This window comes from Perognathus longimembris, chromosome 8 (genome assembly GCF_023159225.1).
Source record: "Perognathus longimembris pacificus isolate PPM17 chromosome 8, ASM2315922v1, whole genome shotgun sequence".
Taxonomy (NCBI): Eukaryota; Metazoa; Chordata; class Mammalia; order Rodentia; family Heteromyidae; genus Perognathus; species Perognathus longimembris.
In genome coordinates, this window is record NC_063168.1 from 59,579,357 (window position 1) to 59,696,108 (window position 116,752).

Genomic DNA, 116,752 nt, shown 5'->3' on the forward strand with positions numbered 1-116,752 from the left:
TTGAGCAAAAAAGCTAAACGACAGCACCCAGGCCCTGAATTCAAGCCCCAGGATCAGCATAATTAAAAACCAACCAATCACCCTGTCATCTCTGTCACTTGGAAATGTGCATCTTTAAGGTCTCAGAGAAGGTAGAACTGACACATCTTTCCACTGGGTACTATTTTCTTCCTCTGACAGCTACACAGATGGTGTAGAGCCTCTGGGGTTGAAGGGGAGTGGCAGGGTCTCCCCAGAAGTAAGCCCTGCAGGTTTCTTTGGAGATATCCTGTCTTCATCAGCATAAAGCTTAGTCCCCCTCTCTCATCTTAGTGAACAGGCCACACCTCAGTCCCTCGTGGCCACCTCATTGTCCTGTAGCTAAGGCTTGGCCACCCCAAGCCTCCTATTCCCTGCTCACTTAAACCTTTGGGATCTGCCGTTGGCTCTTGCCCTTGACCTAACATTCACTGTGAGCCAGGTCTCTCTGCAGGCTCTGGGGTGCTATGAATTCCTTGCTGAAATCAGGCCAGCGGGTCTGGGAGGTGGATAGCAGAGTCAGTCAGACAACATCTGGGGACAGGACAGGATTCTGTGCTCACTTCCTTTTGGGGAGCATCAAATCCCAGCTCAGGAACTGAGAAATCTGCCTTCTGCCAGCAAGCCAGCCTGCCACAGGCTCCTCCCTGGCCCCAGAAGGCAGAACAGCACCTAGCAACCCTCTGGCCCAGCAGGTTACCTCTCAGCCAGCTGATGGGCCCAGCTCCACCCCAGCCAAGCTCTGCCTGGTCCAGGTCAGGCCTGGCTGTGTCCCTGCTTGGCACCTCAAGTGTCTTGGCTCTTAGTCCAAGGCAAGCTTTCCTCAGGTGATTCCCTGTCCAGTGACTACAGGAAAAAGGAAAATTTGATTGAGCTAGTCCATAGTGGCACATGCCTATGATCCAAGGGCTGAAGCAGAGGATTGTGAGCTCAAGGTCAGCCTTAGTTGCAGAATAAGGCCCTACATTGAAAAAAGTTGGGGAGGGGGCGGGAATGTGGTTTAGAGGTAGCATGCATGAAGCCCTGGGTTCGATTCCTCAGCACCACATAAACAGAAAAGGCCAGAAGTGGCGCTGTGGCTCAAGTTGGCAGAGTGCTAGCCTTGAGCAAAAAGAAGCCAGGGACAGTGCTCAGGCCCTGAGTTCAAGCCCCAGCACTGGCAAAAAAAAAAGAAGGGGGAAGGCTAAATGGGCCATTTAAAATGGACCATACCTGTAATCCTAGATAATCAGAAGGTTGAGATCTGAGGATCTGGAGTTGAAACCAGCCCAGGCAGAAAAATCTATGAGACTCTTACCTCCTATTAACCAGCAAAAAGCTATAGACAGAGGAATGGCTCAAGTGGTAGAGTACAAAAGGTAAACCAAAGTGTGAGGCCTTGAGCGCAAACCCCAGAACCAGCACAGGCGTCATCTCACCCTCGCTGCCTAGGACGATCAGTCAGGACCCACGTCCCAGCCATGACCGTGACCATGTAGACAGAGCTCTGGGCTTGGGATGTTTCCCCCGCGCGCTACTCCATTCCAGGCTCAGTCACCCACTGAGGGCGGAGCATGCCTGGCGCTGCTCCGGATGGAGGGAGCAGCCAGCCCCCGCCTCTAGGGCCCTCACTCCTCCCTGCTTCACATGACCCAAGTAGCTGACACCTCCCCTGTCCACCTCAGTTTCCCAGCTCGGGGACTTGAGGTAGCTGGAGGTAAGTGACTGTCTGTGGCCACAGAGCTTCCATGGTGACGGGGCCGCAGGAATGAAGCTGGGTGACCAAAGGGACTTGGGTTTCAAGTGGGAACAAAGCTGGGACTGGCCCACTGGAGTGTCAGCCCTGAGGTCAAAAATCCAGCCATTCCTGTCCCTGTCTCAGCCCACAGGAGCCAATGACAGCTCAGAGCCCGCCTTGCTCTGGGGGAGGCGGCGCAGGGGGCACAGCCGGCATCCTGGGGGCAGGAAGGCGAGGGGAGGCTGGCACCCGCACACACTCACCCCATCTTTAACGTTAGGATGGGCCGGCCCTCCACTCCTGCAGGACAGGAGGCTCCGACAGTCCCTCTGATGGCCTCCAGTTCTATGCCTTCGTGTCCCTACCCGAGCACTCACTGTCACACAGGCAGGAAGAAGGAAGCTCAACGGGCTCACCAGGCTCGTCACGTACTTCTGCTGAAGGGCTGGGCACACAGCAGCTCAGCAGGCTGTCTGACTAGGCCACCTGGCACTGCCCACATGGAGGGCAGCCTCCTTCCCGAGCTGGGAAGGAAACTGGAGCCCAAAGGGCAGCAACTGGGAATGGATGTGGTCTGAATGCAGTTACAAAAGAACCAACGCCCCTGCCTGAGGTGTGGCCAGAGGCCCAGGCCAGGGTGCAGGCCCCACAGGAGGCAGGACCACCCTACTGCCAGACCTCCAAGGGGGACCCTGGATGGACATCCTGGGGACACAGAGGCTCAGACACAATCTAAAGACTGAAACTTGGAAACCCTGAGCTTGAGCTCTGCACATGGCTCAGAAAACAACTGAAGCAAGATGTGCTGCACATTCGAGGCCCAGTGCCCACGGGTTGGAGGATTCCCACCTGTGTCCCATTCTTTCTTCCTGAAGGTGGGGGACAGCCACTTCATCATACACCCCCTTCCCCTCCTGCTGCCTCTCCCCCCTGGGGCTCTTGGAGGGCATGCTGCTCTCAGAAGCGCCCAGGGATGCGCAGATGTGGGCAGAGAGGAACAGAAGCTGTGGGGGATGAAGAACTAGGCCAAGGGAGTGGAAAGGGGTTGGAAGGGTCCACCAGCAAAGACAGGAGAGAGGAAGGGACCAGGGAAGCTCACTTCCCATGACCAACAGGGAACAGCCCAAGGGGCTCATGCCAGCAATCTCTGTGCATCCCGAGACAGAACAGAGCTGGGACTGAGGAGCATGGAAGGTCAGCAAGTGGACACAGGCCGGGCATGATGGTCCACACCTGTAATCCCAGCACACAGGAAGCAGGCAGGAGGATAGAATTTGAGCCCGACCTGGACTAGGTGGAGAGACCCTGGGGGAGGAGGGGGAAATGCACGTAGAGACAGTTTATCCTGGCATTCTACGGGATAAAGAATCACACGAAGCACCAACCTTAGCAACTGACACGCTCTGGAAATTCAAGTGAGAAAAGCAGAAGAGAAATGGGGAGTAGCCAAACAGCAGTGAAGGACAGATGGAGTGGTGGTGCTTGGTGTTTTGTTCATTTAGTTCCTGCTTCTTCAACGAGTAGGAAATACTAGAGTATATTCACAAAAGAAGAAGAGCCAGGAGGAACTGAATACAAGAGGAAGGATAATAGGTGAAAGAGAGTCCCAGGCAAGGCCAGAGGAGGTACCAGCCAGGGGAAGCCACCAGGGAGAAACAGGAAGTAGGGCAGAGGCATGTCAGAAGCCTGGGCCCAGCCAGTAACCAGGTTGGGGGGGGGGGGGGGGAATGCATGAGAGCAGAGCAAGTTCAGAGGTTTGGAAGCCTTGTTATGAAGAAAAGAAGGGTGGAAGGGAAGCAAAGAAAGAGGGGGAGGGAGGGAAGAGGGAAGGAAGGAAGGAAGGAAGGAAGGGAGGGAGGGAGGGAGGGAGGGAGGGAGGGAGGGAGGGAGGGAGGGAGGGAGGGAGGATTCAATTCTATTCTTCTGGATATCGCTATCATTTCCAGCCTGAGGCCAGGCCGATTCCCGTCAGGTCCCTATACACTCAGCCCCTCCCAGAGCTGGGGTTCCAAGAGCCCTACTCATGAGTTCAGTGTTCATACTAACTAGAATTTGTGTAGGGACACCCCAGGCTCCCCACCTACTCAGGCTCCTAACTCCATCTGTGACTGAGCTCCACTACTAGCTCTGACTACTACTGACTCCAGATGCCATCTGCCTCAGTCTCAAGACGGGGGGTAGGGGGGTGGGAGGGTGGAGAGTGAGGGGGGACTGCTATCCCCAGACAATAGGAGGTACAGAGCCTCTCGCATTCTGTGGGATTAAAAGGAAAACAAACACAGACCAAGCACCAACGATAGTGCACTCAATCAACACTGGGAGCATGAATGAATGAATAAACCCACACTGGAGGCCCAGGTTTACAGAAGAAACTCAAGGAAGGAAATACACGTTTCTGTCCCACATCGCTCTATGCCAGGCACTGCTCTAAATATCACACCACTGCACTTTACAAATAGAGCAATGATGTAAATGTTACGGCTCTCGTTTGATTAGTAACATGGTGGAGGCCCAGAGGGGCTGGGGAACTAGCTCAAGGCCACAGAGCTAAGTGGAAGGGTCAGGGCTGGTGGCCTCTGCGTGTAGAGGTGGCAGTACTTGGTGCTCCAAGCATGGGTTCAGGATTTGACAGGCAGAGAGTAAATGTCACCTCCTGCCAGCCATGTGGCCCCGGCCTCCATTCGACTTCAACAAGAGAAGAACATCTGTCTCACAGGTTATTGAGAGGATTCAGAAACTACGCGCAGCGTCTCACACCGAGGCTGGACCCTTGACGGCGTTCCGTCCAAGGCGGCTGTCAATGTCATTGTTTAGGAACCTTGTCGCTGTGTGGGAAAGTCTTGGGGCAGCAGAAAGCTGCAATGCCTGGCTGAGCCAGTGGCAAAATGGAGGGGTGTCTCATGGCCTTCATTTCCTAGGTTCCCTGGGGTGAGAAGGATGCAGCGGGCAGGCTGGGGCACGACTCTGAGTAGTAGGTCTCGGGCCATTTGCTAGGAGCCACTCCAGAAAATGCCCTTCTTAAGAGAACACAGAGGGGGGAAAAAAGAGAGAGAGAACACAGAGAAAAAAGAGAACACAGAGGCCAGGTTACGGTGGCTCACGCCTGTCATTCTAGCTACTCAGGAGGCTGAGACCTGAGGACTACAGTTCAAAACCAGCCTGGGCAGGAACATCCTTGTGACTCTTATCTCCAACTAACCACCAGAAAACAGGAAGTGGTGCTGTGGCTCAAAGTGGTAGAGCCCTAGCTTTGAGCAAAAAAAAGCTCAGGAACAGCTTCCATGCTGAGTTCAAGCCCCACAACTGACAAAAAAAGAACAAGGACTTCCAGAACAGGATGGAACCCTAAGCAGTCAGCTTGAAACTGCCTGCCCAACTGCTTTTACACCCAACACAGCCAAGGAAGGCAACCTGCAGAGTGTGTGTTCGGAGAGTAGAGGAGAATGATAGGAAGAGAAAGAAGAGGTGTGTGAGAGAGTGTGTGTGTGTGTGTGTGTGTGTGTGTGACTACAACATTCAAACAGCCCCCCCCCACCTCCCCACCCTCCCAGGTCACTTTGGCATGAGCATCCAGTGATTTCCATAGAACATAGAGGAGACAGGTGTCAGTTACTCATGCCTGTAATCCTAGCTACTCAGGGGGCTGAGATCAAAGCCAGCTTGGGCAGAAAAGTTTGCTAGACTCCATCCACAATTACCCAGCAAAAATCAGGGCTAGTGGCATGGTTTAAGCAGTAGGGCACCAGCTGTGAATAAGCAAGCCAAATGAGAGTATAAGGTCCTGGAACTGATCAGAAGAAAAGAAAAGAATAGGGCTGAGGAAGTAGCTCAGTAGTAGCTTGCCTAGTGTACAAGGGTTCTACCCCTAGCATCATGAGGGAGGAGGAGGAAGAGGAGGAGGAGGAGGAGGAAGAGGAAGAGGAGGAGGAGGAGGAGGAAAAGGAGGAGGAGGAGGAGGAAGAGGAGGAAGAGGAAGAGGAGGAGGAGGAGGAGGAGAAGGAAGAGGAGGAGGAGGAGGAGGAGGAGGAGGAGGAGGAGGAGGAGGAGGAGGAGGAGGAGGAGGAGAAGGAAAATGCATAAGGGAAACGAGTGACAGGCCGGTGGCCATGTTTGCTCCTGCGATTGAGCACTGATGAGGATGTCAAATTAAAGGGCTACCATGTGCACTGTAGATGGTACTGGGGTTTTTTTTGTGTTTTTTTTTATAAGGAATAGAAGTAAAGCTTCTTTTTCTAATTCACAAGTGAGTTGTGGTCCTATGACAAAGGATTCATCACATATATATAAACTGTCGAAATTCAAAATGTCCAGAACCTGCCCCAACTTTTGTCCATCATGTTAATGAAAATAGAAATGAGAGATTAATCAAAAGGGGCTGCTACTAATTGAACAAAGATGCCTGTGTCTACTGCTCCTGCCACTAAATTGCACCAAGAGGACAGTTAGTCCTGAAAACAAGGCTCCATTCGATACAGGTTGCATCTGCACTGTGTGTGGGTGTCTGCTCATCTGCGATAACAAACTGCCACAGGCTGGGTGGCTTAAACAGCAGACATTGATTTCTCATAGTGCTTAAGGTTGAAGTCCAACGGCAAGGTGCCGCATGGCTCTGATCCTGGCAAGGATTCTCTTTTGGAGCTGGAAAGGGTTGTCTTCTTAGGGTGTCTCCACATGGTGGGGGGAGGGCAGCGAGGAAGAGAGGGAGAGGGAGGAGGGAAGAGAGTGGGGGAGGGAATGTTCTCTGGTCTCTTCTCATGGGGCACTAATCCCATCTCAGGGGCTCCATCCTCATGACTTCCTCTAACCCTAATGACCTCCCAAAGGCCCCGCCTCCTAGCACCAGCGTGTTGGGGGCTTAGAGCCTCAATGTGAACTTGGGGGCAGCCCAGGCATTCAGTCCACACACAAAGGCAAGGTCACCAGGAGCCAGTGCCTTGCAGAGCACATCCTCCAGGCATCCCCGTGGACCAGGAAGACTTCCTGCCCCACCAAGGCCTCCCAAAGCGATCCCATCCTGCAGGGGCTCAAGGACCCCACCCAGGGGCCAGGCTCCCGTCCTCACAGCGGGGTTGTGAATACCTCCAGTACTTAGGGGACCTAGAGGGGCGAGGCACATAGACAAGTTGCTTAATCCTTGCCGGCGAGGTTGTTATGACCACGACTCTAGCATGGGAACACCACGTCTTCACATTCTAGGACACTGCTCGTGGCAAAGCTTCAACAAGAAACTCCGGGACCCACACGCCAGCCCTGTCCATCTCCCAGAGACGCACGGGAGGGAAGGAAGCTTCCAGAAGAGGAGCAGGGCCAGGCATGTGCCTCTGTGGGGTTTCACCAGGGACACTGACGTGCCTTCCTTGGAGGGTCACAGTTTTATGTTATGTTGTTTTGGAGGGGTGTGTGTGTGTGTGTGTGTGTGTGTGTGTGTGTGTGTCAGTACTTGTACTTGTAAGAAGGCCTTGGGCATTGCCCAGCTTTTTTCATTCAAATCTGACACTCTACCACTTGAGTCACAGTTTTACTTCCAGCTTTTTGCTGGCTAACTGGAGATTAGCGTCTCATGGACTTTGCTGTCTGGGCTGGCTTTGAACCATAATCCACAGGTCCCAGCCTCCTGCATACCTAGGATTGCAGGCATGAGCCCCTAGCACCTGTCTTCTGTTTGGTTTTATTGAAGGGAAACCCGAGGCCCAGGGGAAAAGGTGAGCAGTGCTAAAATAAATAAATAAAATGAAATCAAAAGTTGAGGTTTTGAAATGAAGTGGAAACCTTAGACCTCCAGACGGCTGTGCTGGCGCCCTGGTTTGAAAGTCAAAGGCGAAGGCAGCCATTGCTCCTCCAAGAAGGAAAGAGAGGGGCAGAGGGGCAGCAAAGACGGAGAGAAAAATGGAAGCTCAAAGTCTGAGCACAAGGGGCAGAGCAGGGAGTAGAGGAAAGGGGGAATCACAGGGCCCAAAACAAGAAGGGGAAAAGGGCAAAAACAAAAACAAAAAAAGCAGGGAACAGGGCGTTTGGCCTCCCGGCAACCAGGGAAATGCAAACAATGAGCTGCGACCACTACCCTGCCAAGGTTCGGGTGAGTAAAGGAGGCAGACAGCGCACATTGACAGCAGCCATTGCTGTGGGAGCGCTCGCGCTGCGCACGCGGGTTCCACCCAGGCCTGCGCTCCACCGAGGCCGGCTTCATTTCCTAAAGTTCCAAGCTGCACACAGCCTGCACCCAGCGGTTCCACTCCTGGCCATCCCCCTCGGGATGGTTTGAACATGTGATCCAGGAGAGACATGTAAGAACAGTCAGAGCAGCTCTGTGGAGGGAGGCCAAATCTGGAAACAACCCAAATGTCCACCAGGGAGACTGAGAATCATGCCAAGGAGGGCTCTCATTGTGGGATATTATACAGCAATGAAAGCAAAGAACCCTAGTCCACATCATGGGTGACCATGGCAGAAGCTTTAGTGGAAGATGACTATTGCCAGAAGCCACAAGGGCAGGCAAAGGTGTCTGAGTACTCAGAAAGACATACAGACATGCAAGGAAAGATTAGCAGCATGACGAATCCTCATAGGAGCGTGGTAGCTGTGACAAAGACAGGCCCATGAGGGTGAGTTCTAGGATCCTCCCTGATGGTCCACATCTCTGATCTTCTCCTAGCACTTCCATGGAAGAATCAAATCTTCCAGGTGCCCTGCCCATGTGGGCTTTATCCCAGAGTAGCAACTAGCAGAAGCATAGTGTTCAGGGCCTGAGATTTCCGGGAAGAAACACATGACTCTTCACCGTGATCAAATCAGCATCCAAGATGGAACTTCCATTCTGCATAAGCACCGCTCACACACCAACCTCACTTTATAGATGAGGAAGCAGGGGCACAGACAGGGAAAAGAGCCCAAGCCCACCTAGCCAGCAAGAGTCAGCTTCAGAACTCGCAGCACGAGCACAGCCCAAAGCCTGCACTGCAGCCCGAGGCCCCAACCCCAAAGCACAGCCTGCCCCCCCCCCCATTCCTGTCCCGGTATTCCCAGGGAGCTAGGGCACAGGTGAATTTACCCCAAACCGGAGCAAAGCTGGGACCTGGGGCAGGGCACCGCCCAGCGCAGCCCCTCCTCCCTTGGCTTGAAGCCATCAGAGAGAAGCAAGTCCACACTCATGTAAAGCTGACCCACGAAGGCCAGAGAGGCCCAGGGACCTCCCACAAGCACCGAGTATGGCACAGCATGGCACCTCTCCTCCCCTTCCTCCAGATCAGGTCCTTGTCCCTCCCCTCCCATCTCCCCTCCGGACAGCTCGGCGCACACCTGGCCTTACCTCTCTGTCCAGAGGCCAAACCCCTGTCACCAGCAGAATCTAGGTCCCGTGTCTCTCTGAAGACAATGGATCCAAGGAGCCCCGGACCTGCCCTGACCGGGCCCAGCTTCACAGCCCTGGGTGGTGGGCAGGGGCGGCCTCTGTGCAGGCAGGTGCCGGGCAGGTGCCCGCAGCAAGCAGGCTCCTGCTCTCTCCAGGCTCGCCTTGAATAAACACAGCTGCATGGCAACCAGGGAAGCAGCCCAGCTCCCCGTGTGGGCCAGAGATGGAGCACGCAGGCTGCTCCCCCGAGCCCCGCTCCTCCGGAGGCTCACCTGAGCGCTGGGCACTCTCAGGGGGCCCACCTGTCTCAGGGGGAGGAGGGGACAGGGCAGGGGTTGCTGGGGGTTAGAACCCTCCAGGCCCAGAGCAGCTCTGCTCACAAGCTGCTTCTAGAAGCAAAGGGCAGCCAGGCCTGGGCCGCAGGCAGAGCGGGGCTGGAATTCTGATTTCCTTCTGGCTGGCACGTAACCTTTCTTAGCCTGTTTTCTTATCTGCCAAATGAGCACAGTACTGAAACTGACTTCCAACTTTTGGAAAATGTGAAAGCCCATGTGTGGTTCCTCTGGCCCCTGGGCAGAAATCCCAGTTGGCATCGTCTCCCTTAAACAGCTGCTGCCCCCCCCCTTCCTTTCCGTAGCCCTTTCTAGCGCTCACTGGCCAAGGAACACGGAGTGGGAGCTTGTGTTATGCAGCCTTGCGAAGAGCCACTGGCTCAAAGACTAAGAACTGTTCCAGGTGGCTGTTCCAGGCGGTTTCCAGAAGACCTGATTTGCGGGCTGGGAATGTGGCCTAGTGGCAAGAGTGCTTGCCTTGTATACAAGAAGCCCTGGGTTCGATTCCCTAGCACCACATATATAGAAAACAGCCAGAGGTGGCGCTGTGGCTCAAGTGGCAGAGTGCTAGCCTTGAGCGGGAAGAAGCCAGGGACAGTGCTCAGGCCCTGAGTTCAAGGCCCAAGACTGGCAAAAAAAAGAAGACCTGATTTGGCAGGCAAGTGAAAGGCCTTCCCTGAACTGCCCACAGGAAGCACAAGGCCTTCCTGGGCTCTCTCCTCCTCCCAAAGCCGGCCGGTGGGGATCATGGAAGACCTATGGTCAGACCCTGGAAGGAACAGCTTGCCTAACGAGGGGGTTCCAGACTGTGAACCATATCCACCACCAGAGGGCGCAGGCAGGGCCTCCCACCCCAAAGGAGCTGGCACCTGAGCTGAGTCCTCCCCTCCCCCACAGAGTCTAGAAAGGAGGTATTTTCTCCAAACCTGGGATGGCGGCGCCCCTTGGGATAAAGGCCACATGGCACCTACAACACAGCCAAGAAGCTCCTCAAACCTAGAACGGCTCGGCCCTCTTTCTGCTCTGCCTCTGCTCCCCCTGTTTGCCTCCAGTTGCCTCTGGGGACCATTAGAGCACAAGGTATCCCTAGAGTAGAGAGGGAGAGAGAGAGAGAGAGAGAGAGAGAGAGAGAGAGAGAGAGAGAGAGAGAGAGAGAGAGGGCTGCCCTGGGGAGCTGAGTGAGGGAAAGGCCAGGTAGATTCCCACCCACATGTGCCTGTGCCACCTGTTCAGGACTTGAATACACCACTTGGCCCCAGTAATCTGTTGTGACTTCTTTTATCAATGGAAAGAATATATTTTCAATACCTAATTTGTCTCCTTTCTTAAACAAAGACACTTCCTAAACTGGGCGCTGGTGGCTTATACCTGTAAGACTAACTACTCAGGAGGCTGAAATCTGAGGATCACAGGCCAAAGCCAGCCCGGGCAGGAAAGTCCATGAGATTCTTATGTCCAATTAACCACCAGAAAACCAGAAGTGGCGCTTCTGTGGCTCAAGTGGTAGAGCACTAGCCTTGAGCTGCAGAGCTCACGGATCAAGCCCCACAAGCAACAGTAACAACCAAGAAAATGCAAAGCAAAGCCCCTGGCCCTGAGCTCAAGAAGAAAAAACAAAGACTCTTGAAGCTCCTTCCGAGCCTGAGTGGATCCCTGGAGGGGCACAGGCTGACCTGGGAAGAGCCTCCATCATGCCAGGAAGCTCTGAAGAAATCCAGGAGGGAGGGGGGCTGGGAATGCCAGGAGGGGGGCTGGGAGGGGCAAGGATGCCAAGTCTCAGGGCCTGGACAACCCTGTGAAACTGGTCCTCAGGGCCAGAGGGAACATGGTCCTGCCCACTCCTCCATTTTCAACTCCTGGGTCCAGAACTATGAGACAACTCATTCTGGGGTTCTCACTACCCAGTTTGCAGTCCCAGGAAACCAAAGCAGAGCTCAAGCTTGGCTCCCAGGTGAAGACCCCCATACACATACACACACACACACACACACACACACACACACACACGTCACACCAACTGCTCACCGAGAGAGCCCATGGGCTGGAGTACACTGCTTGATTCCATTACTCTGCTCTGTGCTAAAGACTGAGTTCCCTGGGTGACACCAGGGGGCCCTCCTGCCCTCTTGCCTCTGTTGTCTCTTGGGTTTGGCTCAGGGGTGTAGGGGACCCAGCTTCCTTGGTGCTGTCCCAGGGGACACCTGAAGACTAGCGTTCCTACAAGGAAGCCTTCTCCACACTCTCACCTTGTTTCTAGAGCATACCTGGACTACCCTTGAGTCCAGGAACGAGGATGGTACCCTCATAGCCCCTAATGGTGCCTCATCATCCTCAAATCGCAGCATCTTCACACTAAGATTTCCTCCCGTCGTCCAGTTCCGGTGCCCACTGCTTCCTTCCATCACCCCTGTGTGTGACCTCCATTCTTCTGTGGTCTCCCTAAGAACAAAGACCTTTACAGGCTCATTCCCATACTCCTTCCTATCTCCAGGCACAAGGCCTGGCCTGACTCTGAAACTTGGCATAAATACTTGAAGAAAAAAAATGAACGAAACTGCCTAAGAGTCAGCACAGAATTCCATAGGCAGGCTGTGACCTCTTGTTCCTGTCACTCAGGATTGACAGAGCTCAGACGGAGGATTCGCCTGTGACCCACTGGTGCCGGACAAGGCTTAGAGTTGGTTCTATTCCTGTCGCTGACATCACCGTGGGCCTTCCAGCCAGCCCATGCTCTCCCTGGGCTTCCAAACCATTATGGCGGATGAGGAGCTCAGACACTGAATGATTTCAAGGTCCCTTTGGCACCTTAATGCCCTATTCTGGGTCAAAGGGCTAGAAATCCTCTCGCCTGCACATGCCATCCACCAAACAGAGACAGACAGCAGAGACAAGTGGCGACTCCCTCCAGACAGGATGCTGACCCTGGGGATACCCATCCTCCCAAGGCTGTCTTCCCAGCCCCTTCCTACGATTCCACGTCATCTACATACCCAAAGCCACAAAGGACCCAGCCAAACCTTTCTATCACAGGAGAGGAAACTGAGGCCCAGAGGGTCACAGAGGGAAAGAAGTGGTTATGACAGGTCCTAGGCAGAGGACTTCCAATTCTGTTGCTTCTGGCCCATTGGCTCTCCAGGGGCTGCTACCAAGATAAGCCAACTCCTCCCTGACATAGAGTGCACTCCTCCTTCTTTCCCTGCGTCTTACACAAGGGAATGTCAGAGAAGAACAACTCCCTGCCCCACGACCACAGGAAAGGTCCTGAGAGGTGCAGGGAAAGAGCCCAGGCCCTGAGTTCAAGCCCCAGGACAAATAACAACAACAACATAAAAGGTAAGCCATGTTGGAAGGGTTCGGCTTCATGGCTCCAGGAACTAAAACACTAACAAATAGGTATCAACTGTTTACCAATTGGCACTAGCAACTGGCTCTCAAAAGAGGCTGCCCAGGGCTGGGAATATGGCCTAGTGGCAAGAGTGCTTGCCTCGTATACATGAGGCTCTGGGTTCGATTCCTCAGTACCACATCTATAGAAAAAGCCAGAAGTGGTGCTGTGGCTCAAGTGGCAGAGTGCTAGCCTTGAGCAAAATGAAGCCAGGGACAGTACTCAGGCCCTGAGTTCAAGCCCCAGGAATGGCAAAAAAGAAAAATACAAAGAGGCAGCCAGCATTCCATCCTTAGAGGTGCTGAAAAGCAGACAGCAACCAACCTGGGGTATTCACGAGGTATCTGGGCTCTTACCACTCCAACCTCCCATCCCCAGCCTCTACAGGGCAGAGATTCTGGAACATGGGGGAAATGGGAGACACAGTCCCTGGATTCCACGCAGAGCCTAAGTTCCATTCCAGCGATAATCTGGAACCATGCCTCTGCCAGACTTACCTGGGTCAATGAGACGCTGTCTAGCCCAGCCATTCTCCAACCATGTCTTGTGGAAGAAATGTGAAAGCAAAAGAGAAGAGAAAAAGAAAAGCCTGGTGAGCACAGACTGAAATAACGCTGGACACGTTTCTTAACTCTCAGAACCTTTAATACACTCTAGAAATCGACTCAATAAGAGCATTGTGTGAAGTAACTTCCATCTCTGTGGAAACACCAAGACCTGTTTGTTCATGAAATCTGTGTGTGTGTGTGTGTGTGTGTGTGTGTGGTGTGGTGTGTGTGTGTCTCTCTCTGTCTCTGTCTCTCTCTCTGTCTCTCTCTTTCTCTCTCTCTCTCTCTCCCCTGACTTAGGCCAGTCCTGGGGCTTGGCCTTTGGGCCTGGGCACTGTCCCTGAGCTTTTTTGCTCAAGGCTAGCTAGCCCTCTTCTCCTTGAGCCACAGCTCCATTTCCACCTTTCCTTCTGGGGGTAGAGTCCCACAGATTTTCCTACCCAAACTGGTTTGAAACCATCATTCTCAGATCTCAGCCTCCGGAGTAGCTAGGATTACAAGTGTGAGCCACCAGCACCTGGCATGGAATCTTTCTTAAGGCTAATGTTTTAAAGAACTCTCATGGCAAAACTTTGCCCTTAACGTGTTTCAAAAATTCCAAGGCCACTAGCCTAGAACTTAAGCACCACCAAAATACATTTATCTTTCATTTCAAAGAATACTACAGGGTGCTGGGAATATGGCCTAGTGGCAAGAGTGCTTGCCTCATATACATGAAGCCCTGGGTTCAATTCCTCAGCACCACATATACAGAAAATGACCAGAGGTGGCACTGTGGCTCAAGTGGCAGAGTGCTAGCCTTGAGCAAAAAGAAGCCAGGGACAGTGCTCAGGCCCTGAGTCCAAGGACCAGGACTGACAAAAAACAAAGCAAAAAAAAAAAAAAAAAAAAACCTACACAATCAAAGAATATTACATTTCTTGGGATCATCCAGAAAAAAAAAATCAGATCTCCAAAAAGATGTCCTCGTCAATCAAAACGTCTGTGCGTCTCTCTCCAGCCAGTCCTCTCTACTTTGCTTCCAAAACCGTATCAGAAATAAAAGGGGGGCTGGGGATATGGCCTAGTGGCGAGAGAGCTTGCCTCGTATACATGAGGCCCTGGGTTCTATTCCCCAGCACCACATATATAGAAAACGGCCAGGAGGGGTGCTGTGGCTCAAGTGGCAGAGTGCTAGCCTTGAGCAAAAAGGAAGCCAGGGACAGTGCTCAGGCCCTGAGTCCAAGGCCCAGGACTGGCCAAACAAAAAACAAACAAAAAAAAAGAAATAAAAGGGATGGAAAACACCAATCGGGGCAAGGATTTCAGAGAAGACATAAAATGGGTCACAAGGGTATCAGCGAGACTGTCTTCCCATCACAAGAGAGCTCACTGGGACCTTACCCACTCTACCAATGGTTTCTCTGGGAACTATAAACACCGCCACACGCGAGCCCTTCTAAGCATTTCAGGCCCTGTGGAAGGTGACTGAGAAACAATTCCAGAGCCTCGGCTATTACCTGAGGATCTGCCTTCAGCTTCTGCTGTCTCCAGGATGCTGGTCCCAAGTGGGCTGGAGGAACCAGCCCGGGCCCCTGGGAAGGAGAGATGACATGGAGAGGACACGCTGATCTTCCAGAGGAGACAAGCCAGGGTGGGCAGAGGCAGAGGAAGGCTGATGCTTCCTGGGCTCCAGCTCTGTTTGATGTGAATGGGAAGAAAAGACTCTTGTTCCTCGCTGCTCGCCTGGGTGACAGTTACCATGGATATAAATCAATTTGGGGAGCCTGTCAGTCGCCAGTTGAATATAAAGAGCATGCTTTCTCAGAGCCATGGGCAGGCAGAGAGACTTGGGGGACCCAGGCTGACGCACGCTCGGCATGGACGCAGGAGGACTCGTGGGGGGCTCCTGACATGGTGCACACCCTCATACTGCACCAGATAATGACCAGCCCCCTCCTTCTACTAACATGCAGGATGCCAGAACTCTGAAGGACATGCCGGCATGCCCAGATATCCAAAACCAAGCCTCGGAGAGGGGACTAATTACTTGGGAACGTAACCAGCAGACACAGTCTTGCTTCCTAATTACCAGTGCAAGCACTTTAGAGACTAGCTTGTTTAACCTCACTATGCCCTTTGGGGTTGAAACTCTCACTGTGCCCACTTTACAGCTGAAGAAACTGAGGCTCAGAGCGATCACTAGCTGAGATTAAAACCTGGCCTGGGGGCTGGGGATATGGCCTAGTGGCAAGAGAGCTTGCCTCATATACATGAGGCCCTGGGTTCGATTCCCCAGCTCCACATATACAGAAAACGGCCAGAAGTGGCGCTGTGGCTCAAGTGGCAGAGTGCTAGCCTTGAGCAAAAGGAAGCCAGGGACAGTGCTCAGGCCCTGAGTCCAAGGCCCAGGACTGGCCAAAAAAAAAAAAAAAACAAAAACTGGCCTGTCCAGTTCTACACAGGGTCAGGATTTCTAGGATCTAGGCTGTTTATCCCTGAAGCCTCCCTCATACAAATCATTACACTTCTCTGAACCCTACTTTCCCATCTCTAAAATGAGCATAGGCATCTCCCAGGCCTCTGTCCTCATGGAAAAGATAACCAAAATGTAGAAGAGGAAAAAATGCAGAGTATGGTGGTGCACTCCTGTAATCCCACATAGTAAGACATGAAGCCAGGACATGAACGACAGAAAAGAGCAAGCTGAAATCACCTCGGAGTTTCTCTGGCCAACTCCAGAAGGCTGATTCACAGAAAATACAATCTCACTCTAGGGAGGAATGTCCACAGGAAGAGGTCTAAGCCTGCCATTCTTCCAGCATGAGGGTTGGAGGATAAATTTGCATGAAACAACACTGACACCTAGTGGTTATTTTTATTTTGACAATTGTATTACTAACCAGCGAATGTCCTGGACAGTTGGTGCGGGTTGTTAGGGCTTCCCAACTAAATCAAGCTCAAGAAACACACCAGAGTGTGTTGTAAAATCCAAATCGAGAATTTCTGGTGAGGGAAAAGGCCGGGGAAGATCCTGAGGCAATGTGACCATAGGCTCTCCACTTACCAAAACTCACTGTTGTTTCTTACCTAGATAAATCTCCACAGTTAACAGAACCAACGACCACACAGTTCCAAGGTGTTCACGTTGCACATTTCTAGGATGAACCTATTAGGCACCTGTTTATCGATCTGTTCCAACAATCCCGTTACTTAGAAGACTCCCCTGGAGGCCTTTAGGATTTGAGAGTCATACAATTATTGTGATCCCATCGCTGTGTAGTTAATGACATTTTCCTTCATTCTGCCTCATATCCTAATCGGTTGTTCCTCTTGGGTCTCCCCAACCAAGCCTGTTATCAGCACACAGTGCTTCTACCAGGGACACACACAGAGTTCTGAGGACTCCAAGAACAACAGTAGAAGAGTAGAAAAGATTCTTAGAGCTGAGTGCTAAACTCTTACCTTATGAATGTGTGACTTGGCCCATTTCAAGCAGGAAATGTAGGCTGGGAATGTGGCCTAGTGGTAGAGTGCTTGCCTCACATACATAAAGCCCTGGGCTTGATTGCTCAGCTCTGTGTATGTAGAAAAAGCCAGAAGTGGTTCTGTGGCTCAAGTGGCAGAGTGCTAACTTTGAGCAAAAAGAAGCCAGGGACAGTGCTTAGGCCCTGAGTTCAAGCTCCATGACTGGCAAAAAAAAAAAAAAAAAAAAGACTGTCAGGTACACAGTGTGAAGGTGCATAATGACACAGAACAAATACCTAAAAATACATAAAACGCTGTTGTTATGCATATTTATCTCAATGGAAAGCTAGGGATTTCCACAGATTGAGAGTAATGAACCTGTGGCTGAATCCACTGTTGGTTCCTGAAGTATCATTTTGCTATTGTGGTACCTGTAGCCACAAGCAAACTAGTCTGACTTAAGATGACACCTATCCTGAGAAGACCCACTCACCCAAATCCACTCTTTGTCCCTGTGAGAAGCCGAGGTCAGATGATGGCTATCTCAGCACCTCTTACTGTGGTGCCATTCAGGGTCAAGCCCCTCTGCCATTTGTAAAACTAGGCTTGAGGCTTTCCTATGTAGGACACATTCATATTCTGCTCCCACCGTGTTTTCCTAATGGTAAATACATACACCAAGAAATACACTCTCTCAGAAATCTGACTCAACTCTGAAACTGGACCAGCTGTAGAGATGAAGACCAATGTCTTGAACCTGAAAAGCTTCAGCCCAGCTCTGGGACATCAGGACCATGCAGGCTGCTAAGGGGCTGTGAGGGCTGTCGCCCACTGTGCTGGCTGCCAGTGCAGGTGCCTCCTCAACGCCCGCCCCCCACCCACACAAGGGCCATTTTTGTGGGTTTGGTTTGCTGTGCTGGGGTTTTGAACTCAGCCCTCACATTTATTAGCACTCCCAAAGTAGTCCTCACCTCCTCACACAGTGTAACATACTACCAACTTCATCATCTATCCCACACTGTGTAGACTTCCTATGTGCTGGCACTGAGGCTTGAACTCGGGGCCTGGGCACCGTCCCTGAGCATTGTCACTTACTACCACTTGACCAACAGCTCCACTCTGGCTTTTTGGTGGCTAATTGTGATAGGCTTCACAGATTTTCCTGACAAGGGTGGCTTCTAACCATGGTCCTCGGAGCTCAGCCTCCTGAAGGATTCCCAGGGTTACAGGCGTGAGCCACCAGCACCTGGTGATACAGATTTTTTAAAAATTTCCCAAAAACATTTTCATATTAAAATTGACCCATATGTATATGAAAGTCTCATATAGTACCAAGAATTACAAGTTTCCTGGCACAAGTGGGCTTGCACTCATTCTACACCCATCTCATTTTCTAAGACTGACCAAGGCCTGTTAATCCACATTACTGCAGTGGCCTGTGGCTCCATTTCGTGGGGTGCTGTACTTCATCAGCACAAGACACAGGCGGCTGAGATGCCACAAAAGCCAAGACCTCTGCAACTAGGTTACAAGAAAATGTAATTTGATACGTGGACCAACTTGAAGAGGAGGCCCCTGGCAGCCTGGGCGGGAATGGTAGCAATCACAGCTGGAAACCACAGCACACCACAAGCTCAACCCAGAAGTGCCCATACTTCCTACCTCACTGTCCCTCCTAGTGTCCCCTGAGGTTTCCCCTTCCTGCAGGGCCGCAGGGCCAGGCCCTGGGCTCGTTTCTACCATTCCCTTGGGAAGCTCACATCTATGACACCACCAGACTGCTAGCTCCTGACTTGTAAGGTGCTTCCCAGAACCCCCAAATTGCTAAAACACACGCTTACCTGCAGCTTTACGTGATGCCAACACTGCCCAAAGCGTGAGGGAGCATCTAGGGCCTGGAACCCGTGAAGCCACGGCCCAGGACAGGCCACCCACACCCTCGACACTGGCCGCCTGATACCTTTGACGCTCCACTAATTACAACCTCAAGACCACCCACCCCCCCCAAAACCAACTGCATCACTATAGTTCTATCCCGTCACATTACCACCGCTCCCTGGGATTACTGCCAAATCCTTCCACCCCGTGAGGTCCTTATTCTACAACAGGGATGCCAAACCCTTCAGAGCACCCTCAGTCCCTGCCTACAATGGTCTACAAGGGCTGTGCAACCCTAATGCTCACCCACTTTGTGCCTTCCCACATCACATCACACATGCACTGCCAGCCCAGTCCGGCCTTCACCTAATTCTTCCCCAGATACCCACTTAGCTGACTCAGGCTGCCTCCTGGTCTGTGCCCTTAGGTTAAGCCTCCCCCCCCCCCCCAGCCCTACTCCCAACTCCCAAGTCAATACCAAGTACCCACCACACAAAAGCCTGTCCATCACTCCAGTTCATTGTCTGTTTTCCAGGGAGGTCAGTCTTGTGGAAACAGTGAGTGCACTTCTATGCCAGTCTTTACAAGGAATGACAGAAGCAATGGACCAACAGAGAACTTGTAATTGTGCTGGCACAACTGGAGGCTCCACAGGCTGGGATGTAGCTCAGTGGCAATGTGCTTGCCTAGCAAGTGCATGTCCTGGGTTTGATCCCCAGTACCAAGACAAAAAAAAAAAAAAAAAAAGTGCATACAACTGGGAGGCCCCAGCACTGCACTCAGATGTTGAGAGGCAGCAACTCACTCCATGCGCCAGAGCGGGGGGGGGGGGGGGGGGGGGGGTGGCATGAGCATGCCCAGTGATCAGCGATCCTTCTGGACACCAGCTCTCCAAGTGCCAAGCCATTTTTCATTTTGCTTAGCAGTTAGCAGCATTTGTTAAATGTAGAATTATGCTCCCCAGGAATTAGTGTAACCTTTCACGTATCAGCGCCCCCACTGTTCTACTCTCCAAGATAGAATTTCTGACCTTCAGTCATCACTCACACATTAAGGTTTTGAAACCCCAAGCCCGAATCCTTGACTTCTGCTTCCACATCTGTACACCCAATATGCTCTTCTTCACCCAAGGAGTTTAAATATTCTCAAACACAACCATCTGTCCCATATCCTTGCAAAAACATTTAGACCAGAATCTACTTGTAAATAGACAACACAGCTTAATTTATGCATTCCTTTACACACGATGAAGACAAATCGGCTAGATTTAATAAAGCAACGACAACCAAATACAGTGAATGATCATTCATCTGATTGTGATTAGAAAGTTTTCAAAAATGAAAAGCAGAGAAGGAATCCTCACCATTTTTTTAAAAGCCTTGGAAATTTAAACACAATAAATACATAAAAGTTGTGCGTAAATTAGAACTAGAAAAAACACCCACGACTAGCACATACCAGAGAGCCAGGGTTAGGGATGTGACACGGCCCAACCCAGCAGCAACCCAGCAGGACTCCCTCACAAAACCAGGTACAACTGACACTAGATTACAACAAAGTCCTTGGTCCATTTGTAACGTAGCACTTACCTGCTAATGCTAAAGGAGCAAAGCCACTTTTAAAAAGGCTTCACGTCCCTAAGTCCAAATATGTGGTTGCATTGCTCTACAGATACCACGAGACAAGCGCAGGAGAGAGATGTGTAATTTATTCACTTTACAAAGAGAATGGTATTAAATTTGCCATAACAGTTCCATATAGACAAAGACAACTGTACATTGCACCAGCAGCCAGCTCACACGGCTCCCCGGACGCCCTGCGGCTCGGCGCCAGGAGGTACTCGCAGGGTCGGCTCCACCACGGATCTTACAAAGTCCCTTGGAGATAATGGTTTGGTTTTACATATTCACAGGTGGGAAAAAAGATAAATCCATCTGCCCAGCCCTTCCTTAGAGGGGAGCTTCCATCCATATAGTCCCTAGCCAGCAGTAAGTAAATACTAGCTCATTCTTTAAAAACAAAGAAAATGACTGATCCTTTGAAAAAGCTTTTCATAGCGCACCAAAATACTTAGTATACGTACATAAAAAGTCTTGAGTAAGATTATCTTAAAGATAACAGATATCCTAACACTGCCAAGAGTGGGTAATGAAAATGAAAAACATTAAATTACTGAATTATAAAAATATTTTCTTTGGGAAAAATTCCAAGGCTATCATTAATATCTAAAACCAAAGAGAAAAATAAACAATTGTTCTTTGATCCATTAGTAATTTAAATAAAAATGAACCTCTTCAAAAGCAGCTGTGACTTTTTTTTAAAAAGTTGCAGGTAATGAGGACTTTAAATCTATACACTAATGATTCTTACAGGCAAGTTGCAAATAAGAAAATCCCTTAATATGTCAAAAGCTTTAGTTTTTTCATTACCATAATTTTTAAAGTTTTGTTTAAAAAAATATCTCACGTGACAGTTAAAAAATAAGTGGTTATTTTTGGGAAGCACTCCAGATACTCCATCTGACCCAGGTCAGATTCCCAGTTACTAGACAGGCTAGGGGCACTGGTGGATTTTTCATCACAATCATTTTTGTTCCAGTTTTTAGTTATTCCTTCATTTTTTTATGAAAATGTTATAAACTAAACGTGCCAAATTGAAAAGCTCACTCGTGTTGCCTCACACCTGGACTCGATGAACAACACCGGCCTCAGATGAGTGCCGGCTCCTCCACGCATGTCCAGCCTGTGACCCCACAGGACATGTCTCCACTCAGGTCAGTTCCTCACAGAACCAACCGACTAGGGTGCTCAGAGTATAAAAATAGACCATGTATCGGACAATCGTGTCAGTACATTGCAGAAATTGTGTCTATTTACTGTGTAAAGTTTATTAACATCGACTGAAAGAATTATTTACACAGTTAGAATGCGGGGTGCTCAGGGCAGCAAGGTGGCGGGATCACCACTGCAAAGGTGGAAACGTGCGTGGTCTCTGGCCGCCTGGCACAGGCAGCCCTCCCCAGGAGGGTTGGCAGCACGAGCAAGGTCGAGCTGGTTCGCAGCTTCATGGCCGCTATCTTACTCCTCTTCACTTTCATTCTCTGGATCCAAGTCAGACTCCCCATTGAATTCCTTTTCACTTGCCATCTCTCTGTCCTCGCCATTTTCGTCTTTTTCTTGACCATCCTCCTCTTCTTCCTCCTCCTCTTCATCTGCCTCCTCATCTTTCCCACTTTCTTTCTCCTCCTCCTCTTCATCCCAATCATCCTGGTAGAAATACCAAAGAAGGAAAGCACTGTGAAAGGCTCATTTGTGTAACTATGAGGATATAAAGGCAGACTTATATACCAGGAAACAAACCACATACGTCAGAATCCTTATCTCCAATTTCACCGTCTGACTCCTCTTCAGAAGATTCTGTAGGGGAGGAACAATCGGTCTTAATTTCATGAACAAAGCAGAGACAACCTCCCTGAAAACAAAGCAGCGCCAGATTGTTGAGTTTACTTCCAGAAATAGTATTTATACTGAGCTACTGTCCATACAAGATGAAAACTAGTCATGGTAGCTCACACTTCAATCTCAGATACTCAAAGAGGCAGATCAAGAGAACTGTAATTTGGTACCACCGTAGGCAAAAAAAAAAATGGAAGACCCAGTATCAAGAAATAAATCAACTACTGTCGACATATGGTCTAATATCGACATTACATTTAAAGCCCTAGGCGAACGTTCTTGGGCTTGGCCACGTGGCTACTGTATATGTTCTTGATACATTGTATATTGTATATATGTCTACCTGACCTAGAGAAGAGATAGAAAAACAGGACGTAAGATATCACAAGAAATGTACACACTGCCCTACTATATAACTGTACCCTTTTTGCACAACACCTTGTCAAAAAATGTGTTCAATTAATAAACAAATAAATTTAAAAAAGAAATAAATCAAAGAGGGAGGGAAATGGGGAGGGGGGAAATGAGGGAGGAGGTAACAAGTAAACTAAGAAATGTACACACTGCCCTATGTATGAAACTAACCCCTCTGTACTTCACTTTGACAATGAAGAAATGAATCAAATTTGAAAGAAAAAAGAAAGAAATCAGGCACAGTGGAAAACACCTGTTTTCTCAGAAGACAAATGCAAGAAGATTGCAGTTTATGGCAGTCCCTGGCAAAAGCACAAGGCTCTAACAAAAAAAACAGCTAAAATAAAAGGAGGTGAAGGCCTGGCAGTTAAGTGTAGAGTGCTTGCCCAGTAAGCACAAGGTATGGTTGCAATAGCGCAAAAAAAAACAAAAAACAAAAAACAGTAAATTAATATTCTTTTTTTCCCTGAGACAAGATCTCATATAACCCAGTCTGGCCTCAAACTCACAGTTCTCCTGGCTTCAACCTCTCCAATATTGGGATCAGACTATGCATGATTATGCACAAAACATACATTACTCTCAAGTTTGCTATGTTTAAGCAGTTGTACAAAGGAAATGCCGTTCAACAAATCAGTTTATGAATAAAATTAAACCTGAATAGTGTCGACCATTCAACATTCCTAGCTGCCCCCCCCCCACCTTGCGCATTGTCCCCATTCCCTACTTTCCCCTTCATTTTTCTACCCTTCTCCCCTTGGCCCGCCACTGCTGGTGCTGATCTTGTTGGAACTTGAGCTAGTCATTCTAATATTTTATATGAGTTGAGCTCTCCATACAATCTATTACCCTTCAGTTAATTCATTTTTTAAATTAAATGTTATTGATAAGGAGATGTACAGAGGGTATAGTTACATAATAAGGTAGTGAGTACATTTCTTGTCATATTAGTTACACCCTCCTTCATTTTTCTTTCCCTTCCCCAGTTCAGATAAGCATATATACAATATCCAGTGTACCAGAATCACATATAGTGACCACAGGGGGTACGTCAAAGGAAATTTACCTAATACATTAAACATTTACAACAGTAAAATCCTCCTGTTTCCATCTCTTGGAGTTCATTTTGCTTAGCCTCCTCTTATATAATCATATGTATGTAGCTGTTGAGCTACTGTGCTCCTGGCAGGTCTAGCCTAGACCTTTTTATGTTTATTCAGTAATTGTTTGGTTTTGGAGACATGATGTAAAGTCGCTGACCAAAATATGTAGAAATACCATTTGAAAAGAAGTTTGTTGTTTTACAGACATGATCTCTACTGTTCTCCCCTCCCCCTCCAACATATCAGGGATACCATGCGCCTTTGTCCTCTGCGCTCTAGGCTTGTCTCGCTCAACATTATTCGTTCAAGATCTGACCATTTCCCTGTGAATGCCATTATTTTATCAATTCTCTTTTTTTTGCCATTACCTTTATTTTAAGTACACATTAAACAAGAGATTGATTGTCTAAAATCAAATGTAACACTTTTGAAAGAGTTAATTCACTCTTAACCAGTGGCATACCACATTCTAGCTACCACAAATGAGGGAAACCATGCAACCTCTATTTTTCTGAGTCTCGCTTACATCATTTAATATAATGTTTTAAGTCTTCTCATTTCCTTACTTATGGTACAATATCATTCTTTCCATTGGATAAATAAAATTCAATTGTGTGTATACACATACACATACACATACACACACACACACACACACACACACACACACACACACATTCCTATTTTCTTAATCCATTCGCCCATTGAGGAACATCTGGGTTAATTACATACATAACTACAGTGAACAAGGATGCAATGAACATGGTAGTGGCTAGAGGCTTTACTGTAACCTTGTTTGTGTTCAATTGGGTAAATGCCCAGGAGTGGAATTGCTGGGCAATAGGTTAGTTTCTATGTTTTACTTTCCAGAGTGATGAACAAGCTTACATCCCCACTAACACAGTATTAAGAGTTCTCTTTGGGCTGAATCCTCACTAGCATTTGCTATTATGTTCTTTCTTGATAACGTCTATTCTAACTGGGATGAGGAAATCTCAGTGTTGTTTTGATTTGCATTTCTTTTATGGCCAACAAGGTCCAGCGTTTCATGTGTCTCTTGGCCATTCTCATTTCCTCTTCAGATAAGTCTCTTTTTAGGTCTTCAGCCCATTTATTAAGGGGACCATTGGTTTCTCTGAGGATTTGTTTTGGAGGAACTTAATTTAGTTCTATGTATATTTTAGATGAGGCCTTTGTTGTATGGCCAGTAAAGAGCTTCTCTCAATCTGTGGGCTGTTTATCTTGCAAGGTATGTCCTTTGCCATAAAAAACCTCCACAGTTTCACACAATCCCATTTATCCAACCTTTCTTTGATTTGTTGTGTTTCTGGGCCTTTATTAAGAAAGGTTCATCCTGTGCCAAGGAGACCAAGTGTTTCTCCTATTCCTTCCTGCAATGTTCTCAGGTATCTGATTTCACAAGTCTTTGATCCATTTGGAATTGATTCTGGTGCAGGGTGATATATAAGGATCTAGCTTTAGTTTGTTACATGTGTTTAACCAATTCTCCAAGCATCATTTCTTGAAGAGGCTGTCTGTATTCCACCACCCCCCTTTTTTTTTGCCGGTCCTGGGCCTTGGACTCGGGGCCTGAGCACTGTCCCTGGCTTCTTTTTATTCGAGGCTACCACTCTGCCACGTGAGCCACAGCGCCACTTCTGGCCTTTTCTATATATGTGGTGCTGAGGCACTGAACCCAGGACTTCATATATAGAAGGCAAGCACTCTTGCCACTAGGCCCTATTCCCAGCCCCCATCCTATTTTTTTTAAGCTCCTTTATGAAAGAGTAAGTAGCCATTAGGTCTGCAGGTTCATTTGTGGGTCTTCAGGTCTATTCCATTGATACTCAGGCCGGTTCTTGTGCCAATACCAAGGCGTTTTTATTACTATAGCTTTGTAACCGAGTTTGAAGTTTGGTATTGATATTCCTCCAGCACTGTTCTTCCTGCTGAGGATTACTTTTGCTATTCGGGGTCTTTTATTGTCCAATATAAAATTTTTGGATTGCTTCTTCCATCTCATTGAAAGAATGCTGCAGATGCTCCTCAGGAGATGAATGGATCAAGAAAATGTAGTACATATACACAATGGAATTCTATGCCTTTATCAGAAAGAACACTGCCCCATTGTTAAGGAAAAGGAAAGGCTTGGGGGGGGGGGGGAGATCATACTAAGTGAAGTGAGCCAGATCCAAAGAAACATAGACTCTATGGTTTCCCTCATTGATAATAATTAGTACACGTCTAGGATAGTCCTAGAAAGATCACAATAGCTCAATGGCTATGTATGTATGCTAAGTGAAATGAACTCCAAGTTATGGAAATAAGTGGCTTATCATTGTTTTTGTTATGTTCAAGGTACCGCATAAATTTCTGCCATTTTCTTTTGTCTTTCTTCCCCATGGTTTTGCCCCTGATGCCACTGTAACTGATTTTGGTACCCTAGGTGTTGTATATATGTTTATCAGAAGTAGGATGGGAAAGGGAACACCAAAATAGAGACAAAGGGTAAAAGGTGAACCAATGCAACAGCAATACTTATTAAAAAAAACCTATATGCTGTAAACCAACTGTACAACTGGGGGGAAGGGAGAAAAATGAGGGAAGAGGTAACAAGTTTGACAAGAAATGTACCTACTGCCTTACATGGGAACTGTAACCCCTCTGATCACTTTGACAATAAGTGAGTAATTTTTTAAAAGGTAACTAACCACATTAATAAAACTTATGGACAAGACTGAATCTGCTTTAAAAAAAAAAAGCTTCAAGACATGTTAAGGAACAGCTAAGAAAGACAACAAAGGGCAAGCTAGACACTAAGCACAATTAATTTGGTTAGCTTTTCAGTGTACATGTTGTTGTACAGTGTTTAATACCCAGTACTGGGTATGTACATAATCATAAAAAGCTTATTAGCTTCAGATCTGAGAACACTTTGGGCTTTTTTTTTGTTTTGTTTTCAAATTAAGAATGCCCAATGGGGAAATATAAACAAAAACCCACACTCCAAAGATTTCAAATGTAAAGCACTCGGGCTCAGGCATATATATATGCGTGTGTGGTGCAGAGCCAGGCTGCGGATATGCAGTCAACTCACATGGAAACAATCCGTGTTTCACTTTTGATGCACAGAGGCATAGTCAACTCTCACCTCCACTCCACACACCCCACTCAGAGGAAGTGCCGTACTAAGGAATAAACCACCTTCAGTGACACTTTGCTAACAAGGAATGGAACAGCTGCTCAAAAGGCTTTATCATATAAATTCTAAGACAGAGTTTATACAATTTCCCTTTGGACATTTGTTTTACAAGCAGAGTTCTCTGGCCTCTTGGTCTCAAAACTCTCTTATATTCTTTTAAAAACTGAAGGCCTCAAAAGCTTTTCTTTATATAGGCGATGTTCACCTCTCATTACAAATTAAAACCCAAGCCTGGGGCGGGTAGCATACACCTACAATGCTAGCTACTTCGAAGGCTGAGATCTGAGGGGACAGGTGAGAAGGCCACCCAGGCAGGAAAGTCACTAAGACACTTATGTACACTAAACTACTAAAAAAGCCAGAAGTGGTACTGTGGCTAAGGTAGTACTGGGCTAGCCTTGAGGCAAAAGAAGCTTAGGGATAGCACTCAAGCCCTAAGGACAAAGGGGGGGGGGGGGGACGGACGGATTTAACTCCAGCCCAGGAACAATGGCCAGTAATCCTAGCTACTCAGGAGGCTGAGATCTAAGGATCACAGTTCAGAGCAAGTCCAAGACAATCTTATCTCTAATTAACCAGAAAAAAAGCAGGAAGGCATGGCTCACAGCTGGCAGAGTGCCAGCCCAGCCCCCTTTTTTTTTGGGGGGGGGGGGAACAAAACAAATGTAACTGGTAACTGAGAGCACAAAATTATGAGTTTTAGCCCTGGTACCATCACAGATGGATGGATGGATGGATGGATGAACAGACAAAAGAAATCTAAAATCCAAGTTTTAAATTTGAAAGTATACAATTCATTTACAGATTACAATGCCAGCCTTTTATGTACTTTAATAAAAACTAATAAATATTCCAAAACAAAGTATTTTGTGGACTGTGGGTGTGGCTTGAATTATAGTGCTTGCTTAGCAAGCTGCGGGCCCTGGGTTGAAACCCAAAACTATCCATACCCCCTCCACCAAAAAAATTTTGAGATGAATAACACAGTTGCATAGAGCTTTCTATTTTGACTTCTGTGTTCATTTTTAACCAATATTGCTTTGCATGGAGAAAACTCAGCATCACAAAAGACCTGCTGGAATGTACAAGATAACAAGAACACCAAGAAGAAAAGTCCAGACATTCCTGTAGCCCATGGCTGCAAGTATCCACTAAATGAGGGGACAGGCAAATTCTTAGCTGAGATTACAAAGTTGCTCTCTAAAGGGAACAACCACACCACACCATAGGGTTGCCATTTCTCTAGATCCTTTTTTTTTGGCCAGTCCTGGGGCTTGGACGCAGGGCCTGAGGGCTTCTTTTTGCTCAAGGATTGCACTCTGCCACTTGAGCCGCAGCCACTTCCCGCTTTTTCTGTTTATGTGGTACTGAGGAATCAAACCCAGGGCTTTTTTTTTTTTTTTTGGCCAGTCCTGGGCCTTGGACTCAGGGCCTGAGCACTGTCCCTGGCTTCTTCCCGCTCAAGGCTAGCACTCTGCCACAGCGCCGCTTCTGGCCGTTTTCTGTATACGTGGTGCTGGGGAATCGAACCTAGGGCCTCGTGTATCCGAGGCAGGCACTCTTGCCACTAGGCTATATCCCCAGCCCCAAACCCAGGGCTTTATACATGCTAGGCAAGCACTCTACCGCTAAGCCACATTCCCAGCCCCTCTCTAAATCCTTTGTACTATCTATTTTCAATTGCCCAATGTAGTGAAGTATAACTAGCATTTTAATTTGTATTTCCCTATCATGGCCATATTTTATATTTATTGGTCCTTTTTCTCCTCCCCAGAAAGTCATATATATAAGTATTTTTGTTTTTTCAATTACTAAAAATTTCCGTTAATACATTAATGAAATCCTCTTAAATGCCTTGTTTTTTTAGGTCACTTAAGATGCATAAAGACGTACTGATAATATGCAGACAGCATTAGATTTTATGATGCTAAATAACTGGCAATCCTTAAATAAACAAATGTAGTAAATAAACATTTAGAAGACCGTCTCAAACGTTACTTGATTTAATTAACACATTAATTGTACAAATTAACATGAAATGTTCTTTTCTTGCCTGTGCTTGTCTCTTAAATAAGGTTACATTTGATTTAAAAATGCTTTGTTTAGGTTGGAGATATGGCTTAGTGGTAGAGTGCTTATCTAGCATGCATGAAGCCCTGGTTTCAAATCCTCAGCACCACATCAGTAGAAAATGTGGTAAGTGGTAGAGTGCTAGCCTTGAGCAAAAGGAGCTCAGGGACAGTGCCCGGGCCCTGAGTTCAAGCCCTGGGACTGGAAGAGGGGAGGGGAGAAGAAAGGCTAAAAGACAAGAAATGCTTTTTGTACATAAAATATTAAATTTGGGGGTGGTACGGGGGTCTTAAAACTCAGAAATCTACCAATTAACTTTGCATCTAGCCCAACAAATATGATGTTCCTTGAAGGATTGACAAAACCATCTGTAAAAACCTCTGAACAGGGTGTTCTGAGTAAGCTAATTTTACACTTAGTAGCTTTAAGTTAATTTTAGCCATTGGTTTCCTAATAGATAAACCAGTATCACCTAGGGCTTTTTGTTTTGTTTTTGAAGTACTAAGGGAAATTCCTCTACCACTTGAGCTACACCTCCTAAACTTTTCTGTTACAAATTTCAAGTAAAGCCTTGAGTTTTTTATTTGGATAGACTCAGGAAGCAATCCTCCTACCTCCACCTCCCTAAGTAGGTGGAATTACAGGTATATAAAAATTATAGCCACATCTGGTTCTTAAACGTACTGATATAAAACTTGTTTGGGGATCTATTTAACCTTTTCATACCTAAGGCAGTTTTTCAATATCATATCATACTTCTGTTTCTTTTCTTTCCTTATTGTGTAAAAATTACTGCCACGGTATTTTATTAGAAGTATGCCAAAGATCTTACATGCATGCTTTTACAAACTAAGAAAACAAGTGACTGTGAGACATTAACCATCCAGCTGTAGATCCTATCTCCTCCCATCCTCCGTGAAACATTAACCATCCAGTTGTAGATCCTATCCTCCCACCCTCCACCTTTACCTTCTTCATACACCAATTTTGCCTTCTGTTCCGGAGAGGCCATTTTCTTCGTCCTCTCTGATGCTGTAACCTGAAAGACAACAGGACTTTGAAGTTGAGTATAAACCTCTCAAGTATCACAACCACCACCCACGGCTACTTCTGCAAACATCTACCTACTTGACCTCCACCACTTGTAATACAAAATGAAAAGGGCATTGCAAAAAAATTCAAGGCTGGGTATAGTAACACACGGCTGCAATCCTAGCTAACGCTGGAGACAGACTGGGAGGATTACAGTTAAAAAGGCCAGCCTAGGTAAAACATGACAGCAACCTCACTTCATTAAGTTGGGAGTGGTTGTACACACCTGTCATCCTAGCTACAGAGGCATACACAGGAGGATCAAAGTGCAAGGCTAATGGGGGGGGGGGGGGCGCACAGCACATGTGGTGGTGACAGTATTCTTCAGATTTACTCTGTAAAACTTGAAAGCTACCTGAAGTGATTAGTGTACACTTCTATACTTCTGAAATTGATCACAGGATTCTGATGTAGCAATTTCTTACTAATCAAGGCCGCTCTCAATGTTCAGGAAAACAACCGTTATGCCTCATTTCATTCCTATTGCTTCCAAACATTTTAGTGCACAACAACTGATTCACTCACTTGCGTGATTAGCAGAATAAGTTTGCCATGAAGGTGGGAGAGTTTCTGAAAAGTTTTTACTCTGCTTTCCATGAGCTGATAGAGTGTCCCCAGCTGGTGTACAAGATCAGGCAACTAGGGGAAAAAAAAAAAAAAAAACGACTTCATATTAGCATCACATTTATGGCAAGTCCCTGTAGAGCTATAAGAGATCCTATACTCACTCTCCCTTTTAGTTAGCCTTTACTTTCCCTACTATTTCTGACATTTGAGCAAGAAATAGCATTTCATTTGAATGTTAAAATGCTTTTAAGCAGAAATTTCCATCAAAAGATAAGGGGTATACCACTCCTGTGGCATCAATCCTGAACATCATGAGACCAGATATGATAAGAGTACATTCATGCTTATTGCCATACAATATTTACAATAACCAAAGTAAGGAAACAGCCCAGATACCGCACAAGAGATGAGTAGATCCAAAAAAATGTGGCACCTATACACAATGGAATACACAGCCGTTAGAATAAAATGTCATTTGAAGGGAAATGGATGATGCCAGAACAAATATGTTAAGACAGGTAAGCCAAGCTCAGAAAGACAAATGGCACATGTTCTCTCAGATCTAAAATGCTCTGGGATATGACAAATTATACAGGATTCTAGACACCCACACATGGTGTGGCCAAAAGAGGATAGTCTTAGGAGAGAAACACAAAAGCACGATGCCTAAAAGTGACTCTTCATATTTAAATAAAAATATACATACTGAAATGAATTCCCAAGACATGTAAACAAGACCTCTTTGTTTTTTTTAATTTTTGATGATTCTGTCTTCTTTACCTGAGGTTCTTCTTACCTTGTGTATGGTATATTCAAGTGTACATCTTCAGAAGGGTTGGGGGGTAGATACAGAACCCAAGGGAAAAGGATCAAAAAGTACAGCAGTGGAACTCACTGGACATGATGAAAGTGAACTATACAACTCAGGGGAGGAAGGGACTGGGAGAGGGTGAAAAAACAGAAGACACTACAGGAAAGAAAATGTAATCTGACGTATGTAATTGTAATGCCTCTATACATCACCTCTATAAAACAATTTTTAAATAACTAAGTATGCTGTTAAGGCCTCCTTATTCTATACATAGCCTTAAGCATTACACAACTTCTAGTACTTTCACCTCAGTAGTTAATTTAAGACATTGATTTCACTATAGCCCCTTCTGGATCTCTTCTTACTTTCCAAACAAATAACTGTCACCTATCCTTCAAGCCAGAGTCCTAAGGCCAGATGGCCGTTTGGGGGAGAGGGATGGGGGAAGGAGGTCAAGGGGGGTACTGGTCAGAGCCTGGGCACTCTGAACTTCTCCCCCAAGTCTAGCTCTACCAGTTAAACCACAGCTCCACTTACAGCTTTATTGTGGTTAACTAGAATTAAGAGTCTCATGGACTTCCCCGCCTGTGCTGGCGTTGAACCATGATCCTCAGATCTCAGCCTCCTCAGTAGCTAGGATTGCAAGTGTGAGCCACTGGTGCCTGGCTCAGATGGTAACTTTAGACTGCCCCTTGCTGACTGGCAATTCACTTCCAAGGACTACTACTGGCTGGGAGACTCAACCCATTCCAACTGTTGCTTCTCTATCCCCATTCCTGAGACAGACTTCTGTCTTGGCAGACTTCTACTCAGACACACAAAAAACAAACTGCTGGCCTCAAAGCAGCTTATCCACCAGCTTTCCCTATTTAAAACCACTGAGGAAAAAGAAGTCAGATGGTAAAAAAGGGAGAGCAACCAGGAGTTAGATAAGATAGTTAAGACCTATCCATTAAACTTTTAGGAAATTTTCCTGTAAAGTACTAGTCAAATAAAAGAAAAATTTTACCTCATGTTATTTCTAGCATAAGGCACAACTAATACACTGACAAAGTGCCCCAAATCACAGCCAGGTCTAAATAAGAAACCCTTGCCTAACCCCCAGTACTCACAAAGCTGAATTCAAGACCAGCCACATGAAACACTGTCTTAAAACAAAAACAAAAAAACACCAAAGCCCAGTGCTGGTAGTTTAGACCTACAATTCTAAATTAGGAAGCTGAGATCTGAGGATCACAATTCAAAGCCCAGGCAATAAACTCCAGTGATTCTTACCTCCAATTAACTACCAAAAAAGCCAAGTGGTAGAACATTGGGTCTTAAACAAACAAACAAAAAAGCACAGGGAGAGTGCCTAGGCCCTGAGTTCAAGGCCCAGGACTGATGTGCACACATACAAACACACCTCCAACTTAACACTATAACAAATAAGTGCATTTTTTTTACTAGGGTTATAGTTCAAGTGACAGAACACTTGTCTAGAAAGCATGAGGTCTTGAATTCTAGCCCTATTACATTAAAAGGGGGGGTCAGATGTTGGTGGCACACACCTGTATAATCCTAGCTAACTGAAGAGGTTGTGATCTGATGAGGGCAGTTCCAAGACAACTGGAAGAGACAAACCTGAGACTTTTATCTCTAATTAACCACCAAAACAAAACCAAAAGGAGGCTCAACTGGTAAAGTACTATTCATAAGGGAAAAGACAAGGAGAAAGGGCCTCAGCCCCAAGTTCAAGGCCAAGTACTAGCACCAAAGTGGGGGAAAGAGATTTAAACTTAGGTCAAGATATACAGAGTAAGAAAACAATTTGGTACATTCAATGGCACTCTCATAATGAAATCCCTTGTATAATATGTACAAATGGCTCCCCCAATTATAAAAAAAATCCTGTTGAAAAGGTAATTTGCATGAAACACCTGAAGGGTATTATGTTAATCCATAAAATTTCCCTTCCTGTGTTTTCAAAACCCCTCTATAGAATACATATTTCTTCTAAATCCAGAAGGGGAGTGGATGGGGGTGGGGGGAGACAGGTAGTATGAAAGGGTGCTTGTCAATTCCTAGGGAAAAACAGTCTGTAAAGGGAGAGTATAGTGAGTGAAGAAGAGATGAGTTATCAGCCATGTATCAAACATTATGACTACCAGTCCTGTCCTCAGGAAGACGTACCGTAGATAGGTATGATGCATGAACCGTTAACACACATTTCAGCCATTGGACCATTAACACAGCACTGAAAAAGAAGAAATCCAAGTAAACTAATATGCATTAACTCAAGACTATAGACAACCAACTATAAATGGGCAAGTGAGACCGATAAAACGTGTTCTTTGAAAATAACTACAATAAATTACTTCTGTACAGTTCAGTTTTTTTCACTGAATCTACCTGCATAATACTAATCTCTTAGGGTGTGGGGGCATGGAGTGAACAAGACAAAAACCCCTCTCTCAAACAATCCAAGAATGAAACCTCAATTTGACTTCACAACTAATGCCAGGTTCAGTAATCTTTATCCCAAGTGGCCTCAAATGATTTTCCATCTATGTTCATATTTGAACCCAGTGTCTATTTGCTATTAATAATAAAAAGCAAAAGCTTACGTGCCAACCATGAAGAGAATATAGACCAAAAGTGGGTGATATCAAAATTGTGAGCCAATCCTAATTAATTATTTATCTTTATGAGCCAACAGCGCTAACAGAATACATCAGAAAAGAAAAACTGTGTGGTACTGACAATATGGCTCAGTGGCAGAAGCCTATATACCAGCACTTGGAAGAGTAGACCACATGTGCAATCCCACATCTTGTCTCAAATACCAAAGTATCCCAAGAAATGGAAACGGTGTTTTTTTGTTGTTTTTGGTTTTTGTCTTGGAAAAAAGATATCTAGTGAAAAGTAAGTATAGTGTTTCAGCTAAAGCTGAAGGGGAAAGGGGGTGTACACTGAGTCTAGGACATTGCACATATTAAGTTAAGTGCTCTTCCACTGAGCAGTCATCAAGATAAAGACCACACTGCTAATAAAACTGACTTATAAAATGACTAAAATACAGTGATTCCCTCACCTATCGCAGATAGGTTCCAGAGACCCCTGCAATAGGTGAAAATCTGAAGGAGCAGCACTATACAGTTGTCCCTCACTATATCATGGTTCACTTCAAGCCATGATCCTCAGACCCCAGCCTCCTGAGCAGCTAGGATTACAGGTGTGAGACACTGGCGCCTGGCTCTATACAGGCATTTTTTTTTTACTAACAATTATTAAATATAAAATGGCATGAATAATACTGGACATTTCAAAAATTTTTGTCAGATTCTGGTGTTACCAAATTTCTACAATATTGAGGGTCGAATCCTGGACCACCAGAATGCTAAGCAAACACACTCTACCACTAAGCTATATCCCCAGCCGAGACGTTGCTGATTTTATCACTTCCAGTTTACTTACAAAAATTAAGCATCTCAGCTGGGTGTTATAGCACAGACCTGCCTGAAGTCTATAACCTCATCATCCGGTAGAGTGCCCGAGCTAGAAAGATGGCAAGTCCAAGGCCAGCTTGTGTACAAAATGAGAGCCTGTCTCAAAAAATGAGTCATTCCAGTCACTTAAACATCTTACCTAAACATCTTACCTATTTGGGTGTCCTTGCAACCGCTTGGTAAGCTAAGGGAGAAAAAACACTATTAAGAGCAGCATTTAGCATTTCTGAGACAGCCAATCTCCACCAACTCCCAGAATCCAATGACTGCAGTACAAAGTCACTCCATATACAATCTACTCACTCCCAACACAAAATAATCTTTCAATATTTTTAATTTAGTTTCACAAAAGTCTAAGGTTTACATAAACTTGCAGAATTGACAAACCAATGGAGACAGAAATAAAATAGGAATCACCACTACTAATAGATAAGGAATTTCTGAGGTGGCAACTATTCTATAACCAATGAACATCCTAAAAGCCACTAAATTGTATTCTTAAAAGGGGAGAGTTTTATAAGTCAATTTTCTTCCTAGTTTTTTAAAAATATATAGGTAAAAATTTTACCTTGAAGGAACATTCTTTTTTTCCCAGTCCTGGGGCTTGAACTCAACTCAGGGCCTGGGCACTGTCTTTCCCTGAACTTCTTTTGCTCACGGCTAGCTCTCTACCACTAGAGCTACAGTGCCACTTCCAGCCTTCTCTGTCTATATGGTATCGAGGAATTGAACCCAGGACTTCATGCATACTAGGCAAGCACTCTACCACTAAGCCACATTCCCAGCCTGAAGTAAAACATTCTAAGATGAGATTTTATTACGCTGTTTAAAAAACAAAAGAACACTTATTTTTCTCTACCAATAATGGTAAACTAGCCAATACTGTTAATACTAAAACTATTCTACCAAAATACTGCATGTTTGACTAATGTAATCCAGGTAAGGCTCCTAATTACAAAGTACCATTGCTTTTATAAGTCTAGTTTTTGGTAATTTGTTTCCACTCTTTCAAAGCTTCAGTGGAATTTATTGTACTCTTAAAAGAAAGGAAATTATTTTCCGTAAGGTAAACAAGGATTACAAAATGCCTTGGATTTTACATGTACACAGGCAGTTTCATCTTCACTGACACCCAGAATGGACATCTGGACAACTGGGATCTGGACAAGTTGGGAGTCATGCAACTCTGGATGCAAGCCTATTCCCTGGCTGCTACCTACCCACCCCTTTCTTAATACTGTGAAACAAACCTAGTTAGGCAAAGACAGGTCGCCCATCTGTCAGAAATCATGAAGGAACTCCACAGGGACAAGAAGCTGGACTATTACAAATCTATACACCCTTCTCCACAAGTCCCTACTGCTGGCAGAAGCCGGCAAAAAGCTTAGCAGCTCATCTACAAGACAGAAAGTCAAATACACAAAAATGTTTTCAATGTTGGCTTAGGATACCTTACAGGACATAATAGGAAAAGCCAAAGAAAGAACTAGGGGGCTCTGTCAGGACCGGCTTTCCGGCCAAGCATTTTCATCCACCTTTTCATCTGCCATTCACTGCAATGACATACACTTTCCTTACAAATTACAAGCCCATTCCCCTAGACACAACATTCTCCCCTCTATTTCACGTAACATGAGGACCTTACAAGGTAAAGAACAGTAATTACCTCTTGCAACAATGGGATAACAGCATGCAAGGGTATCCTTAACACAGTCTTCTTTATAAGGTTTAAATTCCTAGTTTGAAGTACTTTCTGTGAGAAAAATAAAAGGATCAAGATAAGCACTCTTAATCATGGGATACTACAAGACAAACTGTCTCTAAAACTGGCACAGGCAATAAGCTACCCACCACTGAGTTTGGTAAATCAAGGTTGGAAGAACTAGATGTTATTATGTCTTACAGATCCATGTACAGTTTTTCAGGCATCAAAATATTTCTTGTCAACTTATTTATACGAAACACAAAAGACCATCTCTAGACATTTACTATAGGTAAGTAAGTAACATTTTAGACATGTTCTCTACCCTCCATTTTACTAAGTCTGAACTACATCCAGGAGTCATCTCTGAAACAGTGAACAGAACAGCTCATAAATCAATTCAAGTGATAGTTAGTGCCTGCCTAACAAGTACCAAGTGCTCAGTCCAAACCCCAGTACCGCCACTAAAACAGAAAGGGATAGGGAGAACCAAACAATAACATTGCACTTATGGGAGTTTTTCTTTCTATGATGCTGATACTGACGAATGAACTCAGGGCCTTGATTTTATCACTCAAAGCTTCGAAAAAAACTGAGTTGGACTACAGGTTTCTAATTTATTTTTTACCAATTCCTAACATATCCTTCCAAATTCCATCAGATTTTATTTACCTATAAAACAATGTACCAAAAGCAGGAGTTGAGGCCACCTTGGGCTTTAGAACTAAGAAAGAAAAAGCCACTGGAAGCAGTGGCTCACTTCTATAGTCATAGCTACTCAGGAGCTACTCGTATCCAGAGGATCTTGGTTCTAAGCCAGTCCCCAAAGTCCCCAAAACAACCAGCAACAAGCAAAACTTGATTGAATGGCTTACAAGATTGAGGACCATCCCAGAAACCACAAAATGCTCAGTTCAAATGCCCCAGAGAATAGGGGGGTAGACATTGATACCTAGGGCACTTGACTAAGGCCTTAGGTTCAATAACCAGTACCACAAAAACAAGCCAACAAATAGCAAAATAAGCTAATTTTTAAGCATATTTAAAATACTTTGTACAGTATGCTGCAACCTAACATTCATGTATCCAGAGTGTACTTGATGAGAATTCCTCATCACTTCCTTTTTATATATCGGTTTTCATAAAGTTCCAATCGTCTAGACAAATGACTGGAGAAGTACTGCACATCACTTTTTGAGATCCATCATGCTTTTTAAAAATCCTTCATCTTTCTTCCAAACCAAGCTATACTGTCTTAAGTGACTAAGGAAAGTGGCTATAGAATATAATCACAAAATTGTTGTTGCCCACTGTTTATACTCAAAGTTTGAGAACTGTAAATCAGTGGTAGAGCATTTGTTTAGCATGTACTACAGATTAGGTCCCCAGCACCACAAAACGGACAACTGCTAGACTATCTCCAGAATTTTTATACAAAGAAAACTATGTAATGAGCCCTTCATCCATTCTTTTTTAATTTGTTTTGTTTTTGTTGCCAGACATGGGGCATGGACTCAGGGCCTGAGCATTGTCCCTGGCTTCTTTCTGTCCAAGGCTAGCACTCTACCTCTTGGGCCACAGCTCCACTTCTAGCTTTTTTCTATATATGTGATGCCGAGGAATCGAACCCAGGGCTTCATGTATACAAGGTGAGCACCTTACCACTAAGCCATATTCCCAGCCCCCTTCATCCATTCTTAATTCTCTCCTTTTTGGGGGTGGGGGTGTGGGAGGGGGTGTACTGGGGCTTTAAGTTGGAGCACAGTTATTTTTGGTCACACCTGGAAATATACCAATTGAGCCATGTCTCTAGATCCAGATTTTTCCCAGTTAATCAGAGATTTTCAGGTTTCAGTATCCTGAGTAGCTAGGGTAAGCCACAGGCATTTAGTTCTCCTTATATTTTTGATAAATTATTAACCTATCAGTTTATCTATTGAATCATTTCCATTCATTCATGCAGAAAGATGTTTAGCTATTAGAATTAAAGTGGCTATAGGTATTCAAGCAGAATGACTAGATTAGTTGCATCCTTTGTTAATTGACAAACTGGTTTCCAAAGTGCCTTTACCATTTCACATAAACATGATTACAAATTAGGAACACATTTACATGTGTTTTAACTGTCCATTTGAATTCTTCTAGGAAGCATCTATTCAAACTTGTTATCAAACTTGTTATTCTTTTGATTCTTGTTATTAAGAGTGTCTCTAAGTATTTTCTAGACAAAACTTTATCTAAAAGTGTTTTTTCCCAATATATGGCTAGTCTTTCCACGGCTCTAATGTTATGTTTTTTTGTTTTGTTTTTGGAAGCAGGATCTTACTAAGTAACTTACATTGTCTTGAGCTCACAACCTTTGTGCCTCAGCTTCCAGTGTGCTGGGATTGCAGGCACTACTACTACTAGTATGACTTGCCTAACATTGACTCTTCAAGAGCAGTAAGCTTCTAATGAGAGAAATCCATTGACCTGTTTTTTCCTTTTAACTTTAATAAAATGTGTTTAAGGAGCTTACTTTCTTCTACAAGTTTAGTTTTCAGACCTTATATTTCCATCTGTGGCCTATTCTATGTTGATTTTCAAGAAAGCTTGAGGTAAAGCAACTTTCCCAATTATTTGATATTATTCTAAGCTCTATTTCATTCTCTTAATCCCCATTTTCTTTCACTAGCATCCAAACATACTGAGTTTATCTCTCCCCGCCCCCCTTGGGTCCGGGCTTGAACTCTGAGCCTGAGTGCTATCCCTGAGCTCTTCAGCTCAAGGATAGAGCTTTACCAATTGAACCACAGCACCACGTCAGGTTTTCTGGTAGCTAACTGGAGATAAGAATATCATGGACTTTCTTGCCCATGCTGGCTTCATTTGAACCATGAAACTCAGATCTCAGCCTCATGAATAGCTAGGATAACAGGTGTGAGTCACTAACACCCAGCTTTTACTTTTTACCTTAAAGGATAGAGGGTAATTCTTCCAAAGTTACTATTTTTGTTGCTTTGGTTATATTTCATGTCTCTTGAACTTTCAGAGAAATTTAGGATCCTTTGTCAATTTCTAAAATGTAGCTGACACTGGCTATTTTAATTGACTTTTAATTATGAGTAGGTTAAACACATTAATTAGGAGAGACTTCCTCACTGTTACAATACTGAAAATTCTAACATATCTCCAGGGGTTAATCTCTATTTCCTTAAGTCTCTGTTTATTCTCTCAAGTGTTGCAATTTTCTTTTTTCTTGCCAGTCCTAGGGCTTGAACTCAAGGCCTGGGCACTGTCCCTGAGCAAAAAGCTCAAGGATAACACTCTACCACTTGAGCCATAATGCTACTTCCACCTTTTCATGTGCTACTGAGGAATTGAACCCATGACTTCATGGATGCTAGGCAAGGGCTCTGCAACTAAACCACGCTGCCAGCCCCAAGTGTTACATTTTTCAATTGGAGGTATAGTCATCAACATTACATTTACCCAAATGCTATTTGGTACTATTAACTGAAAGTGGAACCTTTGCAAAATATTTAAGTAAATGTTCTATTTTAAAGCATTTATCATTTATGGATGTTATCAATTACACACAAAGCACTAAGTTTCTATTTGCATTAAGCTGTAAATTATTTCGCTAGGTTACATTTCTTCTGCCTTACTATTGCCATAATTTTCCAGTCCAGTTTTCTGGGACAGGTATTTTACCCTCCTTGTTGTATTCTTGTCCTTGCTCACTTCCTGTACTCTTCCTTCCATGTATGTGTCTTTACACTGCAGGTTGTTTGTGTTTTGACTTGGCTCTTTCTTTTTCTGCGTATAAAATGGGTTAAATACCACAAGAATATGGCTGTATTTTTTAGCTATTTTTAAAAAGAGGCTGTTTGGAAAGCTCTTCACTGTAACTTTCATAATTACCTTCAAATTTCTAGATCTAAATTACTATACATAGCAAACACACTGAGCAGAGTAGCAAAATGAGTAATACCACAAAGAACCTAGCTTTCTTTTAAAAAAATATCAACTATAAGAGACTTAAGCCAATCAGCCAAGTACAATGTGGATTTTATTGGGATCCTATTTGGAAGAAATAAAAAATAAGAACAAAGGCTTATGGTTATAAGGAAATGTAATCATCAAGGACATTTGGTATTTTACATAATTGATGTTTACTTGTATAGAATGTAATGAATGGTGGTTGTTTTTCAACTGAATAGAGGTAGGGGTATTATGTATATCCCTAGATGAAATATTTGATCATTTCTAAGAAATCATAACCTAGGAGATATTTTTGCCTATGTTTCTTTACCACAATAAATTAAAACCAACCTTCTAAAACACCTACATTCACAAACTACTTTGAAGGTAATTTGTGGTTCAAAGATTGGATTCCTTTCTTTTGACCAAATTATGCAAACATTAAATACTATGAATAAGATGAAATAAAAGACACTTACACTTTAGATTTAAGTCACAGCTATACTAATTCAAAGTACAACACTTGTGAATCATTAAGAAAGCACTTAACAAAGTGAAAATTAATCTGCTTTAACATTAAATTCAATTGTTTACACACAAATTTTCTAAATTGAAATTGAAGGACTACTTTTGAGTAACTTCACACGAACAGTCACTAACTTACACAAAAATTATAAATACTTCTCTTTATACAGTTTCTGGTACTTTACCTCAAAATATTTTACAATATAACCCCCACCCCTCCTGAATTTCCCTCAAGCCTCCTACCCATTGCCAAGGTTCCACCTCACCGGCCCCTCTCACGGCCAGGGGGAAATAAGTTTCTGGAATCCAGAGTAAAAACTCAGGAACGCATTTTCCTACAGAAAAAAATATAAATTGTGATCTAGAATGCTGAGTGTTACAGTTCAGCTATACTTTATACAGGCTTTGGTAAGCTAAAGCCTAAGAACCTAACAAAACTCTGAACAGTATTTCTATGAGAAAATGCATTCCAGGTTTAAAAGATTCAACACAATCCCATGGTAGGTTAGTGACTGTCTGTATAATGCCACCAAGTAATAAATACATTTGACCGAGCTCGAAATCATTGTTAAAAACTGCCATATAGCACGATTATCACTCTGAGAATGTGCTCCTAAGTGAAAATAAACATTTTTTTCAGTGAAAAGTGGCTGTAATACTTACATTTAGCATTTCGAAATCATTGCTCTCTAAACCCTGTGTCAGAAGAACTGGAAAGCTATTCGTCTGCAGAAGGTCCTCCTTATTTCCTTTTGTATCTATATCCATTGCTCCCAGGCGTTCTTCAATGCTAACCTATATGACAGAAATTACTTAAGGTTTAACCAGACCAGGCCTCAAACTGACAAGTACAAATATATTCAGCTCATCTCAATCCAATCTCACTACAGGAATATAGAGACAATAGTGACACTGGCATCTAAGATTCCAGATTCTAGAAAAGAGAGAGAGAGACAGAGAGAGGAAGAGGGGAAGGAAGGAAGGAAGGAAGGAAGGAAGGAAGGAAGGAAGGAAGGAAGGAAGGAAGGAAGGAAGGAAGGAAGGAAGGAAAGAGAAGCATATGATTAGAAAATATAAGTCATTCCCTTCACAGGAATTCAAGAGCCTAGAATCTTGTTGTACTATAGGGCAAGAAAAGAACTATCAAGTCTTAACTATCCCTTGGCATTAAGCTCAGATCAAGTAAAAGGAAACAAAGTATCAAAGGAGCAATGTTGCTCCTAAACAACTGTAAAACATTTTTAATTAGGTAGAATATGCCTTACTGAAGTGTCCTTGATAAGTAATACATTTTTAAGTACAAATATATTGCAATTTACTATACAAAGACCCAACTCAATGTAACTGATTCCTGACTAAAGCTAGCCTAAGAGATTATAGCCTAGGAAAGCCCACCAATGAGCTCTGGAAAACTCCCTACACTTGGTTTAACCTACATTAAAAACATTAAAACAGCAGGAGGAAATTAGAAATGAATTTAGGCCAAGCCATTAAGAAAAAAAGTTTGCACTTCATTTTTAAGGTCAAGTATCATATTATGAAGGAATATTTTTGCATTAAGAGCTGGGTCATCTCCAATCCTCCGTCAAATAAAGAACCATAAACATTAACTCTTAAAAAATGTTCCTTTTCTAGAAATACAAATTAAAACAACTTTGAAATTTCATCTCACCCCAGTTAGATTGGCCAACATCAAGAATTCAAACAAATGGTGGCGGGGATATGGGGGGAAAGGAACTATACTGCTTTGTTGGTGGCAATGTAAACTAATGTAACTCTGGCAGTATGGAGGTTTCTCAAAAAACGAAATGTTAAATCTTCCCACAACACAACCATACCACTCCAGGGCATCTACCCAGAAGATTACAGGTCAGGATATGGTAAAGATACACATCCATGCTCACTGCTACACTATTCCCAATAACCAAGTTATGGAACCAGCCCAGATAATCTACAACAGATGAGGGGATTCATAAAATAGGGCACACATATACAATGGAATCCATTAAAGATTAATATTGCACCATTTACAGACAAATGGATGGACCTAGAACAAATCATATTAAGTGAGGTAAGCCAAGCACAGACAGACAAATGGCACATGTTTTCTCTTACGTAGAAGCTAGATCTTAAGTATGACTGGACATCAAGGACTCTGACATTCATACAGACTAAAGAAAGATACCCTTAGAGGAGGAACACAAAGGTTTAACTCCTCTGGATATTTAAAGTACTATTTATGAAAGCTAGCTCCACAAAATGGAAAACATGGCTTTTTTCTGTTGATGGTGGTAAAGACTTATTTTTGCTTTGAGCTTTTTTCTTATTTGGGAAGGGAGGGAGAGAGGGCAAATGCAATCACGCTACTCAACATACACTATGTAGAAAATGAACTATATCACTTATAATCTGGAACAGGAGGGGGAAAGTGAAGGGTGACATTGTCCAAAAAGGAAAATGGTAATCCCCCTGCACAACACATTAGTAATAATAGAATTGTGTATGTTTAAGGTCTTTTCTAGAATAAAACAGTGAAAATCCTACTTGCTCAAGAATGAAGAATGTAAATGGCATATGAAAAAAGACTGCAGTGTAGATATAGTAAGCATAGAAAGGGACAGGGTTCAGGAGGAGAATAAGACATCAAGTTTATAAGGATGGTTTATAGACTAATAAGACCCACTTTTAAAGTCCAACTGCGGGGGGGTAGGGGGGGAGACGGAGAAGGGGAAGGGGAAAATGAGGGAGGAGATAACAAGTTACACAAGAAATGTACCCACTGCCTTACATATGAAACTATAACCCCTCTATATATCACTTTAACAATAAATAGTTTTGTTTTGTTTTAAGACCAACTGCCACGAAAACTGCCAGGATTGCTCAGACAGCCAAGAGAAAATGAGGCATCACTGGAATTCAGCAACATGCGAAACCCAATGGAAATCATCACAGCAAACCATGGCTTAATTTATTCAAATTCCTGCCATCCATTTAACTATAAACGGCTAATCTTTTATCTTGTTTTAGTTCCATTTTCTCTGAACAAAGACTGAGTCTCGCAAAGGTATCAATCTAAATAAGGTGCTTGAAATAAAAATGATGCATCAACAGCAATCTCAGCAAACCTCTGAAAACCTAACTTTTTGGCTCTATGCAAAATATCTGTTAAGCATTCTGAAACCTCATATTCGAGTGGCTGCATTACCTCTTTACCCCCTAATTTCCTCTTGCTGTCTACTTCCTTTGCTTGTGGGGGAAGAGGAGGCTTGACAGGCGCATGGTGTCCAGGGATTCCAGGAACCAGGACTTTTACTTCAGAATCCATGACTGGTGTTCTCACCTGTCCAACACAGTATCAGGGGTATGGAAAAGAAAATGCTTTAGCTCCTAAGCTTTAACAATGTGAAAACAAACAGCTTTCTAAAGGCTTTTCTTCAGGAAATACAATGTAACTTATTTACCATAAGAACTCAAAATAAGCATTAATAAAAATTTTAGCAAATTAAGTTGTTTTTTGTACCCATCATGGGGCTTGAACTCAAGGCCTAGGAAACTGACTCTTGAGGTTTTTTTGATCAAGGCTAGTACACTAGTACCATTTGAGGCACAGCTCTACTTCAAGCTTTTGGGTAGTTACTTGGATGCAAGAGCCACTGAGACTCTCCTACTCAGACCGGCTTCAAACTGCCATCATTAAATCTCAGCCTCCTGAGTAGGTAGGATTTCAGGCATAAGGCACCGGCACCCAGTAGCAAGTAAGTCTTTACATAATATACTGAACGTTGATGTTTTTATAACTTACATTAAGAGTTAAAAGGAGGGAAAAGTCTACTGATTAAGCAGAAAACAGACTTTTTAAATGTTAAAAAGTAAGTCTACATATTATGACTCCGTCAGAATTCAGTCTACCAGAAATGCTCAGACAGCCAAGAGAAAGGTGTCATCTCTGAAACTCAGCCAGAAGCGAAACCATGTGGATGTCATCATAGCAAGTCATAGCCTTCCCTTTCTCATTAAACCACCCAACAGTAAACACCAAGTGACATTCATAAGCGGAGAAAGCACTGATATTCTTCTATGTGTTAATAAATTCCAGCCGAGCTATGGTTTAATTGCAACCTGAAATACAGCATTCTTCTAAACAACGTTGTATATCATTGATAAAATCATTTACTGAAGTCTGTTACTGAGATGACCATACATGTGAACAGAGAGGAACTAAAGAAAATCTAAAACTGTTAGCCATCAATACAGTAACTCAGTAAACAGGGGTACAGAAATAAAACCTTACAGTTTGGTTATCTAGAGGCACAATCCCATAAAATTTGCAAGATCACATCACAAAGAACCATTAAAGAAAAGCCAGGGCTGGGAATATGGCCTAGCGGCAAGAGTGCTTGCCTCATATACATGAAGCCCTGGGTTTGATTCCCCAGCACCACATATATAGAAAATGGCCAGAAGTGGCGCTGTGGCTCAAGTGGCAGAGTGCTAGCCTTGAGCAAAAAGAAGCCAGGGACAGCGCTCAGGCCCTGAGTCCAAGGCCCAAGGACTGGCAACAACAACAACAAAAAAAAGGGAGGGGGGGGGGAAATAGCTTCCAATTTCAAAAAAAAAAAAGAAAAGCCAGGCATGGAGACACACAACTGTAATCTTAGCACTCAGGAGGCAGAGGCAAGATTTTGAGTTCCAAGCCAACCTGGGCTATGGAATCTGTTCTCCCCATTACCACTACCCTCCTATCCCCCGGCCCCCCCAAAAACAGATAAACACAGTATAAATATACTACATGTTAATCAATTCAATCTCATTGCAATTCTCAAATTTACACCTGTAATGTGCTCACCTTTGTCACAGCCGTTTCTACTTTGGGGGCCCAGGAATTTGAAATATCCCGTACTAAACACATATGAGCTTCTTTGGAGTTTAAAGCCTGGAAATAGGGAGTTTTAAAGGGGGGGGTGAAAGAAAATAAACCATGTCAAAAAAGCAACTTGGAATAAGAACAAAGTGAAAAATAATAATACATTCTTATAAAAAAATACAACTATATAACAAGTAGAAAAATATTTAACAGTGGTGAGTTACCACTCTGACAGCTGCTGAGTTAAACTGGAAACATGGGTTCAATGTTTACTTCCTTACTTACAAACTATTTCAATTTTTCGCACACATAGTTTTTTGGGTTTTTTTTTTTTGCCAGCCTGGGGCTTGGACTCAGGTCCTGAGCACTGTCCCTGGCTTCTTTTTGCTCAAGGCTAGCATAGCACTCTGCCACCTGAGCCACAGCGCCACCTTTGGCCGTTTTCTATATATGTGGTGCTGGGGAATCGAACCCTGGGCTTCATGTATACAAGGCAAGCGCTCTTGCCACTAGGCCACATCCCCAGCCCCACACATAGTTTTAAAAGACCAACAGTTTTAAGATATACCAGATTTTAAAAGTTCACATCTTATAAAGAAAAATCTGTGCGCAAAAGTGAATAGTGACTTAAATTTAACCAAAAAAATAATCTTTAAAAAAGAAAATCTCCTCTAAAATTTGCTAGTTGTCCTTCCCACAAGCCAAAGATGGATTTGGTAACTAACAAAATGCTTTGAAATGGATCTGTGTGTGCCTATTACATGCAGCCAATTACGTATGTAACAAAAAAGTGTGGTACCAGGCATCAGTGGCTCACGCCTGTAATCCTAGCTACTCATGAGGGGGAGGAGGATCACGGTTCAAAGTTAACCCAGGCAGGAAAATCTAGGAAACTCTCCCTCCAATTAACCAGGGCAGAAAAAAAGGAGTGGAAGCCATGACTCACATAACAACACATCAGATTAGAGAGAAAAGGCTAAGTGACAGAGTATAAGCCCTGAGTTCAAGATCTAGTACCAGGCATATATGCAGGCAAGCACACACACACAACCTATGATTTGATGTGATTCTATATGCTATTATTACCAGTCAATATCTATAAAAGCAAACAGGTAACCAGCTATTTCTAGAAAGGAGCGTCACATGTGGCAAAGCAGGCATGTCCATAGCTTCAATTAACTAGTCTCCTTTATTCACCTCAGCAAGACAAAATTTACTTCTGTACAACAGAAGGGTATGCTACGGGTATGCACAAATTTTCTCCCTTTTTTATTAAACTATGTGCGTGTTTTTTTTTTTTTTACCAGTTCTTGGGGCTTGAACTCAGGGCCTGAGCACTGTCCCTGGTTTCCTTTTGCTGCCACTTGAGCCACAGCACCACTTCCAACTTTTTCTGTTTATGTGGTGCTAAGGAATCAAAACCCAGGGCTTCATGCATGCTGAGCAAGCACTCTGCTGCTAATCCGCATTCCCAGCCCCAATGCATATTAATTTTTAAAAGTACTCTATGTGAGAAAAGAATGTGGCTCAAAGCGGGGTGCCAATGGCTCATGCCTGTAATCCTAGCTACTCAGGAGACTGAGATCTGAGGATCACGGTTCAAAAGCCAGGGCAGGAAAGTTTGTGAGACTCTTATCTACAATTAACCACTAGAAAACTAGAAGTGGCAGAGTAGCTCAAGTAGCAGAGCGCTAGCCTTGAATTGAAGAGCTCAGGGCAATGCATGGGCCTAGAGTTTAAGCCCCACAACTGAGAGAGAGAGAGAGAGAGAGAGAGAGAGAGAGAGAGAGAGAGAGAGAGAGAGAGAGAGAGAGAGAGAGAGAGAGAATAGTAGAGTGCTTGCCTAGGATATATGAGGCCCTAGTACTAAGACCTGGCACCTCAGGAAAAGATAAAAAAAGAAAGCACTTTTTAATTAAAAACAAGAGCTTTCCTAGCCATGTAAAAATCTACTCACACTAAAACAGGATACTGGAAAAGGGAAGATGATATTACCTCCAACAGCATTATCTCAACTAGGTGTGAAAATGCTACTATAAGGCATGTTCAACTGAATATAAAGTCTCACATATTAAACCACAGTGAAAGATCCTTTAATTAAATAATATATTTGCAAATGTGGCCTTTTAAGAAATCAATCCTTTCCATATAGTTTAATGCTGAATATTTTTTTATCCCAGAATAGCATCTACATACCACTCGCTCAATAGTAGGCTGAAACCAATTGCCATACACAAGCAGCAAAGACATTTTGTCTGTGCAGAAGCCAGCTGCTAGAATAGGGATAGGTTTTGGTGATGATTTCTTGCCTTTCCCAGGTGTTGCTATTTGAATTGTGCAGCTGGACATCAAAGGCTTTTTGCAATGTCTAGAAATGGAGGAGAAATAAGATTAGAGAATTTGAAATAACATTATCTCTTACTAATTCTCAGAAGGTGGTACCAAGTTACAAAAATACAATGTTCTCATAAGCTCCACAATCCCATCAGAAATAGCCAGGGCCCCCAAACCACTACAGTGCCTTTCAAGAACACACACACACACACACACACACACACACACACACACACACACACACTTTGGGAACAACTTGCACCTCTATCTCATTTTGTTAAGGAGGCACCAAGTTCCTAAAATAATTTTTCAATCCTATGCTCTCCCATTCAATCCTATCTCCAATCACCTTCAACTCCCCAAAGCCACAGTCCAGCCTGAATGCAGCTTAAGTATCAATATGCTCTCCATGTCTTCTCTAAAGGTGTTCTTCACCTTCTTCCGATACCCTGGCTCACCCTTGCATCTCTCCCAAGGAGTAGCCATTTTTCTCTCCCACAACTTTTCAGCCTGAGGCCTTGGATATGATTTCAGCGTGCATTTTGCTTTCCACTGTTGCTTGTTACTTCAATTATTTCTCCCTTCTTCCCTTCTTCCTCTTGCTGCCATCTCAGTCACTCATTTCACGTGTCTTTAAATAGTGCAAATTGGTTTCAGTTCAACACATCAATTTATGATGCTTCCCTTTGGCTGTTATTTACAACACTAAGCTTGACAAATTCCTTTCTTACAAGTTTCTATATCAAGATCCTTCTAAAATGCTATAGTCTCTAATGCCATGTGCTTCATTATATCTCAGCCACACATTCCTCACACCCTAACATCTAATTACCTCTTATTTCCAGTTGAATACACACCCTCTACAACCCCAAGTTCAGGCATTCTACTGTCCTTATTATCACTCATCTTAACAATTCTGCTGCTACAACTGTCTCTAAATGCAGAGGGGTTGTTTTTGGTGTATCCCTGCCTTGGCCTTTACCACTCTTTAGGTAATTTTCAACACATTACAGAATGAATCTTAAAACTTAGGTCAAACAAAAAACGTTTAAGACCTCACCAGGAAACACTATTTCCTGGCATGTACATACATCACTATGTAGATAAAAGCTTCAAGTGCCACACACTGAAATGTGTTCTCTAGTAAGAGCTCATTGAATAGAGGTTCAAATTTCTGGGGGCTTTTTAGGAAGATAGGAGGAGGTAGTGCTGTCAAAAACAGCACACATGCTAGGCAAACACCACTATTGAAATACCGCCAGTTCTCATAAAGGTTTTGAAGTACACACTACTTTCTTTTACAATTAGTCAATATTTAAATTCCTAGTTAAATATTATTGAAGATATCAAATGTCAGTTAAAGGGCTAAAGCAATTTAAAATTTAACATAACTGTAGTCTGACAAGTACTTTCTTTAGAGCTAAAAGTAAGTATGTCATGGTTTGAAGGCCACAAGTTAGTAAACCTGGTCTGTGAAAAACACTACCAATTCCACTCTTCTCTGTCTACTTAACACCAGACGATGCTTTACAGAGCCACACAAATGTGTAAGTGAAGGTAAAGCATTGTGAAAGATAAAATTAAGGCTAACATTTGTAATCCTGACTACTCAGGAGAGTGAGATCTAAGAATCGCAAGTCCAAGAGACACTTATCTCCAATTAACTACCAAAAAGCCAGAAGTAGAGCCGTGGCTCAAGTGGTAGTAGAGAACTAGCCTGTAGGGAAAAAAAAAAGCTCAGGGAGCTGGGCGCAGGTGGCCCATACCTATAATCCTAGCTACTCAGGATGCTGAGATCTGAGGATTACGGTTCAAAGACAGCTCAGGAAGGGCAGGAAGGTCTATGACTTCTTTTTACTATTATTTTAGAGGTGATATACAGTGGGTTTAATCTTATAAATCAGGTAATAAGTATTATTTCCTTTTGCATAGGGCCATCCGTTACCTCAGACTTTTATCTCCAATAAACTACTCAGAGAAAGTCAGAAGTGGCTTTGTGGCTCAGTGGTGGAGCACCTAGAGCAAAAGAAATAGAGACAGCCACTCCCCCCCAAAAACAACCCCACAAAAAAAAGAATATTTCTAGCAAGCTAACAGGACAGAAACAGTATTAATAATAACAAGATGAAGTTATGAACAAATAACAGGAAATTAGAAATAAATTCCTGACTTGAAAAACTTACCCATTTAATACGTGTTCAAAAAGATGGACTTGACCATCTCTGCAAACAACTGCTAACTTGACAGGCTAAAAGAAAAATGTAGCGGATTAACTGCAATGAATAATGAGTTCTTCCTCCAATCTAACTAAAGAAAACTCAATTCTCCCCATCCCACCAAAGGAAAAGAACAGCAGATACATTTAAAAATAATTACCACTGACAAAGTAGCATTGTTACTGTCAACAGTCCTAACACTTAGGTCAAGAATGTAACATAAGCCAGGTGCACCCATGGCTCTTATCTGTAATCCTAGCTATTCAGGAAGCTGAGATCTGAGGACTGCCTTTCAAAGCCAGCAAATGCAGCTAAGTCCAGGAGAGTCATCACCAATGAACCACCAAAATGCCAGAACTGGAACTGTGGCTCTCTTGCAGACAATACAGCCTCAATGTAAGTAAGTTCCTACCAGGTGCAAGAGCTGGCAACGCAGGTTAGACATGCCTCTAAGTGAGAGCTGTCTGGAAATGTCAAACTTTATTTATTTATTTATTTATTTTGCCAGTCCTGGGCCTTGGACTCGGCCTGAGCACTACTGTCCCTGGCTTCCTTTTGCTCAAGGCTAACACTCTGCCACTTGAGCCACAGCACCACTTCTGGCCGTTTTCTATATATGTGGTGCTGGGGAATTGAACCCAGGGCTTCATGTATACGAGGCAAGCACTCTTGCCACTAGGCCATATCCCCAGCCCCGAAATGTCAAACTTTAAAATGCCAGTTCATACCTACTATTGGCAATTACTGGTGTAGAGACCTAAACTATCATCACTCTAATTCCATCTCTATTGTCAACTTTTGTATCCTAATAGTCTGAGTGCTTCTATCAACTAAACTCTTCCTGGCAGCCTCCAGTCTCAGCAATCTATATAACAATCTCCTTTTAAGTACTAAAAATTTCTTAATGAAAGCTTTATAAGCAAATATTTAATAGTCCTAAAAAGTTTTCATCTCTATTCTCAACTACAAATACAATTGGGAAAACAAACAACTGAAATATATTAATGCTTTAGGATCCATGTAGCATTGTGAAAGCACTTTGTTTGTTGTTTATGTGCCTGTCCTGGGGTGTGAACTCAGGACCTGGAGGTTCTCTCTGAGCTTTCTGTTCAAGGCTAGTGCTCTACCAGTTAAGCCATAGCACCACTTCTGGTTTTTTTCCAGTGGTTAATTAAGTTAATAGTCTCATAGACTTTCCTGCCTAGGCTGGCTCTGAATCAAGGTCCTCAAATCCCAGCCGCCCTAGGAGTTAGGATTATAGGCATGATCCACCAGTGCCTGTTCACTAGTGGTTAAAGACAAGAAACCTGAAAAGAGAGATGCTCTTAAAAGTCCATTAACTGTAAGGTTAAGCAGCATATGAAAGCTTCCCTTGGGCTGGGAATATGACCTAGTGGCAAGAGTGCTTCTTATACATGAAGCCCTGAGTTCGATTCCCCATTACCACATATATGGAAAACGGCCAGAAGTGGTGCTGTGGCTCAAGTGGCAGAGTGCTAGCCTTGAGCAAAAAGAAGCCAGGGACAGTGCTCAGGCCCTGAGTCCAAGCCCAGGACTGGCCAAAAAAAAAAAAAAAAAGCTTCCCTTTTGGTACATCCTATTAGCAGATTCAAAATCTAATTATGGGGCTGGGGATATAGCCTAGTGGCAAGAGTGCCTGCCTCGGACACACGAGGCCCTAGGTTCGATTCCCCAGCACCACATATACAGAAAACGGCCAGAAGCGGCGCTGTGGCTCAAGTGGCAGAGTGCTAGCCTTGAGCGGGAAGAAGCCAGGGACAGTGCTCAGGCCCTGAGTCCAAGGCCCAGGACTGGCCAAAAAAAAAAAAAAAATCTAATTATGAACTGTACAGAGTGATTGATAATTATTGGACAATTAATTCATCTTTCTTTTTGCTGTATACTGGTACTGGAGTGGTTTCAAATTTTTGCTGTTCTATTTATGTCCTATTAGGGCTTGAAATCAGGACCTGGGCACTGTCCTTTAGCTTTTCCACTAAAGGATAGTACTCTACCACTTAAGCTACAGCTTCACTTCAGGTATTGGGGGCAAAGGAGTGTTTAAAGTGGGATAAGAATCTCCTAGACTTTCTTGCCCAGTTTGGCTTTGAACTGTAATCCCATGATCCTCAATCTCAATTCCTGAGTCACTAGGATTACAGGGGCAAGCCACCTTCTGAATTTAAAATCTTCTTTAAAAAGTGGTTATTCTCTCCTTTATTTTATTATTGACCAATTTAAGAATGTCAGCATTGTAACAAGATAAAATGAATTACATTTAAAAGTAGCAACAGAATTTAGACAGAAAAATATAAAGCAAAATTAGATCTATAATCTAAATAGACTAGGGCAAGCTTGGGTTGGGATTGCAAATGATTTTTCTCATCATGTCAATTTCCCTCCCTCATTTCCTCCTTCTCTTTTCCTTTTTTTCTTACCTTCATTTGAGTACTGTGAATTGAACCCAGGGGTCTTATATTAGACAAGAGTTTTACCACTGAGCTATGCCCAGAGCAACTTGTTACTTTCATTTATACTTAATTAAACTCCAAAAACCACACATATACATACAATAAAAAGTGTAAAATTGGAGCTGAGAATATGGCCTAGTGGCAAGAGAGCTTGCCTCGTATACACGAAGCCCTGGGTTCGATTCCCCAGCACCACATATATAGAAAATAGCCAGAAGTGGCACTGTGGCTCAAGTGGAAGAGTGCTAGCCTTGACCAAAAGGAAGCCGGGGACAGTGCTCAGGCCGAGTTGAAGGCCCAGGACTGGCAAAAAAAAGTAATTAAGAACTTAACCACAGTATTACTTGGTAAAGTTAGGGCCACAGGATTGGACTGTCTGTATGCATTGTGATCACTGCACTGACTAGCTCCTGAATATCAGAAGTTTTGATCAAAGGAATCTGATTCCAAAGGAATTGCTATGGTATTTGTTCCCATATTACCAAATGAAACAAATGGGTGATTTCATTTCAAGTGACCTTCTGAAAAACTTTACACTTACTTACTTTTTTAAGAAAGTACTTAAAACCACTCCTGGCTCCCCCAATCTAATCAGACCCACCTCAGATCAGAAAGCCAAGATTGCTAGAAGCACAATCAGGATGCAAACCAGAATCTGCTATACTTACAAACTACTAAATTATCTTTAAATCCCTGTCAGAGGGTTAAAAAACATAGGAGGAGCCTAAACCTAAAAGTGAAAATCTTGGACTGGGAATGTGGCTTAGTGGTAGAATGCTTGCCTAGCATGCTTCATGAAGGCCTGGGTTCAAATCCTCAGCATCACATAAATTAGAAAAGGCTGGAAGTGGCTCTGTAACTCAAGTGCTAGCCTTGAGCAAAAAGAAGCCAGGGACAGTGCTCAGGCCCTGAGTCCAAGCCCCAGGACTGGCCAAAAAAAAAAAAAAAATACATATTGTCTTTTAAGCGAGACACAGGTAGTAATCTTGTTACTTAGGAGACTGAGATATGCAGAGCAAGCCGAGGCAGAAAAATCCTTGAGACCCCTATCTCAAATTACCCACCAAAAAGCTAAAGTGGACATGTGGCTCAAGTGATAGAACGCCAAACTTGAGCAAAAAAAACAAATGACAAAGCTCAGGGCCTGAGTTCAAGCCCCAATACTGGCACACATACTCACACGAAAAAAGTAGTCTTTGATTACAAACATTCCTGTTTCTCTCATGAAGTTACTTCAATAGTCTAAGAATATTTGGTTATAATTACTCCCTCACATCTACATTTCTATTTTCCAAGTAAGTTTTATAAAATCTAAGACCAATTCTCAAATACCAAGACACTTACCTCTTCTTTGTTTTCTGATAAACCCAAGTCAATAAAAACAGGTTCATCTGTAACTGTGAAAGACATTACTGCACTCTTTTCTTTGTTTTCTGACCGGACCTGCCTAGATAACAAATAAGCCATTAGATAAAAGAAAGTTTGACCCAAGAGGGCAATCACACTATATAAGAATACCAATCCAAAATTATGTTATGAACCACATTACATGTTTGCTTGAGAAAAGACAAAAGCATCTAAGCATCTGGCAAACAGAAACAATGAGTAGCATTCTCTATCCTTTTCATTAAGTTGTCTACCTTCATAATCACACTGCCTTGATGCCTACAGCTTGACAGGTCCTGAGATCAGACTAATATGGTCTGGTCTCTTCTTTTTCAACGTTCTGTGTCCTTTACATTTCTAGTTGACCTTTACAATTTGCTAATTTCTACAGAATGGGTTACTGGGATTGACTGGCTTTGGGAAACATTTACTTCATTAACAATAGAGAAGATTATACAAAGTCAGTACACTGTGGGTCTACACACACATACACATATACAAAGATGTGTATATAAATGTATACACAAATGTGCATACACACACCAAGTCCCTGTTATTCAGGAATTTTTATGTGAATCTGCCTACTTGCTAAAATTTATTCAAAACCACTACTCCTGTTCAATCATGCAAACCAATAGAAACATTCATGACTACATGCTCAATGATCCCCACTGAGATTGAACAAGGCAAGGCTACTCTTTGCCTTACTTCAGCTCTCATACTACAAACAAGTGTCTATTGACTGTGTGGCTTTTTTTTCTTCATTTCGGTCGGTGATTTCACTGTTTAAAGTATCCCATAATCCGAGTCGTAAAATGGCATACAGTGCTCCTCATACAAGGCCTCATGAAGACAATATGCTTAATAACAAGAGCTACTTTCGGACAAGAGATAATGGTGCTGTATGTTTGCTAATCAAAAACACATACTACATAAGGTGTCTATTATGTAATGCTCCCAAATTTTTCTCAAAAAATATTTTAGGCATTTAATCCTATAAGCCAATGTAGTTTCAACATTAAATATAGTAAAAAATTATCACACTTATCATTTGTATTAGTCTAAGTTTAGACTCCCCAAACCCAAACAACTACCTACCAGACATTAAGTAACCGGTCATGTACTGCTCCAGATAAGAAATAAAGACCTGAAATTCCATCAAAAGGTTGGCTCTCATTGGGAGGTCGGACAGTAGTGAACATAAGTGTTGAAACTGGCGTTGCATGTCCTGTGAAGTGCTGGAATAAGTTGTATCTCATTTAGGAGAATGAATTCAAAACAGTGGCACCCACATATAGCAAAAACAAGCTAGATAACATAAATATGGCAGCAGAACCCAATGAAATAACAGTTCAATTTAACTCTAAGCAAACCAAATTACCTGTACTATAATCTCACTTCTTAAATGTCTAAAAAATATTTTTATACTTTTTCAGTACTATCTGCAAGCACTAAAGATATGCCTTGATCTTTCATGACCCCACCCAAGTATTTTTTCTTCCGTTTGCTTTAATTAGACTCACTCATTTTTATCTACTTTAAAGGGGTACTCAGTGCTCAGACACAGCCAAGGAATTGTAGGTCCTCATTTTACTCTCAGTGAGTCGAAACCACAATTAAGGCATCATCATAGCACCAAGTTCAGTAACCCCTTATTGCAACTGGCTTTTCCTACTAAGTCTCCAGTTAAATGCTGTGACTAGATGAAATGGTAGGTGCAAGCTAAGAACAAAAATGCTAAGGTTATTCCACAGCAAAACAAAAGTTTTTTTATTCAATTTCATTTATTTGGTTTACTTATTCTTCCAATTCATGCCAACATATGTAACCTATGTCAGTAAATCAAATTTGGAAGGTGATTTGTCTATTAATCCTATTATTTGACATACACTTAAAAATAAAGACCCTATTTTGGTTTAAATTTTGTTGATAGTTATAAATCTTAAGATAGGTTCTCACAATGTTGCCCAGGCTGGTCCAAACTCCTGGGCTCAATTGATCCTCCAGAGAGCTATAACTATAGCCGCATACTATGAGTACTCGTTTTTGTGTGTATGTGTCAGTCCAGGGCTTGAACTCAGGGCCCGGGCACTGTCCCTGAGCCTCTTGGTGTTCAAGGCTTGCTTGCACTTTACCACTTGAGCCCCAGCAGTACTTCCGGCTATTTCTGAGTAATTTATTGGAGATAATGGGTCTCATGACCTTTCCTGACCAGGCTGGTCCACAATCCTTTGGACCATGATCCTCAGATCTAAGCCTCCTGAATAGCTAGGATTACAGGCCTGACTCACTGGGGCCCGGCTACCAGTATTCTTAAAATAATATTCTGTATCTCAAACATTTGTCTTCCTCCCTCCATTGATGCTTGACACATTGATTGCTATGCTTCGGAATAATTTGATTCACTTACTCTGTAGACTTCTTTAGTCTCCAAAATCCACAGTTTGATTGTTCGACCAGCTGAAAGTAACATCTTTCCATCTGGACTAATACACAGGGAAGTGACGCTGCTATTGTCTCCTTTCCACTTGCTGTAGTATGAAGACAAGCAAATACAGCTCAATAAATGGGTGAATATTTTACTCAGAGCAGAACAACAAAACCTAAACATTTAAAAATACTACCTACACCAACCACATTCCCTAAATTGTGTTAGGTGAGTAACCCCAGCATACCACAACAGCATACCACAATTGAGACGTCTCCCAGATGGGGTATTCAACCTCTAGCAAGTACAGAATGAAAAGTCTCAAGATATGCTATGAAATGGGTAAGGTAAGAGTTATAAGAATACAAAATAGAGAGCTGTGTATCCTGGGACTCATGAGACAGACTAATAATCAAAAAATTGCTGGACCTTCCCAAGTCCATGTATTCTCACCACAGTCCCTGCTTTCCTAGAAAGGTGAGCCTTTCCATTCATTCCACTGGCAACTCAAATGACTTTTCAAACTACAGCCTCAAAATAAACAAAAAATAATCCAAATGGTGATTTCCATCCCAAATCTACATATAAACTACCACTGTAAATTGAAATAAACTGGATACAGGTAATTCCTTTCTCATATATGTGTCCAGAATGATTAGAAGCTTCTTCAGTTTTCACATTTAGTTTGACATTGTCATTACAGAACTCAAAATGGATACCAAAAAAAAACCCAATAGGCACATCATACAATACAATTTGTTGATAAATATGAAACATCTGCACTAGTTCAAGGAAATATATATAATCAAGTATAAAAGAACTTTTTTTCTTTGTCTTGACTTCTAAACTTTTTGCCAATTTATTTAGTTAACTCCCACAGTTTTATGGCTCATAAATATTCACTACCCACTATTTTCACTAAGTTCATTTATAATAATAATAAACTATGGTCCTCACTTGCTGAGACACTTCCTGAATCTATCTCCCCACTCCTCACTGAAGGTTAGCACTGCTACTATATCCCCTTCCAGCACACCCCACCACAGAAAGCAAGAATTTTGCAACTAACTCATAGTACAATGCTCCTACATGAGCATAACCCCTAAGAACTTTTCAGGTCCAGCCTATCAGACTTACTATATCATATATGGTGCACAAGTAACATAAAATATATGGAAACTACCAAGTATACCTACTAAACTTTTAAAAGTGGAGTGGAATGTTTCCATCTGGGAAATAAGATGGGTTCCAAGGAACAATCTACATATACTAACATACTAAAGCCTCCAGATCCTTCTACAAGTTAAAGAACCAAGTCTTCCAGTTGGTTTGTCTTTTCTTTTTGTGCCAGTCCTGGGGCTTGAACTCAGGGCCTGGACACTGTCACTGAGCTTCTCTGCTTAAGACTAGTGCTCTACCACTTAAGTCACAGCTCTATTCCCAAGTTTCTGGTGGTTAATTGGAGATAAGAGTCTCACGGACTTTCCTGCCCGGGCTGGCTTTGAACCGCGATCCTCAGATCTGAGCCTTCTGAGTAGCTAGGATTACAGGTGTGAGCCACTGGTGCCCGGCTTCCAGTCAGCTTTTTAATATTTCACTTTCAAATAGCAACAGCCAGTCAAGGATCTTCTGTAATCTGAAGAATGCCTTCCTTCAACATGAAAAACAGGAAGTAAAGCAAATGAACAAACCATACTACCTTCAAAAGAAAAATAGCAAAAAAAAAAAAAATAGAAGAAATAGAAAATCCAGAGGGTAAACTATTTCCAACCTTACTCTTTTGATCTTTAAATTATCCATCAACTGTCAGGGTTCAAAGATACTAGTGAATAACCAAAAGTAAACATATGCACCTTTTTCTCAGAAGCTACCAATTGATGTGCTCACTCCAAAAATGCAGGGCCAAATACACAAAGGGAAAAACAGGACCCATCAGAAAAGAGACAATTTTCAGCCAGATGACAGAAAGAGCCCTAGTAGTAGTTGTTCGGCAGGCACTTCCTGGTTTACATGAAGACAAAATCTCCAGGAGTTACTACTGGGAACCACACAAAGAACAGAGGGGATTGTGGTCCCTGGCCAGTCTGGGCAAAAAAGTCCATAATACTCCATCTACCTCAATGGACACAATGATGTGTGCATAGAACAGGTATGAGGAAGCAAAACCCCATGCAGTGAAAAAACAGGGCTGAAGGCCTGGCTTCGAAGTAGAACCCAACTAGCAAGCATGAGGCCTGGAATTCAAACCTCAATACCACCAAAAGGAATAGGCAGAAACAGACAAAGACAAACAGATGGGCTAGGGGGAGGTAAAAATAAATAAACTGACAAATGGATGTGTCTACACTGAGACTTACACTACAAGATTGAGAATATATTAATGATTAGAATACTTTGGAAAATATCAAACTGAGAAATAAGGAAATTAGAAAGTCCAAGGAAAAACAAACCAATAAACTTTTGGCAGTATGCAGTATGAGGTCAAAACCTTGCAGACCAAAAAGAAAATGTAAACCGAGAACATCTTAAACCTTAGTTATTACAGGAAGCATAGCATCGACAACAAATAGCTGAACCACAACTGTAATATGACAATGGGAGAAAGAGGAGGTAGAAAGTATAAAAGTTAAATCCTTTTCTTCCTTAGTAGGAAATTAGTTTAAAATGAAGCAGGGAAAACCAATTGACATGAACGTGAGAATGCTAAGAATGAAACTAGAAACTAATTACTTATCCAACAGTACAATTCAGTGGAAAAGAGGTCAAGATTTTATTTAATTAACCTATTTCTTAAATGTGAAACAGGAACAGAGCCGACCTCAAGGTTATGACTAAATCCATGTCTACCTAGTGTGCTCAACAGTGCCTAGAACAATGGCCAATTCCTATGTCAAGAGTGGGGAATTTCTTCCTGCCATGGATCAGTTGTGTATTTACAGTATCATTCAGACCACACAAAATTACAATATAGGCAGACCATTAGGCAACATACAGCAGAGACGGAAAATCTACATGGCTGTCCCACTCACTATGAGCCAAATGATTTTGTTTTGTTTTGTTTTTTGGCCAGTCCTGGGGCTTGGACTCAGGGCCTGAGCACTGTCCCTGGCTTCTTTTTTGCTCAAGGCTAGCACTCTGCCACTTGAGCCACAGGGCCACTTCTGGCCATTTTCTATATATATGGTGCTGGGGAATCGAACCCAGGGCCTCATGTATATGAGGCAGGCACTCTTGCCACTAGGCCATATCCCCAGCCCTTGATTTTGTTTTGTTTTGTTTTTTTGGGACCCAAATGATTTTGAAGGCCTAACAGGAATAAAAAGGATCCCACATCTTTATGAAGCACCAGTCTCAAGAACTCTCATTCTGAATATAGTAACATGGGCCTCACCCAGACTCAATGCATAAGTCTCTTGGAGTCAGAAGGCCAGTGTGAGAAGTACTACAGGTAAACACAGTAAAAATACTTCACAAATAACTCTCGTACCTGCACCTAGACCCTTAAACCCTTCTAAAGACAGCTTCCCCACCACTTAATCTGCTGGGTCTTGCCTTTCATATAAGGTGATTTCAAATTTAACTTTTCTAAGAACCCTAAAGTCATTTGTCTTATAGCCATTAATTTCAATTTACTGGAGGACATTTTTATCCTCTGTCATGCATTATCTATCTAATCTGCCATTCCTCTAGTTTACTCACTACAAGTTCATCTTTCACTTTCCTACCTCTTGGCCTTTCTCTTACCATCCCCTCCCCTTCCTCACCTTCCTTTGTTCACTCTTAGAAGGATCACTCTGCTCTCCTAGATTCAAACTTTACCTGTCCAAGAAGTCCAACTGAAACTTTTTCTCTTACACCAGTAGTTCCTAACACTACTTATCCTACAAGTCATCAGTGTCACCATATAACAGCTTTTTGTGCAATTTTACAATTCAGTTATGTATGGAAACTTTACATGCCCAACTTGATTCAATGTTCATTAATAAAAGGGCTGTATAACCTTATTTGTGTGTACATTTCCCACTGCTTGGGGCAATATACATCAAACTCTTATGTATTTACAAACAGTTAACTTAGCCAAACTCCAACCCCAATCATCACCCTTACTCACCACTTTACTTTGCAGCTCTCTAAATCCCATTCCACAATATATTTATCATCTGAACAACTATATAAGCAGCCACTGTCTTGATGCCACTGTATGCAATTGACTCTGTTGTCATGTCCACCACTCTGCAGATTTTAAAAAAATTGTTTTAATTTAAAAAAGGAAAAGAAAAAAACAAAACTTGCCTTATATGATAAAGTATAAGATAAGGGATACCTTAAGGTATTGTCTTACATCCTGCAAGATATCCTATAGGATAACGTATTCTACATTACCACTTTACCGAATGTTAGGTGTATACTTTAAGGTATTATCTTATACCCTACAAGATACCTTATAGGATAAGCCGAACGCTTTACCAAATGTTAGGTCTAAACCTAAATAAAGCCTCAACATACCCAAATCCACATTAGTTTTCTAACAAAAGAGGACAAACTAGAACTTTATGAAAACATTAACTTTCCCTTCTCCTTCATAAGGAAAACCTACAAAGAACACTAACTCAAATACTAGCTTGTCATTTGATTTGCTTTTGGAAATGAATGCTAACTCTAAGATTTTGTAATAATGACAAAAAGAAGCATTGAAGTCGAGTCCAAATTAACTTTTTCTTCGTTTATTTTTGGTCATGCCAGCTAGTGCTCTACCAATTGAGCCAATTTGCTAACAGGTAAGGTCCGGTTCAAGGGTTTAATATTTTTGCTGTTGTTTTGGGGTGTCTTGGGGAGTGGGGTGTTGGTTTTGTTTTGTTTTTGCCTGGAGCCAGCCTAAGGCCTCAATCCTTGGGTCCTTATAAACTGGAACCACAGGCATTCACCACAATGCCCAGACTACTCAGACATTGTGTCTCATTAACTTTTTGCCCAAGCTAGCCTTGCACTTTCATCTTTCTGGTGCCCACCTCCCAAATAACTGGGATTACAGGCATGAGCCACTATAGATCTTAAGATTAAAAATCAGTTTAAGGGGGCTGGGGATATGGCCTAGTGGCAAGAGTGCTTGCCCCGTATACATGAGGCCCTGGGTTCAATTCCCCAGCACCACATATATAGAAAATGGCCAGAATTGGCGCTGTGACTCAAGTGGCAGAGTACTAGCCTTGAGCAAAAAGAAGCCAGGGACAGTGCTCAGGGCCTGAGTCCAAGCCCCAGGACTGGCCCCCCCCCCCAAAAAAATCAGTTTAAGTCTGGGAATGTGGCTTAGTGGTAGAGTGCATGCAAACCCTGGGCTTGCATGCACGAAGCCCAGGGTTTGATTCCTCAGTACCACATAAACAGAAAAGGCCAGAAGGGTGCTATGGCTCAAGTGGTAGAATAGTAGCCTTGAGCAAAAGCTCAGGGACTGTGCCCCGGCCCTGAGTTCTACCCTCAAGACTGTAAAAAAAAAAAAAAAAAAAAAAAAAAAAAGGAAAATAAATAATTCAGTTTAAAATATCCTTGGAAACCCCCCTTTAAAAATAACCCATCTAGGTTATTAAAAAAAAAATGTCCGTTGTCAGTGGCTCATACCTGTAATCCTAGCTAAGCATGAGGCTGTGATCTGAAGATCATGGTTTTTGCAAAGCCAGCCCAAGCAAGAAAGTCCATGAGACTATCTCCAATGAACCACCAGAAAACCGGAAGTGGCCCTATAGCTCAAGTGATAGAGTGCAATCCTTGAGCTGAAGAGCTCAGGGACAGCGCCCAGGCCCAAAGTTCAAGCCCCACTCCCACCCCCAATCTAGCCAGGCCCTAGAACTCAGGTCCTGGGTTCAAGTCCCATAACCCAAAAGAAAAAAATTTGACTGGCTGTATTACCTTATAGTTGCAATCCCAGAACTCAGGAAACTGAGGCAGGAAGAACACTAGTTCAAGCCAGCCTAGGCTACATAGCTAGCAAGAGGATGTTTAAAAAGGGAAAAAATTAACCACCACTTCCTTCAGGTACTTCAAGTATTATGGACCACTGAATATTAGTTTCTGTGTTAGAGACTGCTGCATACTTCAAGAACACTACTTTTATTTTCCCAACTACCATCAGTCAAGAGCCTGCCCAAGAAGCAAGAGTGCAAAACCTTGGGTTCAAGCCCCCTTACTAACACAAAAAACAACAGGATATAAAATAGATGGGCAGAAGCCATCTAGCTTTGTTTTAAATAGTGGCTCACATCTGCAATCCTAACTATGCAGGAAGCTGAGATATAAAGGTCAGGATTCAAAGTCAGCCCAGGCAGAAGTCCATGAGCCTCTTATCTAAGTAGTCACTGAAAGGCCAGAAGTGGAGCTATGGCTCATAGTGGTAGAGCACTAGCATTGAGCACAAAAGCTCTGCAATAATGTCCAGACTAAATTCAGGCCTCAGATCAGGCTGGAGGTGGGAGGGAATAAATCTCTCTAGTGATTGATTTACATTTAAGCTTTCAGCATTTTTACTTCATGTAGTTCCAAATAAACAGTAGATGGTACATAAAAAGAACTTTGTTCTGTTCTCTGACACAAAAAGCATTCCTATAATATTGAGTTCAGTGGACAATGAGCTATACTGTGATACTGCCTAACATCGTACTAGCAATAACTGTTCTGCCCACAGGTAGTACTCCTGTAAGCTGCTAGATGCATTGCCTTGAAGTTCTCTTTACCCTTCTTCCTGAGCAATTATTCCAACAGTAATTCTTTGTTCTCTGATCTTTACTTAACAAGGGTGGTTACTACAACCTGTAACATACATCGCTATTTAGTTCTTCAAATAGAGAAGAGCAGGGAAGCGGCCTCTATAGTTCAGATATCATCACATATCTTGAGGTGTCTTTTAATAATCTGTAATCATCAGTTTCCTTCTCATCTTTTATGAAAGTAGATGTAAATATACTTACTATTAATTTACTGTGCAACTCTCCTTTCACTGTACTGTACAATAAAATACTACCAACTGCTGTACCAAGAGCCAACAAATCAATCTGGTCACTGGTTGCTATAGCTTCTGATTTCCTTTTTTTCCTCTGATGACTTTCCTGTGGGGGGGGGGGAATCAAAACATGTTTATTAAATATTTCAAACATTATTTAAAAACATTAAAAATGCCATCACTAATGCTTAACTCTTTTGGGGCAGTACTGGGTTTGAACTCTCAGATAAGCTTCAAGCTTAAAAAGCAAGCATTTTAACTCGATCAAGCCTCCTCCCACTTCTCTAACTTGTATTTTAAAAGGAGAGGGGGCAAGGATTTACTAGGCAGTTTCTCACCTGAGATTTTAAAACAAAAAGTACTCCAATTTTAAGAGAAGCTCAAAATTCTCTGTCCCATTTGCCATCTAGGCAGACAGCAAGCTGTATGACATGGTATTGTTCTTGATACTCTTGTTAGGTAGTCAGAGTAGCCTCAATGGCCCTTCCATTTTGAACAGATCCAAGGGAAGCCTCCACTCAGCAAGCAAAGAGATACATATCTAAGCCACAATGCTTCCCCCATTTCCCCTAAATGTTCCTCAAAATTCTTCCTTAGTTTTCAAGAAAAGGACTTTCAAACATGTTTATAATTATAAACACACATAAGATTCATTTTGAGCCAACAAACAGTTGTAACTAATAGAAAACTCAGCACATACCAGGGAAATTGCTCTGGTGGCTGCTTAAGGAGTTTCAGACTGGCATGGTGATTCCAATTATTTAAAAGATCCATGCCTCCATCTAGTAGCAGATGTCAAACTTTTTTGACTCACTTCAGTTGTGATGCTAACAGCTCATCACGTTTGTCCACCAAAAAAACCAATGATCACATTTAAGGAGGTGGGGCTGGGAATGTGGCTTAGCATTAGAGTGCTTTCCTAGCATACATGAAGCCCGGGGTATGATTCCGCAACACCACATATATAGAAAAAGCCAAAAGTGCCACTGTGGCTCAAGTGGTAGAGTGCTAGCCTTGAGCAAAACGAAGCCAAGGGACAGTGCTCAGGCCCTGAGTCCAAGCCCCAGGACTGGCAAAAAAAAAAAAAAAAAAAAAAGTAAACATTTAAGAGGAGGCTGCCAGACCTTGTACTGATGAAGATTTTACTTTAGAACTTCTCTCACTTATTTTAGAGTTCACCCAGCCCTTTTCAGTAAAAAGAAGCCAGAGAATCTACTCTTTTCATGAAACATATTAGCATTATAGAAAACATTTTCTGAACAGTATAGAATCTCTGCTGGAGAACACATAATCAAATTCAAGAAACAAAAATCTCTCCAAGATCCATAAATAAAAACTACAATGTTGCCAGAGCATGTAAAGCATTATATTTCTAAAATAATTTGCTTTTTTTTCACTTTGCATTTTTTATTATATTTTTATTATTTTTTTTATTATTAATTGAACATAAATTTTTTTACAAGGTGTTGTGCAAAGAGGGTGCAGTTACATAGTAGGGCAGTGTGTACAATTCTTGTGATATCTTACAACCTGTTTTTCCATCCCTTGTCTAGGTCAGGTAGACCCATATGCAATATACAATGTATCAAGCACATATACAGTGTTCACAGACTTGGTCTCTACTGTCTCTCCGTCTCCCTTTGTTAACAGTCATATATCAGGGAGATCATGCCCCTTTGTTTTCTGTGTTCTAGGCTTGTCTCACTCAACATTATTTGTTCGAGTTCTGACCATTTCCCTGCGAATAACAATATTTCACCATTCCTAATCGCTATGTAGTATTCCAATAATTTGCTTTTTTAATCCCTTTAGTTACCTAAGTGAGGGGAATGCTACATTTGAAGAACATAAGACACATCTAAAAGGTTTAGCAAAAAACAAAAACTTTTTACTTATAGAAAAAAAATACAATTTTTGCCTAGGCTCCTGCCCATAATCCCAGCTACTCAAGAGGATGAGATCTGGGCTGGGGATATGGCCTAGTGGCAAGAGTGCTTGCCCCGTATACATGAGGCCCTGGGTTCAATTCCCCAGCACCACATATATAGAAAATGGCCAGAAGTGGCACTGTGGCTCAAGTGGCAGAGTGCTAGCCTTGAGCAAAAAGAAGCCAGGGACAGTGCTTAGGCCCTGAGTTCAAGGCCCAGGACTGGCCAAAAAAAAAAAAAAGAGGATGAGATCTGAGGATTGCAATTCAAAGCCAGCCTAGGCAAAAGTCTATGACACTCTAATCTCCAAATACCAGAAAACCAGAAATGGAAATATGGCTCAAAGTGGTAGAGAGCTAGAAGATAAACAACTTTTCTAAGTATTCAGAAATATACCTATATGTATAAACTAAGAGGTTACAATTAAAAGCTAATGTTTGGAAACTGACCTTCCAGACAGCTTCAAACACTGAAACTTTATAGGGCCCTAGGTCAGGTCCTTTCAGTTACATGGATTTTCAAAAAGCTACCTCTTGAATGATCCCAGAGGGCAAATGCAGTTTCTGCTTAAGGTTATAAACACAAATATCTATTTCACAAACAGTAGGGAAAACTATTAACCTACTACAGGCTGAGCATCCCTAATAAGAAACTATTAAGTTTTGGAGCACATCTGATTTGGGAAATTTAGACCAGGAATGGTCAAACTGGAAGTGCTTCTAGTCACTAGCATTTTAGACTGCATGTATTCAATCTGTACTACTTTATAAAAACTTTCTTTAGGGGCTGGGAATATGGCCTAGTGGTAGAGTGCTTGCCTCGGATACATTAAAAGCCCTGGGTTCGATTCCTCAGCACCTCATATATATGGAAAAAGCCAGAAGTGGCACTGTGGTTCCAGTGGTAAGAGTGCTATCCTTATGCAAAAAGAAGCCAGAGACAGTGCTCAGGCCCTGAGTCCAAGGCCCAGGACAGGTCAAAAAGAAAAAAAAAATCTTTAGATTACTTACAATGAATATTCTAATGTGTAAAACCAAAGCCTGGTCCAAGTATGTACATGCTTTACAACTGACTTTAATGTGCTTTAAAAAGCACAAATTAAACATTAACATCATCAAATCCCTAGTCTTCTATTTGCACAATCTACTTCTAGAGGCAAGAAAAGGCAGGTGGAAGGAATATCCACAGTATTTATGTACAACTACGAAGAACAATAATCTAAAGCTAAATAATCCAATTAATTGGTTTAATAACAAAAAACTATTGCTTTGTACACTTTTCAGTGTTGGATGATCTTTTTCAAAGTAACTTCCCATTCAGCAGAATAAGCATGTCCAAGCATGTAATGCATCCAACAGATTAGAAGTTTGTATAACCACTAGGCATTTTAATAAGATCTAGTTCTTTGAGTACAGTCCCATCCCAAGTATTTCTGAATCCAAAAGAGAGTGCTATTGGTGCCAATTCCAAGTCTGTATGACACCCCTTAGGCAGGCATACACTTAGTATATGCTTTTCCCTTCACCTGGAAATCTTTTCATACATTTCAATTTTCACTGGTTAGCCAGGCTTAAACCAAGTAGCATTTCTACTTTCTCCTTAGAAAGAGAAAGTTACTCTCTATCAGTCACAGTAATCTGAACTGTTTCTATTTCTCCTCAGTAACACTCAATTGTTCCCTCAAGACCCTAGCACAATGCCATGTACACACTGATTATAATCAATTTATGTGAATACATAATTTAGAAAAGTTGGCTGAAAATGTGGTTCATATATAACCACAAAGTCACCAGAGGTGACCCGAATGAAGACTAAAAGAATGTGGCTAAGGAATGAAACCCTTTTTCAACAACAGCTTGACACTAAGTATTGAAAACCTGTTCAATGAAAGCTTATCAAGCATTTAACCAAGAAAATGAGTGCCACGTGTGTGATTTCTATAAGAGTATACAGATAAGAGGAGGATGAGGAAATAAAGTCTATTCAGGAGATGAGAAGTCAGCATTTGGTCAGTAATCAAGCAATGACAACCGTGATTCCAGAGAGTAGGAGGGGAGGGGAGGGGAGGGGAGGGGAGGGGAGGGGAGGGGAGGGGAGGGGAGAGGAAAGAGTGAGTGTGTGTGTGTGTCTGGAGAACTCATAAAAATATACATATAAATGAAACAACTTCCACAGAATTTACCATGAGCAGTAGTTATTCATATGTTCCATTCTACTTTGATTTTTAGTGCCTATTTCACAATTCACTAAAACACTGACCTCTAAACAACTGACAGGCATTCCCCAAGTCTTAAGTTTCATTCTGCAAGAAGAAGTCTCCTATTCCATTTTTTGGCCTATCTTACTGTGACTTACACTGGCATGTAATAACCGTAGAAAAGCATATATAAAACTACAAATTGTACTTATATATCAAACAATATAGTAAGTATAAAGTTCCATGTAACATGTATTAGCACAGAAACTGCCAACTGGCTCTAATCTGCAACCCTTTCCTTCTTTTAAGTTTAAATACTTGAGACTGCTAGACAGTACAAGAACACACCTGAATTTTGCTGTATCTCAAAGGGATAATTTTGAGGACAGTTCAAATTTTTCCTAGAAATATCATTACACTACCACTTGGCCTATGGCCTACCTAGTCCAACGTCTGAAATATCATATGTTTCATTCAATGAGTATTAAGCTGCGTGGGGTCATGTTAACTGCAGTGACAGCAAAGCAACATAAGCACAATTACTGCTGTAGCCAACAGTTAGTTACAGGCCTGTTCTCCCCAAAAGTACAAAAGCTTGAGACTAGGCAATAAAACAAGATCTGTTCCTAGATGCTTCAGCTTTCTGTGTGGTTCTGATCTGTCATTTAACATCTCAGCACCAGATTACAAACTTGAGGAACACTAACTATACAGGCATAAATGCAAAGAAAGGTATTATAATCATTGTGTAATCAAGAACAAGAAGCAGAAATCTGTTACTACCTTAACCCATTACCCAAGAAACCCAGTGCAAATCTATCTTTCTCCACTGATAGAGTATTAACTATTCACCACACATTTGGGTCTGGGTCATTTGTCTGTCTTTGAGTTGCTAATTACTAAACCAAATGAAGAAAACTGTTATCAACTCATTCATAGTGAATACACTAAATGAAGAACATTCACTGATTAAATAACATTAAATGCTTATTATGAGACTTTCCTACACCAATTACAAATTAGCCTCATTTAATGTTGAGGGTGCTGAAAGGTACACGGTATTACCTTTATTTCCATGCCTGAGATAGGTCACATATTAAGACCTTAAAATGCTGGGAACATGGGCTTCTTACTATTTCTCGCTTTGTGTTTTAAGCTTCAAAGGCATCAATAAATGGCAGAGTTTAAGGTGTGAGCATCTTAGAACTTAAGTGGTAATGAACATAAACCAGGGGACATGGGAACAGAGACTGAACAGTTGCTATATACACCTATTCATTTTTTCTTAAATCACGACTTTAATTCTACACAAGACACATCCCTACTATTTGGTGTTTTGGGTTTTTTGTTGCCATTCCTGGGGCTTGGACTCAGTGTCTGAGCACTGTCCCTGGCTTCTTTTCACTCAAGGCTAACACTCTACCACTTAAGCCACAGCGCCACTTCTGGCTTTTTCTATATATGTGGTGCTGGGGAATGGAACCCAGGGGTTCAAGTATATGAGGGAAGAACTGTTGCCACTAGGCCATATTCCCAGCCCCCCTATTTGTTTTAATACAGGAAATCTCCCCTTGCCTATAATTTCTCAAATAAAACTCATGCTTCAGGTTACAGTCCTCGGATGATGAAAATGAGATAGCTCTACAGTCTTCCTAGATCCCAGTTCTGTCACTCAGTTCAAAGGGCACTGGACTAGGAGTCAGTTCCTTGTCCTTAGTGGCCACAACTGCTTTATTAAGGCTGTAAGTGGCTAAGTTTAGTTAAGTCATTTACCTTTCTTTTTGTTTTTTTCAGTTGTGGGGTTTGAACTCAGGGCTTGGGTGCTGTCCCTGAGCCTCTTAGTCTTTGTACACAGGCGAGTAGTGCTCTACCACCTCGAGCCACAGCTCCACTTCCCAGTTTTTTGAGTGATTAGTTGGAGATAAGAATCTCACAGGGACTTTCCTGCCTGGGCTGGCTTTGAACCTTGATCCTCAGTTCTCAGCCTCCAGAGTAGCTAGAAGCCACCCCCTCCCAGCTTGTCATTTACCTTTCATAACTCTGACTTTCATCCAGATGTTGAGTTTTTTATTTAGCTGTTCTCTTTTTGTGGCTCTGGGTGTTGAACCCAGGGCCTGTATATGGTAGGTGTTAGGCTACATCATTGACCCTCAGTTTTTTTAAATGCAGTTATTGTGAGCATCTCAAATGTTGCTAAAGCCAAGCACCAGTGGCTCACACCTGTAATCCTAGCTACTCAGGAGGCTGAGATCTGAGGATCTGAGGATCTGAGGATCTGGCCAAGGGAAGAAAAGTTCCCATGACACTCTTACATTTAATTACTCAAAAACCCTGACGTGGCAAGGTGGCTCAAGTGGCAGAGGGCTAGCCTTGAGCACAAAGAGGTTCCGGGAGTTCAAACCCAACAACAGACCAAAAAAAGATATATTGCTAAAAATAAGGGTATATATATAAAGGTATATAGATAAAAGAAACAGAAACATTTTGTGTCTACGGGTATACTGTAGAGGACCTACCTCAGACAAGGTAAGCACAAGTTCTACAACAACACTACACCCCCAGCACAAGACTTTTAAAGGAGTTCAACTCCCCAGATTAAAGAAACTTAATTTGACAGAAAGTTTGGGTTTAATCCTGGTTATAAAACCAAACTCAGTAACATTCCTATGTGTGTATACATATCTCCAAACCATGATTTTGAGACTTTAGCTTTCAATACAATGTGACTGAAAGTCAGTAGAAAAGCAAAGTGGGCGCCATTTGCGCCAATCTACCTTTTTTTTTTTTTTTTTTTTTTTTTTGCCAGTCCTGGGGCTTGGACTCAGGGCCTGAGCACTGTCTTTCACTTAAGCCACAGCGCCACTTCTGGCTTTTTCTGCATGTGGTGCTGATGAATCAATCGAACCCAGGGAGCTTCATGAATGCTAGGCAAGAACTCCACCATTGGCCACACTGCCAGCCCTATTTTTTTTTAATATAACTAAGAACTGAGCTTTAAAAACATAACTCTAAGCCTGGTTCTATTTTTGGCTAGATGTAAGTTGAGTTTTATCTACCTTCCAAAACTAGCTACACAAATACAAGAGACCAATAATAATAACTTATAGCATCTACACATAAACTACTATTGCTGTAAAGCAGAGCCTGAACTCAAACGTAGACAGTACCACTCATCTGAAACTTCTGCTCTATTATTTCTCCATCGCTACTACGACTTCACAGGACTGTTAAATTATAAAAATGTAAAACACCTTTAAAAAGGAAAAATATACAGAGGGCTGCATTTCCAACAGATGACAACTGTAACTTTTTTCAAGTCTTGAGTTATGTGCCTGACTTATTATCCTGGCAGGTGCACTTTATTAATCACCAGGGAAAACTATAAAAATGTACATCAAATTCTGAAAAAATATCTAAACATACTCACCCAAAGTACAGCAAGTTAAATAGAGCCTCATCTCTTTCAAACCAGAGACAAGTTTCCTGACAGTCACATGGAGTATCTATTCTAAATACTAGCTCTTGAAGTTTTGCTTTGTTAAGGCAAAAACGTCCCATCTTTCAGGATAAAACCTGGTACTTCAGTCACACTGAGTTGGTTCGTTTCCAGTCCGTAACTGCTGTAAGCACGTGCCTGAGTCTGAGCACATGTAATCTAGTGACTCAACAGGGAATGGCATTTACCTGACAGTGCAAACGCTTCCCTATTTCGGCAGCTTCCCATTTAAGGGGGATTTCTTGCGTCACATTAAATCAAGCTACTACTTCACTTTACCTCCACGTTCTAACGAAAACTTCAGGATAAGATGGGAAGAGGTTTGAAAGGGGACCTTGCAAGGGTTTAAGATTTTTTTAAGGAAGCTCAAAAGGCTTGAGAATGAAAAGAAGGCTGGACTTTTAAAAACCAAGACTTTTAAGAGTGAGCCTACCATAACCTAGTGGAAGAGAACACGCGTAGAACCGGAATCTTGGGAGAGGGTCCCGGAAACAAGCGAACTGACTTGCTCAGCCACCCTCCCTCCCCCCATCCCCGACCAAGGCAAAGCAATACGTCGGGACTGGGATACAGACCCGCGGTAGTACCGTCCCAACTTGTGGCTCAGTCACAGGCCAGGGTCAGGATGCGTGCAGGTCGATGAACAAGGCCTGGTGGTAAGAGGCCCATGGGGGGGCCCGGGGCCTCTGCGAACATGGCGGCCGGGAGACAGTGGGGCTCAGACCGCATGGAGCCCGAGAGCGAGCCGCACCCTCTCACTGCCCTCCGGACAGGCCGCACACGCGGCGGCGGCGTGGGCCCAGTGCGCGCCGCCGCGCCCGCGCCGCCGCTGCGCTCCGGGCCGCCCGGTCCCGGACCTCCAAGGGTGGAGCGCGAAGGCGAAGCGGGACCACGCGCTCCCCGGCCCCGGAGCGCCGAAGCCGGGCGCGGGAGGACCCCCATCCCCTCTCCGTGACCCCGGATCTACCTTGGCCTGCAGCCGCGCTGGCGCCCAGGCCAGGCAGGTACAGGTACCGCTGAGGTGCGCGGAAGGCACATATTCCTGGTGCAGTCGGTTGTTGGCGGTCTCCCACACTCGCAAGTGGCCGTCGGCCGAGGCCAACGCGAAATAGGCCTGTCTGTCGGGAGAGAAGGCGCAGGGAACCCCGGCCGAGGCCAGGGGCTCGCAGCTACCGCCGCCACCCGCCGCCATGGCTGCTCTAGCTCCGCCGCAGCCACGTGTTCGCTTGTGCGCAGGCGCACCGGAGCGGGGCGGTGCCTGTGGGAGGAAGTGGGACGGTGGGAGCACGGTGGCGGGGCGGGGGGGGGGGGGAGCAGGGGGCGTGGCCCGTGGCGAAGCGAACATTGGGCGGGTCGGCCGGGAGACGGTGGCCGGATGAGGCCGTTTGCTAACTTAGCCTCCCAATAGTGAAGCAGCCAGGAGGAAGTAATCCTATGTGCTGAGCAAGGCCTTTGCCTTTTTTTTTTTAATCCCAAATGGTTTTACAGGAATGAAGCCAACATGGGTTAGGGCGTGGCTCTTGTTTGCTTAGAAGTTCAGGGCTCTGAGTTCAAACTCAAACACACACACACACACACACACACACACACACACACACACACACACACACACACACACACACACACACACACACACACACACACACACACACACACACACACACACACACACACACACACACACACACACACACACACACACACACACACACACACACACACACACACACACACACACACACACACACACACACACACACACACACACACACACACACACACACACACACACACACACACACTCCTAGCTATTCAGGAAGCTGAGATCGGAAGAAAAGTCCGTGAAACTGGGGACTGGGAATGTGGCTTAGTGGTAGAGTGCTTGCCTAGCATGAATGAAACCCTGGGTTCAATTCCTCAGCACCACGTAAACAGGGGAAAAAAGCTGGAAATGGTGCTGTGGCTCAAGTGGCAGAGTGCTAGCCTTGAGCAAAAAGAAGCCAGGGACAGTGCTCAGGCCCTGAGTTCAAGCCCCAGGACTGGCAAAAACAAAACAAACAAAAAAACCAAAGTAAAAGTCCGTGAAATTTACTAACCACCAAAACGCACACACACACACACACACACACACACACACACACAATTTAGTTGGGAGGTTAAAACATTTGTTATATTTTAGCTTTTTTTTTTTTTAAGAACCGAAGACCAGACCAGACTTTGCACTTGCCTGCTAAATCCCTAACCCCTGTTGTTTTATTTTTTTAAAATTTCTGTTGAGGCACTGGTAGCTCATGCCTGAAATCCTAGCTACTCAGGAGGCTGAGATCTTAGGAGCACAGTTCAAAGTTAGCCCAGGGAAAGGTTTGTGAGAATTAACCACCAAAAAGCCAGAAGTGGAGCTATGGCTCAAGTGTAGCCCGTTTACCTGTGCAAAAAATGCTCAGGGACAGGCACCAAGCCCTGAGATCAAGCCCCAGGACCAGCACACACACACACATTAAATTCTGTTGAATATTAAAACTAAATTCTGTTGAATACATGTCGAATACTGTCACCTCACCATATACTGTCACTGTCACCATGAGGACAGCAAAAAGCACTTACAGGGAGGGACGGGGGAAGGATGGCGTGATCACCTGGGAAAGGGTAAATGCACCTCGGGACTAGTTTTATTTCTACATCTGGAGGGAGGCCGGATAAACGTCTGTGCTCAAAATTAATAGCAAGTTGGTGGGAGGCTTTACAGCGTAGAGGATGCTGTGACACGCTATCGTGTCCCCGTGCTTGACCTCAGGGCTTTTACCTACTGCTGTACCACTTGAGCCACAGCTCCACACCGGCTTTTCGGTGACTAACTGGAGGTTAAGCGTCTGGTGGCATGTCCTGCGCGGGTTGGCAGGGAAGTGCAATCCGCGGAGATCTCAGTCTCCAGCGTAGCTAGGATTACCAACGCCCGGCTCAACTCTTCTTTTGCTTATTCCCCGAGACCAGGTACGGCTGACGGAAGATCGGTCAGAGGTAAATCCTCCGTCCACATTCCCGGAAGCAGGAGAGGCCGAGAGCACCGCCGGGACGCGTTCCTCAGCCGGTTCTACTAAGCCAGGGCGGACGCGGGGCTCAGGCCCCGCCCACCCCGCCCTCCATAGCGCAGGCGCAGTAGCGCAGTCTTCGGGGGTGTGAAGCTCTCGTCACCTGAGTCAGCGCTTCGGGCGGCGGGGAGAGGCGGGGAAAGGCGGGGCCTAGCCTACGTCACTGGTCTGCGCCGGCTCCTGGCGTCATGCCGGCGACCGGGAACCGCGGTTAACCCGTCCGCTACCACCTCGCGGTCTTTGGTTGTGGCGGGATTTTGGGACTAACCACTTCGTCGCGTTCACTGCGGTGCGATTTGGGGGATAGGCTGTTGAAGATGCTGGGTGTCTGTGTTGGCGAGGGATGCACAATGTGGAGAGAGAGGAAAGGGGGGAGGGGGAAAAGAGGAGAGAGGGAAGAGAGAGAGCGCGGGGGAGGCACGAAGTCTCTCCGGAACGGAGCCCTCCTCATCGCCCTCTGTGGCCCGGGCTGGGATCCGATGTCTCTCTTCATCAGACGTCTTTCGTCATTGGAAAGTTCCAGACCCGCCACCATGGGAGGAATCACCTCGAGGTCAGGATGACTTGAGTGGAGAGCTGGACCGGGGATTGCTCCCTTGCCGGCTTGGCCCAGTCTGCGCAGTCGCCGACCGAACCCGGAGATGCTTCACCGATTTCCCCTTCTCAGCATCCGGAGAGGGCCCCTGTTGGGCCCTCGGGGAGCTGGCTTTAAATGTGATTTGGAGGTGGGAAACACCGTCTGACTAGGTTGAACCTAAGCAGATGTTTAACTTGCCCCGGGGATTGGGGGGTGTAATAGCAGTCCGGCTCAGCGAGACTGTGGGGAAGTGCCCTGACCGGATGCAGGCCAGTTCCAGCCAGCGTTTCCTGCGGAGGACGCCAGCCTTGGGTGCCTGGCATTGATGAAGAGAGGGCCTGCCCTAAGGAGACCAACGGCAACGCGATAGCATTAGGTGCTTATCGGTTCCACGACACCTCACAGCGTTTGCATTTGTCATTCTCAGTTTTTTTTCCAATATTTTACGATTTATTGCTAATTTTTGGAAGCAGAAAGCCAGACATTGGTATCTCCTGTAATCCAAGCTACTCGGGAAGCTGAGGTTAAAGATGGTGGCGGTTCGAAGCCAGCTGAAGGAGTAAAGTCCCTGAGACTCATCTCCAAAGAGCCTTCCAAAAGCCATAGAAGCTCAAGGACAGCGCCCAGGCTCTGAGTTCTAGGACTTACTGTGCGTGTGCACACACAGACTCACACCGGAAAGAGCTGGAAGTGCATGTGTGGCTGTAGCATCATGAATGGAAAAAATCAAGTGTGAGCATGAGGCCCTTAATCAAGCCCCAGTACTGACCTACACACACACACATACACACACAAAATGAGGAAATTAAGTTTAAATTTTACTTTGGTAGTCCCTACTCTATCTGTGAAAGTGAAAATTTTGCTAGCTTACTGTTACAGTGATGCAGACTCACTAGGCATGATACTTTTATTCTCTCATGCTCAGGGCAAGACTTGGGCTGCAGTTAATTTTGTAATACTACAAGTGTGGTGTTTTAATTTTATTTAATAAATCATATTACTGGTGCTGCACTGTTTAAAAAAAATCAACAATAGAAGCCTGGTGCTAGTGGTTCATGCCTGTAATCCTAGCTACTCAGGAGTCAGATCTGAGGATCACAGTTCAAAGCCACCCCAGCAGGAAAGTTCATGAGATTCACCCCCATATTAAGCACCCAAAATATGCTGAGAGGAGCTGCGGCTCAAGTTGTAGAGCATTAACTTGAGCAAAAAATCTCAGGGACAGCACCCAGGGTGAGTTCAAGCCCCAGTGAAAGATAGCATATCAGTAGTACTTACCTCACATGCATCAGGCCTAGATCTTTTTTTTTCAGTTTGTTGACAAGGTGTTGTGCAAAAGGGGTACAATTACATAATAGGGCAGTGAGTACATTTCTTGTGATATCTTACACCCTCATTTTTCTTTCCCTTCCCTAGATCAGGTAGGCATATATACAATACCCAGTGTACCAAAATCATATATAGTAGCCAAAGGAAATTCACCTAGAACTTTAAATATAACCTCAACAATAGTTTGCTTATCCTTGTCTTATATGATCATATATACATAGCTGTTGAGCTATTGTGACCCACTGAGAGGTCTATTTTAGACCTTTTTGTGTTTAGTAGTTGTTTGGTTTTAGATACATAGTATAAGGTCGCTGACCCAAACCTGTGGGAATACCATTTGACAAGAAGTTTTTTGTTTTGCAGACCTGGTCTCTACTGTCCCCCGCCCCAACAGTCATATCAAGGAGACCATGCCCCTTTGTTCTCTGTGTTCTAGGCTTGTCTTGCTCAACATTCATTATTTGTTCAAGTTCTGACCATTTCCCTGTGAATACCAATATTTAATCATTTCTAATCGCTATGTAGTATTCCATTATGTATAGGTACCACATTTTTTTGATCCATTCATCTGTAGAGGGGCATCTGGGTAGTTTGCAAATTTTGGCTATTGTGAGTTGTGCAGCGATGAACATGGATGTGCAGATGTCTTTTTGATATCCTGAGACCTGTTGTTCAGGATAGATGCCTAGGAGTGGTATGGCTGGGTCATAGGGTAAGTCTATGTTGAGCTTTCTGAGGAACCACCATACTGTTCTCCAAAGTGGTTGTACTAATTTGCACTCCCCCGCACTCCCTCCAGCATTTGTTGTTGCCTGAGTTCAAAGTATAGGCCATTGTATCTCAGGGTTGTTTTTAATTTGCATTTCCTTTACTCAGGCCTTGATCTTGATCCCTGCCACTACCAAAAACAGAACTATGATAGATATATTACTATGCCTTTCCATTTAGAAAAAAATAGCCACTACCATGAAACAATAATTTTCTGGAAGTGAGTTAACTGCCTAGTTCCTACTTTCAATCTTATACTAATAATCCATTGCCAATGGTTTATTTTTGGCCAATTTTGGGGTTGAACTCAGGGCATGGGCGCTGTCCCTGAGCTCTTTTGTTAAGCCACAGCTCCACTTCCGGTTTTTGAATGGTTTAGTTGGAGATACAACTCTCACAGGGACTTTTCTGCTTGGGCTGACTTTGAACTGTGATCATCAGATCTCAGCCTCCTTGGTAGCTAGGATTACAGACCTGAGCCACTGGCGTCCTGCGCCAAGAGACTCTTTATTTCCAGTTAAGCAGCAAAATGCTGGAAGTGGAAGTGTGGCTCAAAGTGGTAAAGTGCCAGCCTTCATTGAAAAAGCTAATCAAGATGTATGACTCTTGAGTTCAAGCCCCAGCACTGGCAGATAAATAAACATTTCCTTGGTAGTCAAATATGAGGTCTGGTGTGATATACATGGTTGAAGAAGGAATATTTGATTCCATGTGTTGTGGAGGACCGTTTGGAGGTTGTACACAGAAATCCAATCTGTACTTGTTTCAATTAATTTATTAGTATCTTAGTGGTATTGGATTTTGAACTTAGGACCTTAAACAAGGCTTCCATTGCCTGAGCAGCTCCCCATTCTTTTTTGCTTTGTTTATTGATTTGCACATGCACACAATTATCCAATTATCTGGGCCTGGGCACTGGCCCTGAGCTTTTTTTACTCAAGGACAGCACTCTACCCCTTGATCCACAGTGCCATTTCTAGCTTTTTCTGAGTTTATTGGGATAAGAGTCTTACGGACTTACCTGCCCAGGCTGGCTTCAAACTAAAATCCTCAGATCTCAGTCTCTTGAATAGCTAGGATTACAGGTGTGAGCCACCAGCACCCAGCTTACTTTTGTTTTTTGCTTTTGTTTTTGTTTTTGTTTTGCCAGTCACGGGGCTTGAACTCAGGGCCTGAGCACTGTCCCTGGCTTCTTTTTGCTCAAGGCTAGCACTCTGCCACTTGAGCCACAGCACGACTTCCGGCTTTTTCTATATGTGTGGTGCTGAGGCGAGCACTTTACCACTAGGCCATATTCCCAGCCCAGCACCCAGTTTATAATGTGGTTTTAAAATACACTTTTGTTTTGCCAAATTACAGACTAATATATTAATTTTGTACTGGAGTAAGGTGCATATGTTATCTTGTAAAAACTGTTATGGCAGCAGGGCACTAGTGGCTCACACCTGAAACCCTACTCAGGAAGATAAGAACTGAGGATTGCTTTTTGAAGCCAGCCCTGACAGCAAAGTCTCTAAAGACTCATATCTCTACCTAATCACCAAAAAGCTGGAACTAGAGCGCTGTGGCTTAAGTGGTAGTGTGCTAGCTTTAAGACCAAAAAGAAAAAAAAATGCTCAGGGACAGCACCCAGGCCCTGGATTCAAGCCACAGGACATACAAAAACAAAACAAAAAACAAAAACCACTGTTTTGGCACATGTCCCAAATTCAGTGACATTGCTGCTTAAATCATCCTTTGTATCAATAGTATAGAATATTTTTTCTGACAATTTGGAAGAAACTTCTCAAAGGTATAATGTGAACAGTAACATCTTTGGATTTTTAACTTAGTTGTTGGTGAAATGACTTATCCCTGACTTGCCTTTTTCCTTTTCTTTTTCTTTTTCTTTTTTGCTAGTCCTGGGGCTTGAACTCAGGGCCAGGCTGGGGTGCTGTCCCTGAGCTTTTTATTTTCCCCTCAGGCAAGCATTCTACCACTTGAGCCATATCTTCACTTCTGGCTTTTTACTGGTTAATTGGAGGTATGAGTCTCAGGAAATTTCTTGTCTGGGCTGGCTCTGAACCAGGACCCTCAGATCTCAGCCTCCTAAGTAGCTAGGATTTTAAGTGTTAGTTAGCTACCAGCACCCATCTCCTAACTTCCATTTTAGTCTCTTCTTGATTTAATTGTGACATCTAAACCTGGGTAACAGTGTTTAAACTTGAATAAGATATATAGTGAACTTAAAGTAACTAGAAAGGTAGTATTTTAGTAGAAATGTAAAGTACATGTTCCCTTTTCTGAAAGCATCACCTAGGTTATTGAACTTCTACGTGGAATCCCTGTCTGTAACTTTCTCTGTCCTGTGAAAAGTAAGGTCATTGTCAGAGATTGGTTGGTTTGCATTGCAAAACAAAAAATTGAATTTTTACCTCAAAAAGTAGAACCTATGAACAATACAGAGTCACTGTTACATTCTCAAAAAGGAAATTGGGAGTTGAAGGTGAAGAATTTCAAGAGAACAACCATGGTGGATTTCAATTTTATTTTATGCATGAGTTTGCAATAATAGAATGGTTCCTAAGTATACCAAACAATAGATAATAAAAAGAAAATCTTCCTTGGGGATTTTGTTCATATAGACATCGAAATGTAGTACTTTTTCTGTTAACTTAAAATGGATGAGACAGAATAATGAACAACTTTCCTCTATCCCCTTTTATGTAAAATTCTGGTATCTGATGACTAGCCTTTGTAAATGATTCATAGTTTGTTATGAGTTTGGTACATGAAATAATTTAAATATACTAAAGGACATTTTACATACATTTTAGTGATTTAGGAAATTAGTTTAACAGGGTCCAATATACAAATGCTATTATTGAAAAAAAAAAAAGTAACTCCTATAATGCTGCTACAATTCTTCGAAGAACTAAGTTTAGTCTTTCCTATCTATGTACACATTATTTAGGCCATAAAATGTTTTCTGATATTCATTGATTTATGATAGTCTTATCCATTTGGTTATAAAACCATAATGTTAGTGTAATCATCAAATAATTTGTATACAGTAACTTGAAGAGTAGCTCCAAAATAAATGTTTAAGTATGAGAAAAAGTTACAGTAAAAAGGAACAGAAATATTTAACAGTTTTTGTTAACAAATTATAAAAATATTTTACATAGCTTAGATGTATTGTGTTCTACAATAAACAAATCACATTCTAATTTTCCATATGGCCCCCTTCCCTGTATTGCCACTGGCAAACTGGTCATAATAAGTGAGTAGTTTTCAGACCATATCAGATTGTACTTTTTATTAATGTAATTATCTTATTTTTTCTCTCTTCAATTAGCTTTTCCTGTGATGTGAAGGGAGTTTAAACCACAGCTGAGGATCCAAATGACATCAGCTGATTTGAAAATGGGAAATTATCAAATTAGATCTTTATATGGGAAAAAAATCACTAATTTTATAAGTTGGTATTTTTAGCTATTACTATGATTTGTGTAATTTTGACATGTAAATTTGAAAAGCAACAAAAGCTAAAGAAAGATAACTTAACAAAACTACTTGGATGTCCCATTATGACAATGTCTTGTGCTTAGTTTGATATTTTGTAGTAAATAATTCCAAGGTGCTTTAGTTGAGCCATCTCATTCTTCACTTCCTGTAAACCACTCCATGGATTTGTCTATCTCCACAAAATTTGTTTCCTTTCCATGGTTTGATTGATGTTCATTGGCTACTGAAATAAAATATACATTTTAATATAAATTGTGTGTTTCTGTATATTTTAAATATACATTTAATGGCTAATATATATCTTAAGAACTGAGGAAATTTGGACTATATTAAGTAGTAGGAAAAACTGGTAAGAATGATACTGTTACTTTAGAATTATACAGAGATGAAACTGTGAAAAAATTATTTTTGGTTCTGGGAATTAAACTCAGGACCTTAAGCATTGTATATGCTAAGCACATAGTCAATCACTGAGCTATGCTCCCTAAATATAACTTGTTTTGTTTTGTGGTTTTTGTTTTTTGAGACAGGGTCTCACTGTGTAGCTCAAGCTGGCCTTTAACTCACACTTCTCTGTCTCATCCTCCTATATATTGGGATTACAAATAGATACCACCACACCCCAATTACAAAATACAGCAACTCCCCCCCCCTCCCCCTCCTTCCCTCCCTTCCCTTCCCTTCCCTTCTCCTCACTTCCTCTTTCTCCCTCCCTCTCCCTTTCTCACACATGCAGTACTGGGGATTAAACTCAGAGCCTTGGGATTGCAACAATCTCTTTCATTCCTCTCAGAATCTGTGTAACGAGATTGAAAGAATATTGGAGTAATTGTATATAAATTAAATGTCCAGAGAAGAGAACTACACTTTACACATGAATTACTCAAGAATGGGGCTTACTGTTATTCATAGGTACCAGTTATTTAGTATTTGCTATGTACCACAAGTTTTTTTTTATAGTTTTCAAATATGTGCAAGCCAACTTTAAGGTTAAAACAAAGGATTAGAGTGGTTATATAGTTGCTTAAATATAGATGTTTTATATGCCCTAAAGTATCAGTGTTTAGGTAGATAACTGCTGCTATTCCTGGATTTACTACCCTAGTCTAGAACTGTTTAGAATTATGTGTGTATAAAAGTTTTATATCATTTTACAGAGCATGAAGGCCTTTAACCTAAAAAGCTCTGCCTCAATAGTATGGCCCATAATAGAGCTGGATATTATATAAGCACTCAAATATAAGACTTAGGACTGTTGAAGTGCTTTAAAGAAATACAAGCTAGGGCTGGGAATATGGCCTAGTGGCAAGAGTGCTTGCCTCCTACACATGAAGCTCTCGGTTCGATTCCCCAGCACCACATATATAGAAAATGGCCAGAAGTGGCGCTGTGGCTCAAGTGGCAGAGTGCTAGCCTTGAGCAAAAAGAAGCCAGGGACAGTGCTCAGGCCCTGAGTCCAAGCCCCAGGACTGGCCAAAAAAAAAAAAAAAGAAAGAAAGAAAACGGCCAGAAGGGGCACTGTGGCTCAGGTGGCAGAGTGCTAGCCTTGAGCGGGAAGAAGCCAGGGACGGTGCTCAGGCCCTGAGTCCAAGGCCCAGGACTGGCAAAAAAAAAAAAAAAAAAAAAAAAGAAATACAAGCTAGTATGAGTAGCTATGAGGGCCAGTGATGATAAAGTCTGGGGCTTGAACTCAGGGCCTCATGCTGTCACTTTCTTTTCTTCTCAAGACTAGTGCTTTACCACTTGAGCCATGCCTTTAGCTTATTCACTAACTGGAAATAGTGTCTCACAGACTTTTCTGCAAGGCCTGACTTAGAACCATGATCTTCAGATCTCAGCCTCCTGAGTAGCTAGGGTTACAGGTATGAGCCACTGGCATCCAGACTTAGAGGCCTATTAAGATGATTGTCTATCCTAAGAAAACTGGGGTGACACTGAAGGAGTTAATTTAAGGGTAACACACTTGGATTTGTTTTTGGAAAAAAAATTTCTGGCTGCCCTGGAGAACTGGCCGAATATGGAGTTTGTTTGTTTTTCTATGACAAGGTCTTACTCTCCAAGGCTGGCCTGGAATTCACTATGTAGACCAGAGTGGTCTTGAACTTGAAATCTTCCTGCCTCAGTTTCTCTAGTACTGGGATTGCAAGCATGTACCAGCACACCTACATGGGACTGATGCCTTCTGATGTTAGTTTTCTATGTCCATGCCTGCGTCTCAAACATTAAACTGTAAACTCTTAAAAGATCTGCAATTCAAAACTATTTACCATTGCTTTCCAGAGGCTTTGCTTCGCATTTTCTTGGTGGTTGTTGTTGCTTGTGGGGCTTGATCTCAGGGCCTGCCTGGGCAATGTCCCTGAGCTCTTTTGCTCAAGGCTAGCACTCTACCACAGATCTATTTCTGGTTTTTGAGTGGTTAATTGGAGAAAGGAGTCTCACAGGGACTTTTTTGCCCTGGCTGGCTTTGAATGGTGATCCTCAGATCTCAGACTCCTAAGTAGCTAAGATTATAGGTGTGAGCCACCAGTGCCTGGTTCACATATCCAACCAGTAATCAGTAAGTTTTTTAACAGCTTTACACCTATACTGCATCATGTGTAATTTCATTTGTGGATCTAGTTGTTCTACAGGAAGATTTAGGTATATTCTTACATTGTGGAAGGCTTTGATTTTGAACTTTGTATTTCAAACAGTAAGAACTTCAGAAAGCTCCATGGCCACATAAAAGGAAAGTGTGTGTGTGTGTGTGTGTGTGTGTGTGTGTGTGTGTGTGTGTGTGTGCGTGCGTGTGCGCCCATCTTGGGTGCTGTCCCTGAGCTTCTTTTGCTAAAGGCAAGAGTTCTAATACTTGAGCCACAGCTCCACTTCCAGCTTTTTGGTAGTTTTAGTGAAGATCACAGAGTCCCAGACTTTACTGCCCTAGTTGGCTTTGAACCATGATCCTCAGATCTCAGCTTCCTGATTAGCTAGGATTACAGGTGTGAGCCACCAGTGCCCAACAAAGGAGTTTCTCTTCCTTCCTTCCTTCCTTCCTTCCTTCCTTCCTTCCTTCCTGAGCCTTGAACTCAGGGCCTGGGCAGTGTTCCTGAGCTTCTTTTTGCTCAAGGCTAACACTACCACTTTGAACCACAGTGCTATTTCTGGCTTTTTCTGTTTATGTAGCTAAGGAATCAAACCCAGGGCTTCATGCATGATAGGCAGGCACTCTACTACTAAGCCACATTCTAAGCCCAAAGGAGATGTTTTTAATTAATGTTAGCAGTATCTGTGGCTATTTAAAGAGAAGAAAAACCCTGTCAGATTTAAAGTTTCATAGTAATACCTACATGAAGTGATTTAGTAGTGGAAAACGGTCATATATAAAAATATTATGAGGGCTGGGGATACGGCCTAGTGGCAAGAGTGCTTGACTTGTATACATGAGGCCCTGGGTTCAATTCCTCAGCACCACATATACAGAAAAGGCCAGAAGTGGCGCTGTGGCTCAAGCTGGCAGAGTGCTAGCCTTGAGCAAAAAGAAGCCAGGGACAGTGCTCAGGCCCTGAGTCCAAGCCCCAGGACTGGCAAAAATAAAATAAAATAAAATAAAAATAAAAATATTATGAAAGAAGAACCAGATAAGATACTGATTCAGTGGATGTAGAGAAAAGAAATGCCTTTTCTTTTTACATGTGTCAGCTGTTCTGAAACTGTATCCCTTATTTGCTAGTCCTTGACCAAAATGAGACTAGAAAATATATTACTATGGTTTAATTGAAGGTCAGCTCATATATTATATCCTCTGAAAAGCTTTTACCAAACCTTTCACTGATAGCATTGTGGAATCTTTTGTTTTCCTAAAATACATATAATTAATATAACCCTTACCAGTCAATTATATGAGGTGGTGATATCTCTATTTTTTTTGTTTTATTTCCTTTTCATTCTTCTCTCCCTTCACTTCTTCCATTTAACCTAAGGCCTCATGTATTCTTTCTTGGCAATACTGGGTTTTGAACTCAAGATCTTGGGCTTGATAGATAAGCTCTCTACCATGTGAGCCATACCCCCTGCCCTTTCTTGAATTTAAAAATTTTTTTTTTTTTTTGGCCAGTCCTGGGCCTTGGACTCAGGGCCTGAGCACTGTCCCTGGCTTCTTCCTGCTCAAGGCTAGCACTCTGCCACTTGAGCCACAGCGCCGCTTCTGGCCATTTTCTGTATATGTGGTGCTGGGGAATCGAACCTAGGGCCTCGTGTATCCGAGGCAGGCACTCTTGCCACTAGGCTATATCCCCAGCCCGAATTTTAAATTTTTTGAGTTGGTACTGGGGCTTGAACTCAAAATCTTGAGCTCTTGCCTGTTTTTTATTTTTTTTTTCCGCTCAAGGCTGGTGCTCTACTGTGTGAGCCATGCCTCCACATCTGGCATTTTTTTTGCCAGTCCTGGGGCTTGAACTCAGGACCTGAGCTCCCCTGGCTCCTTTTTGCTCAAGGCTAGCTAGCACTCTACCACTTGAGCCACAGCACCACTTCCAGCTTTTTTTTTTTTTTTTTTTTTCTGTTTATGAGCCACAGCGCCGCTTCTGGCTTTTTTTTTTTTTTTTTTTTTCTATTTATGTGGTGCTGAGGAATTGAACCCAGGGCTTCATTGGCTGGCATTTTGCCAGTAAGTCTAATGGACTTTCTTGTCTGTGCTGGCTTTGAACTGCAATTCTCAGATCTCAGCCTCTTGAGTAGCTAGGATTACAGATATGAGTCACTGGTGCCCGACTACCCTAGCCCTTCTTTGCCCTTCATTTAGGGTCTTGTATTTTGGCCTTGGCTGGCCCTAGACCTATGCCTCCTTAGTCGTTCAGATTATAAGCTGTAAAGCACTTTATCTGGCTTGTTTTCTGAGATGGGATCTCACTAACTTTGCCTAAGCTAAATTCAAACTTCTGTTGTCCTATCTCTGCTTCCCAAGTATTTATGGTTCACAGGCATGAGCTACCATGCCCAGAACACAGCTTCATACATCCTAAGCATGTGCTATCCTTAGCCTTATTAAATAAATAAAGAATTTAACCTATATGATGAGAATTGTGGTAAAGACGAAAATAAATACCAAAGTTCAAAAACGATTTATTTTTTAAAATGATGTGATAATATCATATATAACCAATATAACTGATATATATAACCAATATATTATAGGTTATTTAATAGTAGGAATGTTCTGTATCTACTTACACCAGGGCAAAGACTTAGTGTATTTTCCCCCTTTGGCTTTATTCTAAATTCCCAGAGGTCCTCACAGTACACACCCATGTTTCACTTGGACCAGCCTAAGTGTTATGAAGTTGAAGGCAACATAAACAGAATTCAGTATAAAATTTACTTTGAAGGTTGGATGTGTGGCTCAATAGGTAGACTGCATGCCTAGCAAGTTCAAGGACTGAAAGAAAACCCTAGTATCAGGGGTGGGGTGGGGAAAGTGATATGAGGGTTGGGAGATGTGCGTTCTGGAAGAGGATAGGCATCATATACATAAGGCCGTAGGTTCAATCCCTAGCTCTCCCCTCCCCCAAAGAATAATAAATAAATAAAATGCTGTATATTCAAATACAACTGGGTTTCCCTCTAGTTCTTTGTTGTTTTACACGGTATTGTGTGACTCCTATGAGTTTACTTTTTTGTCAGTGTTATTACTGATAGATTGAGTTTGAAATGACATGACTTTAGGGCTGGGGATATAGCCTAGTGGCAAGAGTGCTTGCCTCGTATACATGAAGCCCTGGGTTCGATTCCCCAGCACCACATATACAGAAAATGGCCAGAAGTGGCACTATGGCTCAAGTGGCAGAGTGTTAGCCTTAAGCAAAAAGAAGCCAAGGACAGTGCTCAGGCCCTGAGTTCAATCCCAGGACTGGCACACAAAAAAAGAGAAAAATGAAATGATATGACTTTATAAAGGGCCTAGCATAAGTGACAGATTGGTGACTACGATGTAATTTATAGACTGCTTCATCTATCCTCGCCAAAGGGAAATGTTTTGGCAGTATTTTTCACTCTACTTTGTCAAACTGAAAAACATTTTGTTCTTAAATATTACAATATATGTATGTAAAACTTGTTTTTTGAACACATGTTCAAAGGAAACTTTTTTTTGTTAGCACTAGAATTTGAACTGAGAGCCTCATGCTTGTTACAAAGTCATTCTACTAAGTTTGAGCCATAGTTATTTTTCAGAGGTATTCTCATGCTTTTGCCCAGGGTCCACTTTAGAATGCCATCTTCTACTTACCTCCTGCATAACTAGAATTACAGGTATGGACCACTATACCTGGTTTGGTTTGTTTTTTTCCTGAAACCTGACTTGTTTCTTAAGATGGGGATCTTGTTAATGTTACTTTCTTTTCTCTTGAGTTTTCCTGAAACTGCAAGTTTCCTATCTTTGCCTCCCAAGTAGCTGGGAATACAAGTATGTAGCACTATGCCTGACCAAGAAAAAATATTTAAAGTAGAAATTATGTTATTCTTTTACTTAAAAATCAAGGCACTGGGGGCTGGGGATATGGCCTAGTGGCAAGAGAGCTTGCCTCGTGTACATGAGGCCCTGGGTTCGATTCCCCAGCACCACATATACAGAAAATGGCCAGAAGTGGCACTGTGGCTCAAGTGGCAGAGTGCTAGCCTTGAGCAAAAGGAAGCCAGGGACAGTGCTCAGGCCCTGAGTCCACGGCCCAGGACTGGCCAAAAAAAAAAAAAAATCAAGGCACTGCTTTTTGGGTTGGTTTTGTTTTTGTTGCCAGTCCTGGGGCTTGAACTCAAGGCCTGAGCACTGCCCCTGGCTTCTTTTTGCTCAAGGCTAGCACACTACCACTTGAGCCACAGTGCCACTTCCGGCTGTGTGTGTGTGTGTGTGTGTGTGTGTGTGTGTGTGTGTGTTGCTGAGGAATCAAACCCAGGGCTTCATGTATACAAGACGAGCACTTTACCACTAGGCCATATTCCCTGCCCAAGGCATTGCTTTTTAAAAGAAATGGGGAGGCATTGAAACTACCTGTGCTACATTTCAGCATAAAACCCCAGAGCAAAGCACCAACTCTTTGTTCTCCTCTTGCAGAATGCTATAATAAATTTTCTGTGATTATAATCAATTTAGGTGACTCTAACTTTATGTAGCCTATAGAAAGAAAAATGTTGCCAACAGGCCACTATTAGAATGCCTGTCCCTGCTTTTGGTGATACTATGTGCCCCTCTACCATGTCCTTCTCCTGTACATACTAAATTCCTTGCATCAGCTCTAACAGAGAAAAATTGGATGAAAATATATGTCAACTTACTGGCCAAATATGTGTGCAATCAATAATTTTTTGTATTGCCCAAACTTTGACATCACTGAAGGGGTTGTACAGCTAACCTTAATACTCAGAATGATGCAGTGATAAATAAGTATTTGTTTCTTCCTTCACAGAACCTGTAAATTGTAAGCCAGGATTTTATCCAGGAGCAAAATGAAAGCCTAGTTCCTTCTACAGATTCCCTAAGTTGATATTGTACTTTCACCTGAAGTTCTCCAAAACCAGTTTTGTTTTGTTTTGCTCAAAGCAACATTGACTAGCAGAGACTTTACCACAATGTTTGATATCAAGACAGTCTACAGAGTATAATATGTTTGATAGCTACAGGGACTAGTCTGAATAAAATATAGTTGTTTCTGTTCTTTCTGTAAATATTTGTTTAAGTTGTTGAAATTCACTGCCAGCTTACGCCACATAACCCTTCAGTAGGGACTTGGTTCTTAATATTTTCACCACATCTTTAGCAGTCTGTTAAAAAGCTTCTCCTGAAGCACTTTTTTTTTTTTTGGTGTTAGCCTGGGACTTGAACTCAGGGCCTGGGCACTGTCCTTAGGCTTTTTTTGGTCAAGACTAGATCTCCACCGCTTGAGCCACAACTCTACTTCTAGCTTTCTCTGTGTGATTAGAGATAAGAATGTCACAGGGCTGGGAATATGGCCTAGTGGCAAGAGTGGTTGCCTTGTACACATGAAGCCCTGGGTTCAATTCCCCAGCACCACATATATAGAAAACGGCCAGAAGTGGCGCTGTGGCTCAAGTGGTAGAGTGCTAGCCTTGAGCAAAAAGAAGCCAGGGACAGTGTTCAGGCCCAAGCCCAGGACTGGCCAAAAAAAAAGAATATCACAGACTTTCCTGCCTGGACTGGCTTCGAACCATGATCCTCAGATCTCAGCCTCCTGAGTAGCTAGGATTACAGGCATGAATGCCTGAATCTTCTAAAGCTTATTTTCACTGCTAGAAAGAAAATTCCAACGAAGGGCCAGTAGAACATAATAATAATAATAGTAAGAATTTAAGCTCCAATCTAGAGTCAGAGACCTGGGTTCAAATACTGCTCTACTTACCTTTCTAAGCTTTCATTTACCCACCACTCACCTCTCTAAGCTTCTGTTTCCTTATCTGTTACCTGGAGATGATATTATCTTACAGTTGACAATGAATATTAGATGATATGAATGTGAAATGGCTTAGGAACAAGAATGAAAATATAACACAAGGTTCTGTATGGCTAATGTTTTAGCAAACTTTACTTCTTTTTTTTTTTTTTAGCAAACTTTTCTTTAGTGCTTTTCATTTTATAAACACTTGGGGCTGGGAATGCGGCTTAGTGGTAGAGTGCTTGCCTATCATGCATGAAGCCCTGGGTTCGATTCCTCAGCACCACATAAACAGAGAAAGCTGGAAATGGTGCTGTGGCTCAAGTGGTAGAGTGCTAGCCTTGAGCAAAAAGGAGCCAGGGACAGTGCTCAGGCCCTGAGTTCAAGCCCCAGGACTGGCAAAAAAAAACACAAATGAACACTCGTTATTTATCACTCATTGTATGCTTTTCACTGTAGGTTATGGCCATTGCACCAACTCATTATATCTGGCAACGAGAACGCTCTGTACATCACAGTGGAGCTGTTAGAAACTACAACATTCTAAAAGCAGAATAGAAACAAGTTGAGAATATGATACCATGTGTTCATGTTGCCTGGGACATTTTACCTATTAAGAGTATCAAAGAATGTTAAAAATAGCCAGCTACCGGTGGCACCGGTGGCTCATGCCTGCAATCCTAGCTACTCAGGAAGCTGAGATCTGAGGTTTGAGGTTCAAAGCCAGCCTGGGTAGAAAAGTTCCCATGAGACTCAAAAACCAGAAGTGATGCTGTTGCTCCAGTGGTCGACCGCTAGCTTTGAGCACAGAGAGGCTCAGGGACAGTGCCTAGGGGCTGAGTTCAAGCCCCACAACTGACCAAAAAAAAAAAAAAGTTAAAAATAAGATCTTGGAGATATAAGAGGGATATTAAAAGGCACTTGTTACTCTATAACTTAGCTATGGAGGACTCTATTTACTTTCAAATAGGAGTGCAACAATAGGCGTGTCTGAAGATATGGAGAGAGAAAATAGTCTGCCAGTTAATTTTGCTGCACAATTACTATGGACAGGGAATAGTACAGCTACTACCAAGGCTCAACTTCTCCATTCAAGGTTCTAGATTCTTCTTTTTTTGCCTGGATAGATTCTTTTTTTAGAGTCTTTAAGAGTCAATACAGGGGCTGGGGATATGGCCTAGTGGCAAGAGTGCCTGCCTCATATACATGAGGCCCTGGGTTCGATTCCCCAGCACCACATATACAGAAAATGGCCAGAAGTGGCGCTGTGGCTCAAGTGGCAGAGTGCTAGCCTTGAGCAAGAAGAAGCCAGGGACAAGTGCTCAGGCCCTGAGTCCAAGCCCCAGGACTGGCCAAAAAAAAGAGTCAATACACTGTTATTTTCATAGGGATATGGTAAATTCAATCAATGAAATTCTGAAATAATGTACATCTGTTAATTTCCCATGACAGGACCACGAGAAATCAATCTTTAGATGTCCTACTCTTCAAATAGGTCACAATCTATAAGACTATAAAGTAAAAAGTATCACAATGGTAGAATATTATTCTAATCCTCTTTCACATCTAAAAAAGAAATTCATCTATATAAAAATAATTTGAAATTTACAGTATAGTTGTATTTCTGGTTAATATGATTATTTTTAATATAGCATTGTTCAAAGCACTTAGATCCCAACAAAAAAATGAAAAATGAAAATAAATTATACCATTTATGTCAGGATAAGGTTTTCAAAGACTAATGACATGGAAAATTTTTTATGATAAATAAATAAAAGCTGGTCTCATATAATATTGGCCTAATTGTGTTAGCACTAGGAAACTATATAAAAGGAAACCAATAGTTGGAGAGCAAGATTACAAGTAAATTTATTTTTTTCTTAAAATACCTTTTGAGTCAAATAAACATTTCAAAGAAATGGCTCAAACGCTAAGATGTGAAGTTCATGTGTATTAGGTTTCAACTTAACATATCATATAAAAATCCTCTTTGTTTATGTAGTGGACATAAAACAGGTATGGATGGAGAGAAAAAAGTGACTGACAGGGGGGAAAACTCCAATACTAAAGTGATACAATATGTAAACCATTATATATTACTAGAGCTCAGTAAATAATGCATATATTTAATTATGTTTTATCACTGAATCATACCTTGAGAATAGTTATAAGCTTGAGAAGGTTCATTTATTATGTCCATTGAAAATGAACCATGTGAGTCCTGAGAGTGTTTTTCCATCATTAATACTGTATCGCTGGATGAGGATGAGGATGAAGACAATCCTAGTCTCACATATCTCCCCTTTTTACCACAGAGTGAACAATCCACTGGTGTGGCACTGGGTCCCCGGGGCAGTTGAACTTCATCTCTGTTGTAGTTTCTAACAGCTCCACTGTGATGTACAGAGCGTTCTCGTTGCCAGATATAATGAGTTGGTGCAATGGCCATAACCTACAGTGAAAAGATTACTTTCAGATGAATAAAGATTTTATATTTATTAAAACTAAGTACAAAAATGGTAACCCAAGTATAGCTATTTCTTCCTACCTAGTAAATGCAAAGCCCTGAGTTCAAACCCCAACTATAAAAAAAAGAACAGCTACTTCCAGATCTGAAATTAAAATCCAACTTATTAATTTAAAAACAAGAAGACACTTATATAGGACAGTATGAGTAAAATGTTATTAACTGCCTCTTTACATTTGTTGTGGACATTTCATATAACTGGAATCATACATATAATCCTTAGTGACTTCTTTCTAGTATTTTCAAGGTTCATCTATGTTGTAGCTTGTATCAACAATTTATTCCCTGTAATTGCCATGTAATGTTTCATTTGTATGGATATACCACATTTTGTTATCCATTCATTAGCTGATGGATATTTGGGTTGTTTCCATATTTGGCTTTAGTAATGCTTCTTTTTTTTTTTTTTTTTGGCCAGTCCTGGGCCTTGGACTCAGGGCCTGAGCACTGTCCCTGGCTTCTTCCCGCTCAAGGCTAGCACTCTGCCACTTGAGCCACAGCGCCACTTCTGGCCGTTTTCTGTATATGTGGTGCTGGGGAATCGAACCTAGGGCCTCGTGTATCCGAGGCAGGCACTCTTGCCACTAGGCTATATCCCCACCCCCTAGTAATGCTTCTAATATGAACATTTGTGTGCAAGTTTTTATCTGAACATAGTTCTCATTTATTTTGTGGAAGAAGCTAGGAGAATTGTTCAGTCACATAGGGAACTTCCAGACTGGTAATTCAAAACAACAGTATCTTTTTTTTTTGCCAGGCCGGGGGCTTGAACTCAGGGCCTGAGCACTGTCCCTGGCTCCTTTTTTTTTATTTCTTGCTTGTATTGCTAATAGGATAACCTAATTCATTTTAATACAATTTATGAGCAGTAGTAAAAGTAGTAAGACATCTTTTTTTTTTTTGCTTTGAAGACATTAATTGCATGTGAATTACATATTACAATTAACTTATATTCTATGCTGAGGATATAACATCAAAATCTGGAAAATCTCATATAATCTTATTACAATTGTAATTATACAATTACAATTGGCTCCTTTTTGCTCAAGGCTAGCACTCTACCAGTTGAGCCATAGTGCCACTTCCAGCTTTTTCTGTTTATATGGTGCTAAGGAATCAAACCCAGGGCTTCATGTATGTTAGGCAAGCGCTCTACCACTAAGCCACATTCCCAGCCAACAACAGTATCATTTTACATTTCCATCAAAAATGTAAGATGGTTCCACTATCTCCACATCCTCAGCAAAATCTATCTTTTGTATAGCCTGTGATTGCTATAAATCTTCATTTCAATTTTTATTTATATTTCCCTGATGGCTAAAGAGATTGTCTTTTTATGTGCTTTTTGGCCATTTTTATGTCTTCTATGGAGAAATGTCTATTTAGGCATTTTGCCCACTTTAAAAATTGGGTTGTCTTTTTATTCATGAGTTGAAAAAGTTCTTTACATATTCTAGATGCCTCTTATTAAGTAGATGATTCATAACATTTTTCTATGTGGGTCATCTCGTCACTGGGTAACTTTTTTTTTTGCCAGTCCTGGGGTTTGAACTCAGGGTCTAGAAGGTATCCCTGAGCCACTTTGTGCTCAAGGCTAGTGCTCTGCCACTAGAGCTGCAGTGCCACTTCTTGGTTTGTTTTTTGAGTAGTTTATTGGAGATAAGTGTCTCACAGATTTTCCTGCCCAGGCTGGCTTTCAACTATCATCCTCAGATCTCAGCCTCCTAAGATTATAGGTATGAGCCACCAGTGCTCAGCTACTGGGTAACCTTTGAAGGACAAAATTTTTTAATTTAGATAATATCCACTTTATCCATATTTTCTTTTGTTGATTGTATTATTGGTATCCTATCTAAGAAACCTAATTCAATGATCATGAAGATTTTAACCGTTTTCTTCTAAGAGTTCTATTGTTTTAACTTTTTTTTTTTTTTTGGCCAGTCCTAGGCCGTGAACTCAGGGCTTGAGCACTGTCCCTGGCTTCTTTTTCACTCAAGGCTAGCACTCTGCCACTTGAGCGACAGCGCCACTTCTGGCCATTTTCTGTATATGTGGTGCTGACGAATCAAACCCAGGGCCTCATGTATACGAGGCAAGCACTCTTGCCACTAGGCCATATTCCCAGCCCCTGTTTTAACTCTTTAATTTAGATCTTTGATGCATTTTGAGTTAATTATTACATATCATAAAACAGGGATCCAACTTCATTATTTTGTACATAGATAGTCAGATGTCCCAGTACTATTTTTTTTTTTAATGGTACAGGGGCTTAAACTCAAGGCTTGGGCAATGTTCCTGAGCTTGTTTGCTCAATACAGGCACTCTACCACTTGAGCCACAGCTACACTTTCAGCTTTTGACTAATTAAAAATTCTTAGCAAATGTGTCAAAAGTAAATTAAACATATAGTGAAGAATTATTCCAGAACAGTTCCGTTCTGTTGAAGGAGGTATTAGTTTGTATTGCTTTATAAAGTTCTCTCTAAAGTGATATTTCCACAGAATCTTGAATATAATGAAGGGAAGCATACTGATAACTGGGAGGGGGGAACATTCCAGGTAATGAGAATGGTGAAAGCATAGTAAGAGGCCCATGTAGCTGGACTGAGGATAGGATGACATCAAAGTAATAAGTGAGGAGAGTTGACAGACCATGTAGAACCATAATAAGGACTTTGCCTTTTGTTCTAAGTAAGGTGGGAAGCCACTATGGTGTTTAAATAGAGGAGTCATGATCTGACTTTTTAAAGATTTACTTTGGCCACTGTATGAAGAATAGACTAGAAAGAACAAAGATAATGAGAGACTGTGTTGTGGTGGTGAGAACTGTATATACCAAATTACATTCCTAGATGGAGAGACTATGGAAGGCTATGATAATCATCAAGGCAAGAGATGACAAAATATGATGTTGGTGAATGAGATAAGAAATGGCAAAAATAAGATTGATCTACTAGATTTTCATAATGAAAAACAAGTCTGTGGGTATGAGGGACAAGGTAACAAACAGTACAAGAAATGTATCCAATGCCTAACGTATGAAACTGTAACCTCTATGTACATCAGTTTTATAATAAAAACTTAAAAAAAAAAAGAAATGGCAAGATGCTGGATCTCTTTTCAAGGTATGGATGTGAGGCAGGGGAAGGGGGTAGAGTGTAAAGATAACACCTTTTTGGCCTGAGCAACTAAAAGGATGGAATTGCTTTTTATTAATATATGGAATACTCTAGGAGAAACAGATTTGGAAATCTGTGTGGGGAATCAGAATGTTAAGTCTGAGGTATCAATGATGAAATACAAACAGAGCCATAGGATGCTCTAGTGAGGTAAAAAGGCATTAAGAAAAACCAACCAATAAAAAAGTGGCTAGATCTGTTCTCTCTTCTACTAGTATTAGTTACAGAATAAACGAGTATGTTAGATGTTGCAGCGAAGCTGAGACCTAAGAACCTTTGGTTTTGGCAAGACAGAGTTATCTGTTGCCTTGACAAATTTCTATCGGTTAATGGAGAATGAACTTTATGTAAGAGATTCAAGAGAATGAAAGGGAAGAAAGTGAAGTATAGACAATTCTTTAAGTTTAACTATATGACAGGCCAGGAAGAGAAAGTACTAGTAATTGGAAGATGAAGTTTTGCTAATTGGTGGAGATCTGAGAGCAATTTTGTATTCCGATGGTAATGATTCAATGAGAAAGAAAATGTGAAAGGCTGGAAAGATAAGACAAATATTGGAGTGATGCCCTCGAGTTGGCACGGAAAGACGTAATCTAGTGCACAAAAAGTGATAATGGGCTTGGATAGAAGCAAAGACAGGTTCTTTCATAGAAATGGTAGGCAGACTATATGAGTGCGCATGCAGACAGGATAGTAGATATGGTGGGAGCATGCTAACATTCTACTTGCTTTTATTTTTTCAGTGAGAGGGCACATTATTGTCATAATGAAGTGTGAGGGCAGAGATAGAAGATGTTAGAACCATACAAGATGTCTGACTTCATCACAGGTATAGCTTTTAGTTTAGAACAATAACCAAGCAAATAAATTACAAATTTTGCTCAGTGCAATAAAATGTACTGTGAATAGAGGACAAAGGAATTAAAATCTTTTTTTAAAATATTGGTAATTGGGGTAGGGAGGTATGGGGAAAGGTTGGTTGATGGGTACTAAGTTGCAGTTAGCTAGAAATAAGTTCTACTGTGCTGATGCATAGTTGCTATCTGTTGCTGAGCAGATTGCCAATACCATACTCTATATCTTAAAAAGCTAAAAGAAAGGATTTTAAATGCTCTACCATAAAGAAAAATGTTCATGGGGATATGTTTAACAAGATTACACAATTATTCATCACATGGCATCCATTAACCAGTTTAAAAATAATTCAAAATGTTAACAAATCTAAAAATCAGGGCTGGGGATATGGCCTAGTGGCAAGAGTGCCTGCCTCATATACATGAGGCCCTGGGTTCGATTCCCCAGCACCACATATACAGAAAATGGCCAGAAGTGGCGCTGTGGCTCAAGTGGCAGAGTGCTAGCCTTGAGCAAAAAGAAGCCAGGGACAGTGCTCAGGCCCAGAGTCCAAGCCCCAGGACTGGCCAAAAAAAAAAAAAAAAAAATCTAAAAATCATTAAACAGTCTAAGGGCCAATATGAGATTCATACACCTATTACCTCAAATGAAAAAGTATTAATATTGGGGCTGGGGATATAGCCTAGTGGCAAGAGTGCTTGCCTCGTATACATGAAGCCCTGGGTTCGATTCCCCAGCACCACATATAAAGAAAATGGCCAGAAGTGGCGCTGTGACTCAAGTGGCAGAGTGCTAGCCTTGAGCAAAAAGAAGCCAGGGACAGTGCTCAGGCCCTGAGTCCAAGGTCCAGGACTGGCCAAAACAAAACAAAACTATTAATATTGGTATGTTTGCTTTAAGTCCTTAAAAGTAATAATAGAGCATCTGATATTTACTAAATATTCATTAAGTTAGTGTACATTTAATGAATTAATTTATTCTATCAAATATTGTTTTGTTTTGTTTTGGCCAGTCCTGGGCCTTGGACTCAGGGCCTGAGCACTGTCCCTGGCTTCCTTTTGCTCAAGGCTAGCACTCTGCCACTTGAGCCACAGTGCCACTTCTGGCCATTTTCTGTATATGTGGTACTGGGGAATTGAACCCAGGGCTTTATGTATACAAGGCAAGCACTCTTGCCACTAGGCCATATCCCCAGCCCCCTATTCTATCAAATATTAAGGAGCAGTATGTCTTGCCCAGCAAGAGCTTAAGCAGGAAAAAGTTTATAAAATTTAACTTTAACTTCTCAATTTAAAGTGAGAAAAACCTTAGTGGCAATTTCACTTGTTTATTGAAAGCATTTATTTTATTATTTTTGGTGCCAGTCCTGGAGCTTGACCTCAGGGCCTGGGCACTGTCTCTGAGCTTCTTTTGCTCAAGGCTAGCTCTCTATCAGTTGAGCCACAGCTTCACTTCTGGATTTCTTTTTTGTACTTTAGTGAAGATAAGGGTCTCAGAGTTTCCTGTGTGGGATGGCTCTAAACCTTGATTTTCAGAGCTCAGCCTCCTTTAAATATTGAAAAACATTTAGCACACTTTATAAATCTCCTTGATCCTTTATATTGTTATCCATATGACATTGTACTTTTGAGATTTAGTTCTATTCTACTTGTGCTTCAGTTGAAATTCAGTTGCTGGTCAATATTCTTCTCAAAGAGCCAAATGTGATATTTTAGCTATAATCTGATGATTACCTTATCTTCTCTGTAACTTTTTCCTAAGTTTAATTCCATAATTTAATTTTCAAGTACTACAGCTTTTTTAGTCTTTTATATACATGCTATTAAACCACATCATTGTCTTTGGTTGCCAGCAGTGGAGGTAATTTTAGTTCTAAGAGCATGTACTAACACTGCTGGAGTTAAAATGCTTGCACCTGAGTGGGTGAAGGGCGTTGCCATGAGATAAGACACTGCTGAGCTTTTATTCTGGTGCCCCCTAAGTGCTCTTAGCCTGTCATCTCTACAGGGACTGAAACATTTACTTAGAAAAAACTTTAAATGAGCAAATATGTTCCACTGTCTCTTCTAAGGATGACATCAAGTGCACAAGTTATCTTTTTTTAATTTAAAAAGATTTTTGTTGTTCTCCCCCCAGCCCCCCCCCTTTTTTTTGGCCAGTCCTGGGCCTTGAACTTGGGGCCTGAGCACTGTCCCTGGCTTCTTCTTCTTCTTCTTTTTTGGCTGAAGGCTAGCACTCTGCCACTTGAGCCACAGCGCCACTTCTGGCCATTTTCTTTCTTTCTTTTTTGCCAGTCCTCAGGTGTGAACTCAGGGCCTGAGCACTGTCCCTGGCTTCTTTTTGCTCAAGGCTAGCACTCTACCACTTGAGCTACAGCGCCACTTCCAGCTTTTTCTGTTTATGTGGTACTGAGGAATCCAACCCAGGGCTTCAAGTATACGAGGCAAGGGCTCTTGCCACTAGGCCATATCCCCAGTCCTAGAAGGATTTTAACTCTTGGAAAAATGTACAAATTCAGAAATAGCAGAAAGCCAAGCCTTTATATTATTAAATTCAATTGAGTATATGAAGCCTACTCAGTGGATCATCACTAAGGTATTTAAACTGGATTGGTTTTGGTTGCAGAATATTGAAAGAGTCCAGATTGCTTGTGGTCCTGGGGTTTGAACTCAACCCCTCAGAGTCTCTCTCCCTCTCTCCCTCTCTCTCCCCCTCTCTCTCCCTCTCCCTCTCTCCTTCTCTCCCCCCTCTCTTCCCCCTCTCTCTCCCTCTCCCTCTCTCCCCCCTCTCTTCCCCCTCTCTCTCCCTCTCCCTCTCTCCCCCCTCTCTTCCCCCTCTCTCTCCCTCTCCCTCCCTCTCTCCCTCTCTCTCTCCCCCTCTTCCCCTCTCCCTTTTTCTCTCTCTCAAACATTGGGGTTGGGAATATGGCCTAGTGGCAAGAGTGCTTGCCTCCTACACATGAAGCTCTCGGTTCGATTCCCCAGCACCACATATATGGAAAACGGCCAGAAGGGGCGCTGTGGCTCAGGTGGCAGAGTGCTAGCCTTGAGCGGGAAGAAGCCAGGGACAGTGCTCAGGCCCTGAGTCCAAGCCCCAGGACTGGCCAAAAAAAAACCAAAACAAAACAAAAAAAAAACAAACTAAAACATTTGGCAAAAATAACCCATTTTAAAATTTATAGGGTATTATTGATTTATTTTACTAAAATCTGGTACCAATAAATCTTAATGAGAGATTTGATTGTGGTTCAAGTGAAAGAATATTTGCTTCACAGGCTCTGAATTCAAATCTCAAGCAGAACCTCCAGAAAGAAAGAAAGAAAAAGCTGGGTGATGGGTGGTTCACTATAATTCTAGCTACTCAGGAAGCTGAAATCTGGGAATCACAGTTCAAAGCCAGCCCAGGCAGGAAAGTCTGTGAGACTCTTATCTTCAATTAACCAACAAAAAACTGAAATAGAGCTGTGGTTCAAGTGGTAGTTTGCAAGCTTTGAGCAATAAAGCTAAGGGACAACACCCAAAGGCCCTGAGTTCAAGCCCCAGTACTAGCACAACAAAAGAGAAAGAAAGGAAAAGAGGGAGGAAGGAAGGGAAGAAGGAAAGAAGGAAGAATGTCATGCAAAAAAAAAAAAAGAAAAGAATTTTAAATAAAATCTATGTAAAAAATATTTTAAGCTTAATTTTGTTTTTCTTCCTTTTTTATTGTGGTACAGTATATTGAATCCACAAGCTTAAATATGCTAGGCAAGTGCTCTGTCACTGAGTCATATCCCCAGTCCTGCTTACGTTTTTATAATATACTTAAATTTAGCAAAATTATATAGTATGCAGTTACTTCCAATCTTAGGAGCTTGAAATTTCACGTAATTTAGTGGAAATTATTATTAAACCCCAGTAAAATAATCATTGATATTGATAGTTTAGTAGACACCACCTTTTCCTAATATACTGATAAGGCAGGAGATGTATACTACAATAAGAATACTATACAAAGCCAAGTGCTGGTGGCTCACACCTGTAATCCTAGCTACTCAGGAGGCTGAGATCTGAGGATTGTGGTTTGAAGCTAGCCTAGAAGGAAAGTCCATGAAACTCTTTTTTTTTTTTTTTTTGGCCAGTCCTGGGCTTGAACTCAGGGCCTGAGCACTGTCCCTGGCTTCTTTTTGCTCAAGGCTAACACTCTACCTCCTGAGCCACAAAGCCACTTTCAGCTTTTTCTGTTTATGTGGTGCTGAGGGATCAAACCCACAGCTTCATGCATGCTAGGCAAGCACTCTACCGCTAAGCCACATTCCCAGCCCCCATGAAATGCTTATCTACAATTAACCACTAGAAGACCAGAAGTAGCCCTGTGGCTCAAAATGGTATTACAATAGCTTTGAGCAAAAAGAGCTCAGGGACAGTGCCCAAGCCCTGAGTTCAAGCCCTACAACCAAAAAAAAAATTGTAATACTATACAAAGCTGGGTGTGGGTGGTTCATACTTTCATGCCTGTAATTCTAGCTACTCAAGTGGCTGAGATTTGCAAGATCACATTTTGAAGCCAACTCAGGCAGAAAAGTCTTCCTTTCTCCAATTAAACAAAAAGCTAGGCTGGAGATGTAGTTCAACTTGGAAAAGGCCAGCTGTGAACCTTGAGTTTAAATGCTAGTACTGCCCAAGAAAAATAATAGTATACAGGTAGCCTGATCTAAAAAACAGAAAGGGGCATTTTTAATTACTGTACTACAAAATTCAAACAACACAAGTTGTACTTTTGTGTGTGTATGTGTGTGTGTGCCCATCTTGGAGCTTGAACTCAGGATGTACACACTGTCCCTGACCTTCTTTTTCTCAAGGTTAGCACTATACCACTCAAGCCACAGCACCACTTCTAGCTTTTTCTGAGTAGTTTATTAGGGATAAGAGTTTCACGACTTTCCTGCCTGGCTGACTTTGAATCACGATCCTCAGATCTCAGCCTCATGAGTAGCTAGGATTACAGGCATGAGCTACCAATTCCCAGCACAAGTTATACTTTTTTTTTTTTTGCCAGTCCTGGGCTTGGACTTAGGGCCTGAGCACTGTCCCTGGCTTCTTTTTGCTCAAGGCTAGCACTGTCACTTGAGCCACAGGCCATTTTCTATATATGTGGTGCTGGGGAATCGAACCCAGAGCTTCATGTATATAAGGCAAGCACTCTTGCCACTAGGCCATATTCCCAGCCCACAAGTTATACTTTTGACAATGATCTAGGTTAATGACCTACACATATACACACATATATATGTAATACATTTAAACACAAAAAAATCTGATCATACAAAATAATATTTCTCAAAATGAACTCCAGGAAAAAAATGGGAGTTTTTTTTGTTTTTTCTTTTATTTTTGTTCTGTATGCTCATTTATATGCCTTTGGGAGTATGAGAGGAGGCACAGAAATGGAGGGATAAAAGGTGAACAAATGCAGCAATGGTACTCACTGGACACTATGTTGAAAATGAACTATACAACTTGTTGCGCTGGGAATGTGGCTTAGTGGCACAGTGCTTGCCTAGCATGCATGAAGCTGAGTTTGATTCCTCAGCATCACATAAACAGCAAAAGGCTGGAAGTGGTACTATGGCTCAAGTGATAAGCCCTAGCCCTGAGCACAGAGAGCCTCAGGGACAGAGCCCAGGCTCCGAGTTCAAGTCCCAAGTTGGGCAAAAAAACAAAACAACTTGTTGGTGGAATGGGAGGGAAAAACTAGATGAGGCAAGGAGTGATACTGTCCAAAAAGAAATGAGCTCTTTACTTGACTTATGTGACTGTACATCACCTTTATAATAATAATTTTTTTTTAAAGTTGAGTGTAGGGGGCTGAGAATGTGGCTTAGTGGTAAGAGTGCTTGCCTAGAATGCATGAAGCCCTGGGTCCTATTCCTCAGCACCACATAAACAGAATAAAACAGAAGTTACCCTGTGGCTCGAGTAGTAGAGTGTTGACCTTGAGCGAAAAGAAGCCAGGGATAGTGCTCGGGCCCTGAGTCCCAAGCCCCAGGACTGGCAAGAAAAAGAAAAAAGTTGGGCTGGGGATATGGCCTAGTGGCAAGAGTGCTTGCCTCCTATACATGAGGCCCTGGGTTCAATTCCCCAGCACCACATATACAGAAAATGGCCAGAAGTGGCACAGTGGCTCAAGTGGCAGAGTGCTAGCCTTGTGCAAAAAGAAGCCAGGGACAGTGCTCAGGCCCTGAGTCCAAGCCCCAGGACTGGCAAAAAAACAAACAAAAAAAAAAGGAAAAGAAAAAGAAAAAAGTTGAGTGTAGTGGTGCATTTAGCACTAAGGAGACTGAGGTAGGAGGATTGTGAACTCCAGGCCAGATTGGGCTTCATAGTGAAATGCTGTCTCAAACATCAAAACACAAATTAATTAAATAAAAAGCAAGAAAAATTAGACAGTACAGACATTATATATGAAGTGTTTTGAAATTCTTACCTCCTCACAGCATCGCCTACTTACAATAGCCCTATAGTCAATTCTATCCCAGAGCTGGTCCCTTAACTTTAAGAAGTTAGGGAACAGTTTTCTCCAATTTTTCCCTAAAGCCCATGGGAAAATCTCATACTTGGATTCTTCTTCATCTTCTTCAACTGTATTAGCCAGATACCTAACAAAGAGGATCAATGACCAAAACCAAAAAAATAATAAGGACAAGAAAAGCAATGATGTTCAAATTTATTTAAAGAAATGCATATTAAAATATTGGAGCTATAGTAAACTTTACCTTCTTGGGTTCTGGCTATTCTTGAGCTTTGTTCTGGGGTGCAATTAAATCACTTGGAAGCAATATGATCTTTTCGGTTCTTATGATTTCTTAGTTGGTTCTGATGCAATGTTCGGTCTGAAACCATTTCCCATTTCTTTTTTTTTGGCCAGTCCTGGGGCTTGGACTCAGGGCCTGAGCACTGTCCCTGGCTTCTTCTTGCTCAAGGCTAGCACTCTGCCACTTGAGCCACAGCGCCACTTCTGGCCATTTTCTGTATATGTGGTGCTGGGGAATCGAACCTAGGGCCTCATGTATACAAGGCAAGCACTCTTGCCACTAGGCCATATCCCTAGCCCCATCATTTCCCATTTCTGAGGCAAGACCTTCCTGAGTTTCTACATACATACTTACATACATACATGTATGTATATGTTCCTTGTCTTTTAAGTTATAATCTTTGTTTTAACACAAGGTCTTCCTATGTATCCCTGGCTGGCTTTGAACTCATGATTCCTAAGTGCTGGTATTATAGGCATATGCCATCATGCCTACTCAGTACTTTTCATTATTGATAATGCTGGGGATTGGATCCAGGACACATGCATGCAAGTACTCTAACACTTGAACTATGCATTTAGCTCTTTTGTTTTAGTTTTTCAGACAGGGTCTCACTAACTTTGCCTGTGCTGTCCTAAAACTCAAGTTCTTCCTGTCTCTCTGGAGTAGCCATGATTACAGGCATGCACCAATATGCTCAGTTTGGATACATTTTTTTCTTTTCTTTCTTTCTTTTTTTTTTTTTTTTTTTTTGGTCAGTCCTGGGGCTTGGACTCTGTCCCTGGCTTCTTCCCGCTCAAGGCTAGCACTCTGCCACTTGAGCCACAGTGCCACTTCTGGCCGTTTTCTATATATGTGGTGCTGGGGAATTGAACCCAGGGCCTCATGTATAGGAGACAAGCACTCTTGCCACTAGGCCATATCCCCAGCCCACATTTTTTTTCCTTTTCTTTTGCTGTCCTGCGGCTTGAACTCAGGGTTTGGGGTAATATCCCTGAGCATTTTGCTCAAGGCTAGCTCTCTATCACTTGAGCCATAACTTCTCCTCTAGCTTTTGCTGGCTAATAGGAGGTAGAAGTCTTACTGATTTTCCTGCCCCAACTGGCTTTGAACCAGGATCCTCAGGTCTTAGCCTCCTGAGTAGCTAGGCAACTGCTTTATCACTGAGGGACATACTCAGCCCTTACATTTCTTTGTTTTCTAGGTGAATTCTGACCTACATATTGGAAAACTATGTTGTAAAAACCATTTAGCAAATCACAAAGTTAACATGATTAATGAGAAATCAATGGAAAAAGAGGAAAGTAAATTATATTCCATTGTCATGGTCATTTATGTTCAGCAAAACAATCGGTGAGTATTAAAAGTTTTAAAGATGAGTAATTCCTATCTCATGCCTACAGAGTATATACAGAACATTTTCTACAAGATGTTCTATATACTGTCTAGCAACTTAAAAGAGAGCATTCTGGCTTTAAAAAAACTAAGTTGTGGGGCTGGGGATATAGCCTAGTGGCAAGAGTGCCTGCCTCGGATACATGAGGCCCTAGGTTCGATTCCCCAGCACCACATATACAGAAAACGGCCAGAAGCGGCGCTGTGGCTCAAGTGGCAGAGTGCTAGCCTTGAGCGGGAAGAAGCCAGGGACAGTGCTCAGGCCCTGAGTCCAAGGCCCAGGACTGGCCAAAAAAAAAAAAAAACTAAGTTGTGCCGTGCTCGCATCAGCAGCACATATACTAAAAAAAAAAAAACTAAGTTGTGGAAGACAGAAAAAGAATGATGGAAGATCAATAATACCAAAATACATGTTGTCTAGGTATGAAAGTAGCATAAGGAAACTCATTGGGTCAGGGGCCAGGAAAAGACAATAACAGATGGGATTAATCTGGCTAAATTAAAATAGATGCATGTGCAAATTACCCTGGTGAAACCATTTGTACAATATGTTAAAAAAATGAAAAAGAAAATGACAAGAAAGTAAAACAGGCTATGTTGGTTGACTGGTATCTGTGAGAAGGGGAGGATCAATGCAGGAGGTAAGTTAGAGTGAATATGGTTGAGGGACTTTATATGCATGTATGAGAAAAATGAAACCTGCTGAAATCATTTTAATAAGGTGGAAGGGCTGGCCACTGATGGCTTACACCTGTAATTCTAGTTACTAAGGAGGCTGAGATCTGAGGATTACTGTTCAAAGCTGGTCTGGGCAGAATAGTCTATGAGATTCTTATCGCCATTAACCAGTAAAAGGATGGCAGTAGAGGCATGGCTTAAGTGGTAGAGTACGAACCTTGAGGAAAAAAGCCAAACAAGAGAAAGAGGCCAGGAGCTGAAGACCCTTCCCTCTACTAAAAGAAGGAGGAGAGCTAGAAATGTGGCTCAAGTGTTAAAAGTGTCAGTTAAAGCCATAAGCCAAGCAAGCATAAGGCCTTGAGTTAAAACACTGGTATGTACAAAAGAGAGAGACAGAGACAGAGAAAAAGAAAGAGAAGAGGGAATTGTTTTAAGAAGAAGAGGGGGCTGGGAATGTAGCTTAGGGGTAGAGTGTTTGCCTAACATGCATGAAAGCCCTGGGTTCAATTCCTCAGTACCACACCAACAGGAAAAGCCAGGAGTGGCACTGTGGCTCAAGTGGTAGAGTGCTAGCCTTGAGCAAAAGAAGCTCAGGGACAGGATGGAAAAGAAGGGGGGAGGAGGAGAGGAGGAGGAGAGATAGAGGGAGGGAGCTTGGAGTACACTGTATGTATGTATGAAAAAAGGAAGAGGAAGAGGGGGAGGAGGAGGAGGAAGGGAAGGTAGTTTGGAATACACTGTATGTATGTATGAAAACATCACACCAAGTCTCCCCTTACACAACTAATATATACTAATAAAAACTTCAAAATCTAGGGCTGGGATATGGCCTAGTGGCAAGAGTGCCTGCCTCATATACATGAGGCCCTGGGTTCAATTCCCCAGCACCACATATACAGAAAATGGCCAGAAGTGGTGCTGTGGCTCAAGTGGCAGAGTGCTAGCCTTGAGCAAAAAGAAGCCAGGGACAGTGCTCAGGCCCAGAGTCCAAGCCCCAGGACTGGCCAAAAAAAAAAAAAAAACTTCAAAATCTAAATCACAGCAGAGGAGAATTTGGAATAATTTATATAATACTAAAAATATAGAAGATACAATCTAGTCAAGTGGAATGTTAAACAATAAATCTTAGGCATATGGCATGATAAAGTCAGTGAAAAGAACATAAAAATATTCTATGAAAGTAATATATGTATAGCATTTGCCCAGGAAGATATCTATTAAGTTTTAAACTGCTGTTTTAAATTAAAAGATCATTTACTTATTTATTGAAAATAGCATAAAATGTTATTTAGCAGAAAGTATACTTACAGAGCAATAAAGAAATTTATCCTGGTATGCTCATTTATAGTAAATTTAGCTCTCTTGAAATAAACAAAAGTCATAGCCAAAAGATACTATAAAGAAAAGAGTTAGAAATTAATGTTTTGCTTTTATAAATAAAAACTTTCAAATTAATTTAAAATTTTCTCATAAATAAAACAAGAAGGTACAATTTATCCTTATTATAGAATCTTTACTTAATTAACTACATTTTTTTTTGCTTCTTGTAACCAACCCATGTGAAGTGAGTTCGACAACTTACTATTAAATGCCTAAATTTTATTATACTTAGTAAGCTTTTAGGATAAAAAAATCCCATAAATTATTTACCTGTATTTCCCAGTTCTTGACACTTTGCTACATTTGCTTCATATCTCTTTGTATATATATAAATTTTCCTCACGTTTTTTGTGTGTGCCAATACTAGGGCTTGAATTTAGGGTCTCACATTATTACTCGACTTTTTCCCTCAAGTCTGGTACATCCAGTTCCTCTCTCACTCTTAGTTACAGACATCCATACTATTTCATTGGGGGGGTGGGGGGAGAAGAGGGGTAGATATTGAAGCTAGGATCCTCTGCATGCTAATATTCTGCATTAGCTATTACTACTATATTCTTTTGCATTTAGCAATTACTGCCAATTTTTTTTGTTTTTTTTTGTTTTTGGCCAGTCCTGGGACTTGCACTCAGGGACTGAGCACTGTCCCTGGCTTCTTCCTGCTCAAGGTTTAGCACCCTGCCACCTGAGCCACAGCGCCCCTTCTGGCCATTTTCCGTATATGTGGTGCTGGGGAATCGAACCTAGGGCTTCATGTATGGGAGGCAAGCTCTCTTGCCACTAGGCCATATCCCCAGCCCCACTGCCAAATTTTAACTTGTGCTCATTTTCTATTATTGGAAACTGTGATGCCTTAATAAATGTAGAGCTTGTTTCTTTTAGCCTATTTCTTTAACTATTAGATTTTGGATTACATAGACTCAGTAAAAATTTATTCAGGGCTGATAGATATTGGTACTTCTGTATGTTTGTATTTATTTTACTGAGAATGGAATTCAGTTTATGTGTACTCTATCACTGGATCTATGGCCCTAGTTTTTTTTTTTTTTTTTCGGCCAGTCCTGGGGCTTGGCCTCAGGGCCTGAGCACTGTCCCTGGCTTCTTTTTGCTCAAGGCTAGCACTCTGCCACTTGAGCCACAGCGCCACCTCTGGCCACTTTCTGTATATGTGGTGCTGGGGAATTGAACCCAGGGCCTCATGTATATGAGGCCAGCACTCTTGCCACTAGGCCATATCCCCAGCCCTGGCCCTAGTTTTCAAATACTATTATTTGTATTTTTATAGTGTAGCTTGATCATAGAGCTATGTCTCCAGCTACTACACTCACTTGTTAAAGTAATCTTTACAAGTATCTTCTAGCTAGGCACCAGTGGCTCATGCACCATAATCTTAGCTACACAGGAAGCTGAGATCTGAGGATCATGGTTTAAAGCTAGCACAGGCAGAAAGTCTATGAGACTCTTGTCTCCAATTAGCCACCAAAAACCTGGAAGTGAAGCGATGGCTCAAAAGGCACTTAACCTTGCGCATAAAGCAGCTCAGGGGGGCTAGGAAGGTAGCTTAGAGGTAGAGTGCTTGCCTAGCATGCATGAAGCTCTGGGTTCAATTCCTCAGCACCACATAAGCAGAAAAAGCCAGAAATGGTGCTGTGGCTCAAGTGGTAAAGTGCTAGCCTTGAGCAAAATAAGTTCAAGGACAGTGTCCAGGCCCTAAGTTCAAGCCCAGGACCACACACACACACACACACACACACACACACACACACACACACACACACACCCAGGACCAACACACACACACACACACACACACACACGACTTGACTTCTAAATGGCCTAACAAATTAGACCCTTATGGCTCATCAGTCACTTAAGAGTGATGCCTAGGGCTGGGGATATAGCCTAGTGGCAAGAGTGCCTGCCTCGGATACACGAGGCCCTAGGTTCCATTCCCCAGCACCACATATACAGAAAATGGCCAGAAGTGGCGCTGTGGCTCAAGTGGCAGAGTGCTAGCCTTGAGTGGGAAGAAGCCAGGGACAGTGCTCAGGCCCTGAGTCCAAGGCCCAGGACTGGCCAAAAAAAAAAAAAAAAAAAAAAAAAAAGAGTGATGCCTAGTTTTCCTATTAATTTCCAGGTAAAGGATTCTTGAAATAGTGATATAATACAGTACTCCTGGTTACTTTTCAAACACTGCCCTCTGCTGTCTAAAAACTTTAATGCACTTAAAATTGTAAAGTTTAATAGCCCAACTTCACAAAATGAGTATGTGATATTAAAACAGTGCTAACTTTAAAAAGTGTTAGTGAGGAGCTAGGAATGTGGCTTAGTGGTAGAGTGCTTGCCTAGCATGCATGAAGCCCTGGGTTCGATTCCTCAGCACCACATACACAGAAAAAGCTGGGAGTGGCACTGTGGCTGAAGGGGTAAGAGTGCTAGCTTTGAGCAAAAAGAAGCCAGGGACAGTGCTCAGGCCCTGAGTCCAAGCCCCAGGACTGTAGAACAAACAAAAAGTGTTAGTGACATTATTACTTTTAAGAATATAATTTATATTTTAGAGACACATTATGAAATATTTGTAGATAAATGTTAGGATGTCTGCCATTTGCCTCAAATAACCCAGACTCTTGGAGTAGGGAGTTAGAAAAAATAATTGCCATAAGTTCATTTTTGTAGCAAGCTAGGTACCAGGTCTTTGAAGGATCTTCATCTTAAAATTATGCATGTTTAAAAATTTTTAAATTAAGTTTCTGAAACTATAGACTCATTTTTGTCATTTTTTTCCTTCCAGTGCCGAGGTTTGAACTCATGGCCTTGTGCTATGATGGCAGTCCTTTCTGCTTTGTGGGTTTGGGCCAAGACTGGGGCTTGAACTCAGGGCATAACACTCTTGGTTGGCATTCTCATTCAAGGCTGGAGTTCTGCCATTTGAATCATATCTCTACTCCCAGCTTTTTTTTGCTGGTTAACTGGGGATGATGAATCTAAGACTTTTCTGCCTAATTTTTTGCCAGTCCTGGGGCTTGGACTTAGGGCCTGAGCACTTTTTGCTCAAGGCTAGCACTCTACCATTTGAGCCACAGTGCCACATCTGGCCTTTTCTGCTTATGTGGTGCTGAGGAATCGAACCCAAGGTGTCATGCATACCAGGCAAGCACTCTACCACTAAGCCATATTCCCAGCCCTGCCTAGATAATTGGCTTTGAAGCATCTCAGATCTCAGCCTCCAGAGTAGCTAGGATTACAGGCATGATCTAGACTTCATGTTGTTTTTTGTTTTTCATTGTTGTTTGTTGAATAAGGTCTTCTTTTGTTCCCAAGTTGACAGGACCTTGATCCTGTTTATGGTTCCCAACTCAGCTGTGATAACAATTGTGCTCATAACACCTAGGCTCATTATTGGGTGAGATAGGGATTCTCATATTTTTTTTTGTCTAGACTAGTCACAAACTGCAATCCCCCCAAGTAGCTAGGATTATAGGCATAAGCCACTGTGCCTTTATCTTTGTCATTAAGTGTGAAATAAAAATGTTCAATTCAATACTAACTTAATGAGAATTTAATAGTAAGCTTCTAAACATTCCCTTTTGTGTTGGTTTGCACATTTTAAGTGTGATGGGAAGTTATGTGGAACCTTCTATGACAGCCTAGCCTAAAATGATATTTACAAAAGTGAAATAGGAACTATTTCACTAACTCAAAAAGCAAAGAAACAAATATTGAAATTTATGTCAACAAAATATAGAAACATCAGTAATCTTAATAAGTTATATATTATCTTATGTAACATTAACTCCTAAATTAAGCTAAAATTACCCTACAGTATTATTGGGATTTGTTTTATCTGAGTTACTTACAAAGTATTACAATAAGGCAGTAAGAGAATGTCTTTGTGGAATGAATCTCAGAATCTGCTTTTGATATAGCCTAATAAAAGGGAGGATATTTCCAATAAAAATGCATTGAGTCTAGCCAAGCATAACCTCAGCATTCAGGAAGCTGAGGCAGAAGACTTCTGGGCTATATAGAAAAAATTGTCTCAGAAAGAAAGTATTGAATCTGCTGGTTCTTGCTTTCAAGCAAATATACTTAAATCTAATGAACAATATTTACTGAATCTATGATGTATATGAATATTTAATGTGTGTAAAAAGTCTGCTTTGTTGGAGCAATACAGGCTAGCTATTTACTTAGCTTTAATTAATAAAATAGAAAGCTCTTTTTTTCACTGTAAAATTGTTTTTGTTTTTAATGGCAGGTCAAATATTTTGATAGTCTTCTATTCCAGTTGAGTTCCAATATTAAAGTAACACACATGAGCTAAGAGAATTCAATATGGTTCCAAGGCACTTACTGAATCTCCATAACATAGAAAACTCTTGTAGAGAGTCTCATTCAAGTTCTGATGGCCTAACAAAATAACAATGATAGTTAATGATTATACTGTTATCAAATTTACCTTGTCTGCAATTTTACAGCAGCAGTCCATCCATAAGAAATCTTGAATTAGATCGTCATCTACAACAAAAGATAGCTATGACTTATTTTTCACTTTTCTTTTTGTAGAACTTATCAGATTATAAATGAAGTTTAGAAATCAAAAATATCTGAGCTACTGTTGCCTAAAAGTATTATGGTTTTCAAGATTAAAAAAATTATCATTGCAAACACGTAAGACTATTTTATTCTTCATTTTCCTGTCTGATTTGCTATATTCACTATGCATAGCTCTGCTTTATTTGTTTTTTGTTGCCAGTCCAGGGGCGTGGACTCAGGGCCTGAGCACTGTCCCAGGCTTCTTTTTGCTCAAGGCTAGCACTCTACCACTTGAGCCACAGTGCCACTTCCTGCTTTTTTCTATATATGTGGTGCTGAGGAATCGAACCCAGGGCTTCATGTATACGAGGCAAGCACTTTACCACTAAGCCATATTCCCAGCTCAATCCCTTTTCTTTCTTGGTTAGTAGACAGCAGATGTACTATAAGAAATTTCTAGCTGCCTATTTAAAAAATTATCAATAAAGTAGCACCACTTCATTATCTGAATAAATTTTAACTCAATTACATGAACATGATGATAAAAACATTGTTAATTTTTAGCAGTAACTCCAAGATATACTGAAACTTTTCTAGGTTAACCATTTCCAGTTTGCTTGGGTTTAGCCATGAAAAGTCCTGGGAAACCCATCAGGTCTAATTAAATTGGTTGATCCCTCACCTGAGTCAGTATGTAGCTTTAGTTTAGGTCAAAACTAAAGACAAAAACTAACAAATCTTGCCAGACAATTGTGACTCACACCTATAATCCTAGCTACTAAGGAGGCTAAGATCTGAGGATCAAAGTCTGAAGCTATCTCAGGCAAGGAAAGTCCCTGACACTCTTATCTCCAATTAACTACCAAAAAAGCCAGTAGAGCTGTGGCTCAAGTGGTAGAGTGCTAGCCTTGAACAAAGAAGCTCAGGGACAGTGGCCAGGCCCTGAGTTCAAACTCCAAGGTACTCTCTCTTTCTCAATGCAGACACGCACGCATACTCACACACACACAAACCCATCTCATGCTATTAACCTGAACTGCTCAGAATGTATACTTGGCACTTGGTCTTAAGTAGTCTAGAAGCTAGCTGAGTCTGAATTTTTTAATCTGTAAGCAAGTAAAATAAAAATTCAGTATTAAAAACCACAATCTATAAGTAGATTTGATTAGAGGTGGAAAATTTTGACACAGGAAGTACCATAATCTTTGACCATTTTTGGTAATGATAAAATAAATGTTTACATTCTAGTTTTTATGTACTTTCTAAGACACTATTAAAAGAGGTTAAACCTACCAAACAGCTTAAAGAAAGCAGTCATTTCTTGACGCTGTATTACTAGACAAGGTCCTTTGGGGCATTTAGATTTGTTGTTATTATGTGTATTTTTTTCAGATGCTTGCCAACTATCTTTAAAAATAGGACGCTTCAGATTAATAGGTTTTCTAGACTGATGTGCTCTATTTGGCCCTGGTTTTACATGAACAGTGACAGTAGGTGGCGTCTCACAACACATCTGATTGTGCCTCATTCTGGTTTCCCAAGATTCCTGTAAAAATAAAACAGACAATTATTTATCACACTCATTCAGTTCTGTATAAAATGGAATTGAATGATACTACCAGATACAGTTATATAAAATGTTACTGGTCTTGTGATTTAAAATGTTATTTGTGACAGTGACTCACAATAGAAATTGCTTTTAGAATTTAGTGCTAGGAAAAACTTCATTCTTCAATAATAATAATAATAAATATGCCATTTTGACTACTTTTGAACTCAAAATCGAATTTTAAAAGTTGTTTACTATTTATGATCTTTTTATTTCAGGTAGGGTTTGTTAGTTTTGGTTTTTTAATCTCACTTTGTAGTCCATGCTGGGCATGAACTTGTGGTCCTAATACTTCAGCCTCTCAAGTACTCAGATTACAGGTGTGAGCTAAAAGGTCTAGTTCTCCTGGTATTTATTCTGCATGAACTGATATAATCTCATTATATGATTGTTACAATTTGTGGTACAATAGCCAGGCGCTACTCAAGAGGCAGAGATCTGAGGATAGCTCCTGTTCAGTGCTAGCCTAGCAGAAGTCAGTGAGACTTATTTCCAAGAAAACAGCAAACAGCTCGAAGTTGAGGTGTGGCTCGAGTGGTAGTGTTAGCTTTGAGTGAAAAAGCCAAGTGAGAACACACAGGCCCTCACTTCAAGCCCCAGGACTACTGAACAAAACAAAATGTCAAACAAGGCAAACTTGTATATCAGAGCTTAATTCTCAGTATTAAGTATTAAAAAAAAAAAGCAAAATCTCTCACAAAAAGCCCTAGGTTGTACTGGAAAATTCCTTGGTATAAAGTTACCTCATTCTATAAGCATTTATTGAAAACAATTCTAGTTTTGGCTGTGGAGGCATACACCTGTAACCTCAGCTATTGTCTTTCTCTTGGCAGTACTGGGGTTTGAATTCAGGGCCTCACACTTGCCCTCGACCATCTGAGCTCTTTTTAGTCATACTCGAAAAGGGTCTGGGATGTATGCCTGCCAGCCTCCACCTATTCCCATTTTCCACCTGTCTAGGCTGGCAGAAGCACCACAGCACATCCTTTATGCCCAGGGTGGCATGGAATACTGGGTCTCACCAGTAGCTGGGCTGACAGCGCCTGGCAGCAGCACGTTCTTGAATCCTTTTTTTTTTTTAAACAGGAAGAAGGTGTCATTCAAGTGGGTAGAAAAGTTGGAATATGACAGTGTTAAATTTATGTGGGAGCAGGTATCGCTAGTATTTTTAAAACGTGATTCTGCTAGAGAACAGAATCTACAAGTGATACACGAGGTTAATTTTAACATAGCACATCCGTATTTCGATGGTGAGTTACTGAAATATTTAAAATTTCCTGTTAAAATGGGAGGCGAAATGGGCGGGTGAAGAACACTTGAGCACAGGGCCAAAGACGGCAGTCCCCTCAACACTGCGGAGCAGATGGGGGGGGGGCGAGGAAGGTGGGTTTTGGGTCTTGAACTCAGGGCCTGGGCACTGTCCCTGGCTTCCTTTTGCTCAAGGCTAGCACTCTGCCACTTGAGCCACAGCGCCACCTCCGGCTTTTTCTGTGTATGTGGTGCTGCAGAATCGAACCCTGGGCTTCGTGCGCTCAAGGCAAGCGCTCTACCGCTGAGCCGCAGTCCCACCCCAAGGGAAGGGTTTTTATTGCACCCCAGGAAAGAGAGGTAGGATTCGATTCGCTCAGAACACCGCCCCAGACCCCCAGGACAGGGGCCGCCCCCCTCCTCAGACCCCACTTCTGTCCCCCCCCCCCCCGGGCCGAGGCCACTCAGGCGCCCGCAGGATTCACATGTGGCGAGGCGGCTCCCGCAGGTGGAGGGACCGGCGGCGTCGGCCCCGACAAAGAGCCGAACGCTGAGTCCACACACAAGTACAACTGGAGACTCGCCTGCGGGTCCGACCTACTTCGGGGTGCGGGGCGAAGGTACCTGCGGAGACCCGAAAAGAGCGAGCGGACCGGCAGCGGCTGCCTCAGTTCCCGGTTTCAGGACGCGCAGCGCGCAGCTCGCTCGCACCAAGGCTGTAGCGCCCGCTCCACAGACCGCTAGGCGCACGCCGCGCGGGAGCGCGCGGCCGCCAGAGCCAATCAGAATGCAGGAACAGCCGGAGGGGGCGTGACCGACGTCCGCGTCCCGCCCCCACAGCAGTCTGGCGCGCGCGGAGCCCAGCGCCGGCTGCTTTCTGCCGTTATCCCGCGGCTGGCGCGCGGGTCCCACGCTCGCTGCCCCCGAGTGGGACCTTTCCGGCGGATGTTCTCCGTGTCCGTGCGGGCCGAGACGTTGAACTTCCTCCCGGAGCAGTTGGTGCGGCCCTGCGGGGCTGATGAGGTGTCCGCATCCCTACTTTCTCGGCCCCATGTCTAGTTTTGCAACCCGGGCTGGGCCATTACTAGTGTGAGGAGGTGCGAATAAAAGTGTCACCCTGTGAGTTTAACTCCCCGTGAGAGCCCTAAATCCGTTCAGGGCGGAGGAACTTTGTGTTTGTGCTGGTCCTGGGGCCCGAACTCGGGGCCAGGCCTCCAGGCTTGCGCTCTCCAGCTGCGTCACCACCTTTTGGGTGGTTAACCGGAGGTCACCAACTGTGCTGCCCTGGCTGGCTTTGAATCCCGATCCTCACACCTCAGCCTCCCGAGCAGCCATGATCACAAGCCCGTGCCACCAGCTCCCAGCCTGGCAGCTTTTTCCCCTCCTCTCTTTGTGGGTTGTTTTTGTTTTTGTTTTTTTTTTTTACCCAGGAGTTTCTGGTAGTTGATATAATAAATGCTTGATGGGCTGGGAATGTGGCTTAACGGTAGAGTGCTTGCCTAGCACGCATGAAGCCCTGGGTTCGATTCCTCAGCACCACATACACAGAAAAAGCCAGAGGTGGCGCTGTGGTCCAAGTGGTAGAGTGTTAGCCTTGAGCAAAAAGAAGCTAAAGACAGTGCTCAGACCCTGAGTCCAAGCCCTAGGACTGGCAAAAAAATAAAATAAATGCAAAAATTATCTTCGGTTTCCTGCACGTTTTTTGTTTTTCCCCTCCTAACGTATAACCTACTTACTATCTGCCAACAGCTCCCACTAACACCCCTCCCCTCCCCCCACACCCTTTTGGCCAGGCAGGTGGCTACTTGACATGTGCCTAAACCCTACTGGCCTTTCATTTCTAATGGCTGCATTCCAGAACAGGTGGATCATATTTAAATGATCTTGACAGGCAGCATCCATATTTTCTACAAATTACATTTGCAGAGCAACTTAGCCTTGCTTTTGGCACTTCCCAGTAATTTGTTCCTGTCAGCAATAGTCTCCATTTTCACATTTTCATGGCAAAATGATGGCAAAGCCACAAGAAGGGTAAAGCTGGAAACGATTTTTCTTTTACAAAGGCCTCTGACATTCTTTTTTTCATGGCTCAGGAATAAAGGAACGAGTTGGTCAAGAAAATCCTGAGGAAACTGGCGGCTTCAAGCTTTATTCCTGTTTTTTTCCTGAGGATCTTTCCCTGATCTGTTTCCTCTCTTGGAAGACAGGAAGGTTTCTTGCTGTTTCTAGCCTTTAAAATTTATTGAATAATGACTGTTCACTAACGAACAGTGCTGTGATAAAATGGGAGTCAAGAAAAATAGTATAAGGAACACAGCATGACACTACCTTTCTAGAATTTTCCATACACACAAGAACTAAATTCAAGGTAAAGTCACCTATGCCATGAGGGAGATACATATACTGTAAAAGGCAAATACACAGAAGATACTCCTTCCAATCCTCAAATCTTTACAACTGAATTTGCATTTTGTAACATTTGCTTAGGATCAAATGCACACATTAAAGTAGCTAAATGCAAAATCTCCAAGTTAAAGCTGACCATCAATGAGGCCTTCAACAGTGCACTCATTCCTGTTTCTTGTTTAAAAAAAGTATACTTAACAGTGACCAACATTCACCATTTTACCACCTGTATGAATGTGGGCAATTTATTTTTGTATCATATTGGGGCTTACACTCAGGGTCCCATGCTCTAGTTTAGTTTTTTTTTTTCTTCTGAAGACTGGTGCTCTACCACTTTGGGTCTTGCTGGCAAATTAGATGTAAGAGTCTGATTTGTCTGCCCAGGCTGGCTGTGAACTGTGATCCTCAGACCTTAGCCTCCTGAGTAGTTACAATTACAGGTATAAGGCATGAACACCAGTCCTCAAATTATTAATCCTGGTATGTCTCAGTAAAGTCATACTATGGGTAAACTGTCTAAAAGTGACAGGTAGATGAGCAGGTGGCAAAAATTAACACATATCTTACTTTGTGATTGCAGTTCAGGCTTGATTCAATGTCTCCAGAAATAGATCTTAGGTTACACATTTTTACATGTGGTATTTGAAAAGAAGGATAAATTGAGATGCCTTGGGAAGCTTGTGTCTACCCTTCCTTCTCTTCTGTTCCTGACAGGCCTCTTCCTACCCACATTCACTTGGGATATTCCATCCTGTAGATAACAAAACCTCAATGTCACAGTAGGACTTTTATAATAACCACAGAAGCTGACAAATATCACCAAAGAAAAGCACCAAAGATTTATGTTTTTGCAAAGTGTTTAATGAAACACTGAGAACCTGAGAAATTAATTACAGTATGAAATTTGAAGCTATAATGTATGTCAACCAATGGTAGAAGGTGACAGTTAAAGAAAATAACCTTTGACTTAAAAAAATAAAATTTAGCATCTAAACAATGCAGGTTGACCTCAAGTTCACCACTCTTCTATATCAGGCTTCTGAGAAGTAAAATTTTAAGTGTGTGTCACTAAGGTTTAACTTTT

General features: G+C 42.5%; 2 protein-coding genes and 3 non-coding genes across 6 annotated transcripts; all 5 read right to left on the reverse strand.

Moving 5' to 3' along the window:
• Positions 1–20,363: 20,363 nt before the first annotated feature.
• Positions 20,364–72,580, reverse strand: Wdr43 (WD repeat domain 43). 2 transcript variants are annotated; one of them, XM_048353200.1, is made up of 18 exons: positions 72,344–72,580; positions 63,724–63,861; positions 60,876–60,997; positions 56,747–56,867; positions 55,435–55,574; positions 54,295–54,397; positions 50,447–50,511; positions 48,126–48,297; positions 45,912–45,998; positions 44,271–44,405; positions 41,729–41,860; positions 36,542–36,628; positions 35,028–35,059; positions 33,560–33,623; positions 30,535–30,648; positions 29,887–29,956; positions 22,040–22,089; positions 20,364–21,939 (listed from the first exon to the last, which is right to left on the reverse strand). In XM_048353200.1, exons 1-18 carry the CDS (start codon positions 72,566–72,568, stop codon positions 21,751–21,753), a joined length of 2,046 nt encoding a protein of 681 aa, XP_048209157.1. In that variant the 5' UTR covers positions 72,569–72,580; the 3' UTR covers positions 20,364–21,750. The 2 variants fall into 2 exon arrangements, with proteins under 2 accessions (XP_048209157.1, XP_048209158.1); XM_048353201.1 differs by lacking the exons at positions 20,364–21,939; positions 22,040–22,089 and adding an exon at positions 29,713–29,820 and having other exon boundaries at positions 29,870–29,956.
• Positions 43,942–44,020, reverse strand: LOC125356945. The gene has a single exon (XR_007211987.1). It is a non-coding gene; the product is annotated as a small nucleolar RNA SNORD53/SNORD92 (small nucleolar RNA).
• LOC125356944 lies at positions 44,980–45,057 on the reverse strand. Its single transcript, XR_007211986.1, has one exon. It is a non-coding gene; the product is annotated as a small nucleolar RNA SNORD53/SNORD92 (small nucleolar RNA).
• On the reverse strand, positions 55,890–55,972 carry LOC125356946. The gene has a single exon (XR_007211988.1). It is a non-coding gene; the product is annotated as a small nucleolar RNA SNORD53/SNORD92 (small nucleolar RNA).
• Positions 72,581–80,776: 8,196 nt separating the features above from the next.
• Spdya (speedy/RINGO cell cycle regulator family member A) lies at positions 80,777–113,961 on the reverse strand. The gene is made up of 7 exons (XM_048353204.1): positions 113,887–113,961; positions 111,699–111,951; positions 110,329–110,387; positions 105,798–105,883; positions 102,089–102,260; positions 91,221–91,518; positions 80,777–80,869 (listed from the first exon to the last, which is right to left on the reverse strand). The coding sequence occupies exons 2-7, from the start codon at positions 111,931–111,933 to the stop codon at positions 80,778–80,780; spliced, it is 942 nt and encodes a 313-aa protein (XP_048209161.1). The 5' UTR covers positions 111,934–111,951; positions 113,887–113,961; the 3' UTR covers position 80,777.
• Positions 113,962–116,752: the final 2,791 nt, after the last annotated feature.

Coding starts and splice junctions, on each gene's coding strand:
- Wdr43 (XM_048353200.1), bottom strand. CDS start 72,568: ATGGCGGCGGGTGGCGGCGGTAGCTGCGAGCCCCTGGCCTCGGCCGGG. Junction 54,398..55,434: donor GACCGGTTACTTAATGTCTG/GTAGGTAGTTGT, acceptor TTTGTTATCTAG/GCAGGTCCGGTCAGAAAACA. Junction 35,060..36,541: donor TTATCCCATTGTTGCAAGAG/GTAATTACTGTT, acceptor TTTCTCCCTTAG/CTTACCAAGCGGTTGCAAGG.
- Spdya (XM_048353204.1), bottom strand. CDS start 111,933: ATGAGGCACAATCAGATGTGTTGTGAGACGCCACCTACTGTCACTGTT. Junction 102,261..105,797: donor ATAAATTTCTTTATTGCTCT/GTAAGTATACTT, acceptor CCTCTTTGTTAG/GTATCTGGCTAATACAGTTG. Junction 80,870..91,220: donor AGCTTATAACTATTCTCAAG/GTATGATTCAGT, acceptor ATTTTATTTCAG/TAGCCAATGAACATCAATCA.